The sequence below is a fragment of the Lethenteron reissneri genome, chromosome 46 (genome assembly GCF_015708825.2).
Source record: "Lethenteron reissneri isolate LAM-NWPU_2019-01 chromosome 46, ASM1570882v1, whole genome shotgun sequence".
Taxonomy (NCBI): Eukaryota; Metazoa; Chordata; class Hyperoartia; order Petromyzontiformes; family Petromyzontidae; genus Lethenteron; species Lethenteron reissneri.
The window spans coordinates 3640690-3769410 of record NC_083824.1 but is presented as its reverse complement, the minus strand read 5'-3'; the positions used below and the strand labels follow the sequence as shown (position 1 = coordinate 3769410).

The following is a 128721-nucleotide window of genomic DNA, read 5'->3' as shown; positions in this document are numbered from 1 at the left end:
AGCTACTAACAAATTAATTTCACTCGCCTCGAACAGACGACATGGCTGGAGGAGACATTATCCTACTGCTCCATTCAGTAACCACTTCCATGATCTGGACTCTTCTCTGTCCCTTGACTGAACAAAATTTATCTTCTTTGTTCTTTCGGTAAAGTCACGTAGAAGGGAAATAATAAAATAATAAAAATAAAACATAATAAAATACAATTCTCACGACGTTTCGGCCACAACGCAAGCAGCCGTCCTCAGGTGAAGAACAGGTCTGTGAAGACGCTGTCTTTCCGACAGACCTGTTCTTCACCTGAGGACGGCTGCTTGCGTTGTGGCCGAAACGTCGTGAGAATTGTATTTTATAATGTTTTATTTTTATTATTTTATTATTTCCCTTCTACGTGACTTTACCGAAAGAACCAAGAAGATGAATCCCTGCAGTCACGAAAGCTTTAAATCGAAATTGAACACAATTTATATATGTATATAATTTTAGCTCGGTTCAAATTGCAATGATATTGTCCGTGTCATTGTCAAGAGACAAAGATAGGTCAATTTGCAACTCTCTGGGAGTATGTCGGTTCGTTGGAAAGTGACATCGCTGAGCTTCTACGATGCTTTCTGTTGACCTCTCATCCACACCGGAGGCACTGCAGTTTCCCCCGTGGCCTGTAAAAGATTTTCACCGTATGGCAGCCAAATTTCAATTACTATTAGTGACGATCATTCCGCTGCTGGATGTAAACCTCCCAAAGCCATCGCCATCTCTCACGATCCTTCCACGTAATACAAACCAACATGTTCTTTTTTTTTAATCCTCGGAGCTGGAATTTAGCCAAACTAAAGGAAACTCCCCATTTTTCTGCGTATAATCATTGGTGACCTCGCTGAAAATCAACTCTTGCACATGATAAGCTTGTTTATAACCGGCTAGCTGGCTCGATTTGAACCTAGGATCTCAGCGGGACCAATGACGTGACCTTACCTTGGACCCTAACCTCTTGCAGGAGGTACAGGTGCTGGCAACAATCTGCAGAGCAACGGTGACATCACCTAATTGAATCAAAATATTTATCCTGGAGGAATCCGATGAGCTATAAAGCTCTTTATTTTACAGATGTCCAGTTGGGGGGCGGGTCAGAACGTTACAACAACAAACAGTACAAAACACGATAGGAGTGAAAATAGTTGGAAGGTAATAAAATCACTAAAAATATATGTAAATAAAACTAAACGATTGTATTTTTACCAGACAAGGCCCATTGAGCGATGCTGTTCCTTTTCAGAAACGACCTGGCCACAAATCAAGGCTCAAATAAGTGGCGTATGTGGAAATGTACAGCACCCAAATAATGTAAATCACATAAATCAGTGCTCTTCGTTGCAAGGCCCGCGGACCACTGGCAGGTCACTGGCGGGCTCCTGGTGGCCTTTAGTGCGGCCCCCGACAATACACAGATGTGAAAACACCTCCATCATCATCGTCATCATCGTGGGGTCAAACCCAATGGTTTAAAATGTGTGGCGGCCCTCACACTGATGATTTCTTATCGGCGAAAGTGGACCCCGCTCTGAAAATGAGTGAAGAACACTGCTCCAAAAGCATGTTTATACACGTGGAGGGAAACCCCTAAGGACCCGAAGCAAAACATCCACGTGAGCACTGGGGGCAAGGAAGCAGCACACGGGGTGTGCGTGTGAGCGAGGCGCCCCTCTCGATGGAACCTCTCTGGACATCAAACAGTTAACGTCGACAGGTAAACAAATAGGAAAAACCTGGCTTTTCGAGTCAAATAAAATCGAAATGTATTACGAGAACCGTCGGTGGTTTTGAATGCTTCACAGTTGGCAGTTGATTGCGGCATACAAGCCACATGAAAGATGTGAGCAGTCGAAATTGTAAGGCACCTCGGAGTGCTTTTTGAATTAAAAATAACATACTGATTTTATATATAATAGACTATACAACACACAAGTAAATAAATGGAATGCATAATAAACAATGCCTGAAACTTGTCAATGTGAATGATTTATTTTAATGGAAAATGGTCATTTAAATTGATTGAATGACAGACTTTATTTCACCAGGCAGGTGAAAACCCATTGAGACTTCACGTCTCTTTTGCAATGGGGTGGCCGAGTGACTCAAAGGTCAGAGCGCTGCACTGTTGCCGCTGAGATGCTGAGTTCAAATCGAGGCCACTGTCAGTGATTAAAGCGGGTTCTCAAGTTGCAGTGGACTGAGTGCACAAAAAAATATCCCTGATCATCCGGGATAATACAAAAAGTTGAATGCTGAGATTCCGGATTCTAGATTTGAAGCTTTCGTGACTGCAAGGATTCATATTCTCGTGTTGCCTCCGAAACGTCGTGATTTTTATTTTTATTTTATTTTTATGTAACTTTTATTAATTTAAATTTTCATGTTTTACCTACGTGACTTTACCGAAAAAACCTAAGAATTTGAGATTCCGGATGTTTAACTCCAGGCAGCTGACCACGTGACGATCATCACTCTCAGTGGCGGAGCGAGTCGGAAGTGCTGCCCCCTACTGTGCGTGTACCAGAGGTCACTTTGTAGGGGATCTTGGAAGTAGCTCTATCACATCCGCTTCCGTTGGTCATTGTTATGACACGAATGGTTAGGGGCCATCCATTTAGTAGGTACGCAAAAAATTGTCAAAACTTGACCCCTCCCCACTTCCCTGTACACACGCGTACTTTTTCCACCCCCCCCCCCCTCTCACCTGCGTATGCACGCTTGACGCACCCCCCCCCCCCCCGAATCCTATAGAACGGCCGATATTTAATCCATTCAGAAACGATCAAGGATGAATAATATTAACGTGTTTAACATATAGTCCACCGCCGGACTATCTAACTCATTTGAAGGCCAATGTAGTCAAATGATATTATTATCGAGGCTTCACTCCCCCACCACCCCGTTTCCTATGCGTATGTACATTGTCAGTAGACCCACCATACACAAGGGTACACATTTGGGTTAACCCCCCCTCCATGCGTACGTACTAAATGGATGGCCCCTTACACTGCATTGCAAGCTTTCAAATGTATACGTGTTCTCAAGACACGAAGCTGGGAGCACAATTTGGGATAACATTTGGGAGAGATTAGAACGAAAAAAATAAATCTATGTTGCAATGGTGGCCTAGGTCAGCAACTAAAAACCAATAGAGTGCAATCGAGGTTTAACGTACAAATCTGAAACAAAATAACAGAGCGAAAAGACAGTCACATAACGTTAAACAAAACTTAACTCTTACTCATTCTACTCCAGTAGCTCTTGGCCCACTTGTTTCTATCCGTGCAAATCCGAGCGCGCACGCTTGTTACATTTTAAAACCTCATGTAAAATTCATTCCATCACGCAGTATAAACAAAATAAAGAAATACAAAGTAAATTTACTTCTCGGCTAGGACGAACCCAAAGCCTGCTGGGAACGAAGCGTTACATTTTTAATCTAGGCCGCTTTCTGCCATCGCCGGCGCGGGCCCCGGGACGTGCTTGCGCTTATCTACGGCGCGAACGCCGCATATCTGAACCTCCAGCGAGCCCGAAGCCCCACGGCCCCACGGCCGCAGCAGCACGCACGGTGTCTCCGGAGTGAGAGATAACAGCGCAGGGCTTCCCACGCGCGTGCCCGGCAGCTGCCACGCGCCCCCCGCACCGCGCGTGCGTGGAGAGCGGACAGTCCCTGTCGCATTTCAAATGTTTACGACGGTCGATATGTGCCCACTGTTTCATACGGATTCTAAACACATCATCATCATCATAATTTGTACTGGCCGTTATCTCTCTACTGCTAGATGAAGACCTCCCTAAGCCGTCGCCATCCCCTACGGTCTCGTCACGCTAAATGTACCTATCTCATTTTCTTTGGGTCTTTCAATAAAGTCACGTAGATAGGTTCAAAGAAAATAACAAAAAAACTACGACGTTTCGATCGCAACACAAGCGGTCGTCTTCAGGAAAGGGGGTTAGCTTCCAAAGGCAAACTGTTTCTAAGGATTTTAAATGGGCGTAGCCCAAATGTCAGTAGCCAATGTTAATGCAAGAGGTGGGTAGCCAACCCGATGGTGATTGGTTTTCCACATGTTCCAGTTCACTGGCTAGGTGATGATGGTCGGATATACATCGAGCTCTATGGTGTAGAGTTTTGATGAGGAACTTCTTCTGGGATGGATGGTGGTGGGAGTCAGGTTTTAAATATGCATCCGTATGGGTGGCTTTCCTGTAGACAGAGTATCCCATTGAGCCATCTGGTACACCAAGCTCTCAAGATGAATGGATATTCAGACTACACAATCCGTAAAGCTATCACCCCAACCGTTGGGAAAGAACCATTTGAGGACCCAATCAAAACCATCATCTTGCCATACATAGCAGGGGTCACTAAAAAGATTTCCAAAATCATGAGCAAACAAGATCCAGGTTCGATTTAACACAGTACATAAAATTCGTGATCTGATCCCATCTGTAAAGGATGTGATCCCTGACATGCAATAGAAACTAAGCTGTCTGCGGCAGTAGTTAAATTGGGGAAACTAAGGGAAATGTCTCAGACCGTGTTCGTAAACATAAGGCAGATCTCAAACACGGTAGGACCAATACCTTGGTCGTGGCTGATCATTTTTTAATGCGGTGGGCTCACACAAAATGGATTTATCTAAGACGAAGCTACTTTGCAAGCCCACTGGCTATCAACAAAGATTCGTTCATGAAGCCATCCATATATATAGACACAGACACAATTTCAACCAAGAAGATGGGTACAAACTGAGCAATCATTGGAAGGACGTTATCAACCAGTTTAACTCATAATTGACTATGATGTTCCCATCCTACCACCTTCCGATGTTAATTGTGCTTTACGCCCATTTCACAAACTTCACACCAACACAGCCACTTTGCGCAACGACTACCCCTCGATCGTGGCTCTGCGATTTACCATGAACATGCTAATCTCTCATTAACATGCTAATTCTCACCTGGCAGCCTTTTGATTGGTGGAAAACCAACCACCCTCGGGTTGGCTGCCCACCACTTGCATTAACATTGGCTGCTGACATTTGGGCTACGCCCATTTGAAACCCTTATAATTAGTTTGCCTTTGGAAGCTAACCCCCCTATTCCTGAAGACGACCGCTTGTGTTGCGATCGAAACGTCGTAGTTTTTTGTTCTTTTCTTTCAACCTATCTACAGTACGTGACTTATAAGCTTGTTAATAACCGGCTAGCTGGCTGGATTTGAACCCAGGATCTCAGCGGGACCAATGAAGGGGGTTAGCTTCCAAAGGCAAACTGTTTATACTTATTTCCCTCATTAAAATGCAAATACATTTTTGACATGCGTTTTTCTGGATTTTGTTGTTGTTATTCTGTCTCTCACTGTTCAAATAAACCTACCATTAAAATTATAGACTGATCATTTCTTTGTCAGTGGGCAAACGTACAAAATCAGCAGGGGATCAAATACTTTTTTCCCTCACTGTACGTGACTTTACCGAAAGACCCAAAGAATATGAATTCCTGCAGTCACGAAAGCTTTAAGTCATGATTTTATCCTATCGCGTTCCACCACATGAGCTGGTTTAATTGTCCCATCTCATTTGTGGATTTACTCTCGGACGCGAACCCTTCGTCTGGTTTCGACTGTTGTAAGTAACGACCACTAGCCATCGTCCCTTTAAGCGACGTGTCCCAACCGTCAACTTGGCGTCTCAACTTACGTTGGCATGTGCTCCTCTTTCTGCGTCTCAGTGTAATTCATCTATAAGAGAGGTTTTTTGGGTTAGGTCGCGTAAATATATAAATGTGTTATTATTAGCTTTTTTCGGTAAAGTCACGTAGGTAAAAACATAAAAAAGTAAATAAAATAAAAATCATTTATTTTTTTATTTTTTTTATATTACTTTTAAATGTTTTTACCTACGTGACTTTACCGAAAAAAACCTAAGAATATGAATCATTGCAGTCACGAAAGCTTCAAATCTAGAATATAAATGTGTTGTTAAAACCCGCCACCACCCGACACGGCCAACTAGTTAGGGTTGTCACGAAAACAGAACGTGCCAATTCGTCACTAGTACAGGCTGTGGCGTCACTAGCGTTGGTGTCACCCAGTGCAGTAACTCGTGGTGTCACCCCACATGGACCTCCTCCTGTACCAGACCGTACAGAATCCTTAGTAATGTTTTTTCTACAAATGTTACTCGTACATCGTAATTCCCGTATATCACTGAATGTAATGGCAATAGTAGTGACATAAAACAACTAGCAAAATTAAAATTACAATATCATACGTACAGCCGAAATGTATTTACTTTTACTTAGTTTCACGTGGTTAAAGTGAAAATTCGGTAAGAAAACAATAGAATTAGAAGTTAAAATATTTAAGAACTACATTAAAATCAGATCTATATTTGCAAGACAGTGATGTTTAAAAAAAAATGAAAATATTACAAAAAATGAATTTTGAATTTAAGATTTAAGTTATATTTCTCAGCATGTATCAAGAAACATAGCATTTCTCCCCACTTCATGTTTAAATTGTCAATTGAATCATAGAAAAATGTGATAAATATAGTTGTAAATTGCTTAAATGGAATATTTCTTAGATTATATGAATACTAACAACACAATTGTTTTGTAAAATATTTCTACATTGAACTAAAACATTATTTGTTACAACATTATTAGTAACGGAGCGGAAACCTTTTTAGATTTTTCTCCTTCTTTTCCTTGAATTACTACTTCATTCTCAAAACAGTTATTGATATAGGTTCACAAATACTAATTACCACAATATTGTAGCTAAAACACCAGAAAAATTTACAAAATCAGCGACTATAAAAACACGAGCAGTGACGAAAAAAACAGCGCGTGCTTGGAGCGCGTGCAGACGAAACCACGTGACTCGAAGCGTCACTGTAGTTGGATAACAATGACGGCTCTGACCTGAGCGCATTAGAAGGTTCAAAAAGTAAATTAGCATAGAGTTTAAGCCTTGTCGGTATATTGTACATGTAAGCTGGGCTTACGAACAATGTTTTTGTTTTTATAACTAACTACAGAGATATTTTTTATAAAAAAATATAAAATTTCTGCTGAAACACTGCACATTTTTTTTTATAGACAGTCATTTTGGTGTCACGGCCTCTGATGGTGTCACCCAGAGGTCGCAAACGGGTTTTGGTTCCTTACCCGTACTCGGCCACACCAGGGTCGCAAACGGGTACCCGTACCTTACCCGAAATGAGTGACAAACGGTTACTCACCAGTGACTCACGGCCTACCAGTACCCGTACCCGGCCGCACCAGGGTCGCAAACGGCTACGCGTACCCGGCCAGGTACATGTAGCCGGGTATCGGGTAGGGTACGGGTATCGGGTACCCGGTTGCGACCTCTGGTGTCACCCGGTGCGGTCCGAAACCCCCGCACCCCCCTAGTGACGCCACTGAGTACAGCAACACCGGTGTGTTGGAGAGCCAAGCCACAACATTTACAATCTGAGTACGACGTTTTGCCAGGAATTACAACTAGCTTCATCAGGCGACAGCCAGATTTGTGGAGAAGTCTAACTGTTTAAATACATGCCTACAAAGGGCATGCACAGCTTTTTTAAATATAAATTGTACTTTCACATGGCAGAATGAAAATAAATTAAAATAACACAATCAATTAAGCAACGTTGCACGAGTTTTACTGGGGCTGGAACACAAACGTGCAAGAACGGCGGTTCCCATCTGAGACAAGCAGAGAGCCGTCCCTAATGGCTAAGGGGACAGGATTCCATCAGAGAGGAAAACTGCATCGGAGAGAAGAAAAGATGACGAACGTGGCAGCACCAGGGCGGACACCGACAGCCAGGCCTGTTGAGAGGTGCTTCGAAATGGTGAACCAGGGATGTGAAGGACTGTGGAGTGGACGTGGAGATGATGGCCCAGGGATGAGTGGAGAAAGAGGGGGAGAAAGAAGGCAACAGAAATAAACGGGGGAAGTTTCAGTTTTCAGTTTATTTGGTATAGCCCTGTGAGCCATTCGGCTCTTGAATCGGGTGCAACCGCAACAAAACAAAAAACATGAACAAGAAAACATCTTAAAGTGACTATGCGCAAACAGAAAAATTCAGGAAAAAACTGCAAAGTCTTCCAGAAAAAGCACCGTACACCAACGCTGTGTACAAAAATCCCAGTGGGATGCAAGTCAAATAACAAGTGCAAGGAGGAGGAGGAGGAAGAAGAGGTTATGTAAAACGTATACGGGGATGGCAGCCAAGCAAAGCTTGTGGAAGCTTCTTAAAAAAAACTTCCAAGGCAGCGGGAGCGTGGAGACATTTGCGGTGCAGAGAGCATGCCGAGGCTTGCTTCCTCTCCGCCCCACACCCACCGCGCTCGCGACAAGAGTGCTACAGCAATTTACACATCACAGCTTCGTGCCTACACCTGGGCAGGGTCTGGATCAGAGACAGGGGCATATAATGATTCCCTCCAGATTTGGCCCATTAAAATATCAAAGCTTTTAGTGACACTTGCATGCGAAGCAAAGACAAAAGACACATCAGAGATGATGCCATTAAACGACTGCAAATTGCTAGCGCGCGTCATTTTTTTTAGTTTTTACACTGATTCCGCTGCTCTAAAGTGCAGCGCAGGCATCTTATACCATCAGCCGGACTACTTCACATCTGTCATTTGCTCTTTGGCATGCCAGTTCACATCTAGGGCAAGGGCTTGTGAATATATCCCTGCTGTGCATATGCATTTTAGACACGAATAGAAATTGATTTTGTGGGCTATTGGTGAAAATCAATTCATGCATTCTGGGAGGTTGCTTTGAAAAATTATCCTGCAAAGCACTAGTTCACGTGGTAGGAATCTTGACATTTGAAGACACTACGCAAATTCATTACGTGTTACTGTGGTGCATTATGGGTAAACATTAATATAAGCAGAAATCCATTGTGTCTCCACATAAAATAAATATATGATTTAGTCTATCAGCCTATTGGGGTTCCAGACCAATATTATCGAGCTGTATTTGAACAGGGTCCCATAGTATATACGGAATGTTGTTGCCAATAACATCTGGTAGATCCAGCAACATTTGTTTAATAAGCCTGGCTGATCATGAGTGCCAGAAGGTCAAACCCGTGCGGGGGTTTGTTTGTTTAAACAAATGCCGCTTGATAAAATTGGTCTGAAAAGCTGATGAAGCTGATGGACTATCACACATTTCTAACTCCGTGGAGATTCAGTTCAGTTCTGCTTGTCCATTGCAACAGGTTTATTTGAAGTATTCACATCAATAACAACACTATATCAATCAACGTATGCCACAGAAATGCATTACGACAAACCAAACTCTAATTGTCAGCGATAACCAAAGCACATCTTCCACTCCATTTGGTGGGGTCAGCGACCCAGAAAATATTTCCTCCACCCAGCACACCGCATCCACTGTACCTCTCAACTATTTAAAAATATATATTTTTACCAGGTAAGGCCCACTGAGCTATATTGCTTAACGAAGTGGCTTACCATGTGAAATTTATAGCAACCAAATACTCTGAATGCATGTTTCTAAACGTGGAGGGAAACACAATCGGACCCGGAGAAAAACCGACACGACCACGGGGAGAACATGCAAACTCCAATTATACAGACGTCGGGGTCGGGATCAAACCCACGAACTGCTGTATCCCAAGAGAGGTAGTTCACATCTCGCCACCGTGGCTACTTCTGCTGGTCACGTGCCACCCACTCCACTATGCACAGCCACGCGGCAAAATATTCAGTTGGAAAATGAAGTCCACGGTGAGAACGGAGGTCGCGAGAGACGGATCTCTATAATCTTTGGCGTTTGACAGCTTTTGGTTTGTGCCCCCCCCCCCCACCTCAAGGACGGCGTTGGTGAGGGCAGCAAAGGCGAGCCGGGGACGCGACGCCGGCGTTCATCTGCATGCTAATTGCCATGCAGGGGACAGGCATTTGCCAACAAGCGTGGCCGCGTGCCGACGCAGGGGGCTAAGCATTTGATGTTTTTTTTTTATTTCGTGCCTCCCCGGAGCCAGTGCCAATGACAATTGCGTTTGCCACATTGCCGCCGCTGTGCAGTAATTGTTATGACCGTTCGGCAATGATATTGATGAATACAGAGCCGCCTTACTATATTGAAGGTGCAATGGTATTTTTTACAAATATAAATAAATATAAATCAATATAAATAAATTTAAATTATAAATACTAATCTACCGCCCTTTGTCAATCCTCCGCAGGATGAGGACGTCCCCATGCCGCGTAGGGCAGGGGGGTTGTTTGACCATACTTCACCCCACCGGTCAATGCAAGTTGGTGAAGGGGAGGCCCAGCACCGGTTCAGATGTCACCCATTAACGTCAGTTGTGGCCTGGAATTTAGTTCAAGTTTCTGAGTTCTAATTTCAGTTTTCTAACCATTGCTGCCACCGCTTCACCACAGGGACTCAAACTATGTCTGCATCGACCATCACACAATGGATTAATTGGACACATACCACGAGGACAGGTTTCCACTGGGTCTGAGGATTGAAACGCATGACCCGCTCGATGCAGTTACATCTACAAAGAGCCCACCTACAAACCGACGCGTTGCCCGCGTCGCAATTAAACCGTAGTCAAGACAGTCGTGAGGACAAAGCAATCTTCACAATGGGAGGACGGCGAGCAGAGTCATATCATCTGGACTTCCAGAGCCAGTGACGTGTTTGTGAATGTGCAACATGGGTCTCTAATGTCTCGACGTGTCTCTCTCTTTCTCTCCATATGTCTCTCTCTCTCTCTCTCAATATCACGTCTCTTACCGAGTCCCTGTCTCTCTTTGTATCCCTATCTGTGTCCATCTCTCTTCGTGTCTCTTTTTGTCTCTTTCTCTCTCCGTGTCGCTCTGTGTTCACCTCATCTCTCCTAGTCTCTACATCTAAATTCACGTTACATTTTACATATGTGTATATGTGCGTGTCTCTACAGCCGTGTATCTCCCTTTGAGTGCGTCTCTCTCCACGTCTCTCGGTGTTTGTCTATATATCTGTTTCTAGGGGCTCTCGTTCCACCAGATTGAACTGGACCCCGATGTTTGTTAATATGGCTCTGTGCACACGCGATGTGTTCACCTTAACACCCCGGAGACACTGCATGGGCCACGCATGAACGACACACATAACGATTGCATGTGGGCAAGGCAACACAACATCAAATACAACTGCCTAGATTTTCGCAGTTGTACTGCTCTGCAGATCTCCGCTGCGTTTTTGGCTTTTACCGCTGTGTGTTGTTCGGCAAAGATGTCTAACGTTTTGCTCCATGTGCTGGCTGCTTCAGTTCCTGAAGAAGCTCCCAGCTCGTTGCGGACCAATAAGCTCCTGTAAGATAAGGTCCCTCTAAGATAAGGTCCCTAAATCAGCTGTGTTCAGCCTGAGAAGCCCTCCGGGGAGTCGAGAATGGGATGAGCAGTCACCCAGCATATTTGCAGCACGACAGATAACGCTGTGTAACATAAACATATTGTTTTTTTGTTCCTGGGTAGTAAGTGTTATTTCCTAATTGCTTATGCCTCAAAAGTACAGAAAATGGCTATTATTCCACAAAAAACTTTGCTTTTGTGACCAGGACAGTGATATTTTGAAATGTACCTATATTCAATGAGAAAATGTGGTGTGCATTTGTGTCTTTCGTTCACATAAATTCCTGGTCACAAAAGCAAAGTTGGTGGAGAAAAATAGACATTTTCTATGCTTTTTAGGCATAAACAATAAAACAATAAAACAGTACCCAAGAATAAAAATTGTGTTACATCGTGTTAACGGACTTTAATACGCGACGGATTACAAACAAGGCACAGGCAGTAAAACAGCCCAGGTGCCAGCTGTCTGATCAGTTTTAAGGTGGCCATGGGCTACACATTTCCCGTGGCCAGGAATCTAACTCAGGTCACTGGGTTCATAGTGCAGTGTGCTAACCAATGCGCTAACAATGGCACCTTCGCTCCTTCACTATTTATTGCTATGATGACAAATAATGCGTCCGAGTTGTTTTCCCACCTGAGAACTCTTCTTACAATTTCACATGAACTACAAAACCTCGACTCCAAGATTAATTTTAGCCAGGTCTGACCCAAAAAATATTTCCGCACCGAGCACACTGCATCCATTGTTTACCTCTCCATGGATGTGTCTCCGAGGCAAGATTCGGCCAGCGGCCCGGAAAATATTCAGTGAGATATGAAGCCCTGCCACTACCCCAATCTCTACCAAACTCACCAAACAGATAACCAACACTATTGCTCAGAACTGCAGCGTTTGGGTGAAATTGGCATAAAATGCTTTCAAGAAGTATTTTATGCATAAACAATTACATTAGGATGCTAATCACTATGACGTGCTCATTAGAATATGTATATGTGCGTGGGTGTCTCGTGCGCGCTTAACGCGTGCGTGCATGCGTCGGTCTGTTTGCGTGGTTTCATGTGTACAGGTCGTCTAAAAAACGAATTTTCTCATGAAATTTTAGGCTCCCTTAATCCTAACCTCGGTAGAAAGCCATCCTAAGGTGTGTACTTTCAATGCACACAGAAACTGTGCCCCTAACACATCCACTCTCGCAATGGGAACATTTAACTGCACACCATCAGCATCCGCTCCACAAAACACAGTCAGCGATTTCCCACTCCAAAGAACATCGAGGCGAACGCTCACCTCTGATTACAGCCCTGTTGGCCAGTGGTGAAAATTCCACGTATCTATGGCAGAGGCGAGTCTACTCATAAGACAACCACTGTTAGACTTCCCCAACAGACCTTTGAGGGATGATCGGGACTGAGTCAAACCCCAACTAAGATTTGAACTTAAAAACCTTCCTATTGCTCTACCGCTGTGCCCCAAAATCCTGAGGACAAGTTTTTGTCCTTTAAAGCCGCTTTACTTTGAAACACTTTGAGACTTCACAAGTTTAGACGTTGTTGTCAGAAAGCTGCCACTCGGTCACGGGCGTGAGATTGCTGATCCATTTTGGGGACACTTTGTGAATAAGCGCCCAGGTGTGTTATTGCACGATTTGTGGTACGGCTCTGCCCTCTTGTGGCTGCCTGAAGTTGCGTTTCTGATTCCTTAATTTACCGATCTTTGTCAAGCCACTGCTGGATGAAGGCCTTCCCCATGACATTGACAAGGTCTGTGATATCCCAAACCTGACTACGGCTTGGAAGACTTTCAGGTACACGTTTCTCCAAATTCTTAACAAACATGCTCCGTTGGTTAGATTTAAAACTAAAGGCAACCGTCCACCATGGTTTGATCCTTTGATTACAAAGCTCATGAAAACTAGGGACAAGGCTTGAGCATGTGCTCAGTAAAGTCATTTGATCCATGACTGTCTAGAATACAGGATTTTAAGGAATAGATGCGTCAAAAAAATACGGCGTGCAAAAAATGCCTACTTTCTTCCACTCTCCTGGAATCACATGGAAATGCCAGGATCTTCTGGAAAACAATCAAATGTATCGAAAAGGCATCCAAAACAGATAATCTGCCCATTGAGCTTAACCGAAATGGGGAATATTTTTCAGATCCCAAAAAATAGTTGACAATTTTAACCTTCATTTTTCTGATGCTGGTACCCTTTTTGATAATGTATTGGGAGTCACCCCTGCTCATGCAAATCCCTACACCCCTGTACAAACATTAAGCGAATTTAGTTTTCAGCCAATCCACGAAAGTAATGTTCTGAAACAACCGTCCTACCTCAAAGGGTCCTCCTCTACCGGAGCGGATAGTGTTCCCGTCTTTGTTCTACTAACTGTTGGTCACCTAATATACAAACCTACAGCCCATATTTTCAACCTGTCTATCAAAGAAGCATCAGTTCCTCTAGAATGGAAACATTCCTATGTTCGTCCACTTCACAAAGGGGGCCCTAAAGATGATCCAAATAACTACCGACCTAGCTCAATTTTGTCCCCGTTGATGAAAATTTTTGAAAAATTATTGAAATACCAAATTAGCAGTTTCCTGTCCGCCAACAATCTATTACATCTAAAACAATCTGGGTTCCGAAAAAAATACAGCACCACATCTGCTGCATTAGACTCTCTGAATCACATTTACAGTAGCCTTGATAATAAGCAGTACTGCGCCTGTCTTTTTCTTGACTTGTCCAAAGCTTTTGATACAGTAGACCACAACACCCTGCTAAGTAAAATAAATTGCCTCGGTTTTTCCGAAAACACAGTAAAATGGTTTAAAAATGACCTCTTTTCTCGCACCCAAACTGTATTCACAGATGATTGGAGGTCAAACAGTGTTAAGATAACAAAAGGGGTTCCACAGGGTTCCATTCTCGGTCCCCTCTTGTTCTCTCTTTATGTAAATGACTTGAGCACTGAACTGGATCATTCCAGGGTAAATCTTTTTGCAGATGACACGGTACTGATTACTGCTGGCCGCTCTCCGGATGACGTGATTGCTAAGCTCCAGAGTGATTTCCACAAACTACAACATCAGCTAGTTGCTCTTAAACTAGTCCTAAATCCTGCCAAAACCAAGGTGCTATGCTTCTCACCAGGACTAAAGCGGGAAGTTATTTCCCCCCAATTACATTCCTTAAATAATGATCAAATAGAGCAAGTCAAGATCTATAAGTATCTTGGGGTCATCCTGGATTCAAAACTGAATTTTGAAGATCACATTGATTATATTGCGAAAAAGACAAAAATTAAAATTGTTTTTTTGTATCGACACAAGCACTGCTCCCCCCCTATGTTCCGTTTGGAATTGATAAAAGCTACCATACTGCCTCTACTTGATTACTGTGACATCGTGTATAAATCAGCCCCAAGTACTGTACTGAAGAAGCTTGACTCAATGTATCACTCGGCCTTAAGATTTGCATTGAACTGCCCATATAGGACTCACCACTGTGATCTCTACATTGGGTCAAACTTAACATCTCTTAATGTTCGACGGCTTGTGCACCAGATCTTATTTATTCATGATGTACTTACAAAAAAATCTGCAGATTACCTGCTGGATCTCCTCTCTGTTTCAAAGAACAATTTGACCTAAGGTCTACACTCATTTACCAGCTTCATATTCCCTATTGCCGTACATATACTTGAGCAAGGGCCTTTGCTATTGATGCCGCCAGGGTCTGGAATGCTATTGCCAATAAATTGCAACTTGAGTCACTACCTATGAGATCTTCACTCAAAACTGCTCTAGAGGAGTTGTACACCCCGAGCTGCCAGTGATATTCAGTGGCCTAAAATAAAATGTTTCGCTCCGGATGATCGCTGCAAAGTATGACCTGTGTTTTGATTTAGTGTGCTGATCTTAAAGGTGCATTGAAAAATTATGATACTCCGACTGATGCTCCTGCTGTTGTGAAGTGACTCATGCAGCCAGCTATGGCTGCAGGGTTTTGGTAGTACATGTTGTTTATGTCGTTAATTGTGAAAATTCCGTCACAGTTCCTATGATCACTGGTTCATTGCTTTTATGGCTTTATTTTGGTGATTTAGAAAAGTTGTTTGGTTTGGCCATGTTTGTTTGTTGTAATACGGAGTAAGACTGATGGCTTTAATCTAAGTTGTCTTGTGGTTGTTGTTGTTGTTTGACTTGCATCCCACTGGGATTTTTGCACACAGCGTTGGTGTACTGTGTTTTTTCTGCAACATTTCTCTGTCTTTCTTGGATTTTCTGTTTGCACTTAGTCACATATTAACTTTAAGATGTTTTCTTGTTCATGTTTTTGTTTTTTGTTTGTTGCGGTTGCACCCGATTCAAGAGCCGAATGGCTCACAGGGCTACACCTAATACAGAACTTGAACTTGACATGGTCGTCATCATACATATAAAAAATAGATACATTTCTGCACCTTTACTTTGTTACTGATATTCTCCACAACTAACATTGTTTAGTTATGTATTATATACATCTGCCATGAATTAGAACCCATATAACATTAAGGAGAGTCCTTAGTGCCTATACTGTGCAGTGTACTTCTGGAAGTTCACCAGCATTGGTTCAGGCAAACCTGCCACTGCTGAGACGCTGGATGTCCTAACCAGTCCAAAGTTTGCTTATGTACTTCCCAGAAGGCCTTGTGGTCGATGGGAAATGTGAAAAATTCTACCGCAATAAATAAAGGTACAGATATATATGAAGATATGTCGGCTTATTTTTGACGGTCATTGTGGTTGTCTATCCTGTACTTCTCCACGCTGGTGAATCCGGGAAGGTGAGCGTCTGTGAAAAAAAGCTTTATAGCTCATCCGGTTTCCTCCAGCAGAAGTAAATATTCTGATTCTGAGGTGAAGGGGGCAACATGACTGGTCCGGGTATTATTGTCTCTTCGTGCAGAAGATTCTCACCGAGTCTTGGGACTCATTTTCAGGAGGGTCACGCTACATTGGGGGGTTTGGCCAGTTCCATCAATGGGATTTTGGCTACATGTGCGAGAGAAACCATAGTACCCGGATATTACCCTTGCGTACGAGTGTATTACACGCATAGCTCCGTGCAGAATGACAGTTCTAAATAGTACTAAGGGCCAAGGCAGTAATTATCATATATATTGGGGGGGGGGGGGGACGACACCCCCCCCCCCCCCACTAATATTTAAATATGCTCAAAATGTCCCCCCCCCCCCAATATATTGCTATCAAAAATATTTTTGTTTATATGATTGTGGTTATGGTTGTACTTTATAAATCCCTAATCTTTGTCATTACATACAATGAAGCAAGAAAAGATAAAAAAAGAAAAAACAGAGCAATGTTATACAATACACTATTAGACATTATTGTATAAAATAAAATAAAAAGTCCATCCTGTGTGTTAGTGCATTTTTAATATTTTTGGCAGGAAATTCGTTTTCAAATTTATATTTTTTATCGGGGGGGACGGGACCCCCAGACCCCCTGGAAGATTATGTCCCCCCCAATGTTGACTCCATGGCTATGGCCTTGCTAAGAGCACGGCTTCATATCAGCCGGGTTTGTCTGGGGCAGTGACCCAGAAGGTCAGTACAATAATTAATTTGTACACAGCCTCGTTCGTGCAAAACTGCATCTCACAACGCTGCAGAGGACAACAGCAATACAATAAAAGAGATAACAAGGAGTACACCCGGTACATCGCATGGAGGTGCATCTCCTGGCGATGGCTAATGCCAACTCCACCATGTGCCACCTCGCGACCTACATCAATGAGCGACGCACGGATCCCTGAGGGGTAACAAGATGCGGTGCAGGATTAGGTCGTTGTTGTTGCTGTTGTTATTAAAGTGAGACTGATTATTTAAAGAAGGCCCTCTTTACACACGGCGTAAGGTGCAATCCAAAAAGCAAATAGTCTCGTAATTAAATATCCCCTTAACTGCATCAATACGGCTGCCGATGCTAACAAGTCTAATTACACGCCCGTCTTTTAAGTAACGATATATTGTAGAGAACTGCTGGATGAAGGCATGTGTCTGTCGTGGGGGTCGTTTGACCATACTTCACCACGCTGGTCAGTGCAGGTAATTGGTGCCCAGGAATCGGCACTGTCAATGGTAATCAGGTTAACAAGTTTACATCATTAGACCTCCTTTGCGAGTACCAAAATATAATAATAGGGGTTTCCCCCTTTTTTCTGGCAACAAAACTGAAACCTTTTTACAAGGATTCATGTCTGCATTAACCACAAAACTTGCAGTCAAATGCAAACAAAAAACACACTATGGTAATATATGCATTGTCCTTGAAACTGATTGGTCCACACCAAGGGACGGCTTTCTTTTGAGCCTCGACCCAATTGGTGCTTGACCAGAGGACGCCAAAAGCGTACCTTTTGTTGCCAGAAAAAGGGGAAAACCTCTATTAATATAGATTAGCAAGTTCATAATACAGATTTTTTGGGGGGGGGTTAAATCACGTAAATGTGTCGATAAACCCGCCACCACCTGACACAGCTAATTAGGGGCCGTCCATAAATGACGTCACGCACCTGGGGGGGGTCAGACATTTGTGACGATGTGTGACGAGGGGGGAGGGGTTTGAGAAATGTGACGTCACATCAAAATGTGCAAGTTTAAATAAATATAGACAACACGTTCTACTTAATTAAATAGACTGTTTAATACATATTTTCTCCTACAACATCAGAGTGCAGCGCCACATTAAATACGCACTACAATGACGATAGTTGAAAGTGATTTGAAGCATGTTTTATTTGGGGGGGGGGGGTAGAGCTTTGTGACGTCATATTTGAGGGGGGGTCTGACTTTTTGTGACGCCGTGTGACGAGTGGGGGGGGGGTCAAAAATCGTCAATAAACACGTGACGTCATTTAAGGACGGCCCCTTGCCAGCTCTGGGCCGAGTGCCGCCTCCTTCACCAAATCGAACGGCTCCCTTTTTAAAGCCACCCAGAGTCCACGTTTACGATCATATCATCGTTGTCGTCGTAGTCGTCGTCGTCATCTTTCTTCGGACCTGGGCCGTCCAGCCTCGGGCAGACGAGGAACCTGCAGACACTCGATGACTTTAAAACTGAACCGAGCCATTGTATGGAATCCCGCCTCTGAAGAGTTGCTCGCGAGTTGAACCACTGCACCGATGGGATGTGTTGTTTTTTAACGTGTAGGGATATATACACAGTGTCGGGAAGGAGGCGAATTGTCTGATTGTTTGTGTATTAGTTACATTCTACACAACGACGGCGAGTGATGAATACGGTATCATGGTTCTGGTTTTATTTAAAGCGCTTGACAATCCGCCTGTGACTGGTAATTTCGGGCATGATCATTTCCCCACAGATAGCCCCACAATGAGCTCAATAATTCACTCACTCCACTTGATCCATTGCCTCTTTAATTGCATCTTGCTGTGGCTGTCCTACCTGATGACGGAGGCTTGTGTTGCTTCCGAAACGTCGTGATTTAATTGAGTTCTTTTCATTAATTTTATTTAAATGTGAACTATTTTATTAATTATTTATTAATATTTTTTCACCTACGTGACTTTACCGAAAGAACCAAAGAGTATAATCCATTGCCTCTTGACAAAATATTTTTTTGGACAACGTAACCTTGCAGTCACGAAAACTTCAAATCTAGAACGTAACTTTGCTTGTACGCTTCACCAATATTTTCCATTCAATTGCCTTTCAAACTATTTATTCCACAACCCATCAGCCGTAACGCCTTGTGGGAATATTTCAAATCAGCAGCACTGATTCAGTACCAGCAAACTCTGGACCGGTTTTCGACACGTTGCCTCACCAGCAGTCTCATCGTCGCTGTTGAACTGCCGATGTTACAGGCAAAAAGTCTATAAAACGTAACTCAACGTAAGCACTGTCGGCGTTCAGTGGTGACATCCCCCACAAACCCGTCAACTCTCGATTATTCGGTGACCCCTCGGTCGCCCGGATCATTACCACCGTCAGCCATGGTCAATCCACTGCTGGATGAAGGCCTCCCCTCCGCAAGTAGCCATTGCCTCTCACCATCCTGCGACGTAGTAATTCATCCACATTGACACGTGCTCATATAATTATTTATTCGAAGCATTTCTTAATTGACGCAATGCATCTGGGCGTTCTGTCTCTCAGTGCAATTCTTTGCGCACTTTTTAGTTTTTGTTCCGTATTTTTTAGGTTCAACGTTCTTCGCTCGTGACCGTGTTTTGTGAACCATAAAAAATGTTGCAATGCGTGAATGAAAACGAGGCTATTAGCAACCGTGTTGTTTTCCCCATGGAGAATTTGGAATGGTGATACAGAATTCGTTCTTTTTTATATTGATCCTTAAAGGGTTTACTTGCGTGCTCGGGGTCACGTGGGCACCGGGTCGCTGACCCAGGACGAGTGAGGAGCAGCTCATAATAACATCAACAATAACATTTCACTTTTTTTCTTTCCACCGCAAGGATAATCGGCCCGTGGGTGAACAATATAATCGATAGTTCATTGAGGACACGGTATTCTTTGGGTCTTTCGGTAAAGTCGCGTAGGTAGAAACGTAATTTTAAAAAAATCACGACGTTTCGATCGCAACACGGGCAATCGTATTCAGGTGAAACAATACAGCAGGCGGACTGCTGAGGCAGGAGAAATATAGCGAGAGAACTACTGCAGCAAGATGGTACTGGTAGCAACCTCCTGGTTACACCAGCCCACAGGGGATTATTGTGTCCGTCCGTCGTGCAGGGAGGAGCTGGGTGGGGAGGGGCTGGGTGCGGAGGGTGGGGAGGGGCTGAGTGCGGAGGGTGGGGAGGGGCTGAGTGAGGAGGGTGGGGAGGGGCTGGGTGGGGAGGGTGGGGCTAGGTGGGGAGGGTGGGGCTGGGTGGGGGTGGGAGGGGTGGGGCTGAGTGAGGAGGGTGGGGAGGGTGGGGAGGGGCTGAGTGAGGAGGGTGGGGAGGGTGGGGAGGGGCTGGGTGCGGAGGGTGGGGAGGGTGGGGTGGGGCTGGGTGGGGGTGGGACTGGGTGGGGAGGGGCTGGGTGGGGGGTGGGAGGGGTGGGGCTGGGTGGGGAGGGGCTGCTCACCCCGTGGTGCCCTTATAAAACTCAACGTTTAACCTACTCACGCCGGCTTGTGCCCGCCTTCACAGTCGGCCATAATTGCGGAATACACCACGCCGCCGTTGACCCTGGCCATTGACCGAGCAACCCAACGTTACTACCAGCTCCCTCCGCAGGAATGTGTTCATAAAGGTTTGAGATGGGTACAACCCAAGGGTAAGTTGGCGGGGATAGAGATAGAATTTAAAAGGAATATACCTCGGCCATTGTATTTCTAGAGATTAGCATATCAATGTGAGATGGCTCTCGCAGCAGCGGCTGTGTTAATGAAGACGATTGCTTATGTTGCGATCAAAACGTCGTGATTTTTTATTATTATTTTATTTTTCTATCTACGTGACTTTACCGAAAGACCCAAAGCGTATGAATTCCTGCAATCACAAAAGCTTTAAGTCAAGATTTAGGACACGGTACATTGAAGGAGATACTCAACGATACAGCAGAGGGTGCTACTGAATGCAGCCCGTGTCTTGAACCGTCATTAACCTGATTGACCGTTTAACACGCAGGCTTTCACGACCAATATTATTCATCTTGATTTGAAGCTTTCGTGACTGCAGGAATCCATACTCTTTGGTTCTTTCGGTAAAGTCACGTAGGTAGAAAAATAACTAATAGATCACGACGTTTCGATCGCAACACAAGAAATCGTCTTCAGGTGAAACAATACAGCAGGCGGACTGCTAGGGCAGGAATAAATGTAGCGAGAGAGCTACTGCAACCAAAGGGTATATATGTTTGTGGTGGGTACAACCCAAGTGTAAGTAGGCGGGGATAGGGATGGAATTTGCAATTAAATATAAGATCGCAGAGCGAGCATACATCGGCTAATCCGAGGGGGGCAGGGAGGGTAGGGACTGCCGTAACGGGCGAGAGGGTGGCGGTGAAATTTACAGAGGGAACAAGGTGATAGAGAGAAAAGATAAAAAAAAAAGATCAAACTTAGCAAACTTAGAAATGTAATGCAACTCAGAGAGTGGGCCAACACAACAGTTAACACTTTACCTGGTTGATCAACGTCCTTCCAAAGATTGCTAAATGTTGCATCCATCTTCTCGGTTGAAGTCATATCTGAGTTGTGTGGAAATCCTCCCCGTAGAGGCGGTTCAATCTTGATTTGGTGTCTACAGACTAAGACATGTCTCGGATCGTGTTCGCGAACACAATGTAGATTTGAAACACGGCAGAACCAATACCTCTGCCGTGGCTGATCACGGTTCTAACACGATATTGTTTTTTCCAAGACCAAGGTACTCTGCAAACCTTCGGGCTACCATCAAAGATTTGTCCATGTAGCCATCCAGATATATAAAAACAGACACAATTTCACCCGAGAAGATGGGTACAAACTGAGCACTCATTCGAAGGATGTCAATAACCAGGTAAAGTCATAACTTGCTGTGATGTTTCCATCCTTCCTGCTGTTGTTTATCTGTTATTTCAAACTCTGAATTACATCACCTTGTAAAATGTCTTTACATTAACAGACTAAGGTCTCACCAACATAGCTACCGCTGCTCCCTTTTATCTCGATGTAACGGTAGCTCTCGCTGTTTATTAAGCTGTATGTCTCACTGGCACGGCCACTGCTACGGTGGGTCTCTTGTGTTGATACGCTGGCCTCTCACTGTGCAGCAGCTAATGCCGCAGCTTGTGTTGTCCACGAGGTGGCGCTATTCCCGGTCCTCTGACACAGACATGCGATCTTCCCATTAAACTCGTTAGCATTGACATGCCAATCTCTGCCTTTAACGCAGCTGCTGTGTGTGCGTGCGGCGACGGGACTCCTTTCCATCTCTGACCCCGCCTACTTACCCTTCGGTGACACCCACCTCAGACCTATATATAACCTCTTGTTGCAGCCGCCCGTTCTTGTTCACCTGATGACGATTGCTTGTGTTGCGATCGAAACGTCGTGATTTATTATTTATTTTTCTACCTTGCGTGACTTTACAGAAAGAACCAATAGAGTTTCGATTTAAAGCTTTCGTGACTGCAGGGATTCATCTTCTTGGTTCTTTCGGTAAAGTCACGTAGAAGGGAAGTAATAAAATAATAAAAATAAAACATAATAAAACAATTCTCACGACGTTTCGGCCACAACGCAAGCAGCCGTCCTCAGGTGAAAACCAGGTCCGTCGAGGCGACAGAGTCTGAATGAAACAGCACACGAGCTTGGAGCATATATATAAGCTGGGCGCATTGACACAGGAATTTGCATATCAAAAGAAATTTAGCATATTTATGGGAAATGCAGTAATGTGATTAGTACTGCATATGCATGTGCATTATGCAGGATTAACAGCATCAAAGGGAGCTGCAGTTACTGCTGCTGCAGCAGTTGCTGCTGCTGCTGCAGTTTCTGCTGCTGCTGCAGTTGCTGCTGCTGCTGCAGTTGCTGCTGCTTCACTTGCTGTGCTGCTGCACTTGCTGCTGCTGCTGCAGTTGCTGCCTTATCCATTTTAATATAACACTATGTATTATTCTACCCACCCTAATGTGTATCATACTGCTATATGTTTACTGTACAATTACGACACCATACATTACTCTGCACACTGCACCATGCCAGTGAGTGGAACGCGGTCTGAAAGTCACCGTAAACGTGAACACAATCAGTTAAGATCCGAAATGGTTTATTACGTCCTTCCAATGATTGCTAAGCCAGAATCCATCTTCTCGGTTGAAATTGTCTCTGTGTTTGTATATGTGGATCGCCTCATGAACGAATCTCTCATGATAGCCAGATGGCTTGCAGAGAACCTCTGTCTTGGAGAAGTCAATGTCATGTGAGCCCACTGAATTGTAACAGTGATCTGCCACGGCTGAGGTGTTTGTCCTACCGTGTTTCAGGTCTGCCTTATGTTCACGGATGCGGTCCGAGACATGTCGTTTGGTTTCTCCAATGTAACTGCTACCACAGAGGCAACTTAGTTTGTAGACGCCAGGGTACTGTATGTCTGGAACCACATCTTTTACAGACGGGACCAGATCACGGATTTTATGTACTGTGTTGAATCGGACCTGGATCTTGTGTTTAATCAGGATTTTGGAGATCTTTTTTGTGACCCCAGCAATGTAGGGTAAGGTGATGGTCTTGAAAGGCTCCTCAACAGGATCCTTCTTGATGGTTGGAGTGATGGCTTTGCGGATTGTGTAGTCGGAGTAACCATTAGCCTTAAGAGCTTGGCGTACGTGTTTGAGTTCACTGGAAATGTGTTCATGGTCGGAGATGCATTGGGCTCTATGATATAGAGTCTTGATGAGGGAATTCTTCTGGGATGGATGGTGGTGGGAATCCGGTTTTAGATAAGCATCCGTGTGGGTGGCTTTCCTGTAGACAGAGTGGCTCATTGAACCATCAGGTCTCCTTTTGATTAGGACATCCAAAAAGGGTAGCTTGCCATCATTTTCGACTTCCATGGTGAATCTGATGGCTGGGTGTATGGAATTGATGTGGTCGAGAAATTGGTCTAGAGCAGGCCGTCCATGTGGCCAGATGACAAAAGTGTCGTCTACGTACCTCTTCCATAAGGTCGGGCGTAGAGTGGCAGTCTGGATGGCGTCCGTCTCAAATTTCTCCATGAAGATGTTGGCTACAACCGGAGATAGGGGGGAGCCCATTGGGGTGCCCTCAATTTGCTTGTAGAAGGTTCCATTCCAGGTGAAGTATGTATTGGTTAAGCTGTGTCTCACCAGGGGGGGTACCCCAGCATTCAGTCCTTGATGAACCAAGTCTTCAATGATTGCGATGGTGTCAGGCACAGGCACCTTGGTGAACAAGGAAACCACATCAAAACTGACAAGCAGGTCGTCTGGGGACAGGGCAATCCCCTTGATTGTCGATACCAGGTCAGTAGAGTTTAGTACTGCAGAGGTGGGTTTTCCAGTGAAAGGCCGTAGGATTTCGGACAAAAAACGAGCCAGTTTGTAAGTGGGGGAGTTGATAGTAGAGACAATGGGACGAAGAGGTGTATCTTCTTTATGTATCTTTGGCAAGCCGTACAATCTTGGTGGCCTGGCTGCAGAAGGTTTCAACGAGAACTGTTTGGTCTGATCAATTAATGCGGTTGAAGCAGAAATGATGTTGTTGGTTTTGGAGACGAGGCTGTTGGTGGGGTCTCTTTTTATTTTTGTATAGCTGCCATCGTTGAGTAGTTCTTGAATTTTGTTGTTGTATTCTATTTTGTCCATGATGACAGTGGCATTGCCTTTGTCGGCTGAGAGGATGACAATGTCATCCCTCTTTTTTAATTGAGCTAATTCAAAACGCTCATCTTTGCTGATGTTGCTAGCTGGCATCTTAGCGTTTTTGAGGGTTACAGAGATTTCAGATCTTGCTACGTCTGCAGCGATGTGACTCAAGCCCTTGAGAGCTTGAGTCACATCGCTGCAGACGTAGCAAGATCTGAAATCTCTGTAACCCTCAAAAACGCTAAGATGCCAGCTAGCAACATCAGCAAAGATGAGCGTTTTGAATTAGCTCAATTAAAAAAGAGGGATGACATTGTCATCCTCTCAGCCGACAAAGGCAATGCCACTGTCATCATGGACAAAATAGAATACAACAACAAAATTCAAGAACTACTCAACGATGGCAGCTATACAAAAATAAAAAGAGACCCCACCAACAGCCTCGTCTCCAAAACCAACAACATCATTTCTGCTTCAACCGCATTAATTGATCAGACCAAACAGTTCTCGTTGAAACCTTCTGCAGCCAGGCCACCAAGATTGTACGGCTTGCCAAAGATACATAAAGAAGATACACCTCTTCGTCCCATTGTCTCTACTATCAACTCCCCCACTTACAAACTGGCTCGTTTTTTGTCCGAAATCCTACGGCCTTTCACTGGAAAACCCACCTCTGCAGTACTAAACTCTACTGACCTGGTATCGACAATCAAGGGGATTGCCCTGTCCCCAGACGACCTGCTTGTCAGTTTTGATGTGGTTTCCTTGTTCACCAAGGTGCCTGTGCCTGACACCATCGCAATCATTGAAGACTTGGTTCATCAAGGACTGAATGCTGGGGTACCCCCCCCGGTGAGACACAGCTTAACCAATACATACTTCACCTGGAATGGAACCTTCTACAAGCAAATTGAGGGCACCCCAATGGGCTCCCCCTATCTCCGGTTGTAGCCAACATCTTCATGGAGAAATTTGAGACGGACGCCATCCAGACTGCCACTCTACGCCCGACCTTATGGAAGAGGTACGTAGACGACACTTTTGTCATCTGGCCACATGGACGGCCTGCTCTAGACCAATTTCTCGACCACATCAATTCCATACACCCAGCCATCAGATTCACCATGGAAGTCGAAAATGATGGCAAGCTACCCTTTTTGGATGTCCTAATCAAAAGGAGACCTGATGGTTCAATGAGCCACTCTGTCTACAGGAAAGCCACCCACACGGATGCTTATCTAAAACCGGATTCCCACCACCATCCATCCCAGAAGAATTCCCTCATCAAGACTCTATATCATAGAGCCCAATGCATCTCCGACCATGAACACATTTCCAGTGAACTCAAACACGTACGCCAAGCTCTTAAGGCTAATGGTTACTCCGACTACACAATCCGCAAAGCCATCACTCCAACCATCAAGAAGGATCCTGTTGAGGAGCCTTTCAAGACCATCACCTTACCCTACATTGCTGGGGTCACAAAAAAGATCTCCAAAATCCTGATTAAACACAAGATCCAGGTCCGATTCAACACAGTACATAAAATCCGTGATCTGGTCCCGTCTGTAAAAGATGTGGTTCCAGACATACAGTACCCTGGCGTCTACAAACTAAGTTGCCTCTGTGGTAGCAGTTACATTGGAGAAACCAAACGACATGTCTCGGACCGCATCCGTGAACATAAGGCAGACCTGAAACACGGTAGGACAAACACCTCAGCCGTGGCAGATCACTGTTACAATTCAGTGGGCTCACATGACATTGACTTCTCCAAGACAGAGGTTCTCTGCAAGCCATCTGGCTATCATGAGAGATTCGTTCATGAGGCGATCCACATATACAAACACAGAGACAATTTCAACCGAGAAGATGGATTCTGGCTTAGCAATCATTGGAAGGACGTAATAAACCATTTCGGATCTTAACTGATTGTGTTCACGTTTACGGTGACTTTCAGACCGCGTTCCACTCACTGGCATGGTGCAGTGTGCAGAGTAATGTATGGTGTCGTAATTGTACAGTAAACATATAGCAGTATGATACACATTAGGGTGGGTAGAATAATACATAGTGTTATATTAAAATGGATAAGGCAGCAACTGCAGCAGCAGCAGCAAGTGCAGCAGCAGCAGCAAGTGCAGCAGCAGCAACTGCAGCAGCAGCAGCAACTGCAGCAGCAGCAGAAACTGCAGCAGCAGCAGCAACGGCTGCAGCAGCAGTAACTGCAGCTCCCTTTGATGCTGTTAATCCTGCATAATGCACATGCATATGCAGTACTAATCACATTCCTGCATTTCCCATAAATATGCTAAATTCCTTTTGATATGCAAATTCCTTTGTCAATGCGCCCAGCTTATATATATGCTCCAAGCTCGTGTGCTGTTTCATTCAGACTCTGTCGCCTCGACGGACCTGGTTTTCACCTGAGGACGGCTGCTTGCGTTGTGGCCGAAACGTCGTGAGAATTGTTTTATTATGTTTTATTTTTATTATTTTATTACTTCCCTTCTACGTGACTTTACCGAAAGAACCAAGAAGATGAACCAATAGAGTATTTACAATTTGAGTCCGACGTTTCGCTGGTAATTACATGCAGCATCATTGGGCGATTTTCCAGAATAGTGAAGCAATCCACCTGCTTCCGGTCTTAAGGAGATAACCCGTGTTTATTTGCAACACAAAAATCAGTTGTGTTCTACTCAAATGAACATTGAGGGATTGGTGCTCATATCCCGTTTATAGATCTGAAGTTACTGGCAGAAATTCTACATTCCTATGGCTGGGCGAGTATATCCATAGGACAACCGCATTTGACTTCCCAATAGTGGTATTCGTTTTATCCACCCACACAGGGATTTGAGTGGATTGTGGCTAATGCCCCAACAAATTAGGGAGCCATATTGGCAAACGTTGGCTAAATTAAGAAACCGAAACAGACCTAACAATAGTGCAAGAGGTATATATTTCAGATCGTTCGTTAAAGGGCGAGGTGGGTTATAGGAAATATTGAGTTCCATGAGACCGTGAAATGATGGAGGCGATGATTACTTGAGGACAGCAGATGAATGGAGCCATGCTATGAGATGAATCTCAGTGAGGTTTTGAGACACCATGGATTTTTGAGGCCAAAAGACATGAGGCCATTAATTGAGGGCACAGGTTATTCGAGGTCATAAGATATTTTAGGTCATGAATCGAAGAAAAAAATCTTTGAGGCTGTGAAATATTTGAGGCCATTACACGAGTATGGCAATGGTTTATATGAAACCATGAGATATTTTAAGTTTAGAATTTAATGAAAACCTGGATATTTGAAACCATTACATATTTTACGTCGTGAATTAATTTCAGACATTAGTCGTTTGAGGCCATTCTGATTTAAGGCCATTAACTCTATGAGGTCATTACCTGAGTAAAACCATCTGCTATTTTAGGCCATGAGATATTTGAGTTTGTGTTTGAATGAAACGATGGGATATTTGCAGTCATAAAATATTGTAGGTAGAGATTTAATTCAAGAGATGGGTAATTTGAGGTCATTAAATATTTGAGGGCATTGTCAGAGCAAGGCCATGGGTTATTTGAGGTCATGAAATATTTCGCACTGTTAATTCAAGTAATGAGTAAATTTGGGTAATTAAATATTTAGATCCGTTAGCTCCGTGAGGCCATGGGTTATTTGAAGCCCTGAGATATTTTAGGTAATACATTAATTCGAGCAGTGTTGTTTGAAGGCATTAAATGTTTGAGGCCATTACTTGAGTGAGACCATGGGTTATCTGAGGCCATGAGATATTTGAGTTTGTGGGCTGAGTGAGGCCATGGGTTAATTGGCTGTCTTCGGTTTAAGCGTGTGTCGCGTTGATACGCTTAGCCCCTTCCCGTCACCCACAGTCATCACCTGGCAGCGCTATCGTGACAGCGTGTGAAGGTGGGTATATTTATTATTCATCACGGATGTGGTGTTAGACCGTGAGCTGTCAGCTGGGCGAGTGGTCTCGCTACACATCGAGCGGGGCACGCGCTGGGCACCTGCACCTCCAGCGAGTTCTCCCTGCAACGGCTCCCACAAGGCAGCAGGTAACGGCACCTACTCACCTCCAGCACTCAATACAACTCACACACACCAGCAGATTTGAGTGTATGTACAATCCTGTTGTATGAGCTTGCTTAAACGGGGGGCTCTCCAAAAACGGGGGGGGGGGGGTGGGGGCACGACAGAGGCAATGTTAAACAGGTTTAAACAAATGCAAAACGTTCATCAGAACGAGTAACGATTTGATCTATGTTTACATTTTGTTTACATTTTGTCCTGCCCCCTCAAATTATTGCAGAGCTACTGCAAACACTTACAGAATGAGTCCGCGTTTGCCGATTCACTAAAACAGACATGCACGGGCACATTTAATTTATGGATATGGGTGATCGACGACCTGGCAAACTTTGAGGATAAACTGCCACTGGCGTTGGATTATTGTACCCACGATTTTTGACTTGACGATAAGAAATTAAGAAGGTTGAGCCTTCAGCACCTACAGTCCCCACCCCCAGACATTATGGAGCTGTGTATGTGCATATTTAATACAATATCTGTAAGGTGAAAGTTTGAGAAATGCATAGTTATATTTGCTCCAGATAAAGGTAGACAATACATGTGCCGTATTGTGATGATTCAAACGTAAGATTTAGGGTGCCCTGTACAGGCTTACACACGATATGACGATTTATATATGGAACTACTGCTGGTTGTCACATCTGTCAAGCTTACACATGTTCACTCTCGTGGCCAGATTCACAAATAGCTGAAACAGCCAAAAACACACGGTCTTGGCAGTCTTTCCGCATTCGTTGGTAATGAAGATGTTGGCACGAATGAGCAATAAAAAGCATGAGAGAAAGAATATCGGACGTGTTAAACCAGGCCCACAGAGCGCAGTGTGTTTAGAACAGCGCGTAGGTGTGAGCAATGTTTGCCAAACTCGGTGGTCGAGACTCACAGCGCGCGAATTGGGGACTCGGGTCGGCCACTCGAAAGTGGTGACCGTGGCTGCACGAGGACACAGAAAGGGCACGCACACACACACACCACATACGCACCCACACCACACACACACCACGCAGAGCTGTGTCTGGCCCTTTCCCATTTAAATTGTCTCCAAATGTAATTAATTAGGGCTAATCAGAGAGCCTGGCTGTGCATGACTGGCCACCGAGGCCACTCGTTTTTGTTGCGCTGTAAAAGGAAACATGTTATCCGATTTTTATTTTTATGTTTTTATTTTTGACCAATGGGCGATTTAAACTAGATATACGAAGATGGTGCTTATATTGGACAGCTGCCGAGCTTATGTACAACTGTTTTGATCACACGCCCACTAGGATGTGATTATAATTATTGCTCATGAATTATTTTAACTTTCATAATATCCACCCCCAATGGCTTAATTTCATACGTAAACTTTCACTTTCAATATTATGATTCATAATTAGTGTTTAGTGGGTTAGAGTGTTATGGATGTATGATTTAAAATTTTCAAAATAAAAAAAAACTCAGCTCTGGCGTGGGAGCTGAGTTTTTGTTGTCATCCGATGATCCTGGATGTCATCTCCAGCGAAACGTATAAAATTGTCGAAAAATATTGCTTTTCCACATTGCGGTTTTGCTAATAAACTAATTACAGATCCCACCCTTAGTTAGAAATGGAACCCGTTACACCATACCCTTTCCCGTTGCGATGACGTATGTCATCAATTTTTCGTTAAAAAAACGAAAATAAAACAACTTTATCAGGACCGAGGCTCCCACAAGGCCATGGGGGAGGGCGTGTGGCACAGTTTGGCTCCAGCTATCTTATAGTGCGGTCGTGTCGCTACAGTTCTCTGCGGTGAGTACACTCTCTTTAAAAACAACAGTGCTATGCCTCACTAAACACAATTAAAGCTGAACCACTTGCGCGTTCTGAGATTCAGCGGTGAACGGGACAACCCACCCTACAACTTGCAGACGTCTCGGAACAGGGAAGGGTAACTAGCCCCTGTTTGGGGAGAAAGAACGACCCAGAGGGCGCATTCCCTGGACATGCAAAGCCTCACTCGCACGACAGTTCACGTGCCCTCCTCTGTCATGACTGTTTATTCAGGTTCTACATATAAATGTTTTTAAATCTCGTGATGACTTTGTGAAAGACAGTTAAGCATGAACGTAATATAAATATTAATTTAAGAAGCTAACCATGAACAGTAAATAAATGACCAAAAATAGCCAACATGTTTAAGCCACGTAAGTGCTATTTCACTGTGATTAAGATTTTACTGCGATTTATTAAACTTACGTAGTTTGTTGAAGGTCAGAGATTGGTTTCAAAGTATTGAACATTTAAAGGGGAATACTGTGGCTTGGCACCTGAAGCAACTATTTAGTATCATATTTATATTTAATGATGATTGTGATGAGATGATAATGGATAGATGATCATGCTTGATGATTATTACTGAAATTGTTGGATGATGGATGGATGATTGCTCGATAAAGGATGAATGCTGGGTAATGGTTGGATGACAGACAATTGCTGAATCATGAGTGGATCATGAATAATGGATGGATCATGGGTGATTGACAGACAATGGATGGATGATACACATTTCTGGAAAATGTATAGATTGTGATGACGATCTATAAACGATCTCATGACGGTGGCTTGCACTCACACATCGGTCTTGTTCACATGCATATTTGCTGCTTTTATCATCCGCAACAGTGAACTACCCACCACCGACACAGCTCACCCCTGGCGACCAACACACGCACACCCATCGGCCCGGCCACCGCACGGCGAGACTAATCCCAGCGGGTGGGGCGAGGGGGGGCTGCAGCAACATGGAGGAGTGCGGGGGCATCCGCACGGACGGCAGCACCCTGCTCAGGGCCGTGCTGCTCGGCCGCCTGCGCCTGACGCGCCTCCTACTCGAGGGTGGCGCCTACATCAACGAGAGCAACGAGCGCGGCGAGACGCCGCTCATGGTGGCCTGCACGAGCCGGCACGCCGACGCGCAGAGCGCCGCCAAGGCCAAGATGGTGGCCTATCTGCTGGAGAACGGCGCCGACCCCGACATCCAGGACAAGTGCGGGCGCAGCGCGCTCATGCACGCGTGCATCGCCGGAGCCGGCGCCGAGCTGGCGCAGCTGCTGCTCGCCGGCGGCGCCGACCCCAGCCTTGAGGACCGCTCGGGAGCCTCGGCCCTCGTCTACGCCATCAACACGGACGACAAAGACACCCTCAAGGTGCTGCTGGACGCCTGCAAGGCCAAGGGTAAGGACGTGATCATCATCACCACCGACAAGTCGGCCTCGGGCGGCAAGACCACGAAGCAGTATCTCAACGTGCCGCCTTCGCCCGCGGACTTTGACGATCGGTTCGCCCCGGTGATGTCCCCTTCCGACATCGAGCTGCGGCCCACGTTCTCCAACTCGCTGGCCACCGCAACGGAGGACGAGTCCTTGATGAGCCTCCCGGCAGCCGGCGTCTGCGGCAGGAAGGGTACACCGAAGCACTGCGGAACGCCCAAGCTGCTGCCGCAGCTACAAAAGACGGTGGCTCATGGCGAGGACGCAAAGAAGGCGATCGTGTCTCTGGACGAGGAACTCTCCTCCAGCTTTAGCTCTTTGCTCACGAGCAGGTCGAGCGTGCTCGCCAGACACTTCAGCATGGATGTGGCGGACGACACCTTTCTGGGCACATACACGGCCGAGAGGCGGCCGCCTTCCAGCAGAGCAGCGTCGTCCATGTGTCACAGGTCGCCGCAGATGGCGAGAAGGAACACCCTTCCCATGGAAGAACTCACAGAGACCCTGACGCTTCCACCCGTGTGCAGCCTGCAAGAAATCCTGCGGCAGAGACAGCTGGGCATTAACCACTACCATTCCGACACGCAGTTGCAGGCGGAGCCGATGGCAATACATACCTTGGCGGGGAGATTTGCGATGGAGCAAAGGAAACGGCACATGTCAAGCTCGCGTGATTCGCTCGATGGCTGGTGGCCACCGATGGCTCCAGCGAGCGGCGAGAGGCGGGGGTCTGGTGGAGTTGGGTTCCCGGCGGAACAGATGTCTCTGGTCGCTGCGAGCACCGAGCGCAGAGGGTCCGGTGGTGCGAACGTCCTCATGGAGCAACTGTCGCACAGTCGGCCCAGTATCCTGCCTCCTATACCCATCAGCGTGACTCCAACTGCTAGTGCGAGCACCTCCGAGGCAACCCCGGGATTTTGCAAACAACCGCAGATTTCGGTCAAACCTGGGGTGCCGACGCTGCCCTGTTCGCCGAGCCACCAAGAGGTGAAGGGCAAGAAAAAATTCCCAAGGCGCCACTCCATGCAGGTGGAGCAGATGAAGCTGCTGCTCACGCACGGAGATGGATCTGGTGACTAGGCAACTCCCGATTTTAATCCGGGAACGAAACGTGACCACCCCTGCAATATCCTTCTGTAACCTTAAAAGATATCTTCGCATACGAAATGTAAAATGCGTGGCTATTGAGAGAAAGGGGAAGGGGTTGCGTTGCTGTGCTGGGAACGTGTGGGACTGTGCAATGCGGTATCCTAGTGTATTATTGGAAGAGATGCGAGAGTGTAGAAGGAACTTTGTTTTTGTACGAGGCACTTTGTTGACCGAGGGCACAGGTTTACAAATCACCCATGAAACAATAGTTGGGTCGAAAAGTTAACCTGAAAGCTGGGTCTGGGCAGAGCTGTTGGAAACACTTAAAATTAATAACACAAGTAGGTTATTTATAAATCTTGTTAAAAATTATATCGGAATCATGTTAACGGTCTTTGGTCTTGGATATCTAAGTGTATGGATTGTGTTTAACAATGACAGTACTGTTTTGTTGAGTGTCTACTCTAAGTATATTTTACACAGCAGACCAATAAAGCATCTTAACACAGTAATAGAAGTGTCAAAACTTTACTTGCACTCTGAGAGTACAGTACACAGGTTATCTGCTGACATGGTACATTTTACAGTACTTCAATTGACCACAATGCATCTTATTGCTCAGCTCGACAGTGCAACAGATATTTGGGCTTACACTCGAGATGAACCTCAACCCAATTAGGCCCAGATGTCTTTCTTCGGGATGCTTTCGATGTCTGAGCACTAGAGGGCATCTAACACTGGGCTTGTGTCAGGGTGCACCTTGAGCATGGGTTTGGGTTGGAGGCAACAATGAATGCTGTTGTGGTTAAGATGCTTATGTATGCTACATAAGCAGCATCCAGTAACTGCACAGTACCAAAAGAGTTATTTAACATAAATAGCCAAAAAACCACTCAAACGACTTTCGTAATTAATTGTCCCTTTTGTGGAGATCCAAGCTGGGTGCTAACTCGCCCCAGCTGATTAGTGTAGCAAATGGTCGCTCACAAGCCATCTGATGTGTTAACGTGAACATATTTAATATTTAAACATTACCCACTCGCTCCAACCAACTAGCGTTTTTATATACGGTGAGCGTGTCATATTATTTTTCGGAGATGGTGGACGAAGATCCAGGTTTTTTTTTATCATGAGATATGATATTTTTCTTGAAAACATAACCCTTGCTTTAAATCAATAAAATGTATTCTTTCATTCATCAACTTGGGCCCTGGTGAATGTGCTCTGCATTCCACGGCCGATTGACAGGAGGAGTGTAACGCCCATTGACAAGCACCTTTATTACCGGTTTCACCAAATTCACCAGGAAATTCACCTGGGTCACTCACTGTAGCCATGGCCATGATAATGCCATCAAACATCAAAGGTGACTGCGAAGTACAATGAGCTCTCTCTCAGTAGCAAGGAGCAGTAGAGTGACCTTTGCTGTGATCAAAACCCAAACATATGAAACAGAATAAAGCATTTTTTAAGGTCGTGTTAGGGCTGTTGACATTTGATAAAAAGGTCACAATGCTTTGCAGAAAGATGAGTCAGATTTTCGCCAATATAGCCAAACCTTTGATGAATGTCAACATTGCAAATGCGAAATGTAAAAACTGTTGTCTGAAATGTGAATTTCATTACATAAGCGACGTTCATAATTTGGAATTATACCGGGAAAATTAGAAAGTGGAAATCTGTCCGCGAATCAAATCCAAATAAAAGCTTCCTATCAAAATATCACGGAGAAAACACAACATTGACCAAATTAAAATACATCAATATTAAACCGCTAAATTCCACACTCACAAAACTATGTAAAATAGAACACACCAAATAATACAAGCATTTAATATCACAACCCTGGCAACAAAATCAAAACATGCTGGTAATATACTGCAAACGAAAGTTTTGTCCACCAATATCTTTAGCCAATGCAACTTATTTAACTACCGCATCTGGCTGGGAACTCGAGGGACTCCTACGCATGTTTAAAATGCAAACATAAATATTTGTTTAAGTTAACCTCTAAATAATAACTTATTGACTTCTCACAGCCAAAAATTTAAACAGTGGGTCAACGTTCCAAGATGTAAGATGAACAGCAAATAGTGCAAACAGAGTGACATTTATAGCCATCCTTTACACAAATTAGTAGTGAATGCAACAGCTGTGCCGTGACTACAACACACACGTTTTAATATTCCACAGCAGCCACGTTGTATCCCATTCGGTTGGTGTTTACGTAAATGTGCCTCCAGAGCATGGTATGGGAGGCACTGCGATGAATATTACCATCAGCGCTTCTCTACACCACACACACTCGGTCCTTCTAGTTTTTGACACCACTATAACCCATGTTACATTTTCTGCAGACCTTTGAGCAAAGCCAATGGCTTAGTTTCCAAAGCAGGCTGACAGCCAAACAAAAGCAGCGCTAAACAGCACAGCCAACTATTTTTTGGAAAATGCATGTTTTGGCTCTTCAAAAAAGACCTATTTAACAAAATTATCATTACATTTAACTTTTTTAATAAGCCATTTGGGCTACAAAATGGTGCGGGCGGCCTAGCGAGCGGTGCACTGCCCCGCGTCGGGGCTAGAGGCCGACCCGCGAGGAGCCCGTGTGCTTGTCCGCGAAGAAGCTCTTGAGGAGCATCACCTGCCCGACCACCACGGAGAGCAGCATGAGCGTCTCGCCCACCGACCACAGCGTGACACGCGAGTTGAGGTGCTCCGCCTGGTAGCGATCCTGCGCCTCCTCCAGCCGGTGGTGCGTCTGGTAGCTTATGACCGACTTGAGAGCCTCGTGGATCGTCACGCAGGCCGACTCCATCTGTCGCGTGGGGGGCAGGCGGGGTGGCAGGGAAGTGAGAAAAACACGTGCACGCATAAACACACGTATGGGACCATCATCAGCCGCGACCTATCCACTACTGGATGAAAGCCTCCTCCAGTCATCGCCATCTCTCATGGCCTCCCGATGCAACAATCCATCGAGCATATGCAAAACAGATTATTTTATTGCTCCATTTCCACAATGGACATGCTGTTAGATGCATTTCCTCTTTTGGCTGCCACTGTTGAGTCTTAACAACTGGCCATCATCTTTTCAAGTGACATGCCCTAGCTCACATATCTTAACATTGAACAATATGCCTCGAATTTGCATTTCTTCTCCGCTCCATATGTTCTTCTTTCTGTCTCCGAGTGTAACTCGATTCATGAAGCGTACTGGTTACACAGGAGAACAAATCATTTTCATAATTAACGTTCCCTTCGGGAAAATGTTGATTTTTCCATTGTCAATAATATGAATCTATAATCACCCGGCATTCGCACACGTCTCATTTTAATCATCATAAAATCGTCTACAACGTTGGTGTGATGTGTCTAACAGCACTTTAAACATTTAGGAGACACGTACTGAAAAATTGGAAAAAAGAATGAGCACTCAACACCTTAAGTGTGGCACGAGCACCAGATAGCCACATACAGTTGGTTAATGTGCACAATGATTGCGTAGCTGGAGACACTTTTTTCTGTTTAATGTTAGAAATGTGACAATACAGTATCTTCATTTGAAGCTTTCGTGGCTGCAGGAAGCCATACTCTTTGGTTCTTTCGGTAAAGTCACGTAGTTAGAATTTATTAAAATAAAACAAAGAAAGAGCCAAAGAGTATGTGACAATATATTCAAATCATTATGCACAAGATTTTGCAGCCCCATTGTCAATCCACCGTGTTCGTCACGGGGTTTGGTTGTTTACTCAAGTTTACCGCGCAGGAGTTGTTGAAGCGGTAAGACTGCCCATAAGAGGTTTTTTGTGTTAGATTGCGTAGATATAGATGCATCGTTAAACCCGCCAACACCTGACACAGCCAATTAGTAAGGTTTGTCACGGTAACAAAACATGCCAATTCGTTATTAGTTTAGCACACCGGTGTTTTGAGAGTAAACCCACATTTACAATTCGAGTACGTCTCGCTGGTAATTACAACCAGCATCATCAGGCGACAGCCAGAGTTGCAGAGAAATCCTTGTGGAGAAGACTGGTTCAGATATCACTCGTTACCAGTGTTTGCCATGGCCAGAAATTAAACTTAAGTCAACAGGTTCAGACCTAACAACAACTGCCATTTGTCACTAAGTGGCGGTAATGTCACCATGGTGCATGTGCCAGGCTATGTGCACTTTGAGGCCATGTGAAGTTTTAAAAGCCCGCTGGAAGGTCGCAGTTTGTTGTTCTTCCCCCGCACCTCCGATTAGCACGGTTGGCTACGTACTGTGCAAAAGAAGTTCAACATACATACACGGGACAGACCCAGGTGCCATGGGTTGACTTAAATGACTGGCAGATGCACCACCTGTGCCCCCTACTGTGCCAACTTGCTGTGTTTTAGCCACCTGGAGCTCCGCTCGCTGTGAGTGTCGCTCCTCTGCCCTCCGCTGTTGTTGGAGGGCAACTGCCTCCAACTACCCAGTAACGTTCTTCATGAACCTCGTAATAAAGTTTTTTTTGGGTTAGATTGTGTAAATGTAAATGTCATTAACCAACCACCACCCGACACAGCCAATTAGTAAAGTTTGTCACATAAACTAAAAGCTTCAATTAATAACTACTTCAGCACACCGGTGTGTTGGAGAGTAAACCCACAATATTTACAATTTGAGTATGATGTTTCGCTGGTGATTACAACCAACATCATTAGGCGATTTGCCAGAATTGAGAAGAAGTCTTCCTGTGTCCGGTCATTAACCAGGTTAAATCCAAGATAGATCGTAGGCAGGCCAGCCTGAATGTTTCTAACCGGCGCAGATGTTCCATTCGGGGAGTCCACATTTCAGAAGCATCGAGAAGGGAGGGCATGACTGTGTGGAGCTAACCACTACCCCACTGCCTCCACACACACTCAAGATAAAAGCACATCGTGCATGCAAGAACTGATTATTATCAATATAGGGAGGTTTTATGCAAATGTTTCCTTAAGGCTCATGGAACAAACAAAACAAGACAGAATGATAAAATATAAACAATATGGACAGAACTAGACTAACAGGGCAGACTAGATGTACAGAACAAGACAGTAAATACAAGACAGTACAAACAAGCCCTTGATGACGATCGAATAAAAACATAAAAAACTGGAACAGATTTATTTTTTATAAATTTGTAATTCAAAATTAAGACAACTTATCGGGTCGCGAAGGCTGAGGAAATATAATTGTTTGGCATCTAACGAACGTCGCCTTCCACAGCTGTCACCTGTGTGAGTGAGACTGCTCCATTTGTGCTGGCCTTGCCCACGGGTTTCTCGTCCCCGATTTGCCAGTCAAAGTAGACGGTTTTGTGGCTGAAGGTGGAGAACTCATTGCTGAAGCAGATGGCGTAGATGCCCTTCTTCTCAGCGGTCCACACGTGGCTGTCGTACTGCTTGCGCATCTCCTTGTACAGGATCTCGCCGGTGGGCCCCTCCACGCGGCAGTCCACGTCGTAGTTCCCGCCCGTGATCACCTGCGTCAAATAAACGTGCAATCAAATGTCAGCGGTACTGGGTCCGCACCGGTCTTTCGCTTTCTCGAGGCCGGCTCGAGAATTTTTCTCAGCTTCCGTCCTTGGCCTTGGGGTTACTCGCCTCAGTCCGAGAACTGACTTAAAAGCCTTGACAATAGCTTCAACCTCGAAGATTCATATTCATAAAAACCTCAATCTAAAATATCCCTTGACACAGATTTAAATAGGATATAAGGCAATTGTGGTACTTAAAAGTTGTTTTATGCAACGGACCCCTGGCCTTAACCAGCCATGACACTGGGTTTGACCTCAGCTCGACCTTACGGATGTTTCCCTTGACCACCTTGGCATTGTGGGTCCTGGTTTTGAATCCAAGACTGACTGTCAGAGTAATGACATGGGCACCTCTCGGATCATGGGTTTGAATATAGTGATTCAGCTGCATGTGATTAAATCTAATTCACAAGTTCAGTGAGATGACAGGTTCAACTGGGTCAGCATTGAACCGCACCATAACCCATAATACAAGAATTAAAATAAGGATTTTTTCTAAGAGGGTGGGAGGCTCAAGGATCACAGTGCTGAGTTGGCAATGCTGAGATTATGGATGTATGTCCAGGCTGCTGCGATTAAACAGAGTTCTCAAGTGCAGTGATGTTGATGGTCGCAGCCTGATCACCTATGGCTGTACAAAAAAACACATCACATGAATACTCTTTGGTTCTTTTGGTAAAGTCACGTAGGTATAAAATAAAATAAAGCACGACGTTTCGGGCGCAACACAAGCGTCCATCATCAGGTGGGAAAGCATGGTCTGCTGCTGAGGCAGACTGTTTAAAAAGGTTTGAAATGGGTGTAGCGCAAGGGTCATAAAACAGTCTGCCTCAGCAGCAGACCACGCTTTTCCACCTGATGATGGACGCTTGTGTTGCGCCCGAAACGTCGTGATTTATTTATTTTATACCTACGTGACTTTACCGAAAGAACCAAAGAGTATGGATTCCTGCAGTCACGAAAGCTTCAAATCAAGACATCATATTAAATTGGGTTTTTCAGTTCAACGTGCATAAATTCGAACTCTTGAGAATTAAACGTACTGGTTTGTCACGTGATGAACATCGCTCTTTTGCGCAAGTTCTACCAACTAGTGTGGATAAAAGGTCATTTGAAGAGCAGTTCTGTTCTCTAACATGGGCTCATGGACTCTTCTACAGGAGATACAAATAGATTATTCGTCTCATAACTTGACGCTGATAGCACACTCGAGACACAACTGAGAACACCACGTATGAAATGACAAAAATGTCCATTTGACATGTGACGAACGCTCTTTGCCGGGCACGTAAAAGGCATTTTCCCTTAGTAGGCATAAACAGACAGCGACATCGTTGTGGGACATCCCCAAGGCTCATTGTCAAACACACTGTGGTGCACTGCTCCCTGCGGGGAGTCTCAAATGTGCAGTACAACTCTTGATACAGAAACATGAACAAAGAACGGTGAATAGGAAATGCCACAAGCGGGCAGCAAGTGTCCACACCTTCCAGTGACAGGTTTCGACTGCCAATTTAATCCGTGCCTCATGGCTACCGTTTCACAATGGCCTAGTTCAAGCTGGTCTTCTTAGGAACTGCCAATTGCCTTTCCAGGCCCTCTAGGCCTGAACATTGAATGTAATGTTTTAGCAAGTAAAACCGAAGCATTGTATGTAAACTATGAATTGTAAATTTATACACACATTGCGTTGCTTATGAGCGACGCTATAACATTAATACTTTTTACATGCGGTGACAAAAGTCTACAGCACTGCAGCAGTATCTACCAATCGGGAGATGACACGAGATACCCGATTCACAAACCCATCTTGGGATTTAGCTAAATAACAAAACGTATGGGCGTTGCGATGGAAACCTATTGTGAATCATATTTAACACTTGACATTTTAAGCCAGTAAAGTCACGTAGGTATAAAATACCTAAGTGACTTTACCGAAACAACCAAAGAGTATGGATTCCTGCAGTCACGAAAGCTTCAAATCAAGATTTTAAGCCAGCTAATGTGTCATTCGATCGGCCCTCCTGGATAAGCAATAAACAAAGACATCTCATCTCACAACCACACACGTACACCAAATTGAAATAGCCTCCACACCTCACACACACACACATTGTAACCACCCTCAGCACAACCACCACCACTCATAACCCAATAATTCCGTACAGAACATCACCCGCGGAACATCGCCATCGTCATCATCTGGAGTGAAAACCCCCTCTGAAGTGACACCACCACGACCACCACCACCAAGACAAAGATCCCCCGTGTAGCCTAAACTGACTCTTGGGGCAAGTGCTGTTTAGCACCTATGAAGGCCGGCACGGCACACGAGGGGGTAGGTGGCCAGCACCCCACCCGACCGCCTTTGTCTCCCCAGGTACTCATTTGAGGCTGAGTCGACCTCGGGGAGGAGGCCCAGGACCGGCTCAGAGATAATCGTCACTGCTGTTCGTGGCCACGAGCAGCGAATCGAACTCGGTTCGTCTGGTTCGTGGCGCAGTGCGCGAACAGCTACGCTACCGCTCCCTACACCACAACCACCACCACAACCTACCACAGCCACCGCCACAACCACCACAGCCACCGCCACAACCACCACAGCCACCGCCACAACCACCACAGCCACCGCCACAACCACCACAGCCACCGCCACAACCACCACAGCCACTACAACCACCACCACAACCACGACCACCACCACAGCCACCGCCACAACCACCACTACCACCACTACAACCACCACCACCACAGCCACCACCACCACGACCACCACGACCATCACCACAACCACCACCACCACCACCACCACTACCACCACCACAACCACCACCACCACCACCACCACAACAGCCACCACAACCACCACCACGAGCCCACGCCGCCACCATCGCACCTGGTAGTCGAGCGTGTTGCGCGCTCCCTGCTGCACCTCCTCGTAGAAGCACTGCTTCGCGTTGTCCTTCAGCTCGAACGTGAGCTCCGTGCCGTCCGCGGGCACAGGCAGCAGCAGCAGCAGTAGCAGCAGCAGCGAGGGCAGCAGCAAGGGCAGCAGCAGCTGCAGCTGAGCAGAGCGAAGGGCAGCAGCGGATCGAGGCCGCGTTGCTGCCATCGCCGCCAGCACCGCGCGCTTCCTGCCGACCTCTGACCCCGCGCGCTTCCTGCCGACCTCTGACCCCGCGCGCTTCCTGCCGACCTCTGACCCCGCGCTTGAACCACGACCCCACCCGATCTATGGCTTATTGTGTTATAGCATGTAAATATATATACTCATGTACTTCGTATTCACAATGCACAGCTAAACTTAAAAGTGTAAATGTATTATAATGGTTTATGTCTGTATTGTTTGTGTGAAAACAGTTGCTGAGTAGAGAGAGAGGCCTAACACGTGCAGCGGCCAGGCACAAACAGCACTCCGATGGAAGCTGGAGTTGATGAGAGTGCAGCGGGGTTCTTGATCTGATCCAGATTCCATTGGAACCTCCTTTGCCAGTAGCAAAATTTGATAATTGTTTTTTACCCTTTTGTCTGGCAACAAAATGACACCTTTTTTTGTTTGCATTCCGACTGCATGTATTGTGGTCAATGCAAACATGACTCCTTGTAAAAAAAGGTGTCAGTTTTGTTGCCAGATAAAAGGGTAAAAAAACAATTATAATATTTTGCTACTGGCAAGGAGGTTCCAATTGTGTAAATGCTTAACCCGAGCTCTCATACTCTGATGGTGCATTGTCTTTGAGTTGTACGCCTTTTGGCGTCATTTGGTCAAACATCATGTGAGACTAGGCTCTAAGGAAAGCTGTCTCGGGTGTGGACCAATCAATTTCAAGGACAGTGCATACATTATCAGAGTTATGTTTTTTGTTTGCATTCCGATTGCAGGTATTGTGGTCAATGCAAACATGACTCCTTGTAAAAAAAGGTGTCAGTTTTGTTGCCAGATAAAAGGGTTAAAAACCAATTACCTGATCCAAATAATTTGTTGTAAGAGATTGGGAAGTTTGGTCAATTAAACCCCGGCTGCCCCAACGACCCGGACCTTGCGGGTAGGCCCTCGTACAGCAATGGGTTGACAAAAGTGGACATTGTGTAAACTTAAGTCGTTTTTTTACGACTAATTTCAGATTATCCACACGCAAAGGGCGCGACCATTGGGTTTACAAGTTGTTTTGCTTGAATATGATAACTTAAAATTCGAGCATAATATTCAGAATATTATGCTTGACAAACGATATTCCGCTGTACACAACACATCGCAACTTGTCCTGCAGCTATAAACTGTACAGCCCCTGGGCTAACGGGGGCCACGGTGGCTAGGAGATGTTAACTCCCTCGCCTGGTATACAGGAGGTCGTGGGTTCGATCCTGACTCGAACGCCTGCTGTATACTTGGAGTTTGCGTGTCTCTCTCCCCATGGTCGCGTGGATTTTTCTCTGGGTCCTCTGGGTTTACCCTCCACATTTAGCAACGTAAGTTTAGAGTATTTGACTGATATAAATTTAAACATGATAAGCCACTTCGCTGATCTATCATTTTAGATAGCCAGGTCGTTTTTGAAAAAGATCTACATAGCTCAGTGGGCCTTACCTGGTAAAATAAAAAAAATTGTTGTCTCTTTGGTACAGGCTGCCCGACAAATAAACAATTACCCCTCAACATTTATCAATAACACGTTGCCACACGTTAAATGTCAACAGTGATGTCACTGGGGTACTATGGTGGCGCGCCAGCCATAAAAGTTTGTTTTTCATGTAAAGCGAATTTAAGCAGATATCCCAGTAAACATGCAATGTTGGGCCAAAGTTGGCCCAAAGTTTCACGTTTACTGGGATGCCAGGACACGAACAAAACGCTACTGGGGATGCGAGATGTGAGTCACATGTAAAGGTTTTAGGTAAAGGTGTTGTGATCTCAATGCTTGTATTACTTTATATGAATCAAAGCCAACTCTGAACTCAAGAAGCACAGACTAAAACTCATGCGATCAATGTTCATGTCTCGTACACTCACGTACACTGGTATTCATTTGCATAGGAATTGTTACAGGCCGTGTGGGCTTTAATATTTTAAAGACAGCAGACGATGTTCTACGGAACAGGGAGTTCGGATGAGGTGGAGCAGTCGCTAGAGGGCGTCGTAGGAGCGGCGCTCACAAAAACGGTGTTCGGGGCCGTCCATAAATGACGTCACGCACCTAGGGGGGGGGGTCAGACATTTGTGACGATGTGTGACGAGGGGGTGAGGTTTTAGAAATGTGACGTCACATCAAAATGCGCAACTTTAAATATAGACAACACGTTCTACTTAATTAAATAGACTTTTTTTAATAAATGTTTTCTCCTACAACATCAGTGTAGCGCCACATTAAACACGCACTACAATCACAATAGTTCAAAGCGATTTGAAGCATGTTTTTTTTTGGGGGGGGGGCAGAGCTTTGTGACGTCATATTTGAGGGGGGGGTCTGACTTTTTGTGACGTCGTGTGATGAAGGGGGGGGGGTCAAAAATCGCGTGACGTCATTTATGGACGGCCCCTTACCGCATTAACTAGTGCACGTGGGGGTTCGTAACCAATATACACCGATCCATATTTGAGTTTGCAGTCTGCACTATGATTCTGTTATGATAGCTTCTTATGATGATTTAGAGATTGAATGAGCTCACGTGGTTTCACCTCATTGTTTGCAGATTCATCTTCTTGGTTCTTTCGGTAAAGTCACGTAGAAGGGAAGTAATAAAAATAATAAAAATAAAACATAATAAAATAATTCTCAAGACGTTTCGGCCACAGCCGCTTGCGTTCTGGCCGAAACGTCGTGAGAATTATTTTATTGTGTTTTATTTTTATTATTTTATTACTTCCCTTCTACGTGACTTTACCGAAAGAACCAAGAAGATGAATCCCTGCAGTCACGAAAGCTTTAAATCGAAATGTTTGCAGATTATATATTTCTTCCAATCCGCCTTCAATAATTACGAACGTCTGTCACTCTAATGACTAATTCAAATATGTAAATGACGATAACACTCATCCTAATAAAATACAAGTAATGCCAATGTAATGTATGCATCAATACAGCGCATCAATATTGGACTGGTGGTGGTGATGGACATCTTGGCCAACACCACGGTTAGACTGGAGGAATCCGATGAGCTATGAAACTTTTCACAGATGTCCAGTATCAATTGTGTCCAGCTCAATTCTGGTGGAATAGTTGATGTCTCCCTACTCAAGTAGACCTCAATTAATAGGCCTTATTAAGCCTGAAGGGATGAAGGCCTACGTCAATCTACGACGGGATGTTAAACTCGTTGTTTTAGTATTATCCCCCCCCCGCTCCTCGAGTTACCTACTATACTCTTCGGTTCTTTCGGTAAAGTCACGTAGATAGAAAATTAATAGATCACGACGTTTCGATCGCAACACAAGCGACCGTCTTCAAGTGAGAGAGAGAAAGCTACTGAAACAAGGTCTTATATAGGCCTGAGATGGGTGCCTGAGGCTGTGGAAGTGGCTATTGTATTGTGAGAGATTAGCATGTCAATGCAGAAATGTCTGTCCGTCCCGCGCGTGACGTCACTCCACATGAGGCCCACCCCCCTCATTAATATTCATGAGTGGGTGGATTTGTACACTAACGCAGAGGAAGGTCGAGCTGAATTAAATAATTTATTACGCAAAGTCGCTTCAAATGTGACGTTTCTTTACAGAAAGTGACGGTACAAAATAAATGTACGCAGCACAGTGCTACATCCATGCGTGACGTCACTGTAAAAGAGCCCCCCCCCCCCTTCATGAATATTCATGTCCGCGTGGAAATTTACACTCACGCACAAGAAGGTTGCGCACTCCACATGCCGCACCCCTCCCCTCATTAATAATCATGAGCGGGTGACGTCACTCCACATGCCGCACCCCTCCCCTCATTAATAGCCATGAGCGGGTGACGTCACTCCACATGCCGCACCCCTCCCCAATAACCATTAGCGGGTGACGTCACTCCACATGCCGCACCCCTCCGCTCATTAATAATCATGAGCGGGTGACGTCACTCCACATGCCGCACCCCTCCCCAATAACCATCAGCCGGTGACGTCACTCCACATGCCGCACCCCTCCGCTCATTAATAATCATGAGCGGGTGACGTCACTCCACATGCCGCACCCCTCCCCAATAACCATCAGCGGGTGACGTCACTCCACATGCCGCACCCCTCCCCAATAACCATTAGCGGGTGACGTCACTCCACATTGGGGCAACCCCCATCATTAATAATCATGAGCGGGTGACGTCACTCCACATGCCGCACCCCTCCCCAATAACCATTAGCGGGTGACGTCACTCCACATTGGGGCAACCCCCACTATTAATAATCATGAGCTGAACAATTTTTCTATTTAATATTTGAGATTTACTGCAATATACACCCGTCCCTGGACGGGGAAAAAAAGTGAGTTAATTATGATTGTGCTATCACTGTTATGATGTAATGGTCCTCCATCGCGTCTCCCACGACATCATCATTCCCTACCCCGTACACACTGGCGACAATCCCTGCACCTACTTGACCGGGAGTAACCCCGCGGTATTTACCATCTGTGATTAGAGGCCGTCCATAAATGACGTCACGCACATGGGGGGGGGGGGGTGAGACATTTGTGATGATGTGTGACGAGGGGGGGGGGGGGTTTGAGAAATGTGACGTCACATCAAAATGCGCAACTTTAAATAGATATAGAATTGTTTTAACAACACTAATTGTTATAACAACACTCCTACAACATCAGAGTGCAGCGCCACATTAAATACGCACTACAATGACAATAGTTTAAAGCGATTTGAAGCATGTTTTATTTGTGGGGGGGGGGGGGCAGAGCTTTGTGACGTCATATTTGAGGGGTGGTCTGACTTTTTGTGACGCCGTGTGACGAGGGGGGGGGGCGTTAAAATCGTTTAAAATCGCGTGACGTCATTTATGGACGGCCCCTTAGTGACGGGAGATGAGGAGGCACGGTCCGAGATGTGACGATATGTGATTGGTAGCTGAGAATGAGGTGATGGGGATGAGAGGAGGGAATGGGAGCGCGGATGTTCCGATAAGTTACGGGGGGAGGAGAGAGGTGTGGCTGAAGGAGGGAGCTGTGTGTATTGGAGTTTGGAATAATAGGACTGGAACCATGACTTGTCTCGGCGTGTTGGTGAGAGTGTCCGCTACAATAACGCGCGACAAAGTATCAATTCAGATTTTTCCAAAATCTGTTTCCTGAACGATCGGCCCACGGAAGCAGATGCCGCAGAGCTACCTCGGAGATCCCTTCAAGTGATCTCTGATCCACAAAGTAGCGTGCAGCATTTTCCCAGCCACTCTGCCACTGGGAGCAATGCTTGTTGCATTACTGTCAAATCGTTGTTTTAATTCTCAAAGTTGGAGTTGAGCCAAATTAAGTTCAGGAGCAAATTGGTGACTGGATTGACATCATCAACCCAATTAATTTAAAACGCAATTCTGAGCCACCCGGCCACCTTTGAACTCGCAGTTCCTTATTGTGACCTTATCTATCCACAGTGGTTGTGTAGTGACGTATATTGGGTCACTACGGCATTTAGCGCCAGCTACTGAGAGCAGAGTGCAACTGTGCGTGTTAGAGCCTCTCTCTGGCACCATAGTATGTATGGCATGGAAGGGGGACCTAGGGGGCATGGTTCTGGTGACAGTCAGAGATAGGGCAGTTGAGGACGTGACAGTCTAGGTCAGCGGTCGGGAACCTATGGCTCGCGAGCCATATATGGCTCTTTCCAGTGACGGCATATGGCTCCCAGACAATTTTGAGTTGAAAAAAAATTAATAATAAAAAATTCAGTTTGGAACTGATTTTAAAATACTTGTGCTATTGCTTAATAATACTGTGTCATTTTAAAGTAAACAGAAATTAGTTTTGAAGATAAATTTCACGGGTCACGCCTGCATGAAGCTCAACCTCACCACGTATGAACCAGACTACAAGGCCATCAGCAAAACCATGCAGCACCAGAAGTCGCATTAAAAGTAAGACATATTTAATTTATTATACGTTAAAAATACTATATGGCTCTCAATGAAATATATTTAGAAATATTTGGCTTTTATGGCTCTCCCAGTCAAAAAGGTTCCCGACCCCTGGTCTAGGTGAACCCAAGAAGGCACGTGGCCAGGAGAGGCTAATGAGGGGGGGCAAAAGGTGGCGAGTGGGACACGTGATGTATGGCCCAGAACCTTCTAGTAGGATCTAGAAGGGGGCGTGGCCGAGGGCGGAGCCAGCCCACCCTCAGGGGCATAAAAGGGAGGTCCCGAAAGCCGATCGAGGCTGTCTTGTGAAATGGAACCCACCGTGCTACGTCTCTTCGATCTTCGGGCTTCGGTCGTCACGTTCGGCATCGTGGGTCAGGCAGTGTGTTACTGACGTGACCCGGTTATGTAGTTACCCCGTTGTGGTCTAGTTAATCGTGGTAGTTACCACCTATACCGTTATCCTGTGTACGTTTATATAGTTACCCTGTTGTGGTCTTAGAATAAACGTGTTGCCTCCAAAGTCAAGTTTGTGTCTCCGTGTAACCCACTACAGTTGTAATAATGGTGATGATGGTTAAGGCGTGTTAGCCAGTAATGTGGTGCTGGTGATGATGATCATGCTTATGATGGAGATAATGATGGTTAAGGCGGTGGTATTGATGATGGTTGTCATAATAACGATTGTTGTGGTGATAGTAATGGAAGCGATGATGGTGGTGATTGTGAAGATGGTGGTGGTGATAATTGTGGTGGTAATGAGGTTGACGGTGGTAATGATCACGACAGTAGTGGTGGTGGAATTCTTCTTTTTCGTATGGCTGACGTAGACGCAGAGTAACAACCACAATTTTACATTCAGGTGGTCAAGCCAGATAACAGCGTCAGGAGCAAGCGGTGTGTATCGCTGTGACGTGGATCGGGCATTGCGTCGTTATATGTTGTACGGTCTGTTCTAGATGACGCAGTGGTGGAATTGATGTTGGTTATAATGATGATGGTGGGGTTAATGTGGGGAGTGGTAGTGTAGCGCTTAGCACGCTGTGCTACAAACCCGGTGACCCGATTTCGATTGCCGCTCACGGTCATACCAGTGACGGTTATCTGAACCGATCTTGTGCCTCCCCTAGGTTGACTCAGCCTCAAATGAGTACTTGGTGTAGCGTGTAAACATCATCACTGGGGAGGCAAAGGCGGCCGGGCGTGGTGTTGGCCACCCACCCCCTCGTGTGGCGTGCTGGCCTTCATAGGTGCTCGCTAACAGCAATTGTGGTGGAGTTGACATACAATGTCGTAACCCCCACGCCTTCAAATCCCATGACCACTGAGCTTGAAGAGGTCACGATCCCGTGATGGTGACGGCCTTTTTGATTTTTGTTGTCGCTTAGCTCCCAGCGACCCCATTCACAAGCTGCTGCCCGTTTAGAATGGCTTCTGTGAATAGGGGTCGGTGGGTGGGGGTGTGTGTGTGTGTGTGGGTCTGAGGGTTATGCAATGTGTGGCTAGAGGCGTTTGTGTGTCTTGGAGTATGTGTGTGTGTGGGCATGACTGTGGCCTTCTCCCTTCTCTACGCTTGAGAAACGTGGACCCCTCTAATGGAACATCTACGCCGGTTATAATCATTTAGGCTGGCATGCCTATGGTCCATTCTGGGTTTAACCAGGCTGGATTGTGTGAGGAGCTCACAAATCTTTGAAATATCTGGACACATTCCTATCAGTGAGCTCCTCCGGCAGGCAAGGCTGCGCTGGCTGAGTCATATAGCCCGCATGCCCAGCCACCGCATGCCCAAGCAACTTCTGTTTGGCCGCATAGACGGGTCTAAACGGGCATGGCACGAGATGGACTGATGCGGTGCGGGAAGATGTGGAGCTGAGTGGACTTGCCAATGACTGGTACCAGCGGTATCCAGATCGGCCTCTGTGGAGGAGGCTCGTGAAGGACGCTGCTGGGCAGTTGGAGGCAGTCGCCCTCCAGCAACAACGAAGAACAGAGGAGCGACGCTCACAACAATGGAGAGCCGGGCGGATAAAATGCAGCAAGTTGACACAGTAGGGGGTGCAGCTGGTGCATCTACCAATCATCTCAGTCAGCCAACTCATGGCACCTGCATGGGTCTGTCCCGAGATCTCCTGTCTGCGAGCCTTCAACACTTCACTTGGCCTCAAAGTGCACCTGGCCTGGCACAAGCGCCGTGGTGACGTCACCGTCACTTCGTAGCGAATGGCGGGTGGTTGGTGTGTTTGGGGGTGTAATGTTTGAGTCAGCGTATGTGTAGGAATGCGTGTGTGGCTGGGTGTATGACAAAGGCGGCCGGGCGTGGTGCTGGCCACCCACCCTATCGTGCGTCGTGCCGACCTTTATTGGTGCTCGCTAACAACACTTGGGGGCCGTCCATAAATGACGTCACGCACCTAGGAGGGGGGCGGTCAGACGTTTGTGACAATGGGTGACGAGAGGGGGGGGGGGGTGAGAAATGTGATGTCACATTAAAATGCGCAATTTTAAATAAATATAGACAACACGTTCTACTTAATTAAGTATACTTTTTAATAAATGTGTTCTCCTACAACATCAGAGTGCAGCGCCACATTAAATACGCACTACAATGACAATAGTTTAAAGCGATTTGAAGCATGTTTTATTTGGGGGGGGGGGGCAGAGCTTTGTGACGTCATATTTGAGGGGGGGGGTCTGACGCCGTGTGACAATGGGGGGGGGGGGTCAAAAATCGTCCAAAATCGCGTGACGTCATTTATGGACGGCCCCTTGCCCCAACAGTCTCCTCAGGCTATACGGATGAGCTATACATTTATGTGTATCGTGATGGAAGTGTGTGCGTGGCTGGTGTGAATAGGGGTGTGCATGTGTCTGTGTGTGTAGCTGGCGGGGTTGGGAGGGTGAATGTGTGACTGTATTGTATGGGAACGGTGGCGCACAGTGGTTAGGGGCCGTCCATAAATGACGTCACGCGAGTTTGGACGATTTTTGACCCCCCCCTCGTCACATGGCGTCCCAAAAAGTCAGACCGCTCCCTCAAATATGACGTCACGAAGCTCTGCCCCCCCCCCCCAAAATAAAACATGCTTAAAATCGCTTTAAACTATTGTCATTGTAGTGCGTGTTTAATGTGGCGCTGCACTCTGATGATGTAGGAGAAAACATTTATTAAAAAGTCTATTTAATTAAGTAGAACGTGTTGTCTATATGTATTTAAAGATGCGCATTTTGATGTGACGTCACATTTCTCACCCCACCCCCTCGTCACAAATGTCCGACCCCCCCACCCCCCCTAGGTGCGTGACGTCATTTATGGACGGCCCCTTAGTGCGCTCCGCTACAAACTCGGTGACCCAAGTTCGATTCCCGCTGCACACCAAGAAATGACAAATATCTGAACTAGTTCTGGGCTTCCCGACTCTGCCTTAAATGAGTACCTGGTGCGGTGTGTAGGCATTAGAATTGGGGAGACAAAGGCGGTCGAGCGTGGTTGTTAGTCACCCACCCACCTCAAATGTGTACCATTCCGCCAGTCACACCTGCTCGCTAACAGCACTTGCCCTCACAGCCTGTCCCAAGGTGTTCTTGACTGACGATTGTTGTCACGGTGTGGATGGAGGTGTGCGCGTGTGTTGGGGCCACGTGGCGGTCACTTCCAGGGAGCGGTGGTGCAGTGGTTGGCGCACTGCGCTGGGATCTCGGCCAGCTGGACTCCACAACAGTGTCGAGCAAAATCTCGAGATCTACCCCGAGTTCCAGCCAATGTTGATTCGGCTTTAAACGAGTACCTGGCGCAGCGTGTAAACATTAACCACCGTCTTTCACCCGTGCTCTCTCACGGTCATAGTCGGTGCCTGGCAGCAGCGCACTGGCCCCAACATTCTTCACAGACCACGCAAGGGATCATATTCTTGGGTTTTTTCGGTAAAGTCACGTAGGTAAAAATTTTCAAATTAATAAAAGTTAAATACAAATAAAATAAAAATCACGACGTTTCGGAGGCAACACAAGCTTCCGTCTTCAGGTGGAACCGTCACAGCCCGCTTGCTGTATCAAGTGAATGAGGAAGGGATGTGTGTGGCTGGTGGGGAGGGGGGTGCGGGTCTGTGGAGATGGTGGAGGAGGGTGTGAGTGTGTGGGGATGATGGACATCGGAGGTAATCGTTGGTGAGGAAGGGTTGTGTGTGTGTGGATGTCTTTGTGGGGAGCGGTAGCGTCGTGGTTAGCACGCTGTGCTGCGAATACGGCGGCCCGAGTTAGATTCCCGCTCACGGCCAATAACAAAGACGATTATCTGAACCGGTTCTGGGTCTCCCCCGTGTCGACTCAGCCTTAAATGAGCACCTGGTACGGTGGGTAAACGCCAACATTGAGTAGACAATGCGGCTGGACATGCTATTGGCCACCCACCCAACACCTTGTGACGTGACGGCCTTCATCATAGGTGTTCGCTTGCAGCACTTGCCCCAACAATCTGTGAGGACTGTATGGGGCTCTTTGTCTTCTGTGTGTTGGGCTGGCGACGTGTGTGTAATATGCTAAACAGTTGGATAATAGTGTGTGTGTGGTGGTGGGGGGCTTGGTGGTGCTTTCCCGGTCTTCATAGGTGCTGCTCGCTGACAGCGCTTGCTTCACCAGTCTGTGAAGACTACACGAGGGAATATTTGTCTTTGGGTTGCTTTGTGGTGACGGGGGGGGGGGGGTGTTGTCATCGTGGGGAGCGCGGGGGGAGTTGGACAGCACCATCATCACCATCACGCGCTTCGTTTACAGCCTGGTCACGTTACGTCGCCCAGGCAAAGTTACGGGTTCGTTATCCAGTCCGGTCCAGTTCTGCATGGTCATGCGGATACAAACAGAACCCGGGGAGGTCTCCTTGAAGTCTGGAATTGTGCAAATGTAGCAACAGAAACCTTTCCACTTTGGCAGGGCATTGCATTCCTCGAGATCACGTGGCGTGTCCCGGCTCCCCGCTGACATTGCTCATCAATGGCAGTGAGAAGTTCAATGGCGTTGCCGTCAATGCTGGCTCGTAACTCATGGTTTGACAGGTGACAAGGGAATATCAACGTTGTGAGCATCGCTGCTGTTAGGTGGATGGAGTTGAGTGCACATGCGGCACGTTTATAGGTACACCCAAACAAGCACACATATGTACGTATGTTGAACTCCTTTCGCACAGTAAATAGCCACATTTTAAAAGCTATGGTGAAAACAAGTCATGGATACTACTTTTTTTTGGCGTCATCTGGTCCAACACCAATGGAGACGAGGCTCTAAGAAAAGCTGTCTCGGGTGTGGACCAATCAACTTCAAGGACAGTGCATATCATTATAGAGTTGTTTCTTTGTGTTTGCATTTTGACTGCTTGTGTTGTGGTTATTGCAAACATGATCCCTTGTATAAAGGTGTCAGTTTTGTACCAGTTGAAAGGGTAAAACCTATTACTATAAGTAATGGATAATTCGTTTAAGCCCAACAAAGGAAAACCCGAATTAATTTTTGATTTAGCAAATCCATCCCTGGAGCAAAGAGCGATGCCGTGCGAGGCTGTGGTGCTCTAACATCCATTACGATCTATATAGTATTGGCTGCAAAAACCTATTCGCGAAGTTCACATCAGAGCTCAATGTTGTAGTAAACATGCTCCCCGCAATCCCGCCGCACAGAGCTATTGCAAGACAGCCTTGCCCATCACTCAGCGGTGAGCAGAGCAAAGCCATTGGCAAGGCGAGTGCACAAAGGGAGTTGATCCATCTCACCACGCGTCGTACACAATAGGGCTGAACGATTTGGGGAAAAGATCTAATTGCGATTTTTCAGACAGATATTGCGATTTGATTTGCGACTGAATTTTTTAAAAGTCAAGCTTCAGTTCAATATTCACTGTGTATAGACTTAATACATGTGATGGAGCATTACCACGTGATACCATCAAAATATGAACTGCATATATATTCTAATGCAAGGATGAGAACTTAAAATAGATGAATTGCTTCCAACGTGTATTTATTAAAATGTTTTAATTGAAATAGAACAATAAAACATAGAACAATTGTTAAGTTAAACAATTAAAGTTATAATAATGAAAAATTAAACAATTCCAATAAGAAAGTAATAGGACTTTTCAAATTGCAAAAAATCGCAGTCTTTGAGATTTGCTAATCGTATTGTTTAATTCTCGATTTGAAGTTTTCGTGACTGCAAGGATTCATGCTCTTTGTTTTTTTCGGTAAAGTCACGTAGGTTAAAAATGTAAATAAATTAAATCACGACGTGATTGAATTTATTTTAATTTGTAATTTATTTTATTATAATTTTTTACCCTACGTGACTTTACCGAAAAAACCAAAGAGTACGTATTGTTTCAAATTGCGTTTTCGATTTGAAATCAATTAATCGTTCAGCCCTAAATCCACAACCGGCGATCACTACTAAGAGTTCGCCCAGAGGACAGAACGGTTGCCAGTTTCGCTGTGAACAGAACGTCATTGCCTGCGCACATCACGATTGAATAAATCAAATAGTTTCCTTGATGCAGTGTCCGTCTATATATACACACACGTGAACACACGCGCTAAACACATTGGCAAACGCACAGACGTGTGGGTCAATGGAAAGGTGAAAATCTTTTGGTAAGACAATCCTCGAAGGCACGTGGTTCTCAGTTTCCACCTTGACAGCCGCTGAGGGTTACTGGCGGTCATGCACGCCGGGTCCAATGAGCGCTCCGCTTTCAGGGGTGTGTGTGCTATAAATTATGCTAATTTATCACACCACACGCTAGCAGTCCCCAGGGAGGCGCTACTTAAAGTTAACACAGAGAGCCCACAGACTTCAATAGACCGGTTGGCGCTAACAGCTGACGGTTGAAGCGGACAAACTTGAATTGTGTTAGGATAAAAACGCACACACACACAGAGCCACGGGCTAAAATCCACAGCCGTATAAGTTTGCAGATATTTATCGTTTACTTTTTTATTTATACGTGCTTTTATTATTTCGCGAAGCACTTCGTTACAAAGTGAATTTTAGTTTTTTTTAACAACACCACATTCATTCACAGCAGCAGCAGCGCCGGCAGCGTCGCCTTAAACGTTTCGACTGCACTTGGGGGGTGAGCAGAAGATGAACTCCTGGCTGAGAGCAGTCGCTATCGTGTGGATCTGCGTTGCGTCTCTGGGCACACGAGGCCTGGCCCACAATGACACCGTGCAGAGATCGCTGGCACCAGGTGAGCGCATGGGGAAGCGGTCTCATCCGTACACCGAGAATTTTAAAAAATGATTTTTTTTGTTACAAAGAAATACAAAAAATAATTCCGTGACGAGTGTTGTTGTCAATCCATCTGTGCAGAATTTTCTGGGGCGTTACTCCCTCGTGGGTGGTGGGTTCTTGCTCCGGGTAGTCAAAAGTTTCATCTCAAACGAAGCGAAATATTTTATTAAAAATGAAATGACTAAATGTCAAAAGACCGAATGAGACCTTGCTCGATAAACTGATCATCATCATTATTGTTGCTGTTGCTGCAATCTGCTGTTGCTACATTCACTCTCACAAGCAACCTTCCATGCAACGTTGTATCTCCGTGTTCGTTAGATTTGTGTTAACCGTTGCCCATTGAAGTAATGGAAGGCGATAACTTTGTCAAGTGCCACGATGCATATTCAAATGAGACTTTAAGCGATCAGACACGCCTGAACACACACACGCGTATGTGGCTTGGGACACTCGGAAGCAGCTGGCACACACACAGATGATATACGAGAGCATTAAATCGCGTCTGGCCATTTGGTAGCACCGGAGTTTATTAATCTCTGAAGCTTTAGAGCTTTTACCAAGTGTGGCTTAAGGAGTTGGAATGTGCAGTAACCGCGCAACTGTTACGATACCCAGCAAGTCTGAACGCATCCCCATCCGGAGCAGTCGGTCCAACAGGGAGCCATCCTCATGCTCCGAGTAAGAGTTGCTGCAACCTCCAGTTGTGCTCGGCCATGATTCCGTGAGGACTGTAATGACGACCAATGGACTCCTCTAAACAGACGGCATGGACATTAACTTGAGTTTTGAAAGCTTCTCTTTGGTGAATCCGACGTGTGTTGCGCCCACGTTTATGGACTATTTTGAATCTGGCTCTCACATTCCCTCCAAACCTCGTGGAATGTGAGCGATCCAAAACACGCAAGGCTATCAGAGAGTTTGGAAACAAATCAAACCATACGATGATAGAATGACAAATCACAACTGTGCGCAGACAGGCCAACATCACACTTTTTGTACTGCCCAAAACAGAAACCACACCCGGTCTTTGCAGGTTTGTGTTGTGTGTACGAAATCTCAACACGATACACCAACTCCACTATCAAGTGGCTCGATTTCAGGATCCAGTTTGCTATCTGAACCGGTCCTGGGCTTCCCCTAGGTTGACTCGGCCTCAAATGAGTACCTGGTGCAGTGTGAACATTAGCACTGGGGAAACAAAGGCGGCCGGGCGTGGTGTTTGCCATCCACCCCTTTCGTGTGCCCTTCCGACCTTCACAGGTGCTCGCTTACAGCACTTGCCCCAACAGTCTGGAAAAAAAGTCTGCACGGGGGATCTTTGTCTTTGTGCTTAGGTGCGAGCTTCACTCTCAAGAGGTCACGAGAGTTGACGCCAGGATAACCGAGTGCACCTGGTCGCCACCTCTTAAGATTGCTGCGCCATTGCAATAATCTTCGTGACCCTTGGTTTATTACGAGCCGCAGTGGCGAAAACCGCTTTTTATTTTGTGGCCGTAGAAATGGCTGTCATATCTACGCTTGACCCCGTGGTCTCCGGTAGACGAGCCCTGAAGGTTGTGCGACTGTAAAGAGTAAATAGCCACCATCAAGTTGGGGTCATTGGCCCGGACTGTTTGACCAGGCCCTCAAGAGCTTCCTTTGTGGACGCCTCGTGTTGGCTTTGTTCACGGTCAAACGTGAGGTCCGCGAGCGGTTACGCCGCCGCCCCCTCGCTCAATTTGCTCGCCGCGCCTTCTCAGCAGTTTCAAGTCAACTCACGTGGCACGGGATGCCACCCCGTGCCCTGTGGTGGTGGTGGTGGCAGCAGTTCAGTTTCAGTTTTCATTTATTTGGTATAGCCCTGTGAGCCATTCGGTTCTTTAATCGGGTGCAACCGCAACAAACAAAACACTAAAACATGAAACAAAAACATGAACAAGAAAGCATCTTAAAGTGACTATGTGAGTATGTTCAAACAGAACGTCCACGGAAATCTTTAGTAAAAGGCGAAAGATTGATTCGCTTTGAAGAGAAACCAGAGATTGAAGAGAAACCAGAGATTGATGCCAGGAGCTGTCACCGTCACCGCTGTGGTATCGCCCTGGATCAGCCGGTCGCGACAAATTTAGTACAGGCCGTCAGATAGGTCTCAAATTTGTGTGGCCACAAGTGAACATTTCATGCCCTTTCCGATCGATATGTAATACATTTGATGTATTTGACCATAGCTGTATCCTTTATAAACACTGATTATTTTACCCACATCTCAAAAAAGAGACTGTTAGTGTCAATGAGCTCATATCTAGTTATAATGTTTTATTATTACATTATTTCGACTTTGTTTGACGAGCTTCTGGTAACTTCAGTAGGTGCCCCAAGACGCCGAATGAAACCCATCCCCACGATATTCGAGATTCAAAAGGATAAACTTTCAAAACTGGGAGGGCCGCATTCCGACGATGACACAGAGCTCACGGGGACAGGGCCAACGAGAGGATCCCATTGGGCCACTAATGGCTGGAGGGGGCGGGCATCCACTTCCCAAGGGGGGGGGTGGTTAAACTTTTTCTCCACGACCGAGTACGCATGCCCATTGTCTCACCTTCGCAGCGCCGGGTGAAGTGCTGCCGAACGCTTGACCTCCCGTAACCCTCATTTTGAGGGCCGTAATGCGGTGCCACAGAGTTCCCATGACCTCTGTAAAATAGCCGCCCGCTTCACAGTTTCCTTCCGCTGTCCTTAGCTCTGATTTCATTGTGAAGCACCTCTCTGTGTGAAGTAACCTGGTCACTCGTTGATCGTCGGCACACTCACTCATCTACGTATGAACTGTCGTTAGTCTTCGAGTCGTTTTGGGCTGTTGGGGCATGACCATTGCCCTTCACCGATATCTCCTTGCCAGTTGACTTTCAATCGTGGTGGCTTTCGTCCCGACCAACGTTTTGATGTTTGAATTTATAAAATTGGTTTTTATTTTTTATATTATTGGTTCTTTTGGTAAAGTCACGTAGAAGGGAAATAATAAAAATAAAACAATAAAATTCTCACGACGTTTCGATTGCAACACAAGCAATCATCATCCGGAGTGAAAACCACAGCAAAGAAAAATTAAAATTGGTTTTGTTCATTATATCAACATGCGGTTTGTTACATGTTACTTTTACTGCTATTAATTTACCTTTTTTTACTATTTACGCACACTTACAATAAAAAATATAACTGAATGGAAAAACCTAGTGATTATAAAGAAACGTTTCATAAATCACATGTCCTATCACATTCGGGGGGGGGGGGGGGGGGCTGCATCGCTATTCTGCACCCTCCCATCTTGGTGCCCCCTCTACCGAGAGCCAGCACCTTGGCGGCTACGCATGTGTACCCCAGGGGGAAGACGCCTCAGCCTGGATTGTTGTGGCGCTGGCATCACCACCCCACAACCATCTGGGGCACCAGCCGCCACTGCTCTCTTCGTGTGCCACAATTCGGCTATACATTCGGGCGACCGCCCCTCCTCGGGTGGGGTGCCGGGGACAGCCGCCCCCCCCCCCGCTGCCCTTGCTACGGTGCTGCCCAGAGCTTCCCCCTGTTATGAACGCCCGCTTTTAGCCAGTGGCTTTGCCCCCGCCGCCGCCCGTCGGTGACGATCGACCCCGTGCTGCGCGCAGGCACGGCGGAGCCCCAGCTGGAATCCATCAGGAGCCGGTTCCAGTTGAGAAGCGCGGACGAACCGGAGGGCCCAGGTTGCCAGCTGGTGCCAGGACAGCCCGAGTCGCTCACTCAATGCAGATTCCAGCCCAGCGCCAAAACCTTCCTCATCATCCACGGCTGGACGGTAAGAAGTGCAACGCCTGGAGTGCTCGCCCCACTCCGGCAGCATGCACACCAGTACACTTGCACGCACGGGCAGGCCTGAGCCAGGTCAGTACTTGGATTGGAGGCTTCCCCGGAGACATCAGAATGTTGCACAGTTGGCCCTGCGAGATGGCCAGTACAGAAACGGGAACTTGAATCCACCTGTGTGGGACTTGGGTTTGGCCCCTTTGCCAGTTGGTGAGTTTCACCCCGGTTGATGAGCTCTTGAGAAGAATGTATGATAAAAAAAAGCAGATCTTATTGCTACTCGCTTTGTTTAGCGTTGAACATTTGTCTGAAGTTTATTTCACATTGACTGCGTCGTACCCCTCGAGAATTAGACGATAATCGTGTGAGTTCAACCCTGGTTGGGGTGGTTGACTCAGCCAATCATCCCTCTCCGGTAAATAATTGGAGCACCGCTTTTGCGGGAGAAGTCCACAGCGATCGTCCTACGTATCGATGTGGAATTTACACCACTCGCTCAGTGCTTTAAATAGGAGATGCCGCACCAATGCCGCAATATGGCACTTGGGCAAGACATCACTTTGACTTTGAATGTATACAATAAAGCAAGAGAATTCCACCACCATTCCAAATCGTTTTCTGTGCAACACCGGTCGGAGCCTTTGCCAAACTGTTCCTCTAAATGCCACCGACATATCCCAAACGCCCCTCGCGTGCCTCCCTGCGCAGCTCAGCGGCATGTTCGAGGGCTGGATCAGCAAGATGGTGAGCGCGCTGCACGCGCGCGAGAACACCGCCAACATTGTGGTGCTGGACTGGCTGGACCGCGCCCACCAGCACTACCCCGTGGCGGCCGCCAACACGCGCGTCGTGGGTCGCGACGTCGCCATCTTCCTCGAATGGCTCGAGGTAAGGAGCGACGGCGGAGCTTGTTGGGTGTGCAGGCGGTGCAACTGCTCCTGGGTCGATAGGACAGATGGGCCCGGCACCCGGCTATGAAGAGAGGGGAGGAGGTGGAAGAATTGGCGACGAGGGGGGGGGGGAATTTTGTTCCTTGAGTCTAAATTCCACGACTTGCCAATGTCTCCTTGCCTGGTATACAGGAGGTCGTGGGTTCAATCCCGACAAAGACACCTGTATATTTGGAGTTTGCATGTTGTCCCCGTGGTCACGTGGATTTTTGTCCGGATCCTCCGGTGTTTCCCTCCACATTTATAAACATGCGTTGAGAGAATTTGGCTGCTATAAAATTCCACGTGATTCCACTTCGTTGAGCTATCATTTGTGGCCAGGTCGCTTCTGAAAAAGAGCTACGTAGCTCAGTGGGCCCTAACTAGTAAAATAAAACGCCTCTCTCCATATGTCAGTCCATGGGTTTCTGTGCGAGTCTGTGAGTCTCTGTAAGTTTACAGGTGTCTCGTTGAGTCAATAGGTCTCTATGTTATCCTACAAATCTCCATGCGAGTCGATTATTGAATCACCCCCCAACCTCTGTCCACTCAGCATTATAAATAGCGACACCACAGTCAATCGGCAGATTGTCATACGGTGGTGCGGTAAAGTGTTGGTAACTCCCACCTTTTCCAAGAGGTCCGGCCAGTGTTGGAAGAGTAGGCCAATATGGCACCCTGAGAGGGGCTCTCAGTTTAGCGGAGGCCCTTCCGCCAGCAGTGGCATGACCGAGCGCTTGCAGTGTTGTGCCCGTTTTGGTGTTACCGCACCCCGTACTTTGAACTTCTTGGGCGGAGTGCGTAGCCGACCGCGCTAATCGGAGGTTTCCCGTGTGCGCGATGTGGGCGGCAGGAGGCCTCCAACCACCCGCTGGAGAACGTCCACCTCATCGGCTACAGCCTGGGCGCGCACGCTGCTGGGTTCGCCGGGGAGCACATGAGGAACCCCGCGAGGCTGGGGCGTATCACGGGTGAGTGCGCTCCCGGCCACGGCACGGCTCGCTCGCACGCACGCACACCTCGCCCCGCAGACGTCAAAAACTCAACGGAGAGTGATAGACGAACCAGAAACGAGCCGACAGTTCGCCTCCTTCATCTGTCACTCCATATCATAAACAAAATACAAGTACACAAAAAAAACTCGATTATGGACCTCTATTATGGACACATATATGTGTTTACATATCCCATCAGCATCACGGCCTTCTGGGAAGTGATTTATTTTTTAATCTGCAGCATTGGTTTAATACAAGCACAACCTTGTACTGATATCGATATCCAATGTGTTGCACAGTACATAGCCAACCGTGCTAATCGGAGGTGTGCGGGGAAGGACAACAAACTAAACATAAAAAGCAGTTCTCAAGAAATTAGTTTGCTGATCGAGAAAAGGGCCTATGAGAGGTCTGGTACATGTGACCGGTTGGATCGCGGGGTACAGTTGGGATCAGTGGGATGACGAGTGCTAGTGGCTGTTTGGCCAGAGTGATGGTCAAACAGATGGCGAGTACTCGTGGCTGGCGAGCTAGTTTGTTATTGGTTCTCAAATACAGCTAATGATAGTGGCTGGCTGGGAAGCTGGTCAGGTGTAAAGGTAGAGAGAGCTAATAGTAGTGGCCGGTTAGCTTATTATGGTTAGCAGGAGAGCTAGTGTTAGTAGCTAGCTGGTTTGGATCAGGGCTCGTATGTTTGCTAAGTGTGTGCAAACTTCAGTCGTCCGCCCCACTGCAATGCACGTCTTCTTCAATGTTTGTCTGCGAGTCTGCACATGTTGAACGGCCATTGCCATGCAGATGTATTGGATTCCACGGTGCCAAGTTTAGCCTTGGGCTAACAAACACCATGTGGAGTATCAATGTTTCATGGCGCTCTGAAGCGTGCTTGGATTTATACAAAACAATCCACTTTGGAGTTATGTAGCGGTGTCTAAATGTGACCGCATCTCAAGAGAGTGTACAGAAAAACATTGGGCCTGACTTATAATACACAGAGAGAGAGGCATTCATTCAGTCGTGGGCGTAAGAATAGCAAGGGAGACCTTGAGACTGGAATGGAACAGGGGCAGGGAGTCGACAGCACGGATGACTGTGGGAAGGGAGTTGCAGACACTGGCGGCTGCAGAGGAGAAAGAACGACCTCCCACTGAGGGCTTCGACAGAAAGCCTTGGTTACTTGGGCGGAGAGTGCGTGGGCTGGAGTGGAGTGAAATGATAAGGGAGAGGGTAGGCAGGGGCATGAGAGACGGCGACCATGTTTGATGATAACGATGATGACCTCTGATTATCATGGTTTGCTACGGACCGCGCGAAAGAAGTTCAACATGCATACGCGCAAATGATGACGACGTTGGATTGAGCGTGCGTTGTTGCCGCGTACCCCCCCCCCCCTGTAGGGCTCGACCCGGCAGGCCCCACGTTCGAGGGCCGCGAGTCTGCCGAGCGCCTCTCCCCCGAGGACGCGGGCTTCGTGGACGTGCTGCACACGCACACGCGCGGCTCGCCGGGCCTCAGCATCGGCATCAAGCAGCCCGTGGGACACCTCGACGTCTACCCCAACGGTGGCAGCAACCAGCCGGGCTGCGACATCCGTGACGTGTTTGGGGGATTGGCGTCAAACGGCCTCTTGAGTAAGGGGAGCGACGTTTGCCACATTTTGTGGCCGGTTTTGTAAAATCAGTGATTTTTGTCTCCCGGATCCAATTACTTTTTGAGTTCGGCCTAGCGGTAAAATGTTGTCGCAATTCGAGCGGCTTTCACTGCCGAGCACGTGACGCGAGTGCGTATTGAGGATCCTGCATTAGTGTACTGCGCGAAATGCTTGCCACGTTTTCCAGTGACAATTTTTGACGACTTCGGAAGGTCTATCTAGTGACTCTTTTGGCGTTTTTTGGTGACTTGGCGTGAAGGCTGTCACGGACTAGCTCTGGCTAACGGAGCTTAGCCCACGGAATCCTCTTCGCTGGCTTATGTTATTCAAATGCAACACGACCTATGCAGCAAAGCCTCTTGGAGCCGGACTCGGCTAGAGAACGCAAGGCCAGCGCTAGCAGAGTACGTGGCAGACCGACATGATCAGCGTGAACCCGCGCCCTCGGATGAATCGGTCTTTGCCACAACCCTCCACGAGTTGCAAACTTGTGCCCTCTTGTTTTTGAGACGATGAATTTAAAAAGAAAAGAAACCAATCAGGACAAAATATTTACCGCCTTCCACAATCGTCGCATTTTCGTCGTTTCTCACGTTCCTGTCTTCCCCCCCCCCCCTGGCCTCCTGCCCCCGCCACCCAGGCTTCACGGACGCGTTCAAGTGCGAGCACGAGCGCTCCGTGCACCTCTTCATCGACTCGCTGCTGCACACGGAGCAGATGCCCACGGCGTTCCGCTGCACTGACTCAGATCGCTTCAACCGGGGCCTGTGCCTCAGCTGCCGCAAGCACCGGTGCAGCGCGGTGGGCTACGGCGCCGAGAGGGTGCGCGCCCGCCGCAGCACGCGCATGTTCCACAAGACGCGTGGCGGGATGCCCTTCAAAGGTGCGGACGGCGCGCGCGGAGAGACGGGGCGTGCTGTGCACTACACGCGTACGGGGCAATATGTCGCGCGGGTACACAATCGCCGTGTGGCGTGCACACGCAAGGCCTGCAACAGCACACGGCTTGCCGAAGATGCCGCACTGAGCCACGCGATGCGCACACAACGATGCACTTCACTGCTGCCACGTGGTATGATTTTCGCTGCACAGTGCAGTGGGCACTATCACCAGGGCACATGCCACCCTCTTCCTGACACACCCACTCAACGCACACCCCGCACATCCCACATATACCACCCACCCCAACAACACCCGCCAATCGTCACTAACTGGAGATTAGCACCATGGTGCTTGTGACAGGCTACGTGCACTTTAATGCCACGTGAAGTATCAAACACCCCCTGGCAGGTCACGGGACAGACCCAGGTGCTATGGGTTGATTGACCCACTCGCCCAACGCACCAACCCCACACCCCCACAAACCTTACCCACTCCTCACACCCCACACACCCCGCACACCCCACCCGATGCATCCACCACACCCACGCACCCACTCACCCACCCCACACCGCCGCTCACCGTGCCGTGTGTTCGTGCTTGCCCTTGGCAGTGTTCCACTACCAGGTGAAGATCCACTTCACCAGCCAGGTCCACATCGAGCAGCTACGGCCCCGGCTCTCCGTGTCTCTGCTGGGCACCACGGGGGAGGCGCACGACCTCAAGATCGTCTCGTGAGTCGCTCGCAACTAAAATCCGATCCCCGTACGAACCGACATTTGGAAATATCGGTTTACCCTTCGGAATATTTATGTATTCGTTTTTAGCGAAGTCAGTCTTTGCGCGTGAGTCTATATCCACGCATTTGCAACCGAAAGCTTTTTTTTTTGCGGCAACTCACCAAACTTTTTTCTGAAAGAGTTGCTCGGTTTGCTTTGGATAAAGTTGAACATGTTGTTCCTTTCTCGTTGGCGATACTCTTGTCCTGACCAACGTATCTCTTTCGTTGTGACCAGTGTTCCTTGACCTGCCCGTAACCCCAACCGTAAATAGGCAGGGAACAGATATAACCTCCCATGGTCAGGCGGGGTGGCGAGCAGGAGCGTGCGGGTGGAGGCAGGGTGGCGGACACACACACACACTACAAATGTTCGTCGCTGAATCTATCTTTCCTGGGGTACACACATTTCAACGAACCGACGCTCATTTACACGGAGATGACTCGGCGCCGCGCGCGAGCGGTGAAGCGTCGCGGCGATGTTGAGTGAGGGCCGCCCCGTGTGTCCGCGCAGGAAGGACAGCATGGAGCCCAACACAACGCACTCCTTCCTCGTGTACACCGAGCAGGACGTGGGCGACCTGCTGCAGGTCAAGTTCAAGTGGGAGAGGTCGGACAACTGGTACCAGTCGGTGTGGTACAAGATGCGCACGTGGTCGGGCCTGGACCACTCTGGCTCGGGCTTGAGCATCCGCGTGCGCAAGATCCGCGTCAAGTGCGGAGAGACCCAGAAAAAGTGAGCCTCTCCTTCTCCCGCCTTTCGCCCTCCATTTTCACTCAACACTCCCTCCTCCCCTGCCTGTCTTCACAACCCTCCGGCTCGCTCTCCTCAACCCCACCCCCATCCTCCCTTTGTCCCTGCATCCTTCCCTCCCTCCCCTCCGACCGACCGGCCTAGCCCCCAACTGCGGTGCAGCTTTCCGTGATCACCGTCAGGTGCAAGCAGTGTGCATGCCGTGGCTTAATTCCACAAGATCGGACCCAAAAGAAACCAATTATGGACTTGATTTGCATATGAATAGTAGAGATTGGTAAATCATGGAAAGGCAGAATGCGGGGTGGGGGTAGGGGGAATGGAGTTGGGATACGCGGCTCCAAGCGGATGACGTTCGGCCTGTCGCGGGCAAGGCTCGTGACAGACTCTGCCGAATGCGAACATCAACGCGAAGGCAGCTCACAAAATAAATTGTCAACGCCGCAACGTGGAAAAAAAGCACACAAACTACACGGTTCGCTGGACGTCGAGATCATGCCCCTCACATCGCCACGGTGCGGTTTCAGGATCCGCCTCGCTGGCGCCCGATTGGCTGACGGTTCTGCAGAACGCATCACAGCCACTTTGTAAAGTTGAATTCTTGGAATTCCGCCCTTGACGCGGGCGCTAAGTGCCGCTCCTACCATGTAAATTGCTCTGTGGATCCACAACCCCCTAAGCTTTCAGTTGTAAGTGGTCTCCAACTGCATAGATGAGTGGGAGTGACTTTGAAGTTGGGAGGAGGGGCAAGTAGCCATGAGGTCCGTGAAGGATAACGGGGGGTGGGGGTGGGGGGGCAGTACAATGGCTGCCCCCTACTCCACCCCCACCCAAGGCCACCAGCTCTCTGCAGTCTCTGGGATTCCTCATCTCCCGCCGGCCCAATCTCCTGCCGGCCCCATCTCTCGCTATTGGGCGATCATCCCCCTATGTGGGCAAAAACCAACCCCACGATGCTCAAGCACAAATACAAAACAAAACGTGTTTTCCATTAGCAATGCCTTAGAATAAACACATGCAAGAGGCTATTTTTTCAGGTAATCTCCGTTCTGAAGTAGAGCGATAACATCATTATTCACTGGATTACAGTCGGAGGTCGCAGTTTTAGTTTTTTTAATTAGTCGCTGTGAGGGCGAAGGTGCCCAACTGAGGGCCTCTTGCAGTGTTCTTCATTAATATTAAGAGGGGGGCCAATTTCACCAATAAGACATTGTCAGTGTGAGGGCCGCCACACATTTGAAACCATTGTTGGGTTTGACAGCAGCACGATGATGATGGGGGATGTCTTCACTCTGTACTGTCAGGGGCACACTGAAGGCCACCAGGGGCCCACGGGCCTCGCACTGAAGAACACTGGCCTATTGACTATGGCGTGAGTTAACCGGGGATGTTGATTTTTTATCGTTTATAGAATGGCGTTCTGCTCCAAAGACCAGGACACCGTGGACCTGAAGCCCTCCCAGGAGGAGGTGTTCGTCAAGTGTCCCGACGGGTGGATCTCCAAGAGAAGCTTTGGGTAAAAATAAGATTGCACGCCCTGGTGCCGCACCCATGTCCACTCATCACTACTAGGGGCGCGTGACATTGAGGAATGAACAGGTGACACAAACTATTGGGTACTAAATCAGGATTCGGTAAATGTTTGATCAACATTGAATTCTCGTCATCTTCACAACCCACTCTCTCACCACTGCTACCAAACAAACATGCTGCCTTCTGCATGAGTACAAAACAACCCCCACCTCCCTCCCCTTTAAAAGCAGCATCCTTATGATGTAAGTATGTTGAGCTTCTATCGCACCATACGTAGCCAACCGTGATAATTGTAGGTGCAGGGGAAGGACAACAAGCTAAACACAAAAAGCTGTCTAAAGAGATGTCTCCAATGATTCTCACTCTCCTTCAGTTCTTTTTAACTTCAGGTTTACCGTCCCTCTTTTTTTTCCAGTTCCGCTGGGAAGCGGGACGAATGAAATTCTGATGGAGAATTCCGCGGGAGAGAAACTGGACCAACGCAAGAAAGAAAACAACGGACGAGTGCCTTCAGTTCGTGGCTCAGTGCAAACCCGACTTCGCCGCTCCCCAGGGATGAACCCTGACCCCCCACGTCCAGTCGCAGCAGGGACCACACGGCACGGCGTATGGACGCCTAGAGCCCCTGCTTCACCTCCAACCTCCCCCGCCAGGACCTCCCAACTGCGAGTTCATGCTCACAAGCTCGGCACAATCGCGAACGGGTTCTATTTGTTAGCGCGATGAGCCCGAGCCGCACGTCTCATGGCCATCAATGGCGATTGAATAACAACGCGCGGACAGACGCTACAGCCTGGACCTCGCAATCCCCACACCGTGCTCCGTCCAGATGAGGGTCGCACAAATGTTTTTTTCACTCGTCACTTTTTTGTTTGGATGCATCGCGCATAAAATAAGCGACCCGGCGTGCGTGCGTGGAGGATGTGCACGTATTTGTACATCGCAATTGTGTAAAATGTAACTGTGATAACGTGCGCGGCCTATCTACGGCGTGTTCCCAATGCTGCGTGCCTTCCACACGGACGCCGAGGCCACGCTGCAACCCCCACGCGAATGGCTCGTCCAGGGATTTATTTCTCAACGCATATTTTCCAGATTGGCCATCAAGACTGGAATAGCTCGCCGCAGATATATAGTTAAAAGATTTACACTGGGTGCGGTGTGCCAGGTGTTGAAATATTTTCCGGGACATCACACCCAAGATCCCCAGCTGAAATTAAGACCGGGGGCTAGCTGGACTCATGGTAGAGCATTTCTAGTTTTATCTTGTCTTATTCTTCGGTGCAATTTTATTCCACATCTTTACAAACATTTTATTGGTCTGTGGGCATTGCCTTTCACTTCATCGTCAAATCGAAACATTTACCAGAGTTAAGTTCAGAGGGCATCATGGTAAATGCCACTGATGTAACCATATCTTCCCTTGGCCAACTACCTTCTGCCAGATTATTCATTGGCATAAATGTGTAGTGTACACAATAACAATTAAGAGTGTCGATATTTGAGCGAACATACACCTCCCATAAACAATCTCCGGTTAGCCTCCCTTGTAAATATATTTTTCTTAAGATTCTATTTTTTTTATATGAACAAGTGTTGACACGGCGTTCTGAACTGAATAGCTAAGGGACAGCCCTGACCGCGGTCTCTCGACATTCTGATGTCAGCGGCGCACCTGCGATGTTCAGGCACGTCCGTGATGGCAGGGATCCAAGATCTTGCTCATTCAGCCCTGAGAGTTGGGTACTCAAACGCATCGCTATGTAATAGCTTAAGGGTTGTTGGTGTTGTTGTGTATTTGCAGTAAAATATAACTTGCCACTTAAAACCACTCCGTCCTGTGGCACACACTGACTGGCAGGACTTCAAACGTAAAAATTCTTCAACTCGTGAGTTGAGTTCACCGCCAACGCCGAACGTGATCGCCGGTTCGTTATCGGTGAAATCCTGGGTGTCGCGACGCTACCAAAGTGGCTCCTCTCGCAATTTCTCTGCCAGTGGCATGGCGTGGGTAACGGTGGTGGTGGCACGTGGGTTGGGAGGGTTGAAGGCCACACGCCAGGAGCCGTAGTCCTCAAGAGCCCGTGGGCGACAGCCAAAGATGTAACCCAGCTTTGAAATGCAGCCAAAATAAAACCCACTACGGAGAGAGGCAACACGAGAGTGAAACTTGGCAACCATCGTGGTGCGAGACTTTTCCTTGCGCGTTTACACCAATAGGGACGAGCAGCGGTGAAGGGGCGCTTGGTGTTGCGACACAAAGAATTTGGCGGTCCTTTCCGTTACGATTTATCTTCAGTTTTGCACGGTTGTACATTTTGCACATTGCACAGAGCACTGCGCCGAGGACTGCTGTTAATGTTTCGTGCTGTAAAAAGTCTGGGACTTAAGTTATTGCCGATTGTACATACTGTATACTTGCATTAGTTGACCGTGAAGGGCTGCCCACGCTAATTCATACGCGGGTAATTTGCATCCTGTACTTTTGTAGATGTAACATTTTGAAATAAAACTTTTTAAAATCCAACCTGCGGATGTCTTCTGGTGCAACGTTACGCTTTTGAAACCCATCGGCTTTTACATCGTAATCAGCTGCGAGAGGTGCACACACGCACCACACTATTCATAAGCGCAAAGAACATCATAGCTTACTGCTGTCTTTGCAGTACGGTAGCAAGTGGCGGGGAGAATTAAGCTCAATCGTAGATAACACAGGTGCCAACATTTAACATATGGGGGGAAACATTGATAGCCAGCAGTTGGCTTTTATTTGTCATTTCAAATCGCGCATCCGTGAACGTTTCAAAATATAGATTAGTAAAAAGCAGAGAATGGAAAAAAGTGGACAAAGCCATGTCGGTAAACAGTTTACACTGGAGTTTGGGACGTAAGAAAAAGCGTTGGTTAGAGTAATAAAAACGTAAAAAATAAGTGCAAGCCATACGGATGCGCTTTAGCGCAAGCCGTTGCTATTTACAGAGTACAGGCCTCAACTCATTTAATACACGCGGCGGTTTAAGGTGTTCAGGCTACACAGCACCATAGGTAAAAAAAACTAAAACCCACGAGATACATTTCTGTCGTTTGTTTATTTTCGGGTCCCATTATATGTCCCAGCCCCTGCAAACTTTTCTCCGTTGATGGTAGCGTTCATGCCGTACAAAAAATTCCACTTTTTTGAGCCTCAAATCTCCACCTCTGCATTTTCACACAATACCCCACAGCTTAAAAGTCAGTAGCAATACATTAACATGGAATGAATGGGCCTCGAACGCAAACCTATTTTTTCTATAGGTTCAATATTTTTACAAAAACGGTAAACGGAAATAGAGTGTGCATGACCACAGCAGTGGCGAATTGAGAGTTTCTCAGATCAATCTGGAGAGTTCCGGGAGACTAAATATTAAAATATTTCACGAGCGAGCAATCAATTAAAATAATTTGTAAGTACCCATAACCCCGTGGTGCAATAATTCGATGGTTCATAAACCACAATTTCAGAATCAAAATATTTATACTGGAGGAATCCGATGAGCTATAAAGCTCTTTGTTCACAGACGTCCAGTATGGACGTGTCAGAACGATTATATCGGCGATGTTTTCATCACTTCAGGCCCTCGTCACCACGTTTTTGAGCACGCCAAGTAAATTAGAAAAGGAAGAGGGGGGGGGGACCACAAAACATCATTTGGGGGTTTTAGCGCTCGAATAAAAAAACGCAAAATGCGTGTGGCATGATAAACGACACAAGTTAAACACGCACAGCTCTGCTCGTCAGTGTACCAGCTACGCTCGGTCAAAACACAGTTCAGTAGCTCAAAAAACTTTTATTTTTATTAAAAATAAAAGTTGCTTAAAAAGGCTGAGCGCCCCCCCTCTGCTGATCTCTAGGCCCCCCCACTCACGTTACAATTTCGTCGCTGCAGATGCGGCACGGTCCGTGTCCCTTTTTAATCAATAGCAGTAAAACATAAGACGAACCTCGCCTCGTCTGCTTTAAAAGCGAGAAGATTAGCGAGAGCTAATTCCATTTCTTGAGGAATCCATACGATACCTCAGAACAAGCCGAGTTCACATTTGTTAGTGGCTTGGTTTTTCTTGCCAGTTATAGATAGAGAAAAAAAACTTCACCAAATTTGGGTGTGGAAGAAAATCTACCCCTCTTTATACTTTTTTTGCACACTGGGCTGAAACGAAGCTCAGATAAAATGGGAAATATGATGATGGGGCTGGGAATGCAGATTCTCGGGGTCGCTGTGGCCTCGGGGCAGTTGCGATACAAATTGTTGTGCAAATGCAGCACAAGTTGTCTGGACGAACTAAAAACAGTCAGTTTCTAGGCACTTCAGCAAATTGAAGCATCGTTTAAACAGAGACCATGCGCGCCGCGCTTGCGCACACCACATGCCCGACGCCAAAACAGAGGCCGGTGAAACGAACAGTTCCGCCAAAACGCAGCCTCATTTCCAACACCCCTCGGATGACAATTCTCACTTTCCTAGAAGATAAAAAAAAACTCAACTCATCCGGCAAAGTAATAACGGACTGAGCGAACGCTGCATTTGAGTGCATAAACAGGTCCTCGCTTTGCTGAGCAAGGGAGAGTGATGTCTGCTGAAATCGACTTCGTGCTTGGTCCCTCTCGCACGGCGGTTCGCCTGCGTGCGACGCTTCCTTTGCACGGTGCCGGACGTCGTCTCTTTGTGTGAGACAAACGGGCCGCATCTACTGGGCCGACAAGAGAAAGAGCCACTTAAACCAGTAGGTGTGCGGAACCGGGATTCTCGGATCAAGCAACGGTGGAGAATGTGTGCGAAGGTCTTGGGTTTGACGTTCCACCCAGAAGGCATCGGGGCACACGGATACCCACGCCGGGTGTGAAACTGCCACCGGACTTGTGCAAAGCCCAGTATTAAACATACGTTACAAAGTCTTTGGTTGCCTTCCCATAACACCGATCCCCCCCACCACAGCCAAACGCTAACCCATTCGAGTTGTTACATATATCCCAGCTATGCTACAGAGCAGCGCACTTTAGGAGCATTTCAGAGGCTTCTCCAGCAGCAGAAATACCATTTGCTTGTGTAGCGATTCAGAAACGACACCACAGGTTTTGCCCAATTATCCTTGGTAGCTGTTTCTTAAACCGCACATGGAATGCCTTCTCTTTATAGACGCAGGCGAGCAGTTTTCTGTGTCTATGCACCAAATTAAGTCCGAAACCAATCGCTCGTAACATTTTCTGTCTAATTCCGTATGTATATATACGTGTCTGTGTGTGCGTGTGCAGCTGGCTCAGCGCTCTTACGCAGGCGTCAAAATATCATCAGAACCGAGCCTGCTGTCGACCGGTCCGTGCTCTTTTCATCCCTCAGCGGAGCATCGAGTCTGGACGGCCACATGGCCACACGATCCTCCTGGGGCAGGAGTGAGCGAGGCCTAAAACCGCAGGAGCCGTGATTGTCGTAGACTCCCGTAGGCGTAGTGGTGGGAATTCCTGCTCCTGCTGCCATTCCTTGCCGCTGGCCTCCCACCTCCTCCAACCGCCCACCCACAACAAACCACATCCCCCCCGCCCCCTCCACCCCTCCCTGCTCGGCCGCCATCACCGCCTCAAGTTCTGCATCTCCTGGCCGTCGGGCCTGCGGCTCCTCGCCTGACGCTGCCTCTGCTGCCTTCGCAATGTCGACACGCCTGGCACGGAAAGTACAGGGGTCACGGGGGGATCACAGGATCATCTCAGCGACGAGAATGCAGGAGCAGACGTATAAAACGAGAAGGGACGGTGCACAGACAGTGACATCTAACCCTCGTGCGGTCATTCAGGTTGGATGGAGGTGGCGGCCGTGCGACCTCACCTGGCAGCTCCTTGTGCTTGGGCAGGTTGGGGTTGCTGCTGGGCGTGTGTTTGCTGCACAGGTAGATGAAGCCCCCCATGAGCATGATGAGAGCCACGGCAAGGAGAACGCCGGCCCACCAGTGATCCTGCACGCCCGCAGCAATAGCACGCATGCGCCGGGATTCCATTCATACTTAGAAGAAACCATGATCATAGTGATCATCAGCTGGTGGACAATCCACGCTGAAGGCCTCCGCAAGCCAACGCCGCCGCCGCCATCTCTCATGACCTTGCGATGTAAAGATCTACCCAACTCCCTACACACAATATTATTTCATCGCTCCATCTCCTCGGAGGACTTGGTTCTGATGAACGCGTCCCTACTCTTTAGTAGGAGAATAACGGAACGAATCAAAATTGGCCACGTGTAGTCACTAGGAAGAGCTGAACAGCTCTCTCTCTCTCGCCATTTGGTGTTCGGTGCAGTGAAGTCCCAATGAGAACTGGCAATCGATGAAGTTACGTGTGATTAATTAAGACTCTAAAGTTACTACTGGATTCCTAAATGCTAATTATTGATCCAAAAATAAAGGATGTGTTTTCGGAATTACGTACATATAGGTATGTTGCTTATCGATATTTCAAACAAGTAAAATTTTTATAAATTACATTTATCTAATAAGTGAGGTGGAAAACCGGGAAACTAAATGTCTATACTTCATGTAAGCAAGCAAATAATAAAGATTCTAACAACAATCTCTATGGGCTTGTGCAACAATCTAATAATAATGCAAGCGGCCTCTGATCCACAGTTGAACTAAATCCACCAGTGAGGCTGCAGCGCTCGGTGGAAAAAGCCCAGCCAATGATTAATTGATAGGGCTGGATCCCAGCCCTTGCCAGAGGTATGTGAATTTCAACCGCCGGCTCGGAACTGCCAGCGCAGAAGGGCATCACCGAGCACGGTGCCACCCTGACCTTGCTTTGGCTTCGATGCCGTGAGGCCGTCCCTGGCCCATCTGTAGACAGCTCCGCGCTGTGCCCCTTGCGCCGGGGGTTGGATGCCATCCCTAAGCACTCAGCTGGACCTGGCCCGGGGCCACACAGCTGCACACTGTGTACCACACGGTGTGCCATGTGGTATAAGGCTGCAGTAATAACGAGTGTGGCGAGATTGTTTTTCAGGATTTGGGTTTTGTCGGTGCAGCAACGCGCACCCTAACGGAGTCCAACGGGGGGGTTGGGGGATCAGAGACAGGTTCAGGGACCGGATCAGGGACAGGGTCTGCAGGCCGCAGCATTCGCGCACCGCCAGCCAACGCGCCGCGGCGCCCCCCACGGAGCGGGAGAGCGAGCGATGAGGAGGGGACGGGCGAGGGCGCGGGCCTTCCACCTACCCGCACCCACTGCGCCAGCGACTTGTAGAGCTCCGGATTGAAGATGGCCTTCTTGAGGCGTGCCAGTGGCCCGTCGGCGTCCACGAGGCGGCAGCGCAGGAAGACGTCGCAATAGCCGCGGAAGTTGTTGCAGGGCGAGCCAGGCTGCAGCTTCAGCTCCTTCGAGTGGAAGAAGTCGATCCAAACATCCGCCTTGGTGCTGGCGCACGAGCTGGGGTCTCCTGCAGCACACACGGACGCGCACGCACGCGTGGAGCGGTCGCGTCGCGGTTAGCGCGCTGTATGTTACGTATGAGTGCATAGGTGTGAATACACGTAGGTGTAGGTATGTGCATGTGTGTGTATAGACACGTGGGGAGCGGTAGTGTAACGGTTAGCGCGCTCCGCTACAAACCCAGTAACACAAGTTCGATTTCCGCTCACGGCCAACACGAGTGATGATTATCTGAACCGGTCCTGTGCCTTCCCATGGTCTACTCAGGATCTTTGTTTTGTTGTTTGTACGTACATCAGCGATGGTGCTGCTGGTGGTGGGTGTGGCTGGTGGTGATGGTGGTGACAGGGTTGGTGGCAGTGGTGGCAGTGCTGGTGGTGTCGGTGATGGGAGCAGTGATGCTGGTGGTCAAAATAAAAGTTGTTGTGCTGATCGTGAGCAGGACACAGTCAGCTCACGATGCACTGATCACGAACTGCATTTCGGTGACGACAGCAGTGGGGGCAATGGAAGTGGAGGTCGTCACTGTTCGAAATTTGACTTGAGCCATCAGGTCAAGCAAAACATTGATCAAAATGAACGAGAGAACGAATGAATGAAATAGGGCTGGGAGTGGCGCTCACCCTTGCGCATGCAGCACACGTGGCACTGTTCCTCCACGCTCTCCCCGGAGCACGAGCACTCCTCCAGGCTGTGCCGATCACAGATCGAGCCCGAGCATTGCTGCGGAGAGGGAGGAGAGCGATACTTCAGTACCACCATTACTATCATCTTCGACACGGTCGCCGCACCAGCGAGGATCACCGGCGCATCACTCCCAGCCCCCACTGCGACCCGCGGCATTGGCACCGCGCCACCCTCGCACGCACCCGGACCACAACGGACAAATCCTCCAAGGGACCCCGTTTGCCATCGATATGACTGCTCAACCCGAGCTATTAATGCTTTGATATTGGCATCGCCTTTGTGCTGTTCGCCTTTTGGCGTTTTCTGGTCTAACACCGGTGAGACATGGCCATAATGGAGGCCGTCTGGTGTAGGCCAAGCAGTTTCAAGGACAATGTGTCACATTGTTACCGAAGCACACTTGTTTGCATGTTTTACCACAAGCATGTGTGGTTAATGCAGACTGGGTACCTTGCAATGGGTGTCTGTTTAGTGTTTGAACATCTTAACTAAACTACCATTCGACTAATCTTGATTTGAACCTTTCGTGACTGCAGGAATCCACACTCTTTGGTTCTTTCGGTAAAGTCACGTAGGTAGAAAATAAAATAAATCACGACGTTTCGATCGCCACACAAGCGATCGTCCTCAGGTGGGAAGACTTTACCGAAAGAACCAAAAAATACTCCCACCTGAGGACGATCGCTTGTGTGGCGATCGAAACGTCGTGATCTATTATTAATTTTCTACGTGACTTTACCGAAAGAACCAAAGAGTACTATTTGACAATTTTTATTTCACCATGATAGGTCCGCTGAGCTATATAACACTTTGTCAGAAGCAACCTGGCTACAAATGATAGCTCTATTGAGGGAAAAATCAGAGGACCCGGAGAAAAATCCACGCGACCACGGGGAGAAACGCAACCTCCAAATATACAGGAGGCATGAAGGGTCAGGATCGAACCTACGACCCCCTGTATACGCACCTCCGATTAGAACGGTTGGCTATGTACCATGCGAAAGTAGTTCAATATACATACTGCTCAACAATACAGGCGGGGTAGTTAAAATCTCGCCATCGTGGCGCCTGTGTTGTCGCCGAAAAAGGGTAAAAGACTTATTTTTTCCTTGTACAAATCCTCGCCCGGCTCGCCGCGGCAGGAGCCGTTAGCCGAGCCTGCGAGCATCCCCGACGATGGCCGTGGCGGCCTTGCGAGGCACGGAACAACACGCTGCCTGGCGCCGCTCACCCCGCCCTTGCAGACGCGCGTCTCATTGCTGCAGAAGATGAGGTCGGGCTGCGGTTGCGAGGCCGGGCAAACAGCGCTCGTGCCGTTGCACGCCCCCTCCTTGGCGCATTCGGTGGGCGCTCGGCACTCGTCGTTGCGCAGACGGAACTTGCAATCGTGGGTGCAGCAGGGGCCCCGGGTCGGACTGTGCAGCGGCAAGGGGGATGGCGGTTAGGGTGGGGGGAGACGTGGGTATCAGGCACTAGCAAACCACGTGGGTAAATACACACAGTGATTTATAGTTTTCGATTTAAAGCTTTGGTGACTGCAGGGATTCATATCCTTGGTTCTTTCGGTAAAGTCACGTAGAAGGGAAATAATATAAATTAAAAGCTGTGGTTTTCACACCTGATGATGATTGCTTGTGTTGCAATCGAAACGTCGTGAGAATTTAATTGTTTTCTTTTTATCATTGTATTATTTCCATTCTCCGTGACTTTACCGAAAGAACCAAGAATATACACACACTTATGTCGTGAACTGGTGCGGATATTACCGCGCGCGTCAGTAACGGTTGTTACAGGGGGTAAGTAACGGTGTGATATCTTCCCTCCCGTGGATAATTATTCAAGAGGATGTCCACCATAGAGACAGAGCGACGAAAGAAACCCGTGAACTTTAGGTGGTTTGCTGCATCATAGAACAGTGAGAGATGGGGACGGCTTGGAGAAAGAGTCCTTCATCCGGCAATGGATAGATCATGGCTGATGATGATTCGTGTGGTATGAGTGAGCGTATCGTATTACCGTAGTATCAGTGAGGTTATTCGCATAGTATGAGCGCGTTACCTTTATCTGGACTACCGATGGATACAGTAGCTCGCGTAACGGTTTTTTAGTAACACTGACGAGATGTAATTTGGAACTGCCCTTATCACTGTAAACATTCATTGTCAAATTGAGTTGTGAATCGCGCTTATCGTGAGTACTCTCCATCGCCTTGTAAATGCCGTTGTTTGCAACATCGGTTTGTTATCTTTCGGTTTGTTATATATGTAGAGCGTGATTGCACAATAAGCGCACACAATCACACCCGACAGCCGGGCGGTGGTGGCTATGCAAGTGGCACTGGGGGAGGCAGCGTGGGTTGATGGATCACTGCACAAATGTTGCGAAACTCCATTCCCGTGGGCGTCAAGGAGGTGCCGCCATACCCTGGCTTGCAAGGAGAAGGACAGTACAGCAAGTGGACTAATCCTCATCTGTTTCCATCTGTACGGGGATGTAGTGTTGCCCCCTCGCACGCGTAGGTTTTCTCTGGGCCCTCCGGTTTTCTCCCACTTTTATAAACACATCGTTTCTTGGCTGAAAACAGCTTAAAAATAAAAAAAAACCCAATGCAGGACCCTCCGAAAAAGAGTACTTGGACTTTCGTGGATAAGTAAATTATTGTTCTTAAATATGGAGCTACTCATCACCCTGCAGCTACTTTTGACACCCTACTCTCCTACCTACCTGTTCCACCTCGCTATGCCGTGCCCCACCTATCTTTCATTGCTGTTCTGTCTTGCCGTATTGTTCCACCACGTGTCCTCCTGTTCCACTCTGCTGCACCACCCACGAGCACGTTCCACCTTTCCCCGCAGTGTCCATCTCTCCTCACCCTCACCCAAACTGTCCTCTCCACCTCGCGCTGCCACTCGTCTGGCCGCGAGAAGTTCCTGTTTTTGCTCGCGAGTGTGCCATCGCATGCCGTGCCAACCTTAAAAGCGCTTTGCCCAACAGTGAGAGGGTACACGGCTCTGACGTCCAGCTTTCTCTCGTCAGTAGCCCCATGTTCTGCCTGCCACTCCCCCCCTGCTCCCCCCCCCACACCCCTACCCCCCCCCACACCCCTACCCCCCTGCTCCCCCCCACACCCCTACCACCCTGCTTCCCCCCCCACACCCCTCCCCACTCCCACCCTGACCCGCACCTGCACATCTTGCCGGGCTTGAGCTGGCAACCTTTTCCACTTGTGTCGTCGGCCGGGTAGCAGCACGGGTCTCCATTGCACTGGTCCATGAAGCCACAGTCGCACGCCTCGCCTTCCTCCACCAGGCTGTTGCCGCAGATTGGCTTGTTCGACTCTGAGCACACGCACACGCACGCACACACACACACACACACGCACACACACGCACGCACGCACACGCACGCACACGCACGCGCACGCACGCGCACACACACGCACGCACACGCACACACACACGCACGCACGCACGCACACGCACGCACACACGCACACGCACGCACACGCACGCACGCACACGCACGCGCACGCACACACGCGCACACGCACACACACGCACGCACACGCACACACACGCACGCACACGCACGCACACGCACGCACGCGCACGCACGCGCACGCACGCACACGCACGCACACGCACGCGCACGCACATGCACGCACACACACACACGCACGTGCACGCACGCACACGCACGCACACGCACACACACACACACACGCACGCGCACGCACACACGCACACACGCGCACGCACACACACGCACACGCACGCACACACACGCACGCACACACACGCACACACACACACGCACACACACACACGCACACGCACACGCACGCACACGCACGCACACGCACGTAGATGGACGCAGACGCACGCAGACACACGTAGAGGTATGTAAGCACGCATTCGCCACCGACGTCCTCGTACGATACGCTGCAGGTTTAGGCTTCCAATGCCACTTTGGGTTTTCTCAGAGACTTTCAGGTGATAATAAATGCACGTGGTTTCATCATCAGCGCTTTTTCATACAGAAACCCAAAGACCCAAATTGAGACCCATAGACCCACACGGAGACCTATAGATGCACAGAGATCCGTAGACTCGCATACAGACCCAATGAGAAACCAAAATGCACTGGTAGGGGCTGCATCATCAGTGGTTTTTCACATAGACCCCAAGATCCCACATTCAGACTCACAGACCAGAAGTCGCAAATGGGTTTTGATTCCTTACCCGTACCCGTACCCTGCCGCACCAGGGTCGCAAACAGGTAGCCGTACCCGTACCCTACCCGATACCCGTACCCGGCCGGGTATCGGGTAGGGTACGGGTACCCGATTGCGACCTCTGGGATGAAGCCATGTTGCAGGCGCGGGTGGGTTGATTCTAGGAACTTGAATTGTGAGAAGAGACAAGACGTTGGGAAATGAGTGACAAACGGTTACTCACCAGTGACTCACAGCCTACCCGTACCCATACCCGGCCGCACCAGGGTCGCAAACGGGTACCCGTACCCATACCCGGCCGGGTACGGGTAGCCGGGTATCGGGTAGGGTACGGGTATCGGGTACCCGATTGCGACCTCTGCCACACACTCCATTGAGAAGCTGGAAAGCGTTGGCAATGACTTCAACTTCAGCACTTTCTCACGAGACCAGCACGAGAGACTCGTCATGGCCTGTGGCCGCCCTAACGCCACCGGCCACACCATTCCCCACGTACCCACGAAGCAGGAGTCCTTGCGCGCGACGAGCACTCGGCTGATGTTTCCGATGCTGCAGGGAGAGAAGAGGTTGTTGTTCGCCTTGAAGCCGCTGGTGGCGCTGGGGTACATGATGAAGTTGCCCTTGTCGCTGATCAGCGTTCCCTCGCCCGGCGTGCATTGCTGGCCAGAGTCGTGCTGCTCGCACGCAAATACAGAGATCACAAAGATCCCCCGAGTAGCCTTTAACAGACTGCCGATGGCAAGCGCCGTTCGACGGCACCTATGAAGGCTGGCATGGCACACGAGGGGGTGGGCGGCCAGCACACGTGCCCGGCTGCCTTTGTCTCCCCAATGCTGATGTTTACACATGGAACCAGAAACTCATTTAAGGCCCAGGACCGTTTCAGATCATTGTTAATAGAACTTCCTTAAAATAAAATACAAATATATAATAGGAAATGTGTTGGGCAATGGGTTTCCTATCAAGGGCCATTGCCCAATTATTGTCATTTGAGTTGTGCGCGCCACTGCCAAGTTTAGTTAAAGCTTATTTTGATAAACAAGATGCGAACTCAGGAGATCAGGATAGCTGCCTCATTTGCAATGGTGAACCGATACTACGAACGCTAACGCGGCAGTATCACCAAATCCTTTGTTTGGGGCAAAACGACCGCCAATGCCAAGTCGCCCAGCGGTGGCGTCACGGTACAAATGAGGCTTCCTATTCGTTAATTGATCAGGCACCATCGAGTCACTTGCACGGAGGCCCCGCTCACGATGTTTGTATAAAAGCATGCGGGGTGATTTTGCTGGTGGGAGGAAACAGGAGTGCACAGAGGGAACCTGCCAAAGCATTCAACTCTGCAGGCCTCCCCCCCTTTAATCTACTCAAGACAATTCATGGACAGGGTATTTAGTTTCACCATCTTGCCTTGCTGTGTGAAGTTATTTTAGTCGGGCTCCACAAGACAGCAATAAAACAAACAAAAATGAAATCACTAGGTTTCAAACAAAGTGTGTAATTCGTTTGAACAAAACCACAAACTAATTTGCGAAAACAAAACGAGTTCTGTAAATATCATCCACAGGAAACGGCTGGAAAAACCTCCCAAATCTCTGGTCGGCTCCTGCTCGTTCATCGCCAGGTGAGCGGCGGTCACGTCGGGGGAGGGGGGTGTAGGGTGGGGTGGGGGGTGGGGCGGGGGTGTAGGATGGGGTGGGGGGTGGGGCGGGGGTGTAGGATGGGGTGGGGGGTGGGGCGGGGGTGTAGGGTGGGGTGGGGGGTGGGGCGGGGGTGTAGGATGGGGTGGGGGGTGGGGCGGGGGTGTAGGATGGGGTGGGGGGTGGGGCGGGGGTGTAGGGTGGGGTGGGGGGTGGGGCGGGGGTGTAGGGTGGGGTGGGGGGTGGGGCGGGGGTGTAGGATGGGGTGGGGGGTGGGGCGGGGGTGTAGGATGGGGTGGGGGGTGGGGCGGGGGTGTAGGGTGGGGTGGGGGGTGGGGCGGGGGTGTAGGATGGGGTGGGGGGTGGGGCGGGGGTGTAGGGTGGGGTGGGGGGTGGGGCGGGGGTGTAGGATGGGGTGGGGGGTGGGGCGGGGGTGTAGGGTGGGGTGGGGGGTAGGGTGGGGTGGGGGGTGGGGCGGGGGTGTAGGATGGGGCGGGTGCGTCTGGAAGGCACCCACCGGGGACCCGAAGTTGTGTCCGATCTCGTGGGCGAAGGTGATGTAGGAGACGCGGGGTGGCACGTGGCGCCCGTAGTTTTGCACCGTGACGATGCCGGTGTTAAGCGACTTGCGTCGGCCGTCCGGGTACGCTTTGTTCTTTTCACAGATGCCTCCCGAGCTGCCTGCTCACGCGCACGCAGATGAACGCGCACGCATGCATCGTCACGCCGGAATCCGGTTACACATCTCGTCACGCACGCTGGGTAATCCAGAACTCACCGTTTCTACCGAGAAACATCTCAGCGCTCCAGTTCTCACCTGCATATCCCCTCACCCCTCCCCCGGAACGCAACACAACCGAGCCATCATACTGGCACCAAGATCCAAAAACTCACCAGTGGGAGAGATTGTAAGAACTGTCGTTTTTTGTGTATGAGCTCATGACAGTGGCGTACATCATCATGTGTGAAAGTATGTTTCAAAATATGGAGGAGGGGGGGGGGGAAAACAGAAGGAACCGGAGAAAAATCCACACAACCACGGGGAGGGAGAGAACACGTGAATTCCAAATTAATGGGTGTCAAGGTCAGGAATTTGCACCCAGGATCTCCTGCATACCAGGCGATGGGTTTATTAAAATGGTTGCGGTTGTAAAGTTGTGGTTGTGCGTGGGCGCCGTGTCGATAATGATGAACTGGAGGATGGACGGCCGTGGTGGTGAAGTAGCTGCGTGGGTGTGTTCAACCGCGCGCTGCCGTGCAGTCTGGGGGTGGGAGAGGAGGGCTCTTTGGATTTCCCATTTCATCTGTGCTCGTGACACGGGATGGCCGGAACATTCAGTGCTATTATTATCGACTCAGCCCCAATGGCTCAAGACAAACAGAGATCAAATGCTGGGGGTGGTAAACCACGCAAAATCACACGCCAAACAAGGGAGAGTAAATTAAACTCGTGCACTGCAAAGTTGGTCAGCAAATTCTCTAGACGGTGGGAGGGAGAGGAAAAAAACTGCCCTCATTATTTTTCTTGCTGGCGCGAGAGCGGCGGTCGCTGTGCACACACAGAGCCCTCCCGGGCCGTAATAGCCTTCGTTTTCAACGCACGCTTTGCCGAGCTGCGATTCAGACCCACGGGGCGAATTAAACGTTCTCCGGGGCGACACACGGGAGAGAGGAAAGAATGCTTTGCGATCGTTCGCCTGATGCGCGTGTCCCTCTCGGTCCGGCACGCACGGCCCCATGCTGGAACATGGCGGCGTCACGGGGACTAGTTGGGCATTTCAGTTGGATCCAACAGCGTGGCGCGGAGTGTAGGACAGGGCAACCTCAACTCGGGAGTAGCGAGCGGACTTGGGTGTGAGGGTGACCAACGCCTTCCACGTCTCAAAAAAACCAACGCAGCCTCATTACCCGCCCGCCCGCCCACCCCTGCCTCGCACACCTCCTCCGTTCCCAGAACCCTCCCAACCGCCATCGACCGAGCACGCAAAGTCACGGGGGCTGTGCGCACACAAATAAACCGGCATTCTCTCCCACGCCAAACATACATGTGACAGCGCTGCTCGCTACGGACAGGCGTGCGCCCCTCCCTACCGCGTGCCCAAGCGCGCGGTCACCTACACCAAAGTCACCGCCAGCACGAGTGCCATGGGAGGACACGGCGAAGGACGGGTGGGCGCTCGTTAGTGCCAAAGCCGCCGTTCAATGCTCTACCAAGAGCTGCTTTACCGGGGGATCCGCAAACCCCACCGCTAGCCCCACTAGAAAGGACTCCCCCATTGGCTGCGCCGCAAGTAATTCTATGATCGATCTCGATTTTCCAATATTCACGCCGCTGCCGATGGTTCATCACCTCCCAGACTGGTTAGCGTGGCTAAGTTTATGTCACGAGGCAGGAGGAAGGAAGGAGGCTCCCTACCCTCGCAACTTGCCACAGCTCGCAATGCCGTGGTTGTTGGAAGACAGCAACTTGCAAATTCCTTTCATATTTTCTTGTTTTTGTTTACCTACGGCTGTGACGTTGGTTTATCCGTAGAGACCTCATGTCCTGTGCGGACATGCCACGTGCTGCAAAAAGACGGGCACACCAGGGCAGCAACGTCACTCGTGGACTAATTAATGTATTATGCTTTAAACTGAGTGTCGCCCGCGTTTCTTTCCAAGTGCACGTGTCACAATACCCACAGGGTTTCTAGCTACTTATTTGTTTAAAGACCACTCACGCTGACGAATTAAACATGTAAAATAACACCTGCGGGATTTTCTTAGAGAGACGGACTTTTTTCTCTTTAGCCTTGAGTTAATGTTTTATTCAAACAACTCTGCTGCCAGATTATACATTGACCAACTTCTGGCCTCCGCGACGCTTTTCCCACTACTGTACACCTGGATGCCCTTAAGGGAGAGGGAACAGTTGCTGTGGAAACCGACGTCAGCCAGGGCCGCACGAGTCCACGAGTGTCACGCTCCCAAAATGGGCACGGCTGCCAAGAGCGAGGGGGCTGTAACAACTCGCCGATTCACTATCTCCTTTACGGTTCTTACCGCGGAGGTTTCCGCCGTTGTGCTGTATCGCTTTTCAAGAACTGGAGCTCCCGGTGCGTGGAGCGAAACGACGGACATTGTGCCGAACAAGTAGTACACTCCAAAACACATCGGAGAACAACTGAACTAAAAGCATCGTATTTCACATGTACAAACTGCTGCTTATCAAATAATTAACGACTCCTATTATGGGTGGCCCTATGCATCCAGTGATCCACAAATTACCCTATAAGTCATTTCAGAACAGTGTCCAATTACTCACAAATATTTGACGGATAAGTCGGGTCGAGGAGCCAATTACTCCAATTTTCCACGATTTTCCCCCGTGGATAAGTGGAGCAAGTTCGTGCATAACCCTCACCGATGACAGGATCCGCGATATACGTCCACCGTATCACAACGGAAAAGAGGAGTTCTCTTCTACGTTGTATGTAAACGTTTCCACGTGATCCGTCAAGCCAGCCGGAGGCTCCGACATTCACCACAATGTTAGAAAAAACATCATCATCTCTGGACTCGAACTGTGACTCTGAACGTGACATCTCAAAGATCACACAACGGCTGCGGATAAACCCAGCGGTGCCGCACGGCTCGATAAACCCCCTCCGTGGGCCACTCCAGTGGGGATTAGCTCTCCGTTGAGAGCGGAACACTCTGGAGAGTGTAAACTCAGGAGAGGGAGACACTCATAGATCCTCGCTGAGCAAACACGAGGCTCCACCAACATAGCTACGCGCGCATAATGGCGGCTTCAGGAGTTCACACGTCAAGGTACAGACGTCATCGCGGCCACTGCCATTGATGTCACCGTGCCTCGCCATTGCTTCCTTCCTGCCTTCCGTTAGATCCCGTATTAGTTGCGGAGCGGACAGCTGACCTCCACAAGTCTGCTCTTACAGTTTCATGATCACCACCGGCTGGCTTTAGGTCTTCACGTTGGTCACCGACCTCTGGGTGACAGTCCAGATGCCTGACGCAAAAAATACAGCCCCGTTATTCGACTAATTGGAATAATGCCAAAATGACCCTGGGGTTGAGTGTTTCTTTCACGCATTACCGGCTTCCAATAAGTGGGTTACCCGAAGCCAAACCCATAAAAAACAACTCTTGTGAAGCCTGACCGGCAGCTGAGAGGGCAAGACCTTGGCCTAAGTACTTTGTGAAGGTTTGGCAGAGATGGCCTCTCCAATTCTACGACAGAGCCATATACACTCTTAGTTATGTAAAACAGATCGCACTCACAATGTCTCAATGCATTTGTGTGCCTCTCAATGCGAAGCTCTCTGCTTGTAGTAATAATTTAATAATGTGCAGCTCTCGGTGTTTCCACTACTGGACGAGTGCCTTCCCCGCACGGTGTCGGTGGTGGGGATTGTTTGGCCATACTTCACTCTGTCGGTCAGCGCAGATTGGTGAAAAGGTGGGGGAGTGGAGGGCAGGACCGGTACAGACATCACTCGCCATTGATGTTAGCCGTGGGCAGGAATAAAACCCAATTACAATCGATTTTTACGTTCACAACACACGTGTGTTAACTCTTATCTCTGACAACCTTGACAGCGCTGTTTGTGGCTGGCCACTTGAGGTTGCGGCCCTTTAGGCCCTGTGCTGTCAACTGCCTAAACAAATATTCAGACGAGTAAATAAAATGTAAACACGCGTCCGCGACGCATCCACTCTAATCGCGCGTCATTCGTGACGAATCTAAACTGGATGAAAATAAAAAACTAAAGCGCCTTGAGGTTGACGGAACAAACGACACTACTGCAAGCAATGCTGCCCTCGTGGGCACTACAACAAAAATAGGACAGTCGCGTTCGTCCGTGCGTCTGCCCGCCCGCGTGCAATGGAAACATTCATACCCCGATGCCTCCCGCATCACAACTGTGTGCCGCACAACGCAAGCTCCAGCCAGCCACGTCACGGACAGCTGACGGGACTAGAGTCGCCACCTCCGAAGCTCAAACAAAACCGGAACACATTAAGAGAAGGAAAGGAATAATATCTCTCAATCCCAGAAGAGGGGAGAATGACGTGTAAATGCAGTGGTTTATTATTATTGTTAAACCACTGACCAAAAACACCCCAGAAATGTTAATGTTCCAGTAAAGAATTCCAGATTTTCCTAGCACAGCTATCTCAAATTGAGGATGTACTGGGAAAATCAGGACAGGTGGCAACCCTAGACGGGACACGTGCCGGCACACCGCGTTAAACACCGCGCCATCGATTGCCCAACGACTGCGATGCTAAAAATACGGCGGAGGAGCCTCGTGCACGGCACTCACGCGTTACTCATTAAACCTGCATGGTTAGCGAGTAAATGAGAAATGCCTTAATTGTTCGATCACATGCAGGGCGTGCATTCCGACTCCAATCAGAGCTGTTGGCTCTGTGCACACTGGAGTGAGGACAGTCCACGTGGAATCGTGTGCTTGGAGGCAGTCGCCCTCCAACAACAACGGAGGGCAGAGGAACGATGCGCGAATCAACGAGCGGAGCGCCGGGCGGCTAATAAGCAGCGAGGTGGCACCGTGGCGAGCACAGCTGGTGCATCTGTCAGTCGTCTCAGTCAATTAACCTATAACACTTGGGTCTGTCCCGTGACCTCCTGCCAGAAAGCCTTCGAAACTTCCAAGTGCTGTGGTGACACGTTTTGTATGTGTTGAGGGGAGTGGTGGAGCAGTGGTTGACGCATTGCACTATGAACCCACCGACCTGAGTTCGATTCCCATGAACGCACTCGTGATAACGTGTTTATAAATGTGCTTAGTTACTTACTTAGCGGCTGATATTCGTGGCGATTGATGTCAAAACTGGTTCTGGGAATCCCATAGGTGGAGTGAGTATTAAGTGAGCACCTGTTGCGGCGTGTTGCTGTCCCCCCCCACCCCATCCATCTCGTGCGTCGTGCCGGCCTTAATAGCCGCTCGCTAACAGCACTTGCCCAAATGCGCGCGAGCATCGGCTGTGCATCAGTGATGGGTGTCTGTTCATGCGTATTAATGTCTCTGCGTGAACAGACATACGTATGCGCGGTGTTGGCCGTCGGTGAGTATGATGGGTATGCGCGTCCATGTGTACGTTATGTATGAGTGCGTAGGTGTGAATACACGTAGGCAGGAGTTCGTCTACTGCACTATGAACCCAGCAACACAAGTTTGATTCCCGCACACAGGCAATATCATTGAGGTTTATGTGAACCAGTCCTGGGCCTGCCCTAGGTCGACTCAGCCTCAAATGAGTAACGAGTGTGATGTGTAAACATCCCACCCACCCCTCTCGTATGCCGTTTCGGCCTTCAAAGCTGCTTGCTAACAGGAGTGATGAAGGCCATGCGGGGCTTCTTTGTCTTTGTTTTGGACACAGTGCAGTGTGCTGTGTGTGGACTCGCGCAGGTATCTGGGTGTACAGGTGACTGCAGTAGCAGGAGTTGGGGTGTACCGACGTGTGTACACGTGCGTGCGCTACCTTCGAGCTCACGGCCAACACCGGTAATGAATATCTGAACAGATCTTGGACCTTCCTTAGGCCGCATTGGGGAGCCAAAGCGGCGGGGCATGATGCCAACCACACCACCGTCTCGTGCGCCGTGTCAGCCTGAATACGTGCTCGCTAACGGATATTGTCCCAACAGTCGTAATTTTGCGCAAAAAAAAGAAATTCCTTACAGCATTCACTGCAAATAAAATGTACGCGTCAGTCTCGTGTCCGCATGTTCGGAGCAGCACGTGTATCCCTCACGCGCTCACGACTTCACAAAATATGGAACCGTGCGCACTGTCAGGAAGCGCGATGGGAAAAACCACCGACGCCCCACGCCGCCACGTGCACCCTCGGCCTCGCCACGATGTGCGCTCCACGCGACGCGCGCTGGCACCAATGAAGCGTGCAGACAGCAGAGGTGGCGGCACCCGTAGGTAGCCGGGGTAAGCTTCGACCCCACGCGCACTCTCGCAGGTATTTCGGGAGCAGGTGCCAGGGTGCCATGGACTGGAAAAAACTCGTCCCGCCAGGCCCCCACCAGGCCCCCACCAGGCCCCCACCAGGCCCCCACCAGGCCCCCACCAGGCCCCCACCAGGCCCCCACCAGTCTCTCGGGCAGCGCCGCCCATGCTGCCCGCCAATCGAGTGAGGGCACGTCGCGCGCTGCCACGCCGCCCTCACCAGAGCTAGTAAAAAAGAATTATAATTCAAACCATTAAAAGGGTGCCCAAATTAAACATTTCACGTGACCTTTGTGAAATGTTTAGTCGACAGAAAATCCTTTCAAATAAAGGAGCGTGGACAAAACAAAGAGCAGGTAAAGTTTCTATTGGGCTTTTTTGAGTAATATCAGAACTTTCTGGAACAGAAGGAGTGCCTGCCGGCACTTTGTAGCTACCAGGAACCGCGCCCAAACTCTCGTGTTTATCTCGTTGCGACGACTGGAGGAATCCGATGAGCTATGAAGCTCCTTTTCAGAGACAACCTCAGCAGTGCACTACGTTCAGTTTGACACCCATATAAGTCACCCCTGGGTATTTTGTCATGGAATTGTTATATCGCAGTCAAATTAAGGTCAAGGAGTTGGTGAAGTTGAGTTGATTCTGAGCAAAAATTTCCCAACCCTTGGGTTGTAAAACATCGAGCTCTCAGCGTTAAAAAAACGAGCAAAGGTTAATGCTCGTTACAGTCCGAGCTGTGGGACGCCCTTGAGCATTTCCCCCACTCTACAGTACGGTGTAGGAGTCCACGGAGGATTGACAAACCTCTTTGCGGCTTCACGGGGCCGAATGCACGGGAGTCAGATTTCAAATTCCTGTCGCCTCTGTAATCGCCGCAACCCCCCGAAACAGATAAATCCGCGTGTTTCTCCTGTTAACTCCCTTGCTTGGTATGGAGGAGGTTGTGGGTTCGATCCCAACCCTGACAACTGTATATTTGAAGTTTGCATGCTTGTGGATTTTTCTCCAGGACCTCCGGTTTCTCCCTCCACATTTGGAAACGGGCGTTTAGAGTACTCGGCTGCTATAAACTTCCACATGATAAGCCACTTCGTTGAGCTATCATTCATGACCAAGTCGCTTCTGAAAAAGAGCTATGCAGCTCAGTGGACCTTACCTCGTAAAATAAGATTTTTTTTTTTATATTGTAGTAAATACACCCCGCCCACGGCAAACAGGCCCAAACTGATTGAACCAAAACTGCCACCGCCCCTGCAGCCTCCCACACAAAATTCCAGGGAGTCACCTGCACCCACTCAGGTGGGACCCCTCCTCCCCATGCTGGGGAAAGGCACCAAATGCCGCAGCGACGAAAACCGCAACAGCAGCTAGGATTGGTTCCCCACCGCTAGGCTTCAAACCTCCTCGCCCGGGCCTGTCCATCAGCTGTCACCTCGCCGTGAAGAGGAATTGCTTAACGGCGGGCAGATTAAAGCTTCGCATGCGAACACACCGCTGGAATGTTTCTGGTCTCAGAAGTTTCTGGCATCAGAATTGTTGTCTTCCTTTTGCCGTTCAGTGCAAGTTTGAAGTGGAAGTGTGTCTATGGATTTTACAAAGAAATAATACAAACCAAAGGGATGCACTACGCGACACCTGCAGAGGCAAACGTGCGTCTGCCAGGCATCCATCGATTCTTCTTCTTTGCGATTGAATAAACTGTCTTAGTTTGCACGTCATAAATGAATTCTTGTTTTGCAATTACGGTCCATGTAACGCCTCTAGTGGCTGCATGTTTTTTTTTATGAGACCCAATTAAACACAACGGCACAAACACGCCAGACAATGATTCGTTCTCACGCGTGCGATCATTCGCAGGCATTGCGTGTGCAACAATCAATATTCAATTGTGTGGAGCACGCGGGGTGGGGGGGGGGTCAAAGGTCAGAAGACAGAAGTGGAACAAAACAAAACGCGCCGCTTACTCGGGGAAGCGACCCAGGCGAGGCCGAGGACGCCGTTGTCGAAGACGCGGTCGGTGAAGAGGTAGGAGAGGCAGTAGTCGTCGTAGTTGCCCTCCGAGTGCATGTCCAGGAACTTGTCGACGCCGATGTTAGCGAAGCGGAAGGGGTTGCTGCTGTCTTTCTCGTGCTCCGTGGTGTTCACCTGTGGTGCGGCGTGTGGTGAACGTGAGTGCCATTTTAGAGCCGGGTGGGGGGTGGGGGGGGCGTGAGAAGAGAAGAAGCCACGCGTACGAGGGGGACACCGCTCCACGTCCACGCAGATCGGCCGGTCGGCCGCGCCGAGTTCCGACTGCGGTGTCGCTCAGCGATCCAACAGGGTTAGGGGCGCCCACGTGTGTGCGTGTGTCTGCTCGCTAACAGCACTTGCCCCAAGTCTGTTAAGGCTACACGGGGGATCTTTGTTTTGTTTTTGTGTGCGAGAGCCTCACCCGGATGCGTTTCACCAAGAAGTTGATGTTACGGATGTTGTCGAAGTTGGTGACCCGGTAGATCTGGCTGATGGCCTGGACGTGATTCGCTATCTGAGCACAAGGATAAGGCCGAAGAGGGATTAGTAAAGCTGGCAACTCCAAATGACTACGAAACAACGGGAAGCAGAGCAAGGCATCGCCCCGTGTGATAGAAAACAACCCATGGAAGTGGGTACCACAAAACTGCTTAAGATATTAAGATCCCTTCTTAAGATCCCATCAAACAATCTCTAACCCAGACAATAGCTGCACTCCAAAAAATAAACATTTTCCTCATTATGCACATGACGTAACTACCCCACGTTGTGTGCTCTTTAGACCAATACATATAATTAGTCATTAAGCGTCGTTTTTTTAACAAACCCCATTTCACTGGCTAGACAGCGCTCTATGCCAATGCCATATATTGCCATAGTTCTTCATAGTACATGAGTTTAGATTTCTGGTGACAATTACCGTAAAACTGCCCTAGTCGATAGAGGTCATCTGGTTTCATTATGTTTGGACCCAATCTGCATGTTACTGACTTTGACTTATGGACGAGTAACACAGACTGTGAGAGAAAGGATGGCAGAAAAACTGAAAAGTGAGCAGAGAGGCACATGATTTAGATTACACCGAGACACAGAAATAGGAACACATGGATTCGAGAACAGATGAAGGTTAAACCCATATTTTAAAGAAAAGTTAAGTGGGCTTGGGCAAGACAACGATGGCCGGTGGGGGGCGAAATTAACTACCAAGTAGCAGCTAAAGGAGGGAAAGCACCAGTAAGGATGTCCACCGCTGAGATGGAGCGATGAGATCTCCTCGTGCGCAGGTGCTGAATTTATCGTTGCATCGCGGAACCATGAGGGCTGGCGACAGGCTTGCGTAGGCCGTCATCCAGCAGTGCATTGACCGCGGCTGATGACGATGGTGACCGTCATGAAATCGAGCAATGTTCTCACCTCAGCAGTGACGGCCTCCACGCTGCCGTACTTGCGGAAGAACATGTGGTCGGTCTGGATGTAGAGGAGGCACGTGTTCTTGGATGGCGACACCTGGCGCTTTCGCCGTTTCAGGGCCTCGGCCTCGGATTTTGTGAGTTCCCTGGCCTACAGAACGCAGAAGACAGAGTCCCCAAATAGCCTCACACACAACTGTTGCGGAAAGTGCTGTTCGCGAGCGCCTATGGAGGCCAGCACGGCACACGATGGGGTGGGCGGTCAACACCACGCCTGGTCGCCTTTGTTTCCCTAGTGCTGATGTTTACACACCACACTAGGTACTCATGAGAGGCTGTGTCGACCTAGAGGAGGCCCAAAACTGGTTCACATAATCGTCACTAGAGTTAGTCATGAGCGGGAATCATCTCTGATGGCCAAATTCATAGCACTAACCTCGACACGACCGCTCCCCATTACTGCAGAATGCACGCACACACTTCCACCGACAGTAAGACATAGGGTCTAATGCGTCAGTTATCACAGCCAATATTACAATTGATAATTGACTTTTGGGAAAGGCAACATAATGATCTGAGCAAATCTGTGTCCAGAACCCAGCACAGCCAAACAAATGAAATTGTGACAAGTGTGTTTTAAATGCTAAATTCATTATTTCAGCTCACCAGTAAGCTAACGAACAAACCTCTACCCGTCTGTTCGTCCATCTGTTGGGCCGTCCATTTGTCCTTCTGTCCATTTGATCTTCCGTCCGTCCGTCCATCCATTTGTCCTTTTGTCTGTTTGTCCATCCTTCTGTCCGTCTGTCTGTCCGTCCGTCCGTTCCCACCCCACGCTCTCACCTGCTCTTCGGCCACCCATCCCTTGGGCCGCTGGTAGCGCTGCATCTGATCGAAGACCGATTTATTGGCACAGCCGGCGTGCGAGCCAACCTTGTCAGGAAACTCTGTGAGAACAACAATACCCAAAGGGCAAGGCACGCGTATGTATGCAGACAAAGATTCCCCCTATAGCCTTTACAGACTGTTGGGGCAAGTGCTGTTATCGAGCCACACACACGTGACAGACACACACGCTCTTATGAAATATATTCATAATCATTATAATTTACAGACATTTGTCAATCCATTTTTTATTCATCATGCATAATTGATCGTAAGTTGAATGTGGGGAACATAATGTGGGGGTATAGAAGTATGGTACAACAATAGTAGCCATTTAACAATTCACCGATTAAACTTTACTTGTACATCCGTGATACTTTGGCCAAATCGTGCGTCTCACAATGGATGGTTAATGATTTCAGTGAACCATGTTCATTATTTTCTCAAACACCTTTAGGCGAAAGACACCCAAAAGGAAGACGGCATAGGACGGAGAAAGACGTACCGAAACTTTACATACGGGCAAGTTCTGCGACTATAGACGCACACTAAAGTTGTAGCTAAATCATTCAGCACAACCATGAAATGGGATGTTTATGTCATCATAGTATGTCCATCAATTAGGAATGTGTGATTCACAGAGATGTAATGGGTCCAGCATTCTTTTACAAGGGAGAAATTCTCATAAAATACCCATGGTATTGGATGCGCTTGGACAAAACTGATGGTGATGGCGAGTTCGGTCTTTTTGTTTGCATCGAACTAACAACCGATTCTGTAAATAAGCCTTATACTCCAAAATTATAATCACCTTCACAATTACACCCCTAGCATATTAAGGCGATTTAAACATTGTATTGTGAGATTACCTCATTTGTGGAACTGTCTATAAAACATTCATAACATGGCCTTTGTCAATCCGCTGTTGGAAGGCCTCCCCACGCCGTGTCTGTCATAGCGGTTGGTCAACCATATTTCACTATGATGGTCCGTGTGGTACGGTGAAGTCAAAATCATGCTTTCTGTATTAAGTGTCTTCATCGGTTCATCTGTTTGTTAATTAGTGCGACCATCAGTTTGTCTATCTCCCAGTGAGTTCGTCCTTCTGCTTGTGTGTCCGAAGAAACATTGATAATCAAACCCACAGTCCAGAACAATTCTTTAAAATAAACACACATTAGGACAACCGCCACAATATTAAATTTAAATATGGCAACTGAGATTCTAATCTAAGTCAAACTGAATTAAGAGGCTAATTTTAGACTGCTATTTTTACAAACCGATTGCATCCCACACGCATGCTCCTGCTTGTTTGCATGTTGCCAGTTACTACACTTAGGAAAAAGCAAAAGGCTCAGCAAGAGGGAGCGGGTTAGTTTTGATCTGTACGTCCTCAAATTTATGACCGCCCCTCGCAGTACAGCGATATGAAAATCACATGGGAAGGAGACTGAAGTAAATCATAAAAATTCATAACTGGACTCAAACACCATGTCGCACATTCAAGTCCAAGGGGTGTACAACAACATTCTTATAAATAATTCCCAAATTCACAGGGGAACGCGCGATAGCTCTGCTGTGAAGTCACACATACCAGCAGCAGCACCAGCAGCATCATCAGTGCCAGTGTGACATTGATGCAAAGCAGGTTGGTGTCTAAAAACTTAATTTGAAGCTTTCGTGACTGCAGGAATTACTCTTTGGTTCTTTCGGTAAAGTCACGTAGAAAGTTATGTCTCTCTCTCTGCTTGTGTGTCTGTCTGTGTGTCTCTGTGTCTATGTTGTGTCTTTCTCTGTGTGTCTTTGTGATGTCTCTCTCTGCTTGTGTTTCTCTCTGTGTGTCTCCGTGTCTGTGTTTTGTCTCTCTCTCAAATTTAGTTCTACCCGATGACGATTGCTTGTGTTGCAATCGAAACGTCGTACTCTATTATTTAATTTATTTTCTTTCTACGTGACTTTACCGAAAGAGGTTGGTGTCTCTCCAGTCTCTGATGATAGCTCAGCCAAGAGGAAACAAGCACACAAAGTGCCATCGTTTTTTCCTCCAATTAATTATATTCTGATTGTTGTGCTAATAGCATCACGGGACAAATAATCCATTTGTAACTCTCACAGAGCAATGAGACTTTACCTGCTCGGGAACGACCCATGAAAGTGGATATCACAGAGCTCCCAACGAGATCCCTACAAATGACTGCTGGTTCACACAGTAAGGTGGCAGACTTATCCTACCCATCCTGACACCAAACCGTTTATCACATGCCAGTAAATTTAGCTGAATTAAGTGCAGATCCAATTTTAATGTAATAGCATTTATGTTTTATACAGGCGGCTGTCTGGATTCAAACCCAGGTTCTCAGTGATGTCAGCTCGGCGTCTGACATCTGAATCACTCAGCCAGTTTTTAAAAAAGAAACCAAAAGAACACGAGGGATTGTCTTTTTTTTTAAATAGGGAAGTCAAACGCAGTTTGTTTTGCGAGTTCTCAGAAAAGGCTGATGCTCTGTGCAACATTGTTTTGGTAAATACTGAGACTACAGAACTGACTGGAACAAACCCCACAACAAACGCTTGCCAAATTCTCTCTCCACCACACTCACCCCTCTCTATACAACGCTCATCACCTCTCTCTCCACCACGCTCACCCCTTTCTATGCAACGCTCACCACCTCTCTCCACCACATTCAACCCCTTCTTCCTTCACCACACTCATGTGATGGGCCATTCAAAACTAAACACGGAGTGTGGCAGACAAAGTAGGGAACACGCCTGACGAGCATTACTGTGGAGGAAGGTGGTGGTGGTAATCCGGCCATAGCTGCAGCAGACAGCCAGTTCGAACGGCGCAATAGCCGCAGCAGTGGCGGCCGTAGCGGTGGGCACCCACCGACATCGTCCTGGTGGTAGATGACGGAGTGGAAGGGCATGCTGCCGCGCGCCGCGTAGCGCTCCGACGGCTCCACGTGATAGGTGCCATGCCGCGTGCTGATGAAGCCCTCGAAGCGCCCGCTGTGCACGCTGCCGTAGCAGAACGAGTCGCTCTCTCCTGCGAGGTGGGGGGGGGAGCGGGGGGTGGGGGGCAGCAATGGCAGTGGGACGGGTGGGGGGGTGAGAGGGTAAAGGTCAGGGCGTCGGGGTCGGGGAAACGGGGGCAGCAGTGCCGCACGCTCGCGTACGTTCGCCGTCGCGTGGCCTGAGCGAGCCGGCATCGTTGCCGTGCGGGACAGAGGTTAAAGTTCAAGAGCACAAGTTTAAACCTGGCGTGGTGCCTCTCTCGAGGCTGTAGAACAACTACTGCTTTGCGGGGTTTTTAGTTCGCGCTCTCGTGTGTTTCTGGATTGTGCCAGCGTGTTTCAGTCCGCGTGCCGGAAGCTTCTTCAGTTCTGTTCCCACTACGGTCAGTTATGTTCCTGAAGAAGCCCCTGGCACATGCAGCGAAACGTCGGACACCGCGCCGAACAACACGCCAGTACGATCCGGGAACGCATCGAGAGAACTGTGCAGCATAAGCGCAGCACTATAGTCCTTGCCACATGAATGTGGAATCTCCACTGTGGCCGAGAGCCACCAAAGGAGGCTGAGGGCCATCCAATGCTCAGTGAAGCGTGGAGACAGTGGCCTTTTAACTTAAAAACAGAATCACATCGAGTGGACTAATGTTGCAGGAAATGTCTGTTTATATACTGAAAAAAGCCAATTGCCTAAAACCGAAGCCTAATCTGTATTATCTGAGCTGGAGCAGTGTTAACGATAACATATCCTCACAGAAACTTGAGACTGTTGCAGAGGAGTCTGAATAAAATGGGATGTTTGGCCAATTCCATAATCAAGGAGTGTTTGGGTGTGGCCAATTCCATTATGCGTTCGGGATTAAACAAAAGTACGAGGGGGACACCTACTGCTCATGCAAGGGGATGACACAGACACATTCACAAAGATGGATTCAAGAACCCTTTCGCTCTCCTGCCACCTCGTGGCCACCTCGCTTGAGCCAGTGATGCGCAGCCGGTGCAATTTGCAAACAAAGCTCCCTCCCTAAGCTCTCTAATGTGTGTTCAGGTTGATTCTGGGTTCTTGTTCGGCATGATATTTGACTTTCTTCACTCCATAGGCTGGGAGTTTCTTCCAATTGGGAGTTTTCGGAACCGAACCGTCCGTTTCCTGAAGAAACTCCCCAGACGTGGAGAAAAATCGTCCTTCATCTCACCCAGCGGCACGAGGAACGCAACCTGAAAACGCTCGTCGGAGAGCCGTCGAGCAGTGGCTCTCAACCACTGCTCTAAAAAAAAGAATTAGTTTTAGTTTAGTTATTTTGGATGCTGTACCCCCTTGTTGAATTGTTTCAAGCGGGGTACCCCCTCGCGTGACCCAACATGGTTTTGAGAAATAAATGTATGAAATAATGAACATCAATATTTTAACCGATTGTCCATTTTGTGAGGTATCTTAACGAGCTGCTAGCAACTGCAAGCGAATAAAACTAAATTCAACGGACGTTCTGCACGCATGACGTCACTTGTTAGCTGGTTACTCTTGAAAACCACATTGTTTACGATCAATGAGTTTAGAAAGGTATTTTATATCGCTCGTAGTTACCATACGGATTTAAATTCTATTGTAGTTATTTTATATTGGCAGATTCATACATAATTATTCACCAATGACTCATGTATGATATAATTTCACAACATTTATAAATCAACTCACGTACCCCCAGGGGTCCCCATACCCCAAGTTGAGAACCACTGCCGTAGACCAAAGATCCCCGTATATCCTATAACAGACTGTTGGGACAAGTGCTGTTAGCGAGCATCGATGAAGGCCGGCACACCACACGAGGGGGTGGGCGGCCAGCACCATGCCCGGACGTCTTTGTCTCCCTAGCGCCAATGTTTACACACCGCACCAGGTGCTCATTTGAGGCCAAGTCGACCTAGGGGAGACCAATGACCGGTTCCGATAATAGTCACTGGTGTTGGCCGTGAGCAGGAATCGAACTCGGGTCTCTTAGTTCATAGCTCAGCACGCTAACCGCTGCACCGCCACTCCCCGCACATACAGAAACACAGCCGTTGAGCACAACAGCTTTAACATGCGCAGGAAGAGCATCTTAAATTCTATTTGAATTCCCCACTTCACGGCTAATGGGGTCGTGCCCTCTTACTGCCGGGCGTGGAGGCGTCGCAACGCCGGTGGCAGTCGCTGGGGCGTGCGTGGGATGGGGGGACCTGCGGTACACGGCACCCCAAGGCCGCTGTAAATCTCACCGTGCTGCTACGTGAAAGAAAGATGCACCGAGCCACAACGGCGTTACTCTTTCTGGAGTGTGGAAACCAAAATAACCATCATCATAGTCATCATCATCGTCGTCATCATTGTCGTCAGTGTGAAATTCCACATTGATTATATTACTCAAGGTGCAACAATGGATCTGGTCGTCGATCAGCATTGAATTGTGTGCAAAAGAACCCGCAACGAGTTAGCACCTCCAGTGGCTGCCAGGACAATGCAATGTGCACTACAACAAACATACACAGATCCTTCAATCGTGAAAAATGATCGAGGTGCATACCGTATGTCGGTTGTAACAGGATTAAAATTAACCCTAATGGCTGCTACAAATGTTTCAAGTTATATAACCAAATCGTGAACGTGAATCGAGAAAATTTATTAAATTGTTTGGGTACGAGGGGGTGAATTGTTACGCCTCTAATGTTCACCAAAAGTGCCTGGCTGTAAGTGAAACTAATTGTAGAATAAAAGGCTGTGTTCCAAATCTGCTGTTATGAGAATTCGTATCATCAGCAGAGCTATGCTCATTGACAGGTTCCTTCCCTATAAACATCAGGCAGTTCACCAGCATTGCTTCAAGCACGCCCGACTTCGCTGGTGAGATCCTGAATGTCGAAACCGGTCAAGTGTGTGCTTGTCTTGAATCAATTCTGCTGAAATTACGGACTCCCAGAAGGCCGTGTTGGCTGATGGGATGTGTAAAAAAAATATTTTTGTGTAGAGGGACAGATATGTGAAGGTGTATTGTCTGCTTATTTTTTTTGGTTATTTTATTTTATTACACTGAAACTCTCCACAACTACAAAAAATATTATTTTGTGTTATGTTCAGAGCTGATTGGACAAGGTCCGACCCAACCCCTACTGTGAGCCTACCTTCTTATTAACACAAGCTTAAGTTGGATGGCCCAGCACAGATGCTCTTGCTGTGTATCTACAAGAGCTGTTTGTTTTTTGAGTGGCGTCTAAAGTAAAGTAATCTTCCTCGTAAACTTACACGGCCCTGCAAGACAAGCCGAGGCGGCTTATCACGAACGCTGCTTTGCGCGACCGGACAACTGGTGCCCACAGACTCGGAACGTATTTTGTTGTAAAAAAAAAAATCCGACGAAAATATTAGTCAACGGATTCTTCTCATTCAATTGATGATACTTACGAGTGGATGAAAATCACCAAGCATCACAATGACTATGCCTGTGACGAGATGAGCCCAACGAGTCTGAATGACAACGCAGAATGAGAAAATTTGGTGCGCTTAGGAAGACCAAACATTGGCTATCTATATTCATAAGCACACTTTTCACGAATTCGAGGATTGACAATGTCGAGGGCTGCTGGCCATGTCCAGAGGGCTTCAGAAAAGAGTTTGTGTCGCGTTACTGTTCCTCCTTTGTTGAAGGAGTGTAGACCACAGTGGTTTACTAACACATTCCTGCGGAGGGAGCTGGTAGGAACGTTGGGTTGCTCGGTCAATGGCCAGGGTCAACGGCGGAGGGGTGTATTCCGCAAATATGCCCGACTGTGAGGGCAGGCACAAGCCGGCCTGAGTAGGTTAAACGTTGAGTTTTGTAAGGGCACCACGGGGTGACCAGCCCCTCCCCACCCAGCCCCTCCCCACCCTCCCCACCCAGCCCCTCCCCATCCGCCCCACCCAGCCCCTCCCCACCCTCCCTCCCCACCCAGACCCTCCCCACCCTTCCCATTTTTGGATGCACGACGGACGGACACAATAATCCCCTGTGGACTGGTGGAACCACGAGGTTCCTACCAGTATAAGGGACTATAGTTTGGGTTTCATGGCCACAATCGCACTATTGTGGCTCGTCTTTAATGTTCCATTTCTTAAGGAGATGTGTTGATCGGCCTTGTGAGGATGTTCTTATGAGGTTAATGCCGAAGAGTATTTGACTAAAGGTTTGGCTGGATTAGACGACGAGACTAATCGAATAACATCCACAGTTTAAGAAGTGACTAACATTTCACAGGTTTGTCGTCTGGACGAAGACTGCGATAACAATTTCGAACACTGTGCAGACTGCATAGAACTATCGTCAACATCTATTAATTTAGATTCATTAAAAAAACTGAGACAAGAACACTTGTAATTAGAACATAACCGGGAGCAGCTCGTGGAATTGGCAGGAGACTGGCTGCAATATTTTATTTATAGAAGAAGACGTATCATGCCGTTTAAACACCCCGATTCTTGAACTGCGGCTGCGCTAAGAATATGAAAGTGACGGGAAATTGTAACGCGAAACAATCTCTTTGCACATGACCTGAACTTCTCTCTTGATACTGAAATCTTGGACCTCCTTCCACAAACGTTCGTTCCTCTTTTATCAACACAGCCACACACATTGCTCCTGCTGCTGCTGCTCCTCCTCCTCGCGTTTTTAACATCGGCATTCACACGATGACGTTGACAGCCATCCCACTCCACATATCGTTTACTCAGTGCATCCTTTCCACGGCGAGTCGGAACCGCGCTGGTCTAGTCCTGCTCCTGTTCCACATATCGGGCTTGGCCTAAGAACTCAAGACTCTCAAAGGAATACAAGTCGACTAAACAATGTGGATTTACACGACATCTAAATGCGACCGCATCTCAAGGCGATGCATAGAAACAGTGGGCGCATTTCATTTCATAGAGAGAGAGAGAGAAAAAATCAGTCATAGGCAGCGGATAAAGGTCTTTAGCCTGGACTAGCCAAATCCTGGATTTTATCAGGGCTGTTCGGATGTTACTTCTGAAAAGTGAAAAAAATTCCCAAGATGATCAAAGAGAACAAAAACATCTGAATCAAGGCAATTTTGGCAGCCTGCCCTAGGCCACAAATACAAGTCCCATGCACACCCAACAATCCAAATGTATGATCTGTTCCCACAAGGGAAATTGTTTAGCCCCATCTAAATATATTATCGGACACTCTGTGAAACACTCTATGCTACACTCTCCAAAATCTAATTAAAAACCACTTTGTCACTGTTCAATTAACAATTATTATAAGAGGTCAACGGGCAGTGGCATTTGCCAATTAAGGTGAGAACATGCATTGACTTGAACAACGAATAACAGCTCCTGATTAATTAGTGTCATTAACTACAAGTGCAATTATTCAAAGCACGCTGTCTCGCCCAATCAAAAAGCTACCCAGCCCCCCCCCACTCCAATCACCATCCACACACAGCATTTAGATGCCCTCTCGTGTCACCAACGAGGTGTTGCCTTCATATTTGCCAGTGCGGCGATGGCCATGCCTTTTTGTCATTATCGAAGCTTCAGTCTCATGCGGGACAGCCCAGGACATAAAACCCACGTGGGCAGCTGCTCGATAAGGGCTGCTCGTTTTGCTCCTTCGTTTAACCGCAGCTGGCCGTAGCTAGACTGGTTTCTCGGGCGTGATGGCAAGTGGCGGCGAGTTGAAGCCCTCAACACGGCCACCAACGACTGCACGCAAGAAAACCAAAATGTATAAAATTTGGTGCTGCATGTAATTTAGCTGAAGTCAAGATCTGAGAATGAAAAATATTTACTTGACTGTCATGCACCAAACATTACTTACTATGACAGGGTAGATGGGGAATTGCTGCGTTAGGACGTGTGAACTCAAGCTCACTTAAAGGGATCTCAAAAGTAGTTTTGTGATATCTGCTTCCGTGGGCCGTTCTCAAACACCAAGGGTTGCACTGGCTCTGAATGGATACCTCGCTTGATGAAACGACAGCACGATAGCGCGACTAGGATGCAACTAGGAGAGCAGACAAAAACACCAAAAAGAAAAAGCATGCATATGCGTGGATTCTGCAAAACTTTTAAACATGCGTCCTTGGAAGTGTGTGATGTCCCATAACATCATACATCATCGTCTTTGGCGACGGACAAGGCTTGTATGTATGTTGAACTTCGTTCGCACCGTACGTAGCCAACCGTGCTTACCCATAAGGTGCCGTTTGAACCACCAAATTTTGGGCAACCCTTCTGTAAATTTGTCCGGCTTTCTATCGGGCGAGTCCCGAATAGCAAAGCAAGTGTCAACTAAACTTCCGTGCGTATTCGATCACCTTCACAAGAGTTATCGTGACCTTCTCACACAGGCTATAGACAAAGGACAGGCAATGGACGGTGACATTGCCGTTGCCACCGCCACCACCACGGGGATGTGGGGGGGAGCCGCACCGTGGAGTTTCCCGGCGTAGATGTGCGACGTGTCGTCGTGCCGCTCGCCCGTCGGCAGCTCCACGAAGAAGTCGTCCGAGAAGATCGACGCGTCCCGCTTCATGCGCAAGTTGAACTGCCTGCTCCGCCACGGGGGTTGAGATACATGCGAAGATAAAGAGAACAATTCCACCTTATAAGCCTTTGCAGACCGGCGGGGCAAGTGCTGCTTGCGAGTGGCACCTTTGAAGGTCGATACGGCACACGAGGGGGTGGGGAATGGCTAGCATCACGCCTGGCTGCCTTTGTCTCCCCCAGTGCTGATGTTTTCTACACACTGCACGAGGTAGACATTTAAGGCTGAGTCGACCTAGGGGAGGCCCAGGACCGATTCAAATATTCACCGTTGTTGTTGGTCGGGAGCGTGAATCGAAATCAGGTCGTTGGGTTTGTAGTACGGTGCGCTAACCAATATACCACCACTACCCACATGCACACGCACGCAGACACACGCACATACGGGCAAGCGAAGGTGGAAAATATGCACACACGCATGCGTACAAACATGCAAACGCACGTGTGAGTGTACACATACATGGTCATGCAAACACACACATGCATAAACGCACATGCAAGACACAAACACATTTAGACACGCACACATGCACAGATGCACACATGCAGTCACACGCATGTAGAGATGCAGACATGGACACGCACGCACAAGGACACACACAGAGACAAACAGGCGGACAGACCATCACACATTAATGGTTACATCAGAACAAACGATTTTCATAATTGTTTCCATTTGGTGCTCTTGAACAAAACAGTGCATCACCATGTGCCAGACATCTGCTTTTGGAGGATGACATCACAGAACTATTTCCAAGATCCCTTAAATTGCCTCTTATCATACTCTCTCCCTCGCCCTGCTTTGTAAATGTTCGTTGCGTGGTAGTCAGGCATGTATTTTTAATTGTCAGAGCTAGAACACGCCAAATTAACGTGGCTGAGTGGTAGCGCGTTCGCCGCTTATTGCAAAGATTTGTGGTTCGATTCTAGCGGCCACCGTGAATAATACTGCGGGAAAAATAATCTCTAAAATACTATGCGTCCTACTGCTTCACAGCTGCGTTAAAAATCACCGTGACGTAATTCGCACGAGTGGTGTCCCGGCGTCCCACTCCAAATAAAAAAAAAATACCCAAAAATTACTCAATTGGTGGCGAGATGTCACCTTCCTCGCCAGGTATACAGGAGGTCGTGGGTTCGATCCCGACCCCGACGGTTATATATTTGGAGTTTGCATTTTTTCTCCGTGGACACAAGTATTTTTCTCCGGGTCCTCCTGTTTTTCCCTCTACATTTAGAAACATGCATTCAGATTATTTAGCTGTTATAAATTTACACATAAGCCACTTTGTTGAGCTATCATTGGTGGCCAGGTTGCTTCTGAAAAAGAGCCAGAAAGCTTCGTGTGTTTTACCTGTTAAATAAAAAATAGTTCAGTTTACATTGCAATCGTCGGCCCTCAATGCAAAAACTTGGCAGGACCCTAACAAACAGTCTTGAGACTCACCATTGGAACCTCATTTGCCAGTAAAAAAATATGATAATTGGTTTTTTACCCTTTTATCTGGCAACAAAACTGACACCTTTTTTACGAGCAGTCATATTTGCATAGATCACAATACCTACAGTCATAATGCAAAAAAAAACATAACTCTGATAATCAGTTTAACACGTAGGCTTTCGCGACCAATGTTATTCATAATCAACGTTTTTGGGTTTAGATCGCGTTATTTATAAATGTGTCGTAACCCTCCACCACCCGACACGGCCAATCAGTAAAAATGTGTCACGTTGACAAAGACAAATAGTTCACTGCTTTAGCCCACCGGTGTGTTGAAGCCACAACATTTACAATTTGAGTACGACGTTTCGCTGGTAATTGCAACCAGCATCATCGGGCAATTCGCCAGAATAGTGAGGCTCTGCTGTCTCCCGTTCTTATATAGAGCAGCAGCAGGGTGACGTCATCATTAACTCATCAACTCATCAGGTGCAAAGATTCAAGGGGGGAGTGATTGTAATTATATACTAGATTAGTAATCAGGCTATTGTTACGATGCGAGTTGTAGATTAGTAATCATTTGGAATGTGTTTTATTGTGATTATGCTACATTAGTAATCAGTTAGTGGTTGTTTCCCTTATAAGGAATTGTAATGTATCTTATTTAATAATACGCTTCCAGGCCGCACTAAGCCTGTAGCTGTCTGAGCGATTAAAGTTATTTCTGTTTCTCTCAATTTCAATCGATTCTCTAATTAGTCTTTGCCAGTAGTAACTAGTTTTACACAACACTTCCACGTTGTCAAAATCAATTCAGTGTCCCTGTTGGCATGCATGTTCTGCTACTGCCGACAGTTGTGTTTGTGATAGTTTAATATTTCTCTGGTGTTCTTTTAGTCTTACACTAACGTTACGCCCTGTCTGTCCAATATAGCATCTGCCACATACACAATTAATCCGATATACACCTTCTGTTGATAATTTAGGTAATTCGTCTTTAGTGCACGTTACTAGTTGTTGAATTTTGTGTACTGTACCAAATCTTACTGTAATGTTTTGCTTTTGCAAAACACGGGCTAATTTATCAGTTACTCCTGAGATAAATGGTATTTTTATTGTTTTAATAATCTGATCGCTTTCAGCAGTGTTGCTTTGCGATCATGATTTGGCTTTTAGTGCTCCGTTAATTTGAACATTATTGTAGCCATTCTGTCTTAGTGCTTCTTTAACATGTTTAATCTCTCTCACTAGACTTTCACCATCTGACACTGTTTTAGCCCGATGTATGAGCGTCTTGATAAGAGAGGATTTCTGAGCTGGGTGATGATGCGAATCTGCATTCAGATAGGCATCAGTGTGCGTTTGCTTTCTGTAAACGCTGTGTGTTATTTTACCGTTTGGGCCGTGCCCAATAACATATTTTACCGTTTGGGCCGTGCCCAATAACACACAGCGTTTACAGAAAGCAAACGCACACTGATGCCTATCTGAATGCAGATTCGCATCATCACCCAGCTCAGAAATCCTCTCTTATCAAGACGCTCATACATCGGGCTAAAACAGTGTCAGATGGTGAAAGTCTAGTGAGAGAGATTAAACATGTTAAAGAAGCACTAAGACAGAATGGCTACAATAATGCTCAAATTAACAGAGCACTAAAAGCCAAATCACGATCGCAAAGCAACACTGCTGAAAGCGATCAGATTATTAAAACAATAAAAATACATTTATCTCAGGAGTAACTGATAAATTAGCCCGTGTTTTGCAAAAGCAAAACATTACAGTAAGATTTGGTACAGTACACAAAATTCAACAACTAGTAACGTGCACTAAAGACGAATTACCTAAATTATCAACAGAAGGTGTATATCGGATTAATTGTGTATGTGGCAGATGCTATATTGGACAGACAGGGCGTAACGTTAGTGTAAGACTAAAAGAACACCAGAGAAATATTAAACTATCACAAACACAACTGTCGGCAGTAGCAGAACATGCATGCCAACAGGGACACTGAATTGATTTTGACAACGTGGAAGTGTTGTGTAAAACTAGTTACTACTGGCAAAGACTAATTAGAGAATCGATTGAAATTGAGAGAAACAGAAATAACTTTAATCGCTCAGACAGCTACAGGCTTAGTGCGGCCTGGAAGCGTATTATTAAATAAGATACATTACAATTCCTTATAAGGGAAACAACCACTAACTGATTACTAATGTAGCATAATCACAATAAAACACATTCCAAATGATTACTAATCTACAACTCGCATCGTAACAATAGCCTGATTACTAATCTAGTATATAATTACAATCACTCCCCCCTTGAATCTTTGCACCTGATGAGTTGATGAGTTAATGATGACGTCACCCTGCTGCTGCTCTATATAAGAACGGGAGACAGCAGAGCCTCACCATTCTGGCGAATTGCCCGATGATGCTGGTTGCAATTACCAGCGAAACGTCGTACTCAAATTGTAAATGTTGTGGCTTCAACACACCGGTGGGCTAAAGCAGTGAACTATTTGTCTTTGTCAACGTGACACATTTTTACTGATTGGCCGTGTCGGGTGGTGGAGGGTTACGACACATTTATAAATAACGCGATCTAAACCCAAAAACGTTGATTATGAATAACTCTGATAATGTCTGCACTGTCCTTGAAGGTGATTGGTCCACACCCGAGACAGCTTTCCTTAGAGCCTAGTCTCACATGGGTTGGACCAGATGACGCCAAAAGGCACACAACTCAAAGACAATGCACCATCAGAGTATGAGAGCTCGGGGTAAGCATTTACACCATTGGTACCTCATTTGCCAGTAAAAAATATGATAATTGGCTTTTTACCCTTTTATTGGCAACAAAACTGACACCTTTTTTACGAGGAGTCATGTTTGCATAGACCACAATACCTGCAGTCATAATGCAAAAGGACAGTGCAGACATCAGAATTATGTTTTTTTTTGCATTATGAATACAGGTATTGTGGTCTATGCAAACATGACTCCTCGTAAACAAGGTGTCAGTTTTGTTGATAAAAGGGTAAAAAACCAATTATCAGTCTTGAGACTCATTGAGGCTTTCCTGGATTAAAAAAGTGGAATAAATGGGAAAATAAAAAAGTACACTGATTATTTAATCGTGCAATTACTTGTGACAGGGCTTAGACCGTCGGCTCACTACACTTCAGACTTGCGGTTGAAAGCTGCACTCAGTGGTTACATTTTTTTCAGCGATTACCAACTCGGCACCCAGGGGGATTCCGAACAAACCAGCTACCTCTACCTGTTAACCTCTCTCTCCTTTCACTCTCACACAGAGCAAAGGTTCTCACTGATCGATGATGCAGGGCAAAGGCCGGCATTAAGAGACATGGGGTTGTAGTAATTGCTTGCACGGGTATTTACTTTCCCTTGCTCGGTAGGGCTCAGGGTAAGAATGAATGAGCGGGGGGCGGCCCGAACTGTGACGGCACTGCGTGTGCAGTGATTCATCGAGTTGGCTGGAACTTACGCTCACGATGTGTGCATAGAATCATGCGTGTGAGAATCTATACATGACGATTTTTTTTAGCAAATTATATGCATGCTACGGTGCGCTGATGTAACCGTTTTTGCAAAAGCAAAGACAAAAATTGTGTTAAAAACAGAGAAACAATGCAAACGAGATGCTAATACTGAGATAAAAAAATTCTAAATTCTTGAATGGACTCCAAATCGTGACAATTAATCGATTGGCTGTGGAGGAGTTAATCATTATATGCCTAGTGGACATCATATCAGTAACACACACAGCTCCTGATTGCACATGCTCCAACAATGAAAACATTATCCCTGTAATCATAATCATCATCGCTTTGTGGTGGCTAAAACAAGGATCGTGGGTCAGGACTTGATACTTTCCTGTGCTGCTGATGCACCGAAACTGATGCTGTCCGTAGGGGACCACAGAATAACAAAACTTGCAGGGAAGGCCTGGAATCGGATCATTAGCTCCCCTCACAGTTGTATGCCTTTGGACCCTAACTTCAGCACCCCTATTACGAACCCAAGGCAGAGCCCAAAGACCTAAAAAACCAGCGCTGGTTGGAGGGTCTATAAATTGTCTCCCCAATGGCCGGGATTTTGGCTCTCGGTTCAGTCAAGGAATTCGCATGTCCAACTGTGAGGCGGCCTTAATGCCTTAAACAAGTTAGTTGAGGGATGTTTAACAAAACATGAATTTAAATAAAACCAAAACACTGCAGACTCCACCGATTATTGCAAACGGACTTAATGTGCAAGAAGAAAATGGCGCACACACAAATAGTAATAAAATTATAAGGGATAATAAGAACGTATAATAGTAATAATAAGAACGTTATAAGAACGTTATTATTAATATTAAGAAGAATGTAAGCTACGCGGCGGGCAGTGGCGGCGTCGGGCGAGGGGGAGCGGAGATGATGGGCGACGCTCGCGCAGCTGACGGGACTAACGAGCTCGGGGGCCATTAGCCGGGGTGCGAAGACTCGCGCAGTCGTTACGTCAAGCTGGCACCATGACTGTTTGCCACTATTTTTACCGCGTACGCTCAAGCGCCCGTGAGCTCCATCGAAAAGCTCGGCCCAAACGTGGCACTTGCAGAGAGAAGGTCGGGCTCGCTGAATTGCATGTCGGCCACATCACCTTTGCATGGTCACGTGCCACCTTTAACACTGCATTTGAGCTCCAATTACCTTCATTTAATTACATATCAAAAATGCTTACGCGGAATTTCTCCAATGACACACAGTGCACGTGTGCCACTATATAGAGTGCGTAGCGTTGATGGGGATAGTGGCTTAGCAGGCAATAGAACCCTGTGCTCTCAGGAGTGAGGACCTGAGTTCATATCCTGGCCAGGGCCCATTCATCATCCTCATCATGATCACCATCCGCATGAGTTTCCCCTGGGTTCTCTTGTTTCCTTCAATCCCAACAAAACTAAAATCTACAATTCAATTGAGATTACACACGGTCAGCAACATCGCCACCAACGGCAAAAAATTTGCAGAATCCTCCTGAAAAATATTCTTCAGACTCAGTACGGCTTTCCTGGTTAAAAAAGTGTACATTTACAGGATAACAAAAGAAAATCTGTCATGATTGTCAACATCATTGTCTTTTCTATCACCAATGTCATCATCATGCCATCAGAGTTGTAGAAATGTAGGAAGGTAAAAACCACTTCTTGGTTCTTTCGGTAAAGTCGCGTAGAATGGAAATAATAAAATAATAAAAATAAAACATAATAAAATAATTCTCACGACGTTTCGGCCACAACGCAAGCAGCCATCCTCAGGTGAAGAACAGGTCTGTCGAGAAGACAGAGTCCATTCAGACTCTGAAAGATGAATCCCTGCAGTCACGAAAGCTTTAAATCGAAAGGTAAAAACAACTTTGCGATGCAAAATCAATTGGTGAGGAGCCACCACTCACAATTGATCGAGGAGACACCGACTTGCATCACTGTTTTACTTTTCATTTACAATCAAGCATTAAAAACCAGGCTCTATACCCTTGCTTAGCTTCTCATATCTAAACGAGACCGCGCGTACTCTGGCCAATGCCACCAGATACAAGAACATGTGGCTGCTCCTGCCTGTCTACAAACAAAACTCCTGGCCACTGGCTCTCTGGGCCCTCTGGTTTTCCCCTCCACATTTAGAATCAACATGCGTTTACAGTATTTGGCTGCTATACATTTCCACGTGATAGGTCACCTCGTTGAGCTATCATTTGTGGCCAGGTGACATTTGAGAAAGAGCTACATAGCTCAGTGGACCTTACCTGGTAAAATAAAAAAATATTTTCGTGTCCAATTTCACTGCAACGGGAAGTGTCACGCCCGGATTTGTGTGCACAAGCGTCCAAAGGTAAAACACCCACCAGACACACCCCTCGCTTACATCACAGCCATGATGGGGGTTTTGACTCGCATGTGCAAACACAAAGATCCCCCATGTAGCTAATATAAACTGTGTGTGTGCAAGGCAAGTGCTGTTCGCAAGCACCCTATTTAGACAGGCACGCAAACACCACAAAGACGAACATCACTCTATAGCCATGCAGACTGGTGCTGGGGCAAGTGCTGTTAGCGAGCACCGATTAATGCCAGCACGGCGCACGAGGTCATGGGCAGTACCACGCCTGGCCACCTTTCGTCTCCCCAATGCTGATGCTTACACATCCCACCAGGTACTGATTTAACGCCGAGTTGACCTTGGGGAAGCCTACAACCAGATGAAATGATCACTAAGTATTGATGTTAGCCATGGCCCAGAATTGAACTCCGGGTTCCAGGTTCGTAGGACACTACGAACACTACGAAGGACACTACGAACACTACGAAGGACACTACGAACCACTCCCCATGCAACAACTGCCATTCGCCACTAAGTGGCGGTGACGTCACCTCAATGCTTGTGCCAGGCTAGGTGCACCTTGAAGCCACGTGAAGCTAGGAAAGCTCGCCAACAGGTCATGGGACAGACCCAGTTATTATGGGTTAACTGAATGAGATCACTGTGCTCCCTACTATGCCCCCTATTATGCCAACTTGCTGTATTTTATCCACCTGGAACTCGCCCCATTGTTGTGAGTGTCCCTCCTCCACCCTCTCTGTTGTTGTTCGGAGGGTGCCTGCCTCCAACTGTGTAGGAGCGTCCTTCACGAGCCTTCTCCACTGAAGCTGATCAAGTACAGTCAGCAGCAAGTCAAATCAGCTCCACATCCTCCTGTACCACATCAGCCCATCTATCTGTTCACTAGCCCATGCCACACCCATGTATCCCCCTCTATTGGGCAAAACAGAAGCTGCTTAGGCATGTAGTGGCTGGGTATGCGGGCTTCATGACTCAGCCTATGCAACCTCACCTCCGGAGGGCCTCACTGTAAGCTTATCACACAGAATCAGTCTGGTTAAACCAAGGATGGATCGTAGGCAAAGCCAACCAGAATGTATAAAGCCGGCGCAAATGTTCCTTCAAAGGAGTCCACGTTGCACAAGCATACAAAAGTGAGGGCATGACTGTGGCCGAGAACACCCATAGCTTCGTATGGAGTGAAAGGTCAGGTAGCTTCCACATACTGTTACGCACCCGATAAAAAAAATTATTTCACAAAACGCACAACACCGAAAACAAAATTCCCAGCTATATTCCCAGCTCTATTCTAAACATCCACAGCCTTGCTGGTTTTCTAGCGCTGGTTATAGTTTCAGGGCCACACCCCGCTTGCTGCGTGAGTGTTGCGCGAAAGATAGCAAGGAAGAAACGCTATGCGGTGGGCTTGGCAGCTTTCCACGGCTCAGCGCCAGCATTGGCTGCGGTGGGGGTGGTTCCCTCCTCTGGACAAAAAAACAAAAACCGTTCGTGGTTCGTCCCACACGCACGCACGTCAGCGCACAAAGCCGGGCGTGACACTTCCTGTTATACAGCAACCGTCCCGAGAAGTAAAAACAACTGACACACACGCCGGGAGCACGACCCGGTTAAAGAGAGGTGGTGGCTTCCATCCTGGTTTGTTATTTGGAGCCAGCAGGCACACCTTGCCTTACGTCGGAATCGGCCTGAATGAGCCCGATCTCAATCAGGTCTCATGTCTCATAAGTTAAGCAGCGTTGAGACTGGTTCGAGCTTGGATGGGAGATTGCCTATAGGGGAACACCACGACAAGGACTCACGCGTGTGGAGCTTTGAGTGTTACCCCCTCGTAACTGTGACGGGTACTCCGCTTCATTGTACCACATGGAAATAAGGTAATGGATTCTTGAATCTATCTGTGGAGAGCTTTGAGTGTTACCACCACGTAAGCATGGATTTTTTCCGGGCAATTCAGTTTCCTCCTCCCACGTGAAGCCAAAACACAAATTGCTGAATTGGACGAAACATTCGAGGACCCTCCCGAAAAACATCTCTGAGCGAGGCCTTCCTGGTTTTGGCCAAACATCTCAATGCTAAACACATTTACCTGCCAACGACTCCACTGGGATGACACAAAGGCAACATCGCCGCCAACGGCGAAAACCGAGTAGGACCCTCCTGAAACCGAATGTTGAGACTCAGCGAGATTTGCTTGGGTGAACGAGTGGATTCATACTTTTAGGTTTTGTCGATAAAGTCACGTAGGTAAAAAAAAATTGAAATAATCATAAAAATAAAATAATAAATCACGACGTTTCGGAGGCAACACAAGTCTCCGTCATCAGGTGGGACCGTCACAGCTAAATTTACTGTATCAAGTGAGGAAAAATCCAAGAGACAAGCTCTACACATATTTGTACCATCTTATTTGACAGGTACTATTCTACTTTACCGAGTGTTGACATCCCCAGCGTTTAACAGTACTGCTTCCTTTTATGTTAATTATCAGCCAACACCGGCCACAACCCTGAGTCGATGTGCACCATTGTTCTCTTTTAGCCCCCCCCCCCCCCCACCGTGCCATTCCCTGGCTACCACATTCAGATAAGCCCCCCCCCCTCCCCCTTAACTTGTATTTAAGAACTTGTCTCTTGGATTTTGAATTAGTATTTTATTTCTATTATTTTTTATTTTTTACCTTCGTGACTTAACCGAAAAAACCTAAGAGTATGAATCATTGCAGTCACGAAAGCTTCAAATCAAGAATTAAACGAGTGGAGTGATGGAGACAACCCACAACATGCTCGGCAGACTGATTCACTGGCAGCGGCACCGTAATAAACAATAATCCAGCAATGCAGTGCACCGGTAAAAAAATTAAAAAATTCAATCGAGACGTTAGTGGGAAACTTCCTGCCTTGTGGTTAATGGCGATTGCTCAATCTCAGCGCCAAATGTCTCAAGAGCTACACAGGCGATGGAACGCAGAAACGAAATCTTCATTCCGCTCCTGAGCGGGGCCACAGAGGGCGGGCAGGACGTGGGAAAACTCACGGATGCCCGACAGCGAGAGAACCTTGCGGAATTTGTCTCTCAATCAAGGTGCAAAATTACAACGAGCCACACACACTCTGTGGTTGTAATTGGCTTTTTGTCGAGTCGGGACCTCCAGTTTTTCCCTCCAAATTTAGAACGCATGTGTAGTGACATAGAATTAGTCACTACGTAGCATAGCGCTGGCTGCTGGCAGGGAAGGGGATCTGCAGCTTGAAGCAGCCCTGATTGACAACAGGCCACGTGATGGACCCGAGAGGGATCTAGGGTAAAGATTACGGAAGGGACACGTCGAGAGTCCACTAGTAGGTTCCAGAAGGGAGGCATGGCCGGGGCGCAGCGAGGCCACGCGAACAGGATAAAAGGGGACCCCGAGTGGGAGATCGGGGCCGTCGTTTGGAGTGTGATCCCCGTCGTCATCGTCGTCATCGTCGTCGCTGCTTTTGAAGATCGTCGCCATCGCCGCTGTCGTCTTGTGCCTTCGTCATCACTTGATAATTGCGCTGCTAGACGGTAGTTGGCTGTCTTAGTTCAGCGCCGTCAGTGTCAGACGGCTAGCGTTGCGATGTAGGCTAGCAACCAGTGTAGAGATGCGTTTAAGCGAGAGACGGAGTGTGTAACAGTGTAGGGTGTGTGCTTGGTGTTTAATAAAAAAAATTGCCTCCCAGAAGTTACGTCTACAAGTCAGTCACTACACATGTATGCATGTTTAACTTCTTTCGCACCGTAGGTAGCTAACCAAATATCCAATAAGTCACTTTATTGAGCTATCATTTGTGGCCAGGTCGCTTCTGAAAAAGAGCTATATAGCTCAGTGGGCTTGACCTGGTAAAATAAAAATAGTTTAGTTGAGGCAGCTATCAAGCATCCATCCCCCATTACCACGGACCAGGGGACGTGTCACACGTCAGCCACCATCGCCACTGATGCTCGCTCGCTCGCCTCCCCACGTTTATCGCTCATGGGAAGTGGAGCTCCCAAGCAGTCTCTCTACCCACAACATTCTTAAATGCAGACGGGCATTGTATTCGCCCCCCCCCCCCCCCCCCCGTTGAATTAAACGACTTGTTTGTTAGACGGATAAGATCGTCAACAGTAGAGGACCACAAACCGAAGTTCTTGTACCCAGTGGCCTCAATAACAGGGCTGGATGGGACAAGAAGAGAAGATGTATTTCGTGTGTCGATACTGCTGCCAATTAAACAAAGGATTGATTACAAGTCGTGCAGACTCGTATACAAGTGTCTACACTAATCTGCTCCATGCTATCTGATGGATATAGTGTGTGCAGAGGTACACCCACCCACCCATCCACCCACCCATCAAACCATCCTTTCATTCACTCACCCATCCACCGATCCATCCACCCATGCATCCATCCTTCCATTCACTCACTCACTCACTCACCGACACATCCACCCACCCACTCAGCCACCCACAAACCTACCCACCCAAACGTGGTATATGCCGGTCCACTCCATTGTCAATTGTTTCCATACTTTCTGCCTTCGTTACCCCTTAAATGTGTCCCGATTGTGCTATTGGCTTCATGTCAAGAGACGAAGTAACCATTCGGTCCTCTCAAGAGTTACGAATGGATATCTCGCTCCCATAGATTTGGATATTACAAAGCTACCTCTGATATCCATTTAGGTCGCCTCTTGCCCATGCTGTAGGGGGCAGAAATTTCCCACTCACTCTGCATATGAGTGTAATGTTCTTCACATATCAGTCAAACCAAGATATTAACTCCGAGCAGGAATTTAGACAAATAAAGTGCAGAACCAAATTTAATACGATGTTTTTTGTTTTGTTTTGCGCAATCATAGGTGACCGAGCTGAGACCATCGATTCGCTCAATCAAATCGCGTTTAATCACAGGCAGCTGAAGCCTGGATCCAAACCCCAGATTCTCAGCGCAGCCAGCGCAGCGCTGTGACCTCACAACTACACGGCTGCCATGCAGACAGGACAATCTATTAGCTCGACATGAGCCTGCAAATTATGTGTAAAGGTTCACAGTAAAACATTTATTTCGTCTTATTCCCCAAGGAGAACAGAGAGTTATATTACAAGGTGCTTTGGAATGGAAGGTCACACACTGCAGCGTTGTGTCTCGCACATTAAAATTTCAGGAGCCGATCAGGCAGGATTGACTGTGCGTTGCACTCTCCGAACCTTCGTGAGAACTAAAAACGTAACAGAAACCGCCCCCCCCCCCCCCTCTCCAAACTAGAAATGAGAAAGCCATCAGAATAAATCTCAACAATATTGATTTAAAGCTTTCGTGACTGCAGGGATTCATATTCTTGGTTCTTTCGGTAAAGTCACGTAGAAGGGAAATAATAAAATAATAAAAATATTCAACGTTTCCACTGCAACACAAGCAATCATCATCAGGTGTGAAATCCACAGCAATAATTTTTTGTTTAATATTTCTAATATTTTATCATTTCCCTTCTACTTGACTTTACCGAAAGAACCAAGAATATAAATCTCAAAAACTTAAAAGTCAAATTAGCACAATGCCACAGAGATTCTGGGTTTGAATCCAGGCAGTCATACATGATTAAACTGGTTCCTAAGCGTAGCAAGTTGACAGCCTAGCCTGTTCAGCAATGACAGCAGAAAAAAATCCATCGCATAACATTTGATTCTACACTTAATATAGATACATTCTTGCTGTGAGAATTACAAAAATATTAATTTGACTGTCATGTGATGAACCTTAATCTCCCTGCAGAGCGGGTAGGAAAGAGCTTCCATTTCCTATGTGGACCAGGCATCACTTGACAGGATCTGAGAGGTAGCTCTGTGACCTCTGCTTCTGTGGGCCATTCTCTCACATGAAGAGATGCACTGTTTAGCGAGATATCTGAATGGATACTTCGTCTTGTCACACTGATAGCACAATCGGGATATTTGTGGAATATTACAAAGAAAAAAGCAATGAACGTTTCCGCAATTATTAATCTGCAGTCGGCACGATGAAACCGGCACCGGTGACATAAATTTAGCCACGGCAGACGCAGCCCTAGCCCTGGTGACTCTGGGGAGAGCGAACAGCAGAGCCCATCAATTTAATTTCATTTTGGAATTACAGCCTTAACGACCGCTTACACAACAATAACACACAAGCCTTGTTTTGAAACGTCTGTTCCTAAATATGCATTTCAGCACCTGCACAGCTGCTGTGTAAGCTGCTCCAACCGTTACTGTCAAGACGAGTTGCAGACGCTGCACCCGCCCCGCCGCGTTTGAGGAGTTCGCTCCGTTCAATCAGACAGACCTTAACCTCACAGTATTCTCATCACCGCCTCCTTGTCAGTAACACAAGGGCCCATACTCCTTAACGAGAATATTTGGCAGTTCACCAGCATTGATACAAGCAAGGTCTGACGTGTGTAAAAACTGGTCCACAGATTGCTTGTTTTGAACCAATGCCGATGAAACTATGCACTACTAGGAGGCCATGGGGCTGATGGCTGCGTGCAAAAAAAAGTTAGATATATTGTGGGGAGACGTATCTTCTGCGTATCTATTTTATACCGTACATATAATGCAATTTACGTAATTTATGTATTCAGGAAGTCCCCCGGGGTCTCAAGACTGTCTCACGTGGGTCCTGCAGAGGGATGTTTGCCTCATTATTTGTTAAGGATTGTTTTGCTTCATGTGCGAGGAAACCGGCCATACCCAGGGTATGCAGGTGGAGTATACTCAAAATATCCACACAGCTTGATTCACAAATCCATTTTCTGTACTACAATTTCTTGGCCATCTCCCAGCCCAATGGCGTTTGGGAGTGTCACAAATCTCAGAATCTTTTAGAATCAGAATCTTTGTTTAGACTGGAGGAGGAATCTGATGAGCTATGAAGCTCTTTTTCACACATGTCCAGTAGGGGTGAGTCAGAAAGTTACAACAAACAAACAATACAAACACCGATAGGAGTGCAAAGTATAGGAAAGGTAAGCAAGTCACTAATTTTGTTTTAATATAGAGTCTCTGCGTGGTCCAGCAACGCTTGCCTTCAAAGCCCTGACAATAAAATATTACAAGCAGATTCAGCCAAAAATAACGTACGATTTACTAAATTAATGTGTTACTACAATTAATAAAAGGTAAAAACATATTTTATAAAAATAAGCTGAATACTTGCGCTCCAATGGACTTGTGAAAATGAGCCAAAATTGGACTTCCTCATTATATTTAGTACTAGAATTTCAAATTAACCGGCGCTATTTTTAAGCATGTGGTGGGCACACAGTGATAAAAACTACTGCAGTCATTCTTGTCAAAAGTCGGGGACGCAGGGGAGAAGTCTAAACAGAGGACGAGGAAGTCACACATACGCAACACATCTACTCCAATGTATACAGCATCTAAATGCAAGAGGTTTTCTACACAACACGTGGAGATAATGGGAAGGTCTAAAGAGGCACATGGAGGTCACGGAAGGGGCAAGGTAAGGTGTGCTCAGACCACAGGGAGATCGCAGGATACATACTGAGGTTTCAACACAACACACCGAGGTTACAAGAGGCACTTGGAGGCACCGGCATGACGCACGATAGTCCACATAATGCGCTTGGAGGTCACGGAGAGAGCATCAAGAAGGTCGTGGGGGGGTGGGTGGCGAGGGGTGGGGGTCACGTACCGTCCGTGCGCGACGAAGTCGAGGTGGAGCTCTGTGTCAGGGTGGGAGGTGGCACGACGCACGCGCTGGTGCCGCTGGTGCAGCCCGTCCCTGTCGTATGAGAGGCCTTCGTAGTGCCGGATGAACGAACCCAACGGGTTTCCGTACCAGCCTGGAGCGAGCGCGCACGGCCACCGACAACACGGTCAGAGTTTTTATTTTCAAACAATCTGCGACACAGCCATCTCTCACGGTCTACGATGCAACAATTCATCCAACACGTGCTCACAAGCTCATTGCATAGAGAGGACATTCGCTCTGCTGGACATTCACTCTATCAGGATATCCTGCAGTGAATGTCCTAAAAACCAGTTAATGTGGTGGACATGTTCACTCTCAACCTATTTGTCACTGTGTCATGAGGCTCCCTTCAAGTGACTTGTCCTGCCCAGGCCCACTTAGTTTTCTTAACAGTCAAGATGATCTTTACACGGAGGGTTTCCCAACGCAGCAACATTTTTATAAATGTCACCATTTTGTTTGGCTTTTAATATTCTGATTTTGCTAATGAACCCACTCGATTAGCATATTTACCCACGTGACTACTTTATTTGATTGGTTCTGCCAGGTGTTGGACAGTTATAGTTCGAATTTGGCATCGTATCTACACAACGCTAGACCCCCAAAGAAATCGATGCGATTAACAATCAGTCAGAATAATGTCTCGAACTTGCGTACACAAATGAAATAATTTCAAGGCGTGGAATGAATGGTACTCTGAATGCTTCAATTACGCAGCAGGATTAGCACCGTTCACATTTACTAATCCTCGTGACACGGCTAACAATTAATCTCTGGCTCATGACCAATCCTACGAACACACCTCTCAAAGTGGCATCTACGGAACGTAAGACTTGCTGACAACACGCGGTGTTATGGCACGAAACGTGTGAGTCACACTCGAACAGCGCCAGGAGGTCTCATCAGCTATCTCTGGCCAGGAGGTCTAATCAGCTATCTCTGGATTTCAAGTTCAGGGTGCTAACTATTACACCACACTGGCATCCGCTTGTCTGTGGAAACCCTCTAATTGATACTGTGCTTAAGCTGTCTTAATCCCTGCTTCCGCTTTCCATGCCAAGTGATAGGTCCTAAAAAGTAATCAATTACATTTAAATAATTCCGAGTGATTGATGTTAACAGGCTATTGCTTTTACTCCAATGTTACTTAAAACCTGTGCTTATGTGTGATTATATATTCTCTTGGCAGTGGTGTTTGAGACCACATGCTGCTATGGCAATAAACTGCAAACGACTTATCAAACCTTGCTGGATCACGCGGTTGAAATGTCATAAGCAAAGAAATTAAAAAGATACATCAGTTCTTTTCCCGGGCCAGCTGGCTCAGCATTAGAGCGGGCGGCTCGCAATCAGATGACTGCGAGTTCAAATCTTGATTGGGGATCGACTGAGCCCATCACTTCTCCTTGGTCAATAAATTGAGTATCACATTGTGGGGGAAGTCAATAGTGATTATCATATGCATAGACTTGCTCCTGTCAAAGGAATATGGAATTTCCACTGTTGGCCCAGGGCTGCTAATATCAGATTAGCAATGCCTCAATGCACATTTGAATGGGAAATCGCTGACTTTTTAAAATTATATTTTGACGTATATTTGAAGTTTTCGTGACTGCAAGGACCCATACTCTTTGGTTTTGTCGGTAAAGTCACGTAGATAAAAAAAAATAGAAAATAAAATTTTCTGGAGCAGTCAACACCTGATGACGGTTGCTTGGGTTGCTTCCAAAACGTCGTGATTTAATTTATTTGTTTTCATTTTATTTTATTTTATATTTTTTTACCTACGTAACTTCACCGAAAAAACCAAAGAATATATTTTGACATCCTGGCATATAAAATATGTTGTGTAACAGAAAGAATTTCGGTAAACTAACCACTGCCAGTTATTCTCATTTTCTCACCCAAACAACGGGAAACATACACCTATCCGTTGGGTAGCCTGTGCAACATCAAGCAGTTAAAGCAAAAATCCTCAAGTGCAACAATCGGCACAATTTCCCTCAGTTTCACCACACCGCTAACCACCTTCCCACGATGTCTAAGGACAAGAGGATCCCCCACGACGATGAACAATATGAGGGAAGTCAGTCTAAAGCAGCCTGGCAATAGGATGAGGGCCTAACACAGTCCAATCAAGAGCCTGTTACATCTCGTCCGCCAGTAGACCAATTAACCACCCCCTCGTTGAGCAGTAATTGCACTTTGTGTTACCGTTAGTTTCTATAGATGTTCACAAATCCAATCTTTCACGCACAGCAATGTGTACTTATATAGCGTACACTTGCTTGCTTCGAAAGCACAATAAAGCATTTCCCGTGCTAAAGGCATTTTCCGCTTTTTTTTGTCCTGGGACCTAATTGTGCATGACGGTGTAACTGGCAATTTTTAAAGACGCTCACACAAACCAACCTCCTTGCACATCCACCGACACCTCAGCCCCCAGCATGTCGGACATGTGCCGTTGTAAATGTGACTTTTTATAACAAACTTGACATTGGATATTTATTCAATTTAAACGGAGATTCAGGCTTCCCACGCATAGAATGTCGCTGCCCGTTTACTGTTTCCTATCAATAAATATGATTCAATTTACGCGGGGCTTGGTCACGTATGAATTCTCAGATGTGCAACACCGAGTTCAACTACACTAGATTAGTGGCAGAGAATGGAGGAATGTCAGAAATGGTGTCCTTTTTACACGCTTTTATTTAACTCACTCTGTTGTTGTTGTCGTATCCTCAAATCTTGTAACTCAATTTTAACCCACTTCCCAATGTGGCATCGACTGCAAACTTGGTATACTTATGTCATACTGTAGCTCACCGACGTGTTTTTGGGTTGTACAGCGCATTGTTGAGCATGATGATGACGACCCAGTGTTTCACTTCCATGTCCTGGGAGTTTCTTCATCAGACAGTGCAACAACAAAAACCTACGTAGTTGTAATTTAACCTGTTGGCCTCGAGGACTACTTGTGTTGAATCATTATTGCTGATAAGATGTACTCCCTGAAGGCCATGCTACTTAATGGAATAAAAAAAAAATCTTTAAATTATCATGTGGACACAGAAATATTATTTTTTGTACTTAACATCCTTCGCAACAACACAATGGTTACTTTGTGTTTTGTATTATTTAGTTTTACATCGACTCAGGACCCATTTCTTACAAAAAGGATCCTTGCCTATAAACATCTGGCAGTTCAGCAGAATTGGATCAAGAAAGCCTGACTGCTGATGAAGAGACATTGAATGTCAAATCCAGTCCAGCGTTTGCTTGTGTTGAAAGGATGGTGCTGATAAGATTCACTCCCAGTTCCCAGAAGGCTGCTCAGCAGATGGGTTGTGTAAAGAATAAACTCGGTTTTTTTGTGTGAGGGTGAGACGTTTATAGGAAGGAGGTCTTCATTGTTTCGTTCCGTGAGCACTCTTCAGTTAGTCCTAGCGGTGTCGGTTTCACTTTCCTATTTGTCCAATCCTGCTCGCACAAAAACACCAAGCTGCAGCTTTCCCAGATAAGTTGCCCCCCCCCCCCCCCGTTATGGTGTCGGAAGTCTGTTTCTGTAGATAACTGATAAATAAGTAATATTTAAAAATACTTTTTTTTAAAATAGGCATTAATGAAATGTACCATACGAGTCATGGCAGAACTCCACGACTCCAGGAAGTGGCCCCGAGGCTTGCCATAACGTAAGAGGCCGTGGTGATTTACAGCCAACGTTAGTTGAGCGTGGACAATTAGACCCAAGGCGAAACATAACATATAAAAAAGATTGTTACAAATATATATTTTTTAATGATAGAATATAGTATTGTCATCAGTATGACATAAGTATACCAAGTTTGCAGTCGATACCATATTGGGAAGTGGGTTAAAATTGAGTTACAAGATTTCAGGATATGCCAACAAGACAGAGTGAGTTCATAGAAAGCGTGTAAAAAGATTGTTTAAATTTTTTTATGATAGAATATGGTATTGTCATCAGTAAGCCATAAGTATACGAAGTTTGCAGTCGATACCACATTGGGAAGCGGGTTAAAATTGAGTTACAAGATTTGAGGATACGACAACAACGACAACAACAGATAAAGTGAGTTAAATAAAAGCGTGTAATAAAAAAATGGGCGAATAAGCATGCAGCAGAGCGTAAAGAATAAAAAACCCACATACACACACAACAAAGCCCAAGCTATTAAGTGACACACCTACACTTACAAACATCGACAAACAAATCCCATTGCTCTCTGCTACCAAACTTCCCCGTGTATTGCTTGGCTGGTTCTCGCGCAGTAATGGACACCGCTGCCCCGCAGTCAATTCAAACAAAAGCAAAATGGGCTAAAAAATAAAGGAACCAAAAACGCTTCACGCGAAACACAATAAACCTGAGGCCCGCACTGTATTCCTGTCCCTCCGAGCTCATTGCTTTTCCTGTCAGCTGCATTTTCATTGTTTAAATCTACAGGGTTCAAAGTCATGGAGCACTGGTCGCCCGTGCTGGTGAGATTCAGATATAAAAATCATTTCTATAATTTCTAAACAAATTATAAAAAGGCACCACCAAAAACAAATGCTCAAGTGCAGTGCCAGCATCACTTTCTGCAGTCATGGCTTTGGTTTGCCCATTCAAGACTCACTCATGGGGGTGAAGAGAGGAAAATTGTGTTTGACGGTGTCACCTGCCTCCAACCGCAAAGCCACAATTGGGCCACCCTGCTGGCAGATGCTGCAACGTTTCACAAATGCCACAACCAATCAGAACCGTTGTTCTAAAGGCGATCTTTTTAGCCTATGCCCTCATAATAAACAGGTGTGACCTCCACATTGACCTCCGATTTAGAGGCAGCTTATCGAGTTGGCTGCGGATGCCCTTGGGGTCAATTTTCTACGATAGTGAGCCAAGCATGTCTGTGTGTCCCGCGCGTGACGTCACTCCACGTCGGCCAGCCTCCTTCATTAATACTCATGAAAAGGTGACGTCCTCCACATGGACCCCCCCCCCTCATTAATAATCATGAGCAGGTGACGTCACTCCACATAGAACAGCCCCCCACATTAATAATAATGAAGAGGTGACGTCTTCCAAATGGACACCCCTCCCATTAATATTAATTAGCGGGTGACGTCACTCCACATGGGGGGGGGGGGTGAGGCGACTCCTCCCCCCTTCAGCGTCAACTTACAACCCTCACTATAAAGGCAGAACCCTCACGTCATCACGTGATCTCCGTAACGCTATTGAGACATACAAGTAAAAAGGACGTCATGATGAACAAGAGATTATAACCTTTAAATGAGATAAGTCTGTGTCACCACGCCTTTACAAACTGCACAAAAATTGATGCAATGAATATCACGTCGCGGTCTGCTTTTTGCTTGCAAGTTTCAGATTTACTGAAATACACACGTCGTTGAACGGGCAAAAGGCTAGTGTTAGGACAATCGTGTACAGTGCTGTTGATGCTACCAGGCCTCAGCACCACCTCCTTCCATCTGTCAGATGCCGTGGCTAGTCACAATCCAAGGTCCGCTTTTACAGTCTCAGACCATGAATGAAGTTTAACACTCAAAGCAGATACAGGTGCTTGTTGAGCAGTGGATTGACCAAGGTCTGTTCATGTGCACACGTGCCACTCATGATCCCTAATTAAGGCCAAACTGAACTTGGAGGAGTGGCAACGACTGCAGTAGCAGCAGCAGTTGGATTAAAAGTTCAAGAAGTGGTGGCCGAGGTGTGCGGTTTATTGATGGAAATGGCTTTAATCTTCTTGCTTAAAAAATTGTGAATAGCAATAAAAGATCCATATACAGGTTTTAAAACCACAAAATGGGTGCAGGTGAGGCTGAATTAATTGATGCTCTGTCTGCTGAATTCGTGAAGGTGACAGTGACTCACAATGTGCCCTAATGTTTGGTCAGAGTCGCTGCAGTCCCATTTTGGGCATCCCTTGATTCCACTTGTGAAGGTGGTGAGCCTAACTGGGTTGTGAGAATGCGATTGAGTCAAATGCTCCATTGTTTTGGAGGAAGGTTGGCAACAGGAGGTTCAGTAGTGGGATCCAATCTTAGATATTTGTTCGGGACATTGCTTTTAGTCTAGACTTATCTCCAATGTTTAGTGTCAACTCCTGAGCTGATGAGCCCCCCAGCCGTTTGCTAGAATGGCTTGTGAGACAGATGTTTAGCTTGCGGTATGTTTACGAGGTCTTGGTGTATGGGTAGATGTGCGCTGCCTCTAGCAGGGTTGTATTCCTGCAGACATTGGATGAGCCTGCGGGTTGCAGGTGGAGGAATATTTGACAGCACCGATGGCCAAGGTAGAGGAGCAGAGATCAATGTGCCAGTGGCTATGATGAACTCTTCACACATAACCTTGCTATTCAAATTACTGTAAACACATGGACCTGATAGCCAGGCGAGAGCCCGGTGAGAAAAGCCTCTTTTGGAAAGAAAACCTGGGATAAAAATATTCTACATATATTGCACAAAATGTCAGTGCAGAGGATGACACAACATATTCACAAAAAGCATCGCGAAAAACAAATCAATGTTTATAAACATAATATAAATAAAGTATAGTAAAAATAATCATGTAGGGTCCTTGGTTAATCCACTGCCGGATAAAGACTTACCCATCAGTCGTGGGGGTTATTTGACCATGCTTCCCCCGTGCTGGTTAAAGCTGGTCAGTGGAGGGAGGGGAGGCCCATGACCGGTTCAGTTATTAGTCGCCACTATGTTAGCCATGGTGGGCAATCAAACTCAGTTCGACAGGTTTATGTAGCCCATTTCTACACGCCATGAATGCAACCCTATAAATACTGGACAGTGGTTGGTCCAGGATGTGGGAAGGTGGTTTAAAATGGGAAGGGGATTCCAAAAGCTGACTGCACACCAGTATAATTTTCAGGCAGGCCATGGATTTTGAGTATATATTAGACGAATAGTGCACTCAATCAATTCTTAGACTGAATATTGTAGTGGATTGACGGCGACAAATGGTATTGATGGAGTCACCAAGCCCGGCCCATCACCTCCCATCCGGCAGCACACGTGGGAATAAAGGTGATACTTATGTTCTTCCAGCTATTGTCATGTTATCCGATTGGTCGATTAATCAAACCGATCATCGGTAATGTTACGGCGATTGTCGGATCAGCATGCCATGGGCTAAGTTGTACTGCAATTACAATTAAAGTAGCATTGTTTGCTGAGATTGCAATAACATTGTGACTGCAATTTATTACGAATTACACACTTTAAAATTGATTCCAGCTCTGATCGAGACTCGGGAAGACTTGCTTGAATAATGCTCATTATCATCATTAGCCATAGTAAATCCAATGCTGGCAGGAAAAACTCCCCAAGCCATCCCCATCTCTCACGATACTGCGATATAATAATTCACCTAGTACCAGCACACGAGCCAATTTCACCATTCCATCTCTTTGGTGGACGTGTTCTTGAGAAAGGTTCCATTCCTTGGCTATCACTCAATCACTATTGACGATTGGCCATCAATAACAATGGTATCATCCCACAATCCTGATACTGACCTCCACACAAACAAGCCTGTCAACATTGGTGACACATACACAACAGTACTATACACAAACAGTAGACAGTGTCTAATGGGATAGATAAAGTCACGGAACACGAGCGCACACGCTGTAACAGGTACACTGACGACGCTTAAGCGATCATGAAAAGATTTGTCTGGAATTTTAGGCAAAATGTGACCTATACCATAGGATGCACAGATAGGATATTCAGTTTCATTCTGTCCACGTCGTTGTCCAAGTACTCGTGTCCATGTGGCCATGCCCGTGTGATTTCTATGCACCTACTCTTGACATTTGTGTTTATGTGTTCCCGTAACGTGTCGCTTGTCCCTGTTTCCATGTATCTGTGTCCCCCTGTCCCTCTGTACCCGTGTCCTTCTACTTTAGCCCGTATACCTGTCCATGGATGTTACCTCCGTGTCCATATAGTGTATTCATTAAAACCCTATACAATATAGAAATACGCCTGTGTGTTCAGATGTCCCTTTATGTGTAAACATGCGTGTCCATGTGTTCCATGTGTACCAATGTCCATGTATGTTTGAGCTATATCCCCGTGTCCCCATATCCACGTTCGTCCATGTATATCCACGTTTGTCCATGTATATCCACATGTCCCCATGTATGTCCCCGTATCCCCGTGTCCCCATGTATGCACATGGTCCCTGTGTTGTGCTGCCAGCACGGACCAGAGGCAGCAGCATGTCCTCGCATCCTCGTGTTCATGTCTAAGTGCCAATGTGTCCCCAAGTGTCCCATGATGATGACGATGTCTCCGTGTCAACGTGTCCATATGTCTGTGTCATCATGTCCATGTGCTCGTGTCCATGTGTCTGCATCCTCCTGTCAATTTGTCCCAGTGAACATGTGTGTGTCTCTGTCTTCCTGTGCCGTGCCGGCCTTCATAGGTGCTCGCTAACAACACTTGTCTCAAAAGTCTGTTAAGGCCATACCCAGGGGTGGGGGGGGGGGGGGTGGATGTTTGTCATTGTCACAGTGTCCATGTCCCCTTTGTCCCCTTGCCCGTGTCTGCTTCGTCTGTCCGTGTACTCTCTCACCGTGCACGACGGGCGTGAGCACGGCCACACACACGAGGATGAAGGAGGCGGCACGGAGAGCCGAGCCCAGGCGGGACATGGTGATTCCGCTTCTGCTGTTGTTGTTGTTGCTGCTGTTGTTGTTGTTGATCTCTCGTCTCCGTGTTAGTCTCTCTACCTGTGGTCCGGCACGGTGTTCGTGCGTTTCCCCCGCCTCCTCGTTGTGGCTGTCAAGAAGAGGGGGCGGCCGTGCCTCCTCGCTCGGGCTGCGCACACGACGGAGACGAAGAGAAGGAGGAGGGCGGTGGACGCGGAGACTCGTGCACAATGCGAGCACGGCGAGACGCGGGGGCGGTGGGGGTGGGGGTGGTGGGGGCAGGGGGGGGCGGGGCGGGGGGGTTGGGGGGTGGGGGCGGGGGGGGGCGGGGCGGGGGGGTTGGGGTGGTGGGGGCAGGGGGGGGCGGGGCGGGGGGGTTGGGGGGTGGGGGCGGGGGGGGGCGGGGCGGTGGGGGTGGGGGTGGTGGGGGCAGGGGGGGGCGGGGCGGGGGGGTTGGGGGGTGGGGGCGGGGGGGTTGGGGGGCGGGGCGGGGGGAGTGGGGGGGCGGGGCGGGGGGGGTAATCGCGGAAGTGCCGGGCGCGCGCGCGCACGCCGATTCACTCGCTGCTGCTGTGAACACCGCCACACTGCAGCTTATAGGTATACTGTACTGTGTACACTACAGTCTATATATACTGTACTGTGTACACTACAGTCTATATATACTGTACTGTGTACACTACAGTCTATATATATACTGTACTGTGTACACACTACAGTATATATATATACTGTAGTGTGTACACTACAGTATATATATATACTGTACTGTGTACACACTACAGTATATATATATACTGTAGTGTGTACACTACAGTATATATATAGACTGTACCGTGTACACTACAGTCTATATACTGTACAGTGTACACTACAGTCTATATATACTGTACTGTGTACACTACAGTCTATGTATACTGTACTGTATACACTACAGTATATGTATACTGTACTGTGTACACTACAGTCTATATACTGTACTGTGTACACAGTACAGTGCATACACTGTACACCACAGTCTATATACTGTACTGTGTACACTAGAGTACACACACAGTGTACACAGTACAGTCTATGTATACTGTACTGTGTACACTAAAATATATACACAGTGTATACTACAATCTGTATACTGTACTGTGTACACTAGAGTATATATACACAGTGTACACTACAGTATATATACTGTACTGTGGACACTAGAGTATATACAGTGTACACTATAGTCTGTATACTGTACTGTGTACACTACAGTACACACAGTGTATATTACAGTCTATGTATACTGTACTGTGTACACTACAGTACACACAGTGTACACTACAGTCTATATATACTGTACTGTGTACACTAGAGTATATATACAGTACTGTGTACACTACAGTCCATTATAGCCTATATATACTGTGTACACTAGAGTATATAGTGTACACTGCATTACACTATAACTTACATGTAGACTGTGTACACTGGAGTCTACACTACAGTACACACGCCACATCACAGTTCACGTGTACTGCATAAGAGTACAAAGTGCATAGACTAGTGTGGTATAAACACACTGTACACAGCAATATATCGTGCATGCTACAATACGGTATACACTACAATATATGCAAAACTGTATGGTATCAATGTACTTCTGTACACTATTGTCTATACATTGCAGTAAATACAGGTAGTCCTCTATTTACGATGGAGATGCGTTACGACGACCCCATCGTAAGTCGAAAATGTCGTAAGTCGAAGATGGCCTAGCCTACCCAGGAGTCTTAAAGAATGGTGATAATTTAGCAAAACAGAGTAATTTACAGTACCGTACTGTATAAACTATATACCGTATGTATTTATTAATTAGAATACTGTATTGCACAGTAAAATTTAAAGTAAATAAAACAAGGTAAATTCTTAGTCTACCTATATGAACTGCAATTTAATAGAACGTTTTTTCAGGAAACAATCATATCTACTATAAAAAACTTGAACATGCATTGAACGTATGTATAGTATCGAACCTCGTACGCTTCTGTGTTTGTCTGCCGCGCGAAATTTAAACTATTTAACAATTTTGTTGTATCGCTATCGTAAGATCGAAATATCGTAAGTCGGAGCGTCGTAACTCGGGGACTATCTGTATTGTAAACACTACCACTGTGTACACGTGCACAATAACTGCGTTGGCCTGCTGATGTAGCTCGCATGGGGAGTCCTGTTGGTGCATCTGCCAGTCAGGCAACCCACAACACCTGGGGGTTTATCCCGTGACCTTCCAGTGAGAATTTGACACTTCACGTGGCCTCAAAGTGCACCTAGCCTGGCACAAGCGACGTGGTGACGTTACCGCCACTTAGTGATGGACAGCGGTTGTTGTACACAATAGTATCGTATACACGACGGTATATCAGCACTACACACCATGTACTGTGCATAGGGGCCGTCCATAAATGACGTCACGCGATTTTTGACCCCCCCCCCCTCGTCACACGGCGTCACAAAAAGTCACCCCCCCCTCAAATATGACGTCACAAAGCTCTGCCCCAACCTACAAACCATATTTCCATTTTGAAAATAAAACATGCTTCAAATCGCTTTAAGCTATTGTCATTGTAGTGCGTATTTAATGTGGCGCTGCACTTTGATGTTGTAGGAGAAAACATTTATTAAAAAGTATATTTAATTAAGTAGAACGTGTTGTCTATATTTATTTAAAGTTGCGCATTTTGATGTGACGTCACTTTTTTCAAACCCCCCCCCCCCTCGTCACATATCGTCACAAATGTCTGACCCCCCCCAACCCCCCTAGGTGTGTGACGTCATTTATGGACGGCCCCATACTTGACTGTATTATACATAAACCGCCATTCGCCACAGAGTCAGCGCGGCGCTTGTGCCAGGCTAGGTGCACCTTGAGGGCTTCTTGCTGCTGCGAACAGGAACACGCGATAGATACACCATTCGCTGTGTTTTATCCGCCCGTCACTTCTGCTCATTGTTGTGAGCGACCACCCCTCTCTCTGCCTTCCACTATTGCTAGAGTTCAGAGCCGTGACATCCTGCCCCAGAGGTCGCAACCGGGTACCCGATACCCGTACCCTACCCGATACCCGTACCCTACCCGATACCCGGCTACCCGTACCCGGCCGGGTAGCCGTTTGCGACCCTGGTGCGGCCGGGTACGGATACGGGTAGGCCGTGAGTCACTGGTGAGTAACCGTTTGTCACTCATTTCGGGTAGGGTACGGGTAGGATACGACTACCTGTACCCGGCCGGGTGTAAACCACCTCAACAAGTACCGGTCCAGCTCGGGTTGAGCCGGACTAGGAATTGGCGTTGTGTTCGGGTGGTAGCAGGGAACGGATTGGTACCGAGGTATGGGACCGGTATTGTTATTGTTGAATTTTATTCCAGTAAACTGCAGTCATTGATAGACATAGGCTGACAAAAACAACGTATCTACACTATGGGAACCTCATTTGCCAGTAAAAATATGATGATTGTTTTTTTTTTAAGTTGATTGGTCCACACCCGAGACAGCTTTCCTTAGAGCCTAGTCTCACATGGGTTGGAC

The 128721-nt window shown here is 47.4% G+C and overlaps 4 protein-coding genes and 1 pseudogene across 4 annotated transcripts; 2 read left to right on the top strand and 3 right to left on the bottom strand.

Annotated features, from left to right (window-relative positions):
- Window positions 1-31683: 31683 nt before the first annotated feature.
- Window positions 31684-33614, top strand: LOC133354192 (ankyrin repeat domain-containing protein 34C-like). The gene has a single exon (XM_061570836.1). It carries the CDS (start codon window positions 31684-31686, stop codon window positions 33229-33231), a length of 1548 nt encoding a protein of 515 aa, XP_061426820.1. The 3' UTR covers window positions 33232-33614.
- A 138-nt stretch (window positions 33615-33752) lies between these two features.
- Window positions 33753-41945, bottom strand: LOC133354098 (transmembrane emp24 domain-containing protein 7-like). The gene is made up of 3 exons (XM_061570671.1): window positions 41689-41945; window positions 38490-38738; window positions 33753-36058 (listed from the first exon to the last, which is right to left on the bottom strand). The coding sequence occupies exons 1-3, from the start codon at window positions 41902-41904 to the stop codon at window positions 35822-35824; spliced, it is 702 nt and encodes a 233-aa protein (XP_061426655.1). The 5' UTR covers window positions 41905-41945; the 3' UTR covers window positions 33753-35821.
- Window positions 41946-54638: 12693 nt separating this feature from the next.
- On the top strand, window positions 54639-68983 carry LOC133354181 (lipoprotein lipase-like). The gene is made up of 10 exons (XM_061570820.1): window positions 54639-55077; window positions 58769-58935; window positions 59652-59831; window positions 60726-60843; window positions 62265-62498; window positions 63159-63401; window positions 64011-64131; window positions 64690-64911; window positions 66341-66445; window positions 66878-68983. Exons 1-10 carry the CDS (start codon window positions 54972-54974, stop codon window positions 66900-66902), a joined length of 1521 nt encoding a protein of 506 aa, XP_061426804.1. The 5' UTR covers window positions 54639-54971; the 3' UTR covers window positions 66903-68983.
- Window positions 57087-57132, bottom strand: LOC133354308 (U5 spliceosomal RNA; annotated as a pseudogene).
- Window positions 68984-69211: 228 nt separating the features above from the next.
- LOC133354180 (disintegrin and metalloproteinase domain-containing protein 10-like) lies at window positions 69212-125381 on the bottom strand. The gene is made up of 16 exons (XM_061570819.1): window positions 125077-125381; window positions 116394-116544; window positions 101238-101356; window positions 94654-94812; window positions 91725-91828; window positions 90886-91032; window positions 89894-89986; window positions 89427-89607; window positions 80991-81154; window positions 79330-79507; window positions 77784-77937; window positions 75831-76014; window positions 74536-74635; window positions 73699-73919; window positions 72321-72447; window positions 69212-72156 (listed from the first exon to the last, which is right to left on the bottom strand). Exons 1-16 carry the CDS (start codon window positions 125153-125155, stop codon window positions 72068-72070), a joined length of 2250 nt encoding a protein of 749 aa, XP_061426803.1. The 5' UTR covers window positions 125156-125381; the 3' UTR covers window positions 69212-72067.
- Window positions 125382-128721: the final 3340 nt, after the last annotated feature.

Coding starts and splice junctions, on each gene's coding strand:
- LOC133354181 (XM_061570820.1), top strand. CDS start 54,972: ATGAACTCCTGGCTGAGAGCAGTCGCTATCGTGTGGATCTGCGTTGCG. Junction 60,844..62,264: donor GAGGCTGGGGCGTATCACGG/GTGAGTGCGCTC, acceptor CCCCCCCTGTAG/GGCTCGACCCGGCAGGCCCC. Junction 62,499..63,158: donor GGCGTCAAACGGCCTCTTGA/GTAAGGGGAGCG, acceptor CCCGCCACCCAG/GCTTCACGGACGCGTTCAAG.
- LOC133354192 (XM_061570836.1), top strand. CDS start 31,684: ATGGAGGAGTGCGGGGGCATCCGCACGGACGGCAGCACCCTGCTCAGG.
- LOC133354098 (XM_061570671.1), bottom strand. CDS start 41,904: ATGGCAGCAACGCGGCCTCGATCCGCTGCTGCCCTTCGCTCTGCTCAG. Junction 38,739..41,688: donor GCAACACGCTCGACTACCAG/GTGCGATGGTGG, acceptor TATTTGACGCAG/GTGATCACGGGCGGGAACTA. Junction 36,059..38,489: donor GAGCAGTCTCACTCACACAG/GTGACAGCTGTG, acceptor CCCACGCGACAG/ATGGAGTCGGCCTGCGTGAC.
- LOC133354180 (XM_061570819.1), bottom strand. CDS start 125,155: ATGTCCCGCCTGGGCTCGGCTCTCCGTGCCGCCTCCTTCATCCTCGTG. Junction 74,636..75,830: donor CGCGCGTCTGCAAGGGCGGG/GTGAGCGGCGCC, acceptor CCCTCTCCGCAG/CAATGCTCGGGCTCGATCTG. Junction 72,448..73,698: donor CGCTGGCGCAGTGGGTGCGG/GTAGGTGGAAGG, acceptor GCGGGCGTGCAG/GATCACTGGTGGGCCGGCGT.